The sequence below is a fragment of the Bos taurus genome, chromosome 7 (assembly GCF_002263795.3).
Source record: "Bos taurus isolate L1 Dominette 01449 registration number 42190680 breed Hereford chromosome 7, ARS-UCD2.0, whole genome shotgun sequence".
NCBI classification, from domain to species: Eukaryota; Metazoa; Chordata; class Mammalia; order Artiodactyla; family Bovidae; genus Bos; species Bos taurus.
Genome location: NC_037334.1, coordinates 7,908,244 through 8,049,451, shown reverse-complemented (window position 1 = coordinate 8,049,451; position 141,208 = coordinate 7,908,244). Strand labels below are relative to the sequence as shown.

The window sequence follows — 141,208 nt, the reverse complement described above, 5'->3', positions numbered from 1 at the left end:
TTTAACTATGAAACACCACTGCTCATAGGGTGTGAGTGGCCATACTCAGAAGCAATGGAGTTTGAGAGAGTGAAAATAAATCTCAGTTCAACTAAGAGCCCAACCACCTGCAGGCTGAGTGCCCAGAACATCTCTCTCAGCCCCCATCTTTTTTTTTTTTTCACTGCACCACCTGGCATGTGGGTTCAGACCAGGATCTGAACCCATGACCTCTGCAGTGGAAGCATGGAAGTGTAGATTCTTAACCACTACTCTGCCAGAGAAGTGCCAGCCCCAGTCTTTCTATTATCAGTTGTGGTCAACACCATATACCTCTCAGAATCATTGTGAAATCTACCCATGAAGAAACTCTGGGGACTTCCCTGGTGGTCCAGTGGTTAAGACTCTGCATCCCCAATGCAGGGGATGCAGGTTTGATCCCTTGTCAGGGACCTAAAAATTCACATGCCATGCAGCTCAGCCAAAAAATAAAAGAAAATTTTTTTAAAAAATTAAGTGTTGCTCCTTAGAAGCCTAAACACTTTTGTTGTCATTAAATGCCTCATATGTGCTTGTCAGAAATTGGTTTTAGGACCAGAGGACTTAACCAGGTAAGAAATGAGGGCAGCATCCCACTGCTGGGCATACACACTGAGGAAACCAGAATTGAAAGAGACACGTGTATCCCACTATTCATCGCAGTACTGTTTACAATAACCAGGACATGTAAGCAACCTAGATGTCCATTGGCAGATGAATGGACAAGAAAGCTGTGGTACATATACATAATGAAATATTACTCAGCTATTAAAAAGAATGCATTTGAATCAGTTCTAATGAGGTGGATGGAACTGGAGCCTATTATACAGAGTGAAGTAAGTCAGAAAGAAAAACACCAATACAGTATACTAACACATATATATGGAATTTAGAAAGATGGTAACGATGACCCTATATATGAGACAGCAAAACAAACACAGATGTAAAGAACAGAATTTTGGACTCTGTGGAGAAGGCAAGGTGATTTGAAAGAATAGCATTGAAACATGTATATTACCATATGTGAAATAGATCGCCAGTCCAGGTTCAACGCATGAGACAGGGTGCTCAGGGATGGTGCACTGGGATGACCCTGAGGGATGGGATGGGGAGGGAGGTGGGAGGGGGGTTCAGGTTGGGGAACACATGTACATGGCTGATTCATGTGAATGTATGGCAAAAACCACTACAATATTGTAAAGTAATTCGCCTCCAATTAAAATAAATAAATTAATTTTTTAAAAAAGAAATGAGGGCAACAAAGGAAAATCCTCTCATTGCTGGAAAGAGATGATATTAACACTTTACAAGGACCTGGTGAATCATGACACATTGGGTTTTTTTTCTATGTTGTCTATATATCATAAGAGACACATATAGTGCCTAGCACCTAATATGTTCTCTATAAGTCTTCATTAATTTAAAGGAAGGATAAACACATACACTGGAAAATGGAGACTTAAAGAGGCAAATGCAACCAAGCTTTGGTGGTCTTATATGAATCTGCTTTCTCTGAACTTTCTATATGAACCTGATTGTCGTTGTTTTTCAATCGCCCAATCATGTCTGACTCTTTGCGACCCCATGGACTGCAGCACGCCAGGCCTCTCTGTCCCTCACCATCTCCTGAAGTTTGCCCAAGTTCATGTTCATGAACCTGCTAATTCCCAATAAATAATGGGAACTTTCTAAATAGATGGGGAAACAAAACTAGGATCAAACTCATTGTCAGCTTAAAATGTGTGAATGAGAATACTATCAGGCATGACTACGTGTTGGCATTTCTTTAAAACTTGCTCTCTCCTGTTCATTCCTTTGGTCCATATTTTCATATCAGTTCGTGTCAGAATGTTATTTTACAAACTTGCTTTTCTGTCATCATATTAACTCTAGGAATACGTATGCAGGACATTCTGCTTTTTGTCAACTGACACTTAATCACACCTTTCTTGTTGTCATGGAAATGGCTTATCTTTGAATAGTCCAGGCTGTGTCTGGGAGTTTTTATTTTGAATAAACTTTCTGAACATCTGTTCGACATGATACAACATTGTATATTTTACTGAGGGTGCAAAACTGTTTCAAGGAGCAGTGATGGTTTGTCTGGATCATACGAAAATACAGAATTTCTTGTCCTGTGAAGGTACTGTTGAGACCAAATGTACTTCCAAAATGCCATTAGCTTTCTGTTTTTAAATATGTATTTTGTTTGGCTGTGCCAGGTCTTAATTGCGGCGCACGGGCACGTGAATTCAACTCTCAAGTTGCAGCCTGCCGACTCCTAAGTTGCAGCATGTGGGATCTAGTTCCCTGGTCAGTGATCTAATTGGGGCCCCCTGCACTGAGAGCATGACGTCTTAGCCACTGGACTACCAGGGAAGTCCCCAAAATGTCATTAGCTTTAAAGCTCCAGATATTCTTTTGTTAGTGTGAAAGTTCTCTATAAAACTTCTACTTTACCAGCATTCTGGGTTCATTCAAAGTCACTGTTTCCCCTGAAAATACATGAATACTGTCCCAATGCACTGAATGCTTGAGGCCAGGGGCCTACTCACTAGCTTGCTGAAACATTTCTGCTCAGTTGAGTCATTTTAAATAATGCCAAACCTGATCATGCTGATTGCAGTTGCTGCTACAAATGTATTGTTTAAATAATACTATAAAAATTAACAAACTATAAGAGAAAGGAGGAAGGAGGGACGGAATAAAGGGAGAGAGGGAAGGAAGGGAAGGAATGGGAAATATGGTTTCATGAAATCCAAATTGTATGCTTTGTAAAGACTTAATAACAAAAAGGAATCATTTTTAAAAACTGCTGTCAAAATAGATGTTGGATAGCATCACCGACTCAGTGGACATGAACTTGAGAAAACTCCAAGACACTGAGGGACAGGAAGCCCTGGTACGCTATAGTCCATGGGGTCTCAAAGAGTTAGACGAGACTTAATGACTGAACAATTCACTTTATACTGCAGACACATTGTATTACCTAGGTCTTTACATAACTTCTTATACTTATATTCAGTATAATGTTTTGTGTTTCCTTTAATATCTGAGGAAGGAAAAAAAGAGTGATGCTAATAAAATATCAATATAAATTAAAAAAAAATAGATGTGAACAAGGTAATGGAAGACAATTTGGATGTAGACGTGTAAAAATCTGAAAGGATTCTGTGCCCAGATTGTTTTGCAAGGATCCTTAACTCCTTGTTCCACATTCATGGAAAAAAACAGAACACAGATTTCAGCCTATGTATATGGCTAAGGCAAGGTAGCTGATACAGATCTACCACCAATTTCCTCATACTAGAAAAGAACTTGGTCTTCATCAAAAAGTCCAATGAATAAATTTACATACTGGACTCAAGTTAAAACGTGAAAGGTATGTTTGTCCACTTTATGTTTCCATTCTTTTGCTGGAGTTTCCAACACTGGTCCTCATCATGACAAATGAGAAGGGGTCTACCTAGTCATGATGGGTGCAGATCATAAAGTGCCCCTAATGAACTTAGGGTTCATTGGATGCTTCAGAAAAGTGCTACTCATCCTTATATCCCTAGTCATGAACCCAAAAGAGATGCTAAAATTATGTCTTATTGATGGAAGAGGAAAGGGAGGAAAGGAGGAAAGGAAAGAGAAAAAGATGAGGGGAAAAGAAGAGAAAGAAGATGATCAGGTTTGGACTTGATTTCTCTCAATTTGATTTTCTATGAAGCTTGGCTCTATGAAGAGAAATGAGTGTGTTTATGAACAATACCTAAGTTATCCCAAAACAACTCAGTCAGACATTTGAGACTATCCATTCTCAGACATGGATGGTTTTCCTTGGGGAAACAGAAATCCAGAGAAGGGAGCTGTAAGAATCCCACGGGTTTTCACAAAACACACAGGTTTGCAGGGAGCTGAGACAGAACTCCATCTCTGACTCCAAGTTTTATGTCTCTCACCTTCCTCCTTTTCTCCTTCACGGTAGACAAAAGCTGTCCATGGAACCAGAAAACCAAACAGCAGTCTCAAAATTCCTCCTCCTGGGACTCTCAGAAAAGCCAGAGCATCAGATCTTCCTCTTTGGGCTCTTCCTGCCCATGTACCTGGTCACCATCTTTGGAAACCTGCTCATCATCCTGGCCATCATCACAGACTCACACCTCCACACGCCCATGTACTTCTTCCTCTGTAACCTGTCCCTGGTGGACATCTTCTTCTCTTCCACCACCGTCCCCAAGATGCTGGTGAACCTCTGGACACAGAGCAAAGCCATCCCCTTTGCAGGCTGCCTTGCCCAGATGTATGCCTTCCACCTGTTTGGGACCATGGACAGCTTCCTCCTGGCTGTGATGGCCATTGATCGGTTCATGGCCATTGTCCACCCTCTGCACTACTTGGCCATCATGAGTCCCCGTGTGTGTGGGCTGCTAGTGGTGGGGTCGTGGCTGATCACCAACCTCCAGTCCATTGTCCACACCAGCCTCATGGCTCAGTTGACCTTCTGTGCTGCCTCTGAAATCCCCCACTTCTTCTGTGACCTCATGCCCCTGCTGAAGCTCTCCTGCTCAGACACACACACCAATGAGCTGGTGATCTTTGCTTTCGGCATCATTATGGGCATCAGCCCTCTCACATGTATCCTCCTCTCTTATATCTGCATTTTCTGTGCAGTCTTCAAGATCCCTTCTGCTCAGGGCAAATGGAAAGCCTTCTCCACTTGCGGCTCACACCTCACCATGGTGACTCTATTCTATGGCACCATCTTTGCCGTGTACCTGCAGCCAGCATCTCCCACCTCCTTGAAGAAGGACAAGGTGGCTGCCTTGATGTGTGGGGTGGTCATCCCCATGCTGAACCCCTTTATCTACAGCCTAAGGAACAAGAACATGAAGGCAGCCCTGAGGAAACTATTCAGCAAAGCAGCTACCTCTCAGTCCTAGGACAGAAAAGTTGTTCAACGCTTACCATGTTCCAGGACCACAGTTCAGTGCCTAGGACACAAGGATACACTCTGTTTCTGCCCTCAAAACATTCAGCCTGGTGGCTGATAGAGACATGTCAATAAATCATCACAGAGCAACATGGTGATTGTGTCAACAGAGATGAATGAAGTGCTACAGGAAGGGAAAGATGTGTATTTTCCCCATGATCTCTTTCCCCTTAAGATCAGAGCAGAGGAGACTTTGAAGTAGCCTTAAACTCTCTGAGGTATTGAGCTTATAGGATTTCTCCTTTTTGAAGGAAAGATTAGCTGTGCTCAATTTTAATACTGATAAAGACAATGTGTATTAGCCAGGTGTATTACATCACCATGCTTTCTAATGACTTGGGGAAGGACTTTGAGATGAGCTGATTCGCTATTGGATTCAGCAGCCACAATTCTCAGCCTTACATAGAGTCTAGTGGTTTGACTTTGCAGGAGGACTACTGTCATCAGCAGGCCCCCATGTCCCCCAGATTGGGTCTTAGGAGATGATGGCATTTGGATCGTGGTGATTGTGATTGAGCAGGCTGACTGGACCCTGGTGCTATCAACAACAAGCAGATGGGCAGCCTGGGTTACACAGAGAGTTAGAATTAGGGGGTGAATTGTGTACAACAAAAAACATATGTCAAAATCATATGGGTACTTCATACCCAGTACTTCTTTCTCATTGGTGGTGTTCAGTCACTAAATCATATCTGACCCTTTGTGACCCCAGGGACTGCAGCACACCAGGCCTGCCTGTCCTCTATCTCCCAGAGTTTGTTCAAATTCGTGTCCATTGTGTTGGTCATGACATCCATCCAACCATCTCATCCTCTGTTGTTCCCTTCTCCTCCTGCCTTCAGTCTTTCCCAGCATCAGGGTCTGTTCCAGTGAGTTGGCTCTTCACATCAGGTGGCCAAAGTATTGGAGTTTCAGCTTGAACATCAGCCCTTCCAGTGAATATTCCTTCCAAAGGCTTGATTTCCTTTAGGACTGATGGGTTTGATCTCCTTGCTGTCCAAGGGACTCTCAAGAGTCTTCTCCTGCACCACAATTTGACAGCATCAATTCTTTAGCACTCAGCCTTCTTTCAGAGAAGGCAATGGCACCCCACTCCAGTACTCTTGCCTGGAAAATCCCATGGACGGAGGAGCCTGGTGGGCTGCAGTCCATGGGGTCGCTAAGAGTCAGACACGACTGAGCGACTTCACTTTCACTTTCCACTTTCATGCATTGGAGAAGGAAATGGCAACCCACTCCAGTGTTCTTGCCTGGAGAATCCCAGGGACGGGGAAGCCTGGTGGACTGCTGTCTATGGGGTCGCACAGAGTCGGACACGACTGAAGTGACTTAGCATAGCAGCCTTCTTTACAGTCCAACAGTCACATCTGTACATCACTCCTGGGAAAAACATAGCTTTGACTATACAGACCTTTGTTGGCAAAGTGATGTCTGCTTTTTAATATGCTGTCTAGGTTTGTCAACTTTTCTTCCAAGGAGCAACCGTCTTTTAATTTTGTGGCTGCAGTCACCATCCACAGTTATTATGGAGCCCAAGAAAATAAAATCTGCCACTGGGTCCTTACTAAGGTCATCAAGTTAAAATGAGATCATTGGGGGAGAGGGTCCTAATGACCTCGTGATCAAGGTGGTGCTTCCACAAGCCAAGGAATGCCAGAGGTTGATAGCAAACAACCAGAAGCTAAGAGAGAGGCATGGACATATTCTCCCTCATACTTCCAGAAGGAAGTGTGTGTGTGTGTGTGTGTGTGTGTGTGTGTGTGTGTGTGTGTGTGTGTAGAGATGGAGATCCTGGGAAGTTACACAGAAGTCATTTAGAGGGGTTATCCATTAAGGGGACATGTAAAGAACCGGATAAATGGACACCTGAATTAATGGACATCATTTCATTTTGTCCTTGCATGGCTACTTTCTTAAACAAGAGTTAGTATTAACACATTTTAAAAGTTAACATTTTTAAGAAATCAAAAAGCCAGTTGGGGGAAAGGTAAAACTAAAGGGATTCCAGGAAATAGAGAGGCTACCTAGTGGAACAGAAGTGGGAGTCGTGACCTGGACACCCCAACACCAAAGATTCATGTCCACCAACAATTTTTTTGATGTGGACGATTTTTAAAGTATTGACTGAATTTGCTACAATATTGCTTCTGTTTCATGTTTTGGTTTGGGGGTCAAAGGCATGTGGGATCGTAGCTCCCTGAACAAGGATTGAACCCTCACCCTCTTCATTACAAGGTGAAATCTTAACCAGTGGACCACCGTGGCAGTCCCCGGACAACATTTTGATTCAAGAGTAGAAGGGAGGACTTCCCTGGTGGTCCAGAGGTTGAGATTTCCATCTCCCAGTGCACAGGGCATGGGTCCATCTTGGTCGGAGAACCAAGATCCTGCATGCTGCATGGTGTGGCAAAAAAAAAAAAAAAAAAAAGAGTAGAAGAGAGATTCCCTAATCCTACTCAAGATGTGATTTGTAGGGAGTGTGTGTGCTGTGTTCAGTGGCTCAGTTGTATCCAACTCTTTGCAACCCCCTGGACTGACCCGCACCAGGCTCTTCTGTCCTTGGGGATTCTCCAGGCAAGAATACTGGAGTGGGTTGCCATGCCTTCCTCCAGGCGATCTTCCCAATCTAGGTATCGATCCCAGGTCTCGCACACTGCAGGCAGATTCTTTACCATCTGAGCCACCAGTGAAGCCCAAGAATAATGGAGTGGGTAGCCTATCCCTTCTCCAGGGGATCTTCCCGACCCAGGAATCGAACCGGGGTCTCCTGCACTGCAGGCAGATTCTTTACCAGCTGAGCTACCAGGGAAGCCCTTGATAGAGACTACACCAGGTAAAAGAAGACTGATCACTTCCCATGACCGACAAGAAGACATTGTAATAAGGACTGAAGTCCACATACCAAGCACAGCACCTGACTTACAGTCAAGACATGTTTGATACCTTTATTTATCCAACATACGTTAACTGATTATTTATTAATTTCTAAGAGCTTTCATTGGTGAATTTAACAACATAAATTCCCTGTCTTCATGGGCTTTCCATCAAGGTCAGATGAGTGAAAAGACATGGACTCAGGCATCTGAGCACTCTGAGGAGGGGTATGAACCTCCAGACCACCCTGCATGGGAATTATCATAGGGCCACAACGACTGAGCCTACACGCTCTGGCATCCGTGTGCTCTGGAGACCACTCATCACAGCCAGAGAAACTCCCATGCTGCAACGAAGACCTAGCGCAGCTGAAAAAATATTGTCTTTTTCTAGCAATGAGAGGAGTTTCCTTTCGTTAACTCATTTCTTCCCTAGATAGGTCCCCAGTTCTCAAAGCCTGGGAACACATTGCTGACAGAAACACAACAGAGGCATTTAATGACAATATCTGTAAAGCGTTGAGCCTTCTCAGGTACTACCATTTCTTTATGTGTGGGTTTCGCAACAACTCAGAGAGAGAAAGAGAGATGGAGCTGGTGAGGGCCACCAAGCCTGCAAGTGTTTGGTCTCTCATTTGAGCTGAGACTTCTTTTCACTCTCTCACACTCCACTGCTTCTGAGAATGGCCACTCACACACTATGAGCAGAGGTGTTTCAAAGCTAAACTCTGTGCTGTCAACAAGTACTAGGTTAAACTCTTAATTACGAGTATTTTAAATTCATATCTCTCTGCTTTCCGAGACAATGGGTCTTTGGAAACGTTTTAAGGGTTACTGAAGTGTGTGGGTTGGAGAAGGTAATGGCAACCCACTCCAGTACTCTTGCCTGGAAAATCCCTTGGACGGAGGAGCCTGGTAGGCTGCAGTCCATGGGGTCGAAAAGAGTCGGACACGATTGAGCCACTTCACTTTCACTTTTCACTTTCATGCATTGGAGAAGGAAATGGCAACCCACTCCAGTGTTCTTGCCTGGAGAATCCCAGGGACTAGGGAGCCTGGTGGGCTGCCATCTATGGGGTCACGCAGAGTTGGACATGACTGAAGTGACTTAGCAGCAGCAGCAGAAGAAATGTGTGGGTAATCATAGGGCTTCCCTGGTGGCTCAGTGGTAAAGAATTTGCCTGACAGTGCAGGAGATGTGGGTTTGATCCCTGGGTCAGGAAGATGCCCTGGAGAAGGAAATGACAGCCCACTCCTGTAATTCTTACCTGGGAAATCCCACGGATTTCCTGGTGGGCTACAGTCCATGGGGGTCGAAAAAGAGTCGGATACAACTTAGCGACTAAACACCACCACCACAATGGGTAAACCTAGTATATAGGTCAGTCTGTACAAGGAAGGTGATACGTGACCCCAAGGTGTTTCAAGAACAGAGAAAATATGCTAATATCTGCTGTTAGGAATAGGACCACTGGAGGCGAAGAGGCGGTGAAAGAGGGCTTTAGGAAGGCTAGCAGCACAGGGTCTTCCTTGTTGCGCTGGACAGGTCTCCAACAGAGATGCAGTTACTTTACAAGGGTTTGAGTTTTTGTAGGGTGATGCTCAGGTCTGTCTAGGGCTTCCCAGGTGGCACTAGTGTTAAAGAACCCGCCTGCCAATGCAGGAGACTAAGAGACACGAGTTTGATCCCTGGGTCAGGAAGATCCCCTGGAAGAGGGCATGGCAACCCACTCCAGTATTCTTGCCTGGAGAATCCCATGGACAGAGGAGCCTGGAGGGCTATGGTCCATGGAGTTGCAAAGAGTCGGACACGACTGAAGCAACTTAATGTGCAGGTTTCTCTCGGTTGCATATACTACTGTGAGTCCCTTCCTAGCCACACCTTTGCAACTGTCGACAGGAAGTCTTTGGTTGCTCTAGGGCAGTGGTTCTCAGCCTGGACTGTACATCACTGCCACCTAAGGGACTGGCGGCTCAGTCTGGGCTGGGAGGGGACACTCTGGAGAGTGGAGTCTTAGTTCTCTGACCAGCCATGTAACTCATTTCCCCTGCACTGAAAGATGGATTCTTAACCACCAGAGATATCTCTCAAAAAGATAATATTAACATTTTACAAGGACCTGGTAAATAATGTCATGTTGATTTTTTTCTATATTGTCAATGTATTATAAGAAACATGGACATAGTGCCTAGACCCTAACACATTCTCGATAAATCTTCATTAGCTTAAAGGAAGGATAAGCACTACCCACTGGGAAATGGAGACTTGGAGAGGCAAATGCAACCAGTCTTTGGTGGTCTTGTATGAATGCAGTGAAGATCTGCTTTCTCTGGACTTTCGATATGAACCTGCTAGTAGTAACGGGGACTTTCTAAATAGATGAGGAAGCAAAACTAGGATCAAACTCATTCTCAACTTAAAATGAGTGCATGGGAATAGTATCAAGCTTGCCTACTACATGTCTGCATTTCTTTAAAGCTTGCTCTTTCCTGTTCTCTCCTTTCATACAAATTTTCCTATCAGTTCATGTCAGAATGTTATTTTACAAACTCACTTTTCTTGTCATCATATTAAAATCAGGAATAAGCATGTAGCACATTCTGCTTTCTGTCAGTTAGACATCTAATCACACTTTTCTCATTGTCATGGAAACAGCTTACCTTTGAATAGTACAGGTTGGGAGTTTTTATTTTGAATAAACTTTTTGAACATCTGATTGATAAGATACAACAGTGTATATTTTAATGCAAACCTATTTTTAATGGGCAGTGACAGTTGCTCTAGAATATAAAAAAATATAACATTTCTTGTCCTGCAAAGCAACTGCTGAGAGCAAATATACTTCCGAAATACCATTACTTTTAAGGCTCCAGATAGTCTTTTGTAACCATGAAAGCTCCCTTTAAAACTTCCACTTTACCAACTTTCTGGGTTCATCCAAAGTCTCTTTTTCTGCTGAAAATAAACTGACTGTTGCCACTGTATGCTGAATGCTTGAGGCCTGGAGGCTAATCATAATCACTAGCTTGCTGAAACATTTCTGCTCAGATGAGTTGACTCATTTTAAATAATCCTAAACCTGATTATGCTGATTATAGTGGCTGCTGCAAGTGTATTGTGTAACTAATATGATGTGATTCCACAAACTACAAGAGAAAAGAGGGAGGAAGGAAGGGAAGGAGGCAAGGAGGGAGGGAGGAAATGGGAAATGTGGTTTACGAAAATCAAACTGAATGCTTTGTAAAGTCTTCATAATAAAAAAGAATCACTAAAATATATTGCTGTCAAATTAGTTGTGAGCAAGGTAATTGAAAGCAATTTCCATATAACATTGTAAAATATACTGAGATCTGAAAGGATTCTGCACCTGGATGAGTTAGCAAGGATCATCTCTGGTTCAGTCCTCATGAAACCAACTGGAGCATAGACTTCAGCCTACATATATGGCTAAGGTAAGACTGCTAACACGTATCTACCATCAATGTAAGCATTATTAGAGAAAACTTCTCGGTCCTCATCAGGAAGCCCAGTGAATAAATTTATCTGCTGGATTCAAATTAAAATGTGAAAAGTATGTTTATGTACATTTATGTTCCCACCCTTTCGTGAGAGTTTTCAACACTGATCGCAAAAAAAAGAAAAGAAAGAGGGAGTCTACCTAGTGATCACACGGTTGTTCTGTTTCTCTGCTGCTGCTGCTAAGTCGCTTCAGTCGTGTCTGACTCTGTGTGACCCCATAGACGGCAGCCCACCAGGCTCCCCCGTCCCTGGGATTCTCCAGGCAAGAACACTGGAGTGGGTTGCCATTTCCTTCTCCAGTGCATGGGAGTGAAAAGTGAAAGTGAAGTCGTTCAGTCGTGTCCGACTCTCAGCGACCCCATGGACTGCAGCCTACCAGGCTCCTCCATCCATGGGATTTTCCAGGCAAGAGTACTGGAGTGGGGCGCCATTGCCTTCTCCGGTTCTGTCTCTCATTCATGTCCAACTCTTCTTGACCCCAAGGAGTGCAGCACACCAGGCTTCCCTGTCCTTCACCATTTCCCGGAGCTTGCTCAAACTCATGTCCATCAAGTCAGTGATGCCATCTGACCATCTCATCCTCTGTCATACTCTTCTCCTCCTACTTTCAGTCTTTCCCAGCATCAGGGTCTCTTCCAATGAGTCAGCTCTTTGCATCAGGTGGCCAAAGTATTGGAGCTTCAACTTCAGCATCAGTCCTTCCAATGAATTTTCAGGGTTGATTTCCTTTAGGATTTAGTGATCACACAGTAGTATTAATAGATCATAAAATACCCCTAACAAACTTGAGTTTCATTGGAAGAGCAGAAGAATATTATTCATCTTATACCAAAAGTCATGAACCTAAAACTGATGCTAAGATTATGTCTTATTGATGGAAGAATGAAAGGGAGGGAGGAAAGGAAAGAAAGATAAGGGGGAAGGAAGAGAAAGGAGAATAGAAGATAATCATATTTGGATTTGATTTCTCCCAATTTTGTTTTCTATGAAACTTCACTTCACTGAAGAAAAACAATGGTGTTTGTGAACAATATACCCTTGAGAAAATTGTTTCAAAACAATATACCTTGAGACAGGTTGTCTCAAAACAACTTAGTTAGATCTTTGAGACTATCTCAAATATGGATGGCTTTGTTTGGGAAAACAAAATTCCATGGAAGGGAGCTAAAAGAATTCCATGCGTTTTCACAGAATGTACAGGTCTGTAGGGAGCTGAGACTAGAATTCCACCCCTGACTCCCAGCTTTACATCGCTTCCCTCTGACCGTTGTTTCTTTCCTAGCAGACAAAAGCTGTCCATGGAGCAAGAAAACAAAACAGCAGTCTCAGAATTCCTCCTCCTGGGACTCTCAGAAAAGCCAGAGCATCAGATCTTCCTCTTTGGGCTCTTCCTGCCCATGTACCTGGTCACCATCTTTGGAAACCTGCTCATCATCCTGGCCATCATCACAGACTCACACCTCCACACGCCCATGTACTTCTTCCTCTGTAACCTGTCCTTCATCGACATCTTCTTGTCTTCCACCACCATCCCCAAGATGCTGGTGAACCTCTGGACTCAGAGCAAAGCCATCCCCTTTGCAGGCTGTCTTGCCCAGATGTATGCCTTCCACCTGTTTGGGACCATGGACAGCTTCCTCCTGGCTGTGATGGCCATTGATCGGTTCATGGCCATTGTCCACCCTCTGCACTACTTGGCCATCATGAGTCCCCGTGTGTGTGGGCTGCTAGTGGTGGGGTCGTGGCTGACCACCAACCTCCAGTCCACTGTCCACACCAGCCTCATGGCTCAGTTGACCTTCTGTGCTGCCTCTGTGCTCCCCCACTTCTTCTGTGACCTCATGCCCCTGCTGAAGCTCTTCTGCTCAGACACACACACCAACGAGTTGGTGATCTTTGCTTTTGGCATCATCATGGGCATCAGCCCTCTCACATGCATCCTCCTCTCTTATATCTGCATTTTCTGGGTGGTCTTCAAGATCCCTTCTGCTCAGGGCAAATGGAAAGCCTTCTCCACTTGCGGCTCACACCTCACCGTGGTGAATCTATTCTATGGCACCATCTTTGCCGTGTACCTGCAGCCAGCATCTCCCACCTCCTTGAAGAAGGACAAGGTGGCTGCCTTGATGTGTGGGATGGTCATCCCCATGCTGAACCCCTTTATCTACAGCCTAAGGAACAAGAACATGAAGGCAGCTCTGAGGAAACTAGTCAGCAAAGTAGTCCCATCTCAGTCTTAGGGCAGAATAGTTTCTTAGCATCTACCATGTTCCTTGGGCTTCCCTGGTGGCTCAGAAGGTCTGCCTGCAATGCAGGAGACCCAGGTTTGATCTCTGAGTCAAATGATTCCCTGGAGAAGGGAGTGGCTACCCACTCTAGTATTCTTGCCTGGAGAATTCCATGGACAGAGGAGCCTTGTGGGCTACAGTCCATGGGGTCACAAAGAATCTGACACGACTGAGCCACTAACACTTTCACTTTCACTATATTCCAGGATCACTGTTCAGTGCCTGAGATGCAGGAATACATCCCATCTCTGCTCTCAAGGCATTCAGAATCTGGTAGGGGATGGAAACGCATCAGTAAACCATCACAGAGCAACATGGTGATTGTGTCATAAGAGATGATAAAGTGAGTGATACAGAAGGGGAAAGATACGGGTTTTTCTCCATGATTTATCTTACCCCTCAAGGTCAGCATAGAGGAGACTTTGAAGTAGCCTTAAACTCTCTGAGGTATTGAGCTTATAGGATTGCTACATGGATAATCCTTATTGAAGGAAAGATTAGCTACATTCAATTTTAATATTGATAAAGACAATGTACATTAGCCAGATATATCGCCATGTTTCCTAATGACTTGGGGGAGGAATCTGAGAGCATGTGTTGGGATTAGCTCACTAGGTGTTCATTTAGAAGTGACAAGTCTCTGTCCCAGAGGGGGCCTAGTGGTCCATAAGGTAGCCCCCTCAGTCCTAGGGCAGAAGAGCTGTTCAGCACCTACCAATGTTCAGTGACCACTTTTCAGTGCATGGGACACAGGAATATATCCATTGCTGCTCTCAAAACATTCAGAATCTGGTGGGAATAGAGATATGTCAATAAATCATCACAGATCAACTTGGCAAATGCATCATAAAAGAGAAATAAAGTGCTATGGGAAGGGAAAGTGAAAGAAAGTAAAGTGAAAGTGTTAGTCGCTCAGTCATGTCTGACTCTTTGTGACCCCATGGACTGTAGCCTGTCAGGCTCCTCAGTCCATGGGATTCTCCAGGCAAGAATACTGGAATGGGTTGCCATCCCCTTCTCCGGGGGATCTTCCCAACTCAGGGATCAAACCCGGGTCTCATGCAATGCAGTCAGATTCTTCACCATCCCATTTTTGTCATGGTTTATCTTCTTCCATGAAGACCAGAGTAGCATAGAAGACTCTGAAGTAGCCTGAAAGTCTCTGAGGTTTATAGGATTGCTGCGTGGATAATCCTAGTGGGATGAAAGACCAGCTCCTCTCAGTTTAATATTGATAAAACAGTGTCTATTAGCCACGTGTATTATATCACTGTGCTTCATAAGTAAGTTGGGGGAGGACTTTGAGAGCATCTGTTGAGATGAGCTGACTTGCTGTCCAACTCAGCAACCACCATTCTCAGTCTCACAGGGGACCTAGTGGCTTGACTTTGCACAACGATCAGTCTTAAACAGGCCTCTTGTGTCCCCCAGATTGGGACATAGGAGATGCTGCCCTTTGGATCATAGGGATTGTGATTCAGCAACCTGATACTGGATCCTGGAATCTGGCTTCTTAGCAGGCTGTCCAGGTGGTCCTGAAGCAGGCAGTGCACAGACCACAGTGGGAGGACACTGGCCCTGGGCGAGCTTCAGAGTCCATATGTTTCCTGTGACTCCATCACCTGACTCCAAACCCTATATGATTCTATAGGTGCTGTCAGCAACAAGTGGATGGAGTGAGCTGGGATGCAGAGAGAGGTCGAGTTAGGGGTTGAGTTGTGTCCTCCAAAAAGATATGTTGCAGTCTAATGTCTCAGTCTAACCCCCAGCACCTCAGAAGGTGACCTGTCCTGAAAATAGGGTCTTTTCCAAGATAACTAGTTCTAATGAGGTCATTAGGGTCCTGAGTCACTGTGACTGGCACCCCTATAAAAAGATAGAAATTGGACACCGACATGTGAGAAGGGAGAAGGCCATGTGAAGATGGAAATGATGCTTCTACCAGCCAAGGAATGCCAGAGATTTCAGGAAACCACCGGAAGCTAAGAGAGAGGCATGGAACAGACTTTCCATCACCATCTCCAGGAGAAATAAACCCTGCTGACAACTTTGATGTTGGACTTCTGGCCTTCAGAAATGTTAGAGGATACACTTCAGTTGTTTGAGCCACACAGTATGTGATACTTTGCTATGAAGCCCTAGCAAACTAGTACAGTTAGTTGAGGAAGGGCTGGCATCATGCAAAGACTATGCCCAGATTTATCCTCTCAAGTGTTGACTACCCTGTGTTCTGGTTAAGGATCTACCCTGTTTTCTGGTTAAGGGAGTCTGTGCTACAATTGGAGAAAACCTGAAGGATTCAGATTGCATGAATTCAATTTTTGATCTCAGTGTGATGACAGTGAGGATACCAATAGCTGAGATTTATTATGTGCCCTGCACGGGGATCATCCCTTTAAATACACTATCTCATTAAATTTCAAACAAAAAGCCTACAAGAGCAGTCCCCAGCATTTTTGGCACCAGGGACTAGTTCCATGGAAGACAATTTTTCCATGCACCAGGTGTTGGCGGGATGGTTTCAGGATGATTCAAGTCCATTACATTCATTGTGCACTTGACTTCTATTATTATGACATCAGCTCCACCTCACATCATCAGGCATTAGATCCTGGAGGTTGGGGACCCCTATCTTTCCTACAAGGTAGGAAATATAACTCCTTATTTTACAGATGAGGAAACCAGACTTGAAAAGTACAGCTTCTAATAAGCAGTAGTGAAGGTGCAAACAGAGGACCCATTCTACAGCCCCCGGTCTCAACAACACACAATATTGTCTAGAATTCGGTGCCCAAAGCACGGATTTACTAACTGCAGTCGGTGGGCCAAATTCAGCCAACAGCCTGTTTTTGTGTGCCCTGCAAGCTAAGAGTGGTTTTTACATTTTTAAATGGTTGGAAATTTTTTAAAAGAAGACTACTTCATGACACATTAAAATTATGTAAAATTTTAATTTTAGAGCTCATAAATAAAGTTTTATGGGAACAGAATTGGACCATAAAAAAGGCTGAGGGCCGAAGAATTGATGCTTTTGAACTGTGGTGCTAAAGACTCTTGAAAGCCTCTTGGACTGCAAGGTCAAACCAATCAAACTTAAAGGAAATCAACCCTGAATATTCATTGGAAGGACTGATGCTGAAGTTGAAGCTCCAATACTTTGGCCACCTGATGCAAAGAGCCGACTCATTGGAAGAGACCCTGATGCTGGGAAAGATTGAGGACAAAAGGAGAAGGGGGCAACAGAGGATGAGATAACTGGATGGCATCACTGACTCAATGGACATGAGTTTGAGCAAACTCCGGGAGACAGTGAAGGACAGGAAAGCCTGGCGTGCTGCAGTCCGTGGGGTGACAAAGAGTTGGACTTTTGTGACTTCTTAGTGACTGAACAAGGAGAAGGCAATGGCACCCCACTCCAGTACTCTTGCCTGGAAAATCCCATGGATGGAGGAGCCTGGAAGGCTGCAGTCCATGGGATCGCTGAGGGTCGGACACGACTGAGCGACTTCACTTTCACTTTTCACTTTCATGCATTGGAGAAGGAAATGGCAACCCACTCCAGTGTTCTTGCCTGGAGAATCCCAGGGACAGGGGAGCCTGATGGGCTGCCATCTATGGGGTCGCACAGAATCAGACACGACTGAAGTGACTTAACAGTAGCAGTGACTAAACAAGCAACTTAATGACTGAACAACAACAACAAGCAACACTCATTAATTAATTCATCATCTGTGACTGTTTTGGGGCTTCCCAGGTGTCACAGTGGTAAAGAATCTGCCTGCTAATGTAGGAGATGCAGGAGACACAGATTCAATCCCTGGGTCAGGAAGATCCCCTGGAAAAGGAAATGGCAACCCACTTCAGTATTCTTGCCTGGAAAATTCCATGGGCAGAGGAGGCTCAGTTCAGTTCAGTCGCTCAGTCATGTCTGACTCCTTGCGACCCCATGAACCGCAGCACACCAGGCCTCCCTGCCCGTCACCAACTCCCAGAGTCCACCCAAACCCATGTCCATTGAATCGGTGATGCCATCTCACCATCGCATCCTCTGTCGTCCCCTTCTCCTGCCCTCAATCTTTCCCAGCATCAGGATCTTTTCAAATGAGTCAGCTCTTTGCATCAGGTGGCCAAAGTATTGGAGTTTCAGCTTCAACATCAGTCCCTCCAATGAACACCCAGGACTGATCTCCTTTAGGATGGACTGGTTGGATCTCCTTGCAGAGGAGGCTGGTGGGCTACAATTCATGGGGTCACAAAGGGTCTAACATGACTGAGCACACACATATACACAACTCTTTTCAAGCCACAATGTATCCTGTGCAAAATCTAAAATATTTACTATCTAGCCCTTTACAGGGGGATTTTTTTATTTCTTTTTAAATTAATTTTTATCAGAGTAGACTTGCTTTACAATGTTTCTTTAGTTTCTGCTGTACAGTAAAGTGAACCAGCTGTACATATATATTTATCCCCTCTTTTTTAGATTTCCTTCCCATTTAACTGACCTCTTTTCTATAGAAAAAGGAAAGCCTGATACTCAGTGGTCCATGAATCAGAGTCATCATTATTATGAGAAGCTTGACAGAAAGGAAGACTCAGACACCACATCAGACCACTTAAGTCATCATTTTAACCATCTCAGGGGAGTTATATGAGCCTTAAAATTTGAGGATCACTGGAATAGATGGGGATAGAGAATGGCTGTGGAGATCTGGGCCCTAAATATGTCTTCAGGAACATGCGAGATCCAAATTTGGGGCATTTTTTCCACAGGCATCTTCCATTTTTCCCTGCCCTGGACAGGGTCAGGAGAGGTTCTACCCAGAAGCTTTAAAAGCATTACAGCTACAGTTTGTTTCTTTAGGTAGATATATTCCTAAGTATTTTATTCTTCCCATTGCAATGGTGAATGGAATTGTTTCCTTAATTTCTCTTTCTGTTTTCTCATTATTAGTGTATAGGAATGCAAGGGATTTCTGTGTGTTGATTTTATATCCTGCAACTTTACTATAGTCGTTGATTAGTTCTAGTAATTTTCTGGTGGAGTCTTTAGGGTTTTCTATGTAGAGGATCATGTCATCTGCAAATAGTGAGAGTTTTACTTCTTCTTTTCCAATTTGGATTCCTTTTATTTCTTTTTCTGCTCTGATTGCTGTGGCCAAAACTTCCAAAACTATGTTGAATAGTAATGGTGAAAGTAGGCACCCTTGCCTTGTTCCTGACTTTAGAGGAAATGCTTTCAATTTTTCACCATTGAGGATAATGTTTGCTGTGGGTTTGTCATATATAGCTTTTATTATGTTGAGGTATGTTCCTTCTATTCCTGCTTTCTGGAGAGTTCTTATCATAAATGGATGTTGGATTTTGTCAAAGGCTTTCTCTGCATCTATTGAGATAATCATATGGTTTTTATTTTTCAATTTGTTAATGTGGTGTATAACATTGATTGATTTGCGGATATTGAAGAATCCTTGCATCTCTGGGATAAAGCCCACTTGGTCATGGTGTATGATCTTTTTAATGTGTTGTTGGATTCTGATTGCTAGAATTTTGTTAAGGATTTTTGCATCTATGTTCATCAGTGATATTGGCCTGTAGTTTTCTTTATTTGTGGGATGTTTGTCAGGTTTTGGTATTAGGGTGATGGTGGCCTCATAGACTGAGTTCGGAAGTTTACCTTCCTCTGCAATTTTCTGGAAGAGTTTGAGCAGGATAGGTGTTAGCTCTTCTCTAAATTTTTGGTAGAATTCAGCTGTGAAGCCGTCTGGACCTGGGCTTTTGTTTGCTGGGAAAAAGGCAGCCTTCAGAATGGGAGAAAATAATAGCAAATGAAGCAACTAACAAAGAACTAATCTCAAAAATATTCAAGCAACTCCTACAGCTCAACTCCAGAAAAATAAATGACCCAATCAAAAAATGGGCCAAAGAACTAAATAGACATTTCTCCAAAGAAGACATACAGATGGCTAACAAACACATGAAAAGATGCTCAACATCACTCATTATCAGAGAAATGCAAATCAAAACCACTATGAGGTACCATTTCACACCAGTCAGAATGGCTGCGATCCAAAAGTCTACAAGCAATAAATGCTGGAGAGGGTGTGGAGAAAAGGGAACTCTCTTACACTGTTGGTGGGAATGCAAACTAGTACAGCCGCTGTGGAGAACAGTGTGGAGATTCCTTAAAAAACTGGAAATAGAACTGCCTTATGATCCAGCAATCCCACTGCTGGGCATACACACTGAGGAAACCAGAAGGGAAAGAGACACGTGCACCCCAATGTTCATCACAGCACTGTTTATAATAGCCAGGACACGGAAGCAACCTAGATGCCCATCAGCAGATGAATGGATAAGAAAGCTGTGGTACATATACACAATGGAGTATTACTCAGCCATTAAAAAGAATACATTTGAATCAGTTCTAATGAGGTGGATGAAACTGGAGCCTATTATACAGAGTGAAGTAAGCCAGAAAGAAAAACACCAATACAGTATACTAACGCATATATATGGAATTTAGAAAGATGTTAACAATAACCCTGTGTACGAGACAGCAAAAGAGACACTGATGTATAGATCAGTCTTATGGACTCTGTGGGAGAGGGAGAGGGTGGGGAGATTTGGGAGAATGGCATATGAAACGAGTCGCCAGTCCAGGTTCGATGCACGATACTGGATGCTTGGGGCTGGTGCACTGGGACGACCCAGAGGGAGGGTATGGGGAGGGAGGAGGGAGGAGGGTTCAGGATGGGGAACACGTGTATACCTGTGGCGGATTCATTTCAATATTTGGCAAACTTAATACAATATTGTAAAGTTTAAAAATAAAATAAAATAAATAAAAGCATTACAGCTACAGTTTGAATAAGTGGCCAGCAGGTGGCAATAGTGGAACGTCACAAAATGGATTAAAAACTGCTTTTATTTTTTACTTTTTTTTTTTTTTAGTCCTTGTCTTTTTTTTTAAATTTATTTTAATTGGAGGCTAATTACTTTACAATATTGTATTGGTTTTGCCATACATCAACATGAATCCGCCATGGGCGTACACATGTTCCCCATCCTGAACCCCCCTCCCACCTCCCTCCCCATACCATCCCTCTGGATCAACCCAGTGCACCAGCCCCAAGCATCCTGTATCATGCATCGAACCTGGACTGGCGATTCATTTCTTATATGATATTATACACGTTTCAATGCCATTCTCCCAAATCATCCCGCCCTCTCCCTCTCCCACAGAGTCCAAAAAGACTGTTCTATACATCTGTGTCTCTTTTGCTGTCTCGCATACAGGGTTATTGTTACCATCTTTCTAAATTCCATATATATGCATTAGTATACAATGGCACCCCACTCCAGTACTCTTGCCTGGAGAATCCCATGGACGGAGGAGCCTGGAAGGCTGCAGTCCATGGGGTCACTGAGGGTCGGACTCAACTGAACGACTTCACTTTCACTTTTCACTTTCACTCATTGGAGAAGGAAATGGCAACCCACTCCAGTGTTCTTGCCTGGAGAATCCCAGGGACTGGGGAGCCTGGTGGGCTGCCGTCTATTGGGTCGCACAGAGTCGGACACGACTGAAGTGACTTAGCATGTAGCATACTGTAAAAACTGCTTTTAGGAAACACAGATCCTGGCTCCTCTGGGAGGGAACAGCATGTGCAGCCTTCCCGTGGTGGGACAGAGCCTGGGTTGTTCAGGGAAATCATGGAGACCGGTGTGTCTTTAGCCCACAGTGAGGACAGATGAAATGTGCAGGGGGCTGTGGTCAGACCTCACCAGGGGGGATTGGACTCAGGATGAGGGGACCATCGGGGGATAAGCAAGAATACAGGAGGGCAGGTGCTTCAGAACAGACCTGTTGCCAAGTCCTACCATGCGCTAGTGATGAGCAAGCTTTTTCTGTAAAGGGCCAAAGGGTAAATGAATATCAGCTTTATGGACCGTAAGGCCTCTGTCACAATGACTCAGCTCTGATGCTACAAGGAGGAAGGCAATACCTCGAGAAAAGGTATTTCTATCATTTTACATGTCACAAAATATAGTACTTTTTAAAGGTGTGGTACATATATGAACCCCTGGGTTGCAAGGAGATCCAACCAGTCCATCCTAAAGGAAGTCAGTCCTGGGTGTTCATTGGAAGGACTGATGTTGAAGCTGAAACTCCAATACTTTGGCCACCTGATGCGAAGAGCTGACTCATTTGAAAAGACCCTGATGTTGGGAAAGATTGAAGGCAGGAGGAGAAGGGGATGACAGAGGATGCAATGGTGAGATGGCATCACCAACTCAATGGACCTGAGTTTGAGCAAGCTCCGGGAGTTGGTGATGGACAGGGAGGTCTGTCCTGGCATGCTGCAGTTCATGGGGTTGCAAAGAGTCAGACACGACTGAGCAACTGAACTGAACTGAACTGAACTGAACATATATGAAAGTATGAAAGTGAAAGTTGCTCAGTCGTGTCTGATTGCAACCGCATGGACAGCAGCCTTCCAGGCTCTTCTGTCCATGGAATTCTCCAGGCAAGAATGCTGGAGTGGTTTGCCATGCCCTTCTCCAGGGGATGATCCTCCTGGCCCAGGGATTGAACCCATGTCTCTCACATTGCAGGCAGATTCTTTACCATCTGAGCCACCAGGGAAGCCCAAGAACCATGTAATATGACTGAGCCATTCAAAAGGGTGAAATCATATGGCAGAAACCAACACAACATTTTAAAGCAATTTTTCCTCCCATTTAAAAATAAATTTGAAATAAAGAATGCAATAATGGCACTTGCAGCAACATGGATGGACCTAGAGGTTGAGTGAATAAGACAAAGGAGAAGTATTGTATGACATCCCTTATATGTGGAATCTAAAAAGAAATGATACAAATGAACTTACAAAACAGAAAGAGACTCAGACTCAGAGAACGAACTTAACGTTTGTCAGGGCGGGTGGGTGGGGGTAAGGAATAGTTAGGGAGTTTGGTATGGACACAGTTGCTCTATTTAAGGACACGCTGCTATATTTAAAATGGATAACCAATAAGGACCTACTATATAGCACATGGAACTCTGCTCAGCATTATGTGGCAGCCTGGATGGGAGGGGAGTTTGGAAGAGAATGGATACATGCATATGTATGGTTGAGCCCCTTCCCCGTTCACCTGAAACCATTACAACATTGTTTGTTCAGCAGCTATCCCCCAATACAAAATAAAACATTTTAAAAATAAGTAAATAAAATGGATAACTAACAAGGACCTACTCTATAGCACAGGGAATTCTGCTCAGTGTTATGTGGCAGCCTGGATGAGAGGGGAACTTGGGGGAGAATGGATACAAGTATATGTATGGCTGAGTCATTTTGCTGTCCACCTGTATCACAACATTGTTAATCAGCTATACTCCCATCCAAAATCAAGAAAAAGTTTTCTTAAAAATAGTACTTTTTTCCCATTGCATTGAAAAATGTATTGAACTCATCAAATTAATGCAGAAAGAATCTCAACTAATATTAACCTTCTGTGTATTCTGCTCCCCCAAATTATAGTGATAAAATGTAGCATGGAGTGGAGCTTTTGTTTGCTTGTTTTAAAGAAAGTAAAATAATATTGCAGAAATGCATCTGCTGTTTGGGTTTAGTGGCTGGCACTCCTCCTCAACCCTGCCCCTCCAACATAGTTGCCTCTCTCAATACGGCGGGCTACCTTGCAACCGTGCTGCCCGGTTCTTAACCAGTAGGGCCACCTGGGAAGCTCTACCTGCAACAGATGTTCCCAAATATAGTAACTACCAAAATATCTGAAAATACCAAAATATCTCAACTACATCTTGGGGAGGAGAGGAGGAGGGGATGAGAAGGGGATGATAGATAGAGGATTAGATGGTTGGATGGCATCACCAACTCAACGGACATGAGTTGAGTATGCTCCAGGAGTTGGTGACTGACACGGAAGCCTGGCAAGCTGCAGTCCATGGGGTCGCAAAGAGTCGGACACGACTGAGAGACTGAACTGACATCTCAAAAAGAGGAAATCAGAAAGAAGTTTCCACCTTCTGTATCAACTGTCTAATCCCTAATTTGCAACCCAGAAAATCCTGTCTAAAATCTAGTGTGGGCTTCCTAAAATTACAAATCACTGGACATATTAATCTTATGGTCACATCACTAACTCTTCCCTCACAAACACTAGGTTTGAAGGTCTTAATTATCAAAAAAATTATCAACAGTAGCATGAAATTTGGTCCATGAACTGCAGCCTTTTATTTTCAATCATGGGGCTCAGCAGCTGCTCAAACTTTACTTGTTGAGTAAATTAAGGAATGAATGAACTGATGGATGGATGGATGAGAGGATCGATGGATGAATAACGCTGGCCAGTTGTTGTTGTTCATTTGTTAAGTCATGTCCAACTCTTTTCGACCCAGTGGATATAGCAGGGGGCGCCTCTGTCCTCCACTATCTCGCAGAGTTTGCTCAGACTCCTGTCCATTGAGTCGGTCATGCCATCTAACCATCTCATCATCTGCTGTCCCCTTCTCCTTTTGCCTTCAGTCTTTCCCAGCAGCAGAGAAAGATTCCCTGGCCAGTGTGAGAATACAATAACATTTCTTTCTCTCCATATGGGATTTTACTGGGTATTCAGATCAGTTTGAGAGATTCAGACATGGAGGATCACACAGGGGAACTGATTTTCCCAAGGTCACATGCTGAATCGGGTGGGGTGGAAAGGAATTCCAATCCAAACTGTGTGACCCTAAAACCTGATCCCTCTCGCATCATGATGTTGGTTGGTCTCCCAGGTGGGTGACTTTCCCACCCACCTCCCAGGTGGATGACTTGGAACAGCTCAAGTCCTGCCCCATGTGCGGTTCTCAAGGGGCAAAAGTCCTCACCAGATCTGCTGCTGGGAGTGGCTAGAAAGCCATGCCAACAAGACATAATAAAGGACTCAGTAAGACTTGAGCCCAAGGTCCTGGGAGCCCAAGGAAGTTCCTACTTCCAAATGTACATTTATCAGGGATCTGGGGAATTACTGCCCTCTCTATGAATCTGTGTAGTGGGACGTCCCCCCAAGACCACCCTCAGATTCAGTGATTCACTAGAAGGACTCACAGAACTCAGCAAAGTTGCTATATTCATGGTTTATTGCAGAGAAAGGATACAAATTAAAATCATCAGGTGGGATGAACTGGGAGATTGGGATGACATATATACATTGTTGATACTATATATAAAACATATAACTAACGAGAACCTACTATATAGCCCAGGGAACCCCACTCAGTCCTCTGTGGTGACCTAAATGGGAAGGAAATCCAAAAGAGGGTGGGGGTGTGTATATATATATATACATGATTCACTTTGCTATTCAGTAGACATTAACACAACATTACAAAGCAACTATACTCCAATAAAAATTAATTTTAAAAAATTAAAAAAAAATAATATCAGCAAAGGTAAAAGGCACATGGTGCAGGGTCCAAAAGAGACAAGGCTCTAGCTCCTAGTTGTCCACTCCCCGTGGTGTCATGTAGACAGTGCTTAATTCTCCTAGCAATCATGAGTAAACAACACACGTAGTGTACTGCCAACCAGGGTAGCTCCTTTTGAGTGGTCGTGCCCAGGTCTTCATAGGGGGTTGACCAGTGTACTCCTCTGTTCAGGTTGCCTCCTCTACCTCTGGGACAACTAGCACCTATGAAGCCCTGGTGGCCACACTAGCACCCCCAGGCCTTAAAAGTTGGGCACTAGGGCAGCTCTGGGTTTGACTGCAGGTGGCCAATTGTCAAATATGTTCTGGGGCCTGTGCAGACACCTGGTCATCAAGAGAGCCCAGCAGACCTGCAGCTAATAATAAAAGCAAGGTAGGCTGAGTGCCGAAGGATTGATGCTTTGAACTGTGGTGTTGGAGAAGACTCTTGAGAGTCTTTTGGATTGCAAGGAGATCAAACCAGTCAATCCTAAAGGAAATCAATCCTGAATATTCAATCCAATCAATCCAATATTCATTGGAAGGACTGATGCTGAAGCTGAAGCTCCAATATTTTGGCCACCTGATGCAAAGAGCTGATTCATTAGAAAAGACCTTTATGCTGGGAAAGATTGAAGGCAGAAGGAGAAGGGGATGACAGAGGACAAGATGGTTGAATGGCATCACCGACTCAATGGACATGAGTTTGAGCAAGCTCCAGGAGATGGTGAAGGACTGGGAAGCCTGGCATGCTGTGATCCGTGGGGGGGGGGTGGGGGGAGCGGGGGCTGGGGCGGCAAGTCACAAAGAGTCAGATACGACTTGAGTGACTGAACAACAACAACATGGGCAGGGCTTCCTTGGTGACTCAGTGGTAAAGATTCCACCTGCCAGTGCAGGAGACATGGGTTCAGCCCTTGAGTTAGGAAGATTCTCTGAGAAGGAAATAGCAACCTATCCCTATAATATTCTTGCCTGGAAAACCCCATGGACAGAGGAGCCTGGCAGGCTACAGTCTATGGGGTTGCAAAGAGTCAGACACAGCTTAGTAACTAAACAAAAACAACTTCATGTGCAACAGGGGGCCCCCCTGTACCTCAGCTCCAGCTCTACAAGTGTCCGGCAGGGCTTTTTCATGGGTCATCGGGAGGCTCTGGCTGACATATGCTGCCCTCTCTGATTGCCTTCCAGGCAATACCACATCCTGCCTCAGGAAGCGGCCTTGTGGGAACTCAACCACCCTCTGTCCCCTCTAGTTCCTCAATGCTGCCCCAGGGGACATCTCTGGGTAGCCACTTCTTCCTTGGTACCTCTGAGGACTGACTCCCAGCCAGAGAGACCTGTGCAGGCTGTAGAACTTGCCTTATCATCCTGGAAGATGCGAGATGCCAGTGAGTCTCCAGTGTGGGAACAACTGCAATGACAACAGGAGGTGGCAGAAACTCCCTGTAATCAGCTCCATCTTTCATTTCCCAGGAAGTGAGGACCCCCAGAGAGGTAGCAGACAGGGGACTTAACCCACAGACGCATGCCTCATCCCCAACACCTCCTATTCCCATAATGGGGAGTTATTCTTCCCTTTGAACGGATGAGGAAATTGAGGCCTAGAGAGAATATCTTCATTCGGCATCTCCCAGAAGTTGATCCTGTGATAAGGATTCAAGGACAAGTAGTTTATTTGGAAAGAGATCTAGGAGGACTTCCCTGATGGTACGGTGGTTAAGAATCTGCCTATTATACAGAGTGAAGTAAGCCAGAAAGAAAAACACCAATACAGTCTACTAACGCATATATATGGAATTTAGAAAGATGGTAACAATAACCCTGTGTACGAGACAGCAAAAGAGATACCGATGTATAGATCAGTCTTATGAACTCTGTGGGTGAGGGAGAGGGTGGGGAGATTTGGGAGAATAGCATTGAAACATGTATAATATCATGTATGAAACGAGTCGCCAGTCCAGGTTCAATGCACGGTACTGGATGCTTGGGGCTGGTGCACTGGGACGACCCAGAGGGAGGGGAGGGGAGGGAGGAGGGTGGAGGGTTCAGGATGGGGAACACGTGTATACCTGTGGCGGATTCATTTTGATATTTGGCAAAACTAATATTATAAAGTTTAAAAATAAAATAAAATTTAAAAAAATAAAAAGAATCTGCCTACCAGTGCAGGGGACACAGGTTCAACCCCTGGTCCAGGGAGATTTCACAAGAAGCAGGGCAAGTAAGTCCACCAGCCACAACTACTGAAGCCCACATGCCCTAGAGTCTGTGCTCCACAACAAGAGAAGCCATGCAATGAGAAGCCCACGCACCACAACTAGAGAGTAACCCCTACTCATTGCAACTAGAGAAAGCCTGCACACAGCAATGAAGACCTAGCACCACCATAAATAAATAAATAGTTTTTCTAAGTGACCTAGAAAATGCTCAAGGGTTTCCCAGGCAGTGCTAGTGGTAAAGAACCCACCTGCCAATGCAGGAGACACAAGAGATACAGGTTTGATCCCTGGGTCAGGAAGATCCCCTGGAGGAGGAAATGGCAACCCACTCCAGTATTCTTGTCTGGAGAATCCCATAGACTGAGGAGCCTGGTGGGCCACAGTCCACAGGCTCACAAAGAGGGACACAGCTGAAGTGACTTGACACACACACAGAGAAAATGCTGAAAGGGAGGTGGAGAAGTGAGACAGGGAAGGGAAGGGAATCAGTAAAGAGTGCACTGATCTGCAAGTTCCCACTGTGGGTTGCTGGGACTCAATCCCATGAGGACCTCTGAGAGTCAGTGCAGAACACACACTTCAGTCAATCCACCTGAAGGGTGAGGAAGGTAGAATACATATTCATCAACTTCCATTGTCTGCCACAGAGGTGTAGAGCTCCACTCAAACCTGATCTGCCCCCTCTGCCTGCATTTCAACAAATCCCTGCTGAGGGCTGATTTATCCATCAGGCATCATAAGCATAGTACATCAGCCAATGATGTGAATATCTGGAGGAAACAAAATACACAAACGTGCACACACACCAAAATCTGAGCAGCAACTAGCAAAATTCAGATGAATTATTGTACAAAATTCACATAGTATGAAGCTTATCACTCATAATCATTTCATAATATACAGTTTGTAGATCATTTGTTTTCACTTATCAACAATTTCTGAGCACTGAGAAAGAATCATAGCCAACTGTGAATTAAATGAGTGGCTGCTGCTGCTAAGTTGCTTCATTCGTGTTCAACTCTGTGCAGCCCCATAGACAGCAGCCCACCAAGCTCCCCTGTCCCTGGGATTCTCCAGGCAAGAACACTGGAGTGGGTATTAAATGAGTTACATGTAACCAAATAAATGCAACAGGAAACATATAGAAGCTCTGTCAAAAGGGTTTACCAAAAATAATAATAATATTGATGTGACCTGTGAGTGTCCTTTGATCATTTGATGTGATATAGGCGGTAAGAGACACAGGTTTGATCCCTGAGTCAGTAAGATCCCCTGGAGGAGGGCCTGGAAACCCACTCCGGTATTCTTGCCTAGAGAATCCCATGGACAGAGAAGCTGGGTGGGCTAAACTCCATAGGGTCACACAGAGTCAGACATGACTGAAGCAACCTATTACACACACACAGTGGAACCAAGGGCTGCTCTTACCCTTACATCAGCCTCCAGCTCCTCTGAGTTACAGTACCCCAAAGGACCATAGTCCTGCAGTCCCTCCCCTCAGCTTGTGAAGAGGTATTGCCTTGACCCCCAACCCCTGTCTCCACTGTCGGCAGTTGCCTCAAATCTGATGGTGTGGACCCCACCCCTCTCAACCTCACTTCTCCCAAATACATAGAACCAAGAAACTAACAGAGCCTAAGAGACCTGTGGGACACCATCAAGTATATCAATATATGCCTAACAGGAATTCCAGAAGGAGAGAGGCGACAGGGGCAGAAAGAATAGTTGAAGAAATAATGTCCCCAAAGCTTTCCAACACTGATGAAAGACATGAATATACACATCGAAGAATCTCAATGAACTACAAGTAGGATAAACACGGAGATCTATACCAAAATATATTATCACCAAACACACACAACGTCCTCTGTCCAAGTCTCTACCACCTGCCACCTGATCTCCCACCTGCACATTCAGCAGTAAATAAGACAGACACGTGTTACCTCATGCAGCCCCAGTCTGAACAAGGAGACAGATAAACTAGAACTAGTCACTAGAACTATAGAGTTTAAGCCATAGCAAGTGTTACAAGAAACAAAGGGACTTCCTTGGTGGTCCAGTGGTTAAGACTGTGTTTATAATGCAGGGGGCATGGGTTTGATTCCTGGTTGGGGAACTAAGATCCCACATGCCATGTGGTGCAATCAAAAAACTTTTTTAATTTAAAAAAGAAGAAGAAATGAATCACAGTGATATAATAATGACTGGACAATGGTAGATGGTCAGGGAGATGAAGGCCTCCTAAGGAAATGCCATTGGACCTAAAGGATGAGAAAGAGGCAGCTTCAAAAGAATCAGGGCTTCCTAGCCAGAGGGAACTGCATGTGCAAAGGGCTTGGGGCAGGAACAGTTTGATGTGAAAAAGAGCCGGACAGAAGGTCATGGTGGGTGATGAAGACAACCAAGGCTATGAGGCCAGAAGTCTTGCTGGACTGGATTTTATTTGTGGAAATCTGGATTTTATTTTAGGTGGAGTGAGCAGTTATGGGAAGACTGTTCAGCAGGGGCATGCCATGATCTGATTTTGGGTTTTTAAGTCCACTCTAGGCACTGCATGGAGAATGGAATATAGGAGTAAGATGGTTAAATTTTCCAAAACAGCCACAAAAACACCTCCCATCCCACATTCTCTTGCACAAAGAATGTTACAAGGTCACCATGACACACCACCCATTGAGAGAGGTGGAGTCTGTGTCCCTTCCTCTTGAATCTGGTGCCAAAAGTAAAACAGTGTGACACTCCAAACTGGATCAGTAAAGGAAATTTAGCTTTTGCTTTGTTTTTTGAAGCCCTGGGTGGCTCTGTAAGAAATCCAACTACCCTGACTGCTGATCTGCTAGGAGGAATCCAGTTCGCACCAAGAGGATGGTTGTTCAGTCACTAAGTCGTGTCCGACTCTTTCTCACCCATGAACTGCAGCACACCAGGTTCCCCTGTCCTTCACTATCTCCAGGAGCTTGCTCAAATTCATGTCCATAGAGTCAGTGATGTTATCTAACCATCTCATCCTCTGCCACCCTCTTCTCCTTTTGCTTCAGTCTATCTCAGCATCGGGGTCTTTTCCAATGAGTCAGCTCTTTACATCATGTGGCCAAAGTATTGGGGCTTCGATGACAGTCCTTCCAATGAATAGTCAGGCTTGATTTCCTTTAGGATTGACTGGTTTGGTCTCCTTGCTGTCCAAAGGACTCTCAAGAGTCTTCTCTAGCACAATTTGAAAGCCTCATTTCTTCTGCACTCAGCCTTCTTTACAGTCCAACTCTCACATCCATATATGACTACTAGAAAAACCACACATTTGACTGTACAGACCTTTGTTGGCAAGAGGCTTGTGGAGGTGCCACAGCTCCTGCGGCAGTCCCAGCACACACCTGGCATCAACTGCAAGTTCTGTAAGTGAACACGCCTCCAGATGATCCTGGCCCTTCGTTTGTTGAGTCACCCCAAACCTTGAAATCTTTCCAACAAAAGAGTAGAGACAACCAATGTCAGCTCTGTCCTGCCCCAATCCTTAGCCCACAACATCTGTGAGCATCATAGCACGGCTGATTTACAACCACTAAGCTTTGGGGTGGTTTGTTAAAGAGCAGTAGTAACTGGACTTGGGGAGAGAGAGGAGTGGAGAACTGGATGGAGGAGGAAGGCAAGAGAGTGGCATCCGGGGAAACTAAGGGAAGAGGGGATGTTGTCAAAATAAACGATGCCAGGGCTTGCACCAGGCTGGAGCAGTGGATGGGAGGAAAGAGAAGAGATCTGTGGATTTGTGCAGGACGCCTTTTGGAAGTAAACTCAAGAGAACCTGCTGTATGCGGTCACTAATGGAGGGTGGGTAAGAGGAAAGACAACAGCCAGTGACAGGTCCCCCGCCCGGCCCTGGCGATTGACTACAACTCCCAGCATCGCTCGCTCAGGCCGCGGGAAGGGCAAAAAAAAAAAAGTTTGGGCCAAGCATTCCCGGAATGCGCTTCCTGCTGGCGCGGGGCGGGGGGCGGGCGGGGAGACCGGGCGGGGCGGGGGGCGGCGCGGCCGGAGCCCGGGGCGCGCACTCAGCCCGGCCCGGGCCCCAGCATGGCCGAGCCGCTGCTCAGGAAGACCTTCTCCCGCCTTCGGGGCCGGGAGAAACTTCCCCGGAAAAAGTCGGACGCGAAGGAGCGCGGTGAGAGAGAGGGAGGTGGGGAAGAAGGGGCCCCGAACCCCGCCCGGCTTGGAAGAGGGTCCCAGGGCCCCAAAGAGGGACCGCTGAGGGGACAGGAGAAGCCCCGCGGAAACCCCCGGCGGGTCGGGGTTGGGGGCGGGGGCAGGCAAGGGTCGTGAAAGTAACGGGCCGGGGGGGAGAGGGGGCGCGGACCGTTATGTGCGCTTGACCAGGGATGCCAGCGCTGCGGGCTCCTCGGGAGGCCCGGGAGGGGGCCTCACCCCTGACAGGAAATGGGGCCGAGGCTGAGCGCCTGGAGAGTGGTGGGGAGGAGGAGCTGGGAGGCTGAGAAACTTGGGCTTAGTCAGGCCAGGCTGGCGACACCCTGTGCCCTAGAGACCAGGGATGGGAGACGGGGGCGTACACCCTGCAGAGGAGAGAGAGGCTGTGCGTCGATCGTGGGGGCCACCTCCCAGTCCCCTCTTACCTACTAGCCGGTAACTGCAGCTACACCCACCTTAGGCAGCCGCAGGAAACTGCCCCCTATACAGGTGGGGAAACTGAGGCACGGAGCAGTTTGGGTGATTTACCCAGTGCCAGTGAAGCGACTTAACAGCTCTGTGGACTACGCTACTAAATGAGAGCCCAGAGAGACTCGGGGAGTGGAAGTATGAGATGACCAGAGGAGGGAGTCGGCATGGAAGACCTTAAAGACATGGGAGCTGCGTGGGACAGGAAGTCCCGGAAAGGAAGGGGTTAAAGGAGGGAAGGCCAGAGGACTTCATGGATCTGACTTCCCCTCAGCGGTCTTCCCAGAGATTCCCAGGGTTCCCAGGGCAGAGAGAAGGGACAGGGGTGCCCACGCACAAACACACACAGGAAACAGCCCAGGATGTCAAAGGGGAGGATGGAGCAGCGGCGGGGCAGGGGAGTGGGACGGGGTGGGAGGGGGGTGGTTCCGAAAGCAAAACTGTTGGGGTCTGTCTGGGCTAAAACACACGGTCAGCTCCAGGATTGGGGCAAGATTTGGAAAGAAAAGCAGCAGGGTGGGGAGTGACATGCTACGGGTAAAGAACCTGGCAGCCACACACTCACTGTCATGCCTGCTCTGGTCTTCTAAGCAAGCTAGCCAGCATCCACCATGGGCTGTGTGTGTGCCTGAGATATGAGTGCCTAGGAAGCGCTCTCATGCTGAGATCACAGTGAGGCTCAGATGGCAAGTGGTTTCCCCGAAGCCACCCACTGAGAAGGCACAAGCACGGGGCTCCACGCCAGCATTAAAGAGAGGCATGGGGACGTAGAGTGGGGAATACAAGGCCCAGGCCCGGAGAAACCTCTCTGGACCTCTGAGGCTGGAGGGCAGACGGACCGAGTCCTGTTTGGGACACTAGGGCAGGGAGCTGTGGGCAGGGAGCTGGTAGCAGGTGAGATTGCCAGCCTGCAGCCACCCATTCCAAATGAATGTGGGGAGTGTACAGGCTGAGTGCAACCCATGTCCCATAGGGGAAGAGCCCTGGGCTGGGGCTGCTCTGGGGGCAGTGGGAGGCTGCATCTCACTCCCCTTGCTCTCTGCCAGGCCGACCAGCCCAGCGCCCGGAGCCCAGTCCCCCAGAGCCCCAGGCCCCAGAAGGACCCCAGGCTGGAGCGGAGGGGCCCCCCAGCCCTGAGGCATCTCGGAGCCCCGCTCACGGTGCCTACCTGCAGAGCCTGGAGCCCAGCAGCCGCCGCTGGGTGCTGGGCGGGGCCAAGCCACCAGAGGAGGCCACTCTGGGGCCGGGGGCACCTGGCAGTGGGGAGCCTGCTGGTGAGATCTGGTACAACCCCATCCCAGAGGAGGACCCCAGACTCCCAGCACCGGAGCTCCCAGGCCCACAGCCAGGCTCAGCTGAGGCAGACAGCCCGGCCTCTCCAGGTGAGCACAAGCCTCCCACCCTGGGGCCTGCAAGGTGACTACAAGCATAATCACCCCCATCCCAAGCCCAGAATTCTGGACCCTGAGGTCTGCTGTCTTCACAGGCACAGCCCCTGCCAGCCCCCCAACCAAAGCCTCCCGCACCAAGTCCCCCGGCCCAGCCAGGCGCCTCTCAATGAAGATGAAGAAGCTGCCTGAGCTGCGGCGCCGACTGAGTCTGCGGAGCACCCGGACGAGCCGAGAGCGCGAGCGGGCCGCCCCCGAGGGCTCGGTCATTAGTCGTTACCACCTGGACAGCAGCGTGGGGACCCCAGGGCGGACAGCAGTAGCTGAGGGCGCACGCGGCCCGAGGGCGGGTTACCTCAGTGATGGCGACTCTCCTGAGCGCCCCGCGGGGCCTCCGTCACCCACTGCCTTCCGCCCCTATGAGGTGGGCCCCTCCGCCCGGCCGCCCCCGGCTGCGCTCTGGGGCCGCCTCAGCCTGCACCTGTACGGGCTGGGGGGGCTGCGGCCGGCGCCTGGGGCCACTCCGCGAGACCTCTGCTGCCTGCTGCAGGTGGATGGGGTGGCCCGGGCCCGAACCGGGCCGCTGCGTGGGGGGCCAGACTTCCTGCGGCTGGACCACACCTTTCACCTGGAACTCGAGGCAGCCCGGCTGCTGCGGGCCCTGGTGCTGGCCTGGGACCCCGGTGTCCGGCGGCACCGGCCCTGCGCCCAAGGCACTGTGCTGCTGCCCACGGTTTTCCGAGGTAGGGTGCATGGTCTCGGAGGGGGCGGGGAGGGCACAGGACTCGGCTCCCAGCTCCCTCCTTCCTCTAGAGTGCCCAGGGTGGGGACGTAGCTTGGCCTAGGGGACAGGGCACAGGAAGTGATGGGGGAAGACCCCACTCAGGAAGTCCCCCTTGTGTCTTTAGGGTGCCAGGCCCAGCAGCTGGCTGTGCGCCTCGAGCCCCAAGGGCTGCTGTATGCCAAGCTGACCCTGTCGGAGCAACAAGAATCACCCAGCACAGCTGAGCCCCGAGTCTTTGGGCTGCCCTTGCCCCTGCTGGTGGAGCGTGAGCAGTCCCCTGGCCAGGTGCCTCTCATTATTCAGAAGTGTGTTGCGCAGATCGAGCGCCGAGGGCTGCGGGTAAGTCCCTCACCCCACCCTAGCTAGCCCCCAGACCTCAGAACCACTCCCCAGAATACCCAGGGTATGGAGGCTGGGCTTCCCCCTACCCCACCTGGGGAACTCTTAGCTCCAATCCCAGCCTAGACAAGGGCAGGAGCTCCCTACACACCCCCAGATCCTAGCATCTAGCCCAGAACTCATGGGTCCTCTGTTCATTAGATAACATAGGATCCCAGCCCTTTTGGAGCTCAGAGTCTGGTGGGGGAAAAGACATGACTGCTACTGCTACTGCTAAGTCACTTCAGTCGTGTCCAACTCTGTACGACCCTGTAGACGGGAGCCCAGCAGGCTCCCCCATCCATGGGATTCTCCAGGCAAGAACACTGGAGTGGGTTGCCATTTCCTTCTCCAATGCATGAAAGTGAAAAGTGAAAGTGAAGTCGCTCAGTCGTGTCTGACCCTCAGCGACCCCATGGACTGCAACCTACCAGGCTCCTCCATCCATGGGATTTTCCAGGCAAGAGTACTGGAGTGGGGTGCCATTGCCTTCTCCGAAAGACATGACTAATAAATCACATATAAGAAACAGGCTGGGATAAGAGTGAAGAAGCTGGGACAACTTAAAGCAGGACCTGACCTGCTGGTTAGGACAGGGAAGGCTTTCCAGAGGAGGTGACAAGTAAGCTGAAAAGGAGTCAAGGTTTCCTGAGTCAAAGGAGGTGGGTGCCAGGACAAGTAATTTGGAGGGTTTACAGGGCTGGGTTGTCCAAGCAGCCAGATGGGGTCCCCCATGACAGGTGTCAGAAGAACAGAAAGGCAGCCAGTGAAGTTTCAGCCAGCCCCCAACCTCTCAGCCCATTGCCACCTGGATCCAGGCCTCTGGCCCTCACCCCATAGGGCCCACATCAGTCTGTACTCTGACAAAAAAGACACCTCTCTGCTCCTACCCCCAGGTGGTGGGGCTATACCGTCTGTGCGGCTCGGCAGCCGTGAAGAAAGAGCTTCGCGATGCCTTTGAGCGAGACAGTGCAGCTGTCTGCCTCTCTGAGGACCTGTACCCTGATATCAATGTCATCACCGGTCAGCTTGCCCCTTTGCTCTCCTGCCTGCTCCCCAGTCAACCCTCAACTCAAGGCAGTCCCTGTGGTCCCTCTAGGACTTCACCCCTTCTGTTGGCCTTGTTTTTACCTTCCTGCACCTGTCCTCCTCCTCTTGCCCCCCTCCCAGCCCCTGCTGAAGTTCCAGCCTCAGAACTCAGGGGTGCCCTAACTAGTGTGGGCCCTATATCCACAGGCATCCTCAAGGATTATCTTCGGGAGCTGCCTACCCCACTCATCACCCAGCCCCTCTATCAGGTGGTGCTGGAGGCCATGGCCCTAGGGCCCCCAAGCAGGGCTCCATCCAGCACTGAGGGCACCCGTGAGCTCCTCAGCTGCCTACCAGATGTGGAGAGGGTGAGTTGGGCCTGGGGGGTGGGGACAGTGGGCAGGACAGGGAGTGAACTGACATCAGCAGAATGTTTCTCCCATGCCTGGGCTGGTGATGGCCATGAATGTGTGGCACCATCACACTCCTAGTGCTGTTAGTGTCCCCACTTTATAGATAATGGAAGCCAAGGCCCAGGGCAGTTGAGTGAGTTGCCTCAGGTTTCACAGGCAGGATGTATCGAAATTAACAGACTCAACAGAGGTCTGTCAACCTACCGTAAGGGAGGTTCCTGGCTGTGGGATCCTGCCTCTGTACCTCAATATCCTCATCTGTAAAATGGGATTACTACCAGCCCTGCCTAACACACAGAGGAGAAGGTTCAAGCCCAAGTTCTGCCATTTCAAAGTTGTTACCTTTGGCCTCAGTCTTCCCTCCAGCAAAACGGGAGCATAATACTAATAGCTAAGTTCTGGCAGGATCATCTCCCAGCTATGAGACTGAATCTCAGTTTCCCCATTCTGAACCGCCTTAGTCTGCCTTGAGTGCGACAGGGGACCGACTTTGCCCATCTCGTACTCGCCCAACCCTCTTCTCTCAGGCTACATTGACGCTTCTCCTGGACCACCTGCGCCTTGTCTCCTCCTTCCACGCCCACAACCGCATGACTCCGCAGAACCTGGCCGTTTGCTTCGGTCCCGTGCTGCTGCCAGCGCGCCAGGCACCCGCCAGGCCCCGCATCCGCAGCTCTGGCCCGGGTCTCTCGAATGCGGTGGACTTCAAGCGCCATATCGAGGTGCTGCACTACCTGCTGCAAGCCTGGCCAGGTGAGCTGGCCCCCGCCCCCGCGCCGCGGAAACGAGCCTGGTATCCCAGACGATGCTTTCTCTGGCGGCCAGTTAAGAGTCTTGGGCTTCAGGCGAGGCACGCCCCCTCGTCAGAGTGAAAACCAGTACCTAGTTGCCTGAGCAACCAGTACTAGCTCAGCCAGTGAAATCCCGATCCGGTCGAAGGCCTTGCCTTTCGACAGGCCAGTAAGGGGCGTGATTACCTAAACAGCCAATCAGAGGCCTAGGTGTCGCCTCTGGACGTGACGTCACCCAAGCCCTCCCTCTCCCACTGCAGATCCCCGCAGGCCCCCAGAGCCTCCGGAGCTCGTCCCGTACCTGCGGCCCAAACGACAGCCATCGCTGCACTTGCCGCTAGCGAGCCCCGAAGTGGTGACTCGGCCCCGCGGCCGGGGCGGTCCCGAAAGCCCCCCGAGCAACCGCTACGCGGGTGACTGGAGTGTTTGCGGGCGGGACTTCCTGCCCTGTGGGCGGGACTTCCTCTCCGGGCCAGACTACGACCACGTGACGGGCAGCGACAGTGAAGATGAGGACGACGAGGTTGGAGAGCCGACTGGCGCCACCGATTTTGAAGACGACTTCGAAGCGCCCTTCAACCCGCACCTGAACCTCAAAGACTTTGATGCCCTCATCCTGGACCTGGAGAGAGAGCTCTCCAAGCAGATCAACGTGTGTCTCTGAGCCGGGCGGGGCTGGACCCCAATTACTAAGGCCAGGCTCCTGGTTGCTAAGGCGGTGCCCTAACGACCTAGGGAGGACCAGACCTGTAGCTCAGGCCTAACTCCTGGTTACTGGGGAATTGCCTAGCGACCAGCCGATCCTTTGCTGAGAATCATTCCCTATTTCCAGTACTCAGTATTTGGACACTGGTTGCGACGGCCGGGCATGGGGGACTTTAGGGACCAGCTATTGTGGCCATCTTTTCTTGAGTACCAAGGGCTTCTCTCCTGGCTACCAAAAGGCAGTTCTGCTTGCAGGGCCGCCATCTTTAGCCAGGGAAACACCAGTTACTGTGAGCATCACCCTGAGATGGTGAGACACCCTCCCAGTCAGTCCTTGCTGCTGCCAACCAAATCAGTATTAGCTTTGAGCACTGCACTCTGCTTCTCCCTCAGTGGGCCCAAGGACTATGAAGAAGTGCTGTTTGAGGCAGGGTGTCGGGGGAGCCCCTCTCCTGGGCTCTGGATAGATAGGAGCAGCCTGGGGCTTATAGGAAAACAAGTGGTTTCGCCACCCTCTTTTCCAGGGAAAACCTCATAATTGCCTCAAACCAGCAAAAGTAGATAGCAAGAGTCTGGCCCTTCCCCTCCCCAATTCTTCCTCCCCATTCCTGAAGAAATTAAGCACTTATAAGACCTCCCTTTTGGAGGGGCCCCACCTGAAGTGTCAGGCTGGGGGCACTTTGGTACGGAACATATTTATTGCCTCCCTGCGTGTGTGCCTGTGTGTGAGGAGTAATGTGTATGGACGTGTCTAGAGTGGGTATGTGGGGCTCTTTCAGGGACCACAGAGGGGGTGGGGGGAAGAGTTTGCAGTGCCCAGGCACCCTGAAATCCCCAGTAATGGTGCCTCAGTGAGCCCCCAAGTTCCAGTGGGAGAGTAGGGTCCCCTCCTGTCTCCCCCCTCTTTCCCTCACTTCCATCTTTGTGGACAATAAATCAATATGCACAGGTTCTGGGATGAGTACTTGGGCCCCCACGGAGCTGACGTGGTTTATTCAGTGTGTGAGACAGGAAGCTGCAATACTTTGGCCACCTAATGCAAAAGAGCCAATTCATTGGAAAAGGCCCTGATGCTGGGAAAGACCGATGGCAAAAGGAGAAGGAGGCAGCAGAGGATGAGATGGTTAAGATAGCATCACCGACTTAATGGACATGAATTTGAGCACACTCTGGGAGATAGTGGAGGGATGAAGGAGCCTGGCGTGCTGCAGTCCATGGAGTCGCGAAGAGCTGGACACGACTTAGCGACTGAACAACAAGTGAGGAGGGGAGAAAGGACACAGTTGAGCTCACAAATAGACCCAAGGACTCCCCAGGGCTGTCAGAGCCTCTCTTAGCTCTGACTCCGTCCAGCCCCTCCCTGTCCTCAGGGAAGATTGCAGGGTCACTGGGCCTCATGGCTTAGGCCCAGGGCAGGCAAGGATAAAACTCCAAGCCAGCTAGGCACAGTCCAGAGGTGGGAAGAGAGTCAAGAGCACTGACCCGTGAGGCCCTACATGGCGATGGAGCCGTCCCGGAAGTCCGTCCTCCCGATGAGAATGTTGACCACAACCGGGTGGCCATCCTGGCACCACTGCTGGGCGTCACGCAGCACCTTGACCACCTGATCCTCATTCTCACGTGACAGCAGCAAGCCCTGGGCCCCCAGTCCCTGGGCTGCCTTGTGATAATCTGAAACGGGAGGGCAAGTCAGAATGGTGGCAGAAACCCAGCTCCCCATGCAGGTAGCCCAGGAGAGGAATACACGTTCAGCTGACCCTGAAATGGCATTCCCCCTCCCCACCCATCCAGGCCCCTCTCACCAGTGTAAGCCAAGCCACAGGCCACATTGCTGCCCAGAGAGGGCACCTGCTCCCTGGAAATCTGGGTCCAGCCAGCATCATTTCCTATCAAGGCCATCACTGGGATCTGCAGGGAGGGAGAGGAGGCCAAGCCAAGGCCTTCAGTCCCAAGGCTTGGCCAGTGGCAGGTGAGAGGCAGGGACAGGACCTCTGCCAGATAAGGAGCTCCCTCCCCAGTCCACCCCTGAGGATATCTCCCAGAATCCCAGGCTCTGAGCTTCCCTTAGGCCAGCCCGCCCGGTCACCTTGTGTCTGACGAAGGTGTCAAATTCGATGAGGCTATAGCCAAACGCTCCATCCCCAAACAAGCACCAGACCTGAGGAGGGTACCAAGGATGGTTGGGCTGGCTTACGGCCCAGAAAGCAGCAAGCCTCCCGCACCCAGCACACTCTGACTCACCTCCGCATCCGGCCGACACAGTTTGGCCCCAAGTGCAAATCCGGCACCAACCCCCAGAGTCCCAAAGGCCCCTAGGAGAACCAAGAGCAGGTGTAAAGAGGCCCAGAGGAGTGCAAGCTGCCCCAGGTATAGGTCTTCCCTTACCAGGATCAAGCCAACGCAAGGGCCCACGGGGCTGCACCAGGTAGGCAGCTGTGCCCACGAAGTCCCCGCCATCAACCACCAGGATGGAGTTGTCAGGCAGAGTGTCCTCCACCAGCTGCAGGACCCGCACCGGGTTAAGATGCTGGGCTACGGGCATCAGTGCCTTCTCCCTGTGACGGAGCAAGGCAGGTCAGCAGAGCCAGCAGCCTAGCCCGCCAGGAACCCATGACCCACCAAGTCCACTCTACCCAGCCCCCACCGAAAGGCCTGCTCCTTCTGTTGGTCGGCTTGCCGAAGCTCCTCTGCCCAGTCTGAGGCCCACATCTGACCCCGGAGGCCCTCCACCAGCTTCACCACGAAGGAGCCCACATCTCCTGGGGAAGGAAGAGGGCATAGCTGTGGGGAGAAGGCCACCTCCTACCCTTTAACCACCAGAGACCCAAAGGCAGCAGGAAGCCAACAGGCATCTGAAGCAAGGAAGCAGGTAGCGGGGAAGGTGGGGGTGGAGATGGCCTAAGGCAAAATGAGTGAAATACCCCAGAGCCTGCCAGAACCAGGGTTAGGGCAACAGGGGTGAGAGGGAGAGCAAGGCCAAAGTGAGTTGGCGGGGCTTCCCTGGGGCCTCAGTGGTAAAGAATCTGTCTACCAATGCAGGAGACACAGGTTCGATCCCTGGTCCGGGAAGATCTCACATGCCACTGAGCAACCAAGCTCATGCACCACAACTATTGAGCCTGTGCTCTGGAGCCCAGGAGCGGAACCCTAGAGCCTGTACTCCACATCAAGAGAAGCCCCACAATGAGAAGCCTGCACACTGAAACTAAAGAGTAGCCCCCACTGGCCACAACCAGAGAAAAGCCCATGCAGCAATGAAGACCCGGTGCAGCCAAAAATAAAAAAATTACAAAGTGAGTTAGAAACTCATATCTGCCTCTGTCTCCTGCCTCCCCCTTCACACCCTAGGTCACACAGAGGCAGGTCAATTCTGCCTCTGAAACATGTCACTAAACACACCTCTATCGTCCAAGTACATCTCAACAACCCAGGCACACAGAGTATTGGAGAGCAACCAAATTAGCCAATGACGATGTACCTTTCATCAGCTCCATCTCAGAAATGATCACACAGAGGCTCAGCGAAGCTGAGTTTCTCCTCCCTGCCCATCCCAACTCCAGGCCTCATGGTTGCTGTCCTGGCCTTAACAGCCCCCTTGCCTCTACGTGGTCCTCTCCAACTTGCTGCCCATCAGCTGCTCCAGTGGGTCTTCCCAAACATGAATGCACATGGTGCCATTTCTTTGCCCGACACAAGTTCCCTCTCACCTACACTGCAGGGTAGAGTCAACGTCCTTGGAACAATGGGCAAAGCAGGACACGGAAAGGCTGTGGAAGAGGACTGAACAGGGGTAGAAGAGCCATGACAGAAAAACTGAGAGACCCCAGGGCAGGCCCTAAGGGCAGCGGGCAACATGGGAGAGTACAGTCAGGAAACGTGATCACATGCACATTCCCAGGCCTTCCCCCTGGTACACATGCTGTGTGTGCATGTGCATGTGTGCTCAGTCGGGTCTGAGTCTTTGTGACCTCATGGACTGTAGACCGAGAGGCTCCTCTGTCCATGGGATCTCCCAGGCACAAATACTGGAGTGGGGTGCCATTTCTTCCTCCAGGGGATCTTCCCAACCCAAGGATCAAACCCTCATCTCTTGCATCTCCTGCATTGGCAAGAGGATTGTTTATCACTAGCGCCATCTGGGAAGCTCTGGTTTACAGTAAACAATTTTAGAGGTAGTAACAACTGACCTACGAAGGGGAATGACCATTTTATGCACAATAAAAATTTCTAAAAAAAACCCTACCCTTAGTTCATCCAGAAGCACCTACCAGTCTAAGGGTCAAATATGCATCTCCAGCCAACTGGGTGCCCCCTGCGGCAGGATCCAGGCCTTGGTCACCAGCACCCAGCTCAAGCCAGCTGTCAGCAGAGGCCAGAAGAAAAGCGACACATACAAAAGGAGGGGCTCACCCTGCACAGCCTCTTGGGGCTTCCAGAAAATGTCTGAGTTGATCAGCATCTCCTTCCGGTCACGGTTGACAACAATGATTTTGCTGCTGCGGCTGAGGACACGCCCATAGGACAGGCGGAAGTCACACACTGCTCCTGGGGAAAGGGGACGGGGTCTCAGCAGACCCAGGACCAGTTTCCTGGGGGTGCCCGCCACCTTACTCAATCCACTGTGGTAGCCCGAATGCAGAAAGGTCCCCATCCCTCACCTCTCCCTGTGCCAGTGCCACCTGCAATAAGACTGCAGGTACCCACTCCTGGAACCTAGACTGGCCCCCGGACCTATGGTGCTCTGGCCTGTAAGAATGTGTGAGAAGTCATGGCGTGTGTTCCTGAAGCCAGACCTCCAGCAGCCTTGCAGTTTCCACCCTTCTCTCTGATATAACCTTGTTCCCCAAGCCCTGCATGTTTCTCATCACCCACCAAGTGAAGAAGGCCAGGCTGCTTGGCTGGATGATGAGAAACATGGAGGAGGAGGTAGGGGGAGAGAGAAAACTCAGTTACCCCAACCGAGGCCATGCTAGCCCAGTCCTGCAGCCAGTCAACCCCCAAGTACACGAGCCAGCCCAACCACTGCCTTCCCACATCCCTGAATGTAGACTCAAGGATGAGCCCTGCCAAAATGAGAAAAAAACTGTCAACTAACTCATGGGTGGGTCTTGAGAAATAATAAGTGCGTTGTAAGCCATGGCGTTTAGGGTGGTTATTATACAACGGTTGCTAACTGATAAAACTATTATTTGCCTAGCAGGATTCAGAGCACTTTATGTAAGAAGATATGTGTACGGGCTGTGTCAATGTTATATAATGCATATATATGCAAGTACTGTATACACAGCCCCACAGGTGCCCACTCTCTGTCCATGCCCTTCTGTGTAAAGCTGGGTCCCAGACACAACTGGCACTTGGTGAGAAATTAGGGGTGAGAGGTAGGAGGGTGGGTGATTATGAGACTAGGTGCCAGCCAGTACCCAACTAGGGGGGCAAGGTCACATGGGCAGGGAGGTACCTAGAGGGAGCGAAAAGGGAGGGAGGGTAGGAGGACCAGGCCCACCTGCCAGGACGACCACGTCTGCCTTCTTCAGGGCAGCCCTGCGGTTCTGCCGGAAATGGAGGGGGTGGTTGCGGCCCAGCAGTCCCCGTGCCATCCCCGCCAGGAAGCAAGGGATGCCCAGGGTCTCCACGGCAACCCTAGGGATCCAGGCAGAACAGAAGTGAGTATGGCCCAGGGCCTGCCCGTCCTCCCAGGGCACCAGGGGACCAGGCATGTGACCCTAACAATAAGGGCAGGCCGGAGGCTTCTCACCGAAGCTTGTCTGAGGATGTCGGAGGCAGCAGGGCCTGGCTCCCAATTAGCATGAGGGGCTTTTTGGCCCGACTCAAGATCTCCACACATCGCTGAACCTGGGGCAAGAGGTGGGGGCTCAAAGAGCTGACCTCGGGTCACCAGGAGGCCCCCAAGTTGACAGCCCCGATACTGATTCAGAGAGAAGCCACTCAGCATGTGGCAGAGGTTGGAGGGGGGCGGGGTCCCTGGCCAGGGAACAGAGGTAAGTCACCTGCTGGGGGGAGGCCTGGGGAATGTCCAGGGGCAGAGGCCCCTCAGGCTGAGGCTCCCAAGCTCCTGCAAAGAGGTTGGCCAGGGAATTCGCCAGGTACCTGCGAAGAGAAGAGGAAGAGGCCATTACCAGGAGTAATTACCAGGGTTTCAGAAGCTGAAAGAGAAGGGCCCAGAAAGGGACTGGAAAGGGCAGGAACAGAGGTGGATGAGCAGTGGCCTGGGGACACAGACCCCAGCGGCCAAGTGCCCAGTGGCCTGTTTCCCCTTGGAAGCTTCCAGTGACCACCCCAACCTAACACAGACCTTGAGAAATAAGGGCCACAGGCTGGAGCACCAGAATCAGGGGCCAGACCCGCTGGGTCAGACAGATGTGGGCTTGGGTTCTGGCTCTGCTGCTTCCTGTGTGACTCTGGTTGAGAGACTTAACTTTTCTGAGCTTCCTCCTCTGTAAGATGTAAAAGGGACCGTCTCTCCCAAGGTCCAGTGGTATATCCACTCAGGATATAAAGCATGTTGCAAAACACTGTGCTGTTGTCTAGGCACTAAGTCATGTGTGTCCAATTCCTTTGCAAACCCATGGACTGTATGCCAGGCTCCTCTGTCCATGTTATTCTCCAGACAAGAATACTGGAGTGGGTTGCCATGCCCTTCATCCAGATCTTCCTGACCTGGGGATCTAACCCGACTCTCTTACATCTCCTGCACTGGCAGGCAGGTTCTTTACCACTAGCACCACCTGAGAAGCCCGGTATGTACATATCTATCCCTAACTCCCTAACTATCCCTTCCCCCATCCTTTCCCACTGACAACCATAAGTTTGTTCTCTAAGTCTGTGAGTCCCTTTCCATTTCATAAATAAGTTCATTTGTATCATTTCTTTTTAGATTCCCCATATAAGGGATGTCATATGATATTTCTCCATCTCTATCGCACTTACTTCACTCAGCATAACAATCTCTAGACCCATCCATGTTGCTGCAAATGGCATTATTTCATTCTTTTTTATGGACTCAGCCCTATTCTTATTTAAGGTAATAATGATTAATTCTTTTCTACTTCAGCATATGCTTTGCAGTATCAAAATAATCTCACTTTATTTTTCACAAAATCTTAGTCTAGAGAGAAAAAGCCATGTTTGTCCAGCTTGCAGATGAGGAAGCTGACATCAAGCAAGGTTTACTCACAATATACATAAGTCAAATCATTATGCTGTACACCTTAAACCTACACTGTGCTGTTTATGTCAATTAGATCTCAATAAAACTGGAAGAAAAAAAAAAAGAGAGGTTTAATCATTTGTTCACAGCTAGCTAGTGGCAGTTCTGGGATTTGAACCCATCTCTCTGGACTTTCATTTCACTCCAGCTACGTTACAGATGGAACATAGCTGTGTGAATTAAGCACTGAAGGTTCCTTCAGGCTGAACCCTAGTGCACCATTAACAAACTGGACAACTGCATGCAAGTCATTCAGCTGCCTTGGGTCTCAGTTACCTAATCTGTGAAATGGATTGAATAATACCTGAGTCTTAACTCTAAGGGTTATTATAAAAGACATGTGAGTTAACCTGCTACACCATGAGCTGGCCTTCCAGGTGCTCCTCATATGCCCAGGGAGCAGGGACCTGTCTGTCCTGTTCATGCCCATCCTGGCACCCAGCACATAGTGGCACTCACTAAATATTTGGAGGGGGAGTAGAAGGCAGAGGGGCAAGGACAGGCAAATGGAAGGGACAGAGGGGGAAGAGGAGGAGAATTGATTCTCCTTTCTGTGTCCTGTTTCAGCGAGGTCCACCTCAGTGGTGACCAGAAGTGATCCCTGTCACATACCTCTGCTCAGTCTATGCCCCTACTTACAACCTTTTTTAGCCTCTCAATGGAAAGACGTTCCTTCATGAAACTTGCAGCTCTTCCAGGAAAACCTTAAAGCTCATCCCACGCCAGGCCTGATGCCCTGCTCTCTCCAACACCCAGGCTACTCACCACTCAAAAGTCCCATAGGAGGCCCCAGAGTGAACTGTGCCCATGCTGTGGGCCTATAGGGACCCACCGTCCCCTTACCCTGTCCTGCTGCAGGTCCAGACACTCATATGAGATCCATCCACATCTCTGCATTCCACAGCCACCAGCTAGATTCCAGGCCACCATCATCTCTCATCCCAGGGACTGCCACACCACCTCCCTGGCTTCCCAGCTTCCACCTGACCCCAAAGTCCACTCTCTGGCAAGAGCCACAGGGATCGTTAATAAAAACCCAAACCAGGGCTTCCATGATGGCTTAGTGGTAAAGGATCCACCTGCCAATGCAGAAGACACGGCCTCAATCCCTGGCCCGGGAGGACCCCACATGCTTTAGGACAACTAAGCTCAGGTGCCACAACTACTGAGCCTGTACTCTACAGCCCGGGAGCTGCAACTACTGAGCCCCACATGCTCTAGAGCCGGTGCTCCAAACAAGAGAAGCCGCTGCAATGAGAAGCCCACAAACTGCAACTAGAAGAGAGTAGCCCTGATTCACCACAACTGGAGAAAAGCCTGCATAGCAATGAAGACCCAGCACAGCCAAATTAATAAAAATAAAAACCAAACCAGGGTATCCCATGCCAGTGCTTAAGGTCCTAAAATTAAAGGACTCAAATTAAAAACAAAGCCCCAGGGACTTTCCTGGCAGTCCAGTGGTTAAGACTTTGCAGGGGTACAGGTTCAATCCCTGGTCTGGGGGTTCAGATCCCACATGCCTCAAGACCAAAAAAACACAAAGCAGAAGCAACACTGTAACACGTTCAAGACCTTTTATTTAAAAAACCACAGCCATTTATTTAAAAAAACAAAGCCCCAGGTCTGCCCAGGCACTCCTGCTGACTGCTCTCAGCTCAGCCTCTACCCTTCTCCCCTTTGCTCACCTGCTGCCACCACACGGGCCACTTTGCTTCCCAGCCCACAAACTTCATTCCTGCCTCAGGACCTTTGCATATGCTGTTTCCTCTACCTAGGAGAAACTCTAGGTAGAGGAGAAACTCTCCCCGTGGCTGGCTCCTCTCAAACTAATGTGCAAATCAGTGAATGAGTCAAAGAAAGGATGGGTGCTGGCAGGGATCTGTGAGAGAAGCCAAGGAATATGGGAGGGAGTGGGCTACTTACCAGTGGACCGCTCGACTCATGAGGCCCTTGGGCGGCTTAGCTGGCACCATCTCCTTCTGAACCATGAAGTAGGGGTACAGCACGTCCAGAGGCAGTTCCACAAACACCGGGCCTGCATGGAGACAAGGAGAACGCTCAGTTTGCTGTGCCTCCCAGGTCCCAGGGTGGAACCTCTGCCCAGCCCCCGCCCCACTACCTACCGGGGGTGCCCGACTGTGCAGCGGCCATCGCAGCCCTCAGGGTGGGGATGATATCCCGCACTCTCCGCACAGAAGCACAAAACTTGCAGAGCGGCCGGAACAGGGCTATCTGATCAATTGCCTGGAGTGCACCCCGATTCTAGTAGAGACAGAAAAAAATCTAGGAAGTCAACACATGAGCACTTCCAGGCTCCCTGGGGTCCCTGCCACCTGCCCCCCACCCTCACCAGGACAGGGCACCTGCAGCAGGGTGCTGGCAGCCCCACCCAGGAGCAGGACTGGGGACTGGGCTATCTGGGCATTCTTCACCGCAGTCACTGTGTTGGTGAGGCCGGGACCGGCCGTCACTGCAGCCACGCCCACTGTCCCTGGAACACAAAGCCTGTCTCAGCTGGGTCCACCCTCCCGGCCACGTTCCTCCCCCCGCCAAAATAAAAACCCTGCCCCCTCAAAGACATCCCAGTCTCACCAGCCCCCAGCCCTCCCCATTCTGCCCTCACCGGTCAGGCGGGCTACAGCATCAGCGGCAAAGACAGCTGTGACTTCGTGGCGGGTGTCCACCACGCGGATGCCCAACTTCTCACAGGCCACCAGCAGTGGCGAAATGTGCCCGCCGACCAGTGTGAAAAGGAAGCGCACACCGTGGGCCTTCAGCACGGCTGCCACATTTTCCCCACCATGCCGGGTGCTTGCCGTGTCCACCTGGGCCGGGAGAGGGGAGGAGTGAGATTGTCAAGGACCAAGGTGCGGACACCAGGGCAGGTGGGCAGAGGAATTACACCCCTCCGCCAGGAAGTAGGGGAGGGGCAAGGTGGGAGGCAGGGGAAGCTTGGTGTTGCTTTGCTGTTGTTTAGTCGCTAGATCGTGTCTGACTCTTTTGCGACCCGCATGGATTGTAGCCCGCCAGGTTCCTCTTTCCATGGAATTTCCCAGGCAGTAAACACCGGAAAGGGTTAACTTCCTTCTCCAGGAGATCTTCCCGACCCAGGGATTGAACCCACGTCTCCCGCATTGGCAGACGGATTCTTTACCACTGAGCCACACCAGGCATCTTATCAGAGCCTCCCGACAATATAGCCTTTTACAACTACAAAGACCAAGACTCCTGAGCAAGATTCAAAGTCCCATAGAATCAGTGCTCTCAAGGCACCTGTGGCGCAAGCAGGAAGAGAGGTTAGGGAAGGTGGATCCACGGAACCCAAGGGAGCTTGGCCAGAAGCCACCAGCTGGGACTCCAGAACAGCCCGCCCTCCAGTATCAGGGCCCCACAACAGGAGACTGCTGACTCGTCTCCCAGGCCCCTCCCACCCACTGGAACAGGCCCCGCTCATAGGCTGCCAACCACCAAGTGCCTAGCACGGGAGCAGCCTGTGGCAAAGACGATGCTGGGGCTTCCCAGCCCCAGCTTCCACACAGCCCTGTACACCAGAAACCAGAGGCCTTTGTCACTGTTGTGGTTGTTCAGTCACTCAGTCATGTCCGAGTCTTTTGCAACCCCACGGACTGCAGCCTGCCAGGCTCCTCTGTCCACAGGACCCCCCAGGCAAGAATACTGGAGTGGGTGGCCATTTCCTTCTCCAGGGGATCTTCCCAACCTAAGGATCAAATCCACATCTCCTGCATTGGCAGGCAGGTTCCTTATCACTGCACCACCTGGGAAGCCCGGCCTTTGTCTTAAATCTTTACAAGTCCACAGGGATAGTGGCGCTGCTCCAGGCTAGGAGGGAGACTTCCCTGGTGGTCAAGACTTCGCCTTCCAATGCAGAGGGTGTGGGTTCAATCCCTGGGCAGGGAGCTAAGATCCCACATGCCTGGTAGCCAAAAACCCAAAACATAAAACAGGAGCAACACTGTAACAAATTCAGTAAAGACTTAAAAAAAAAAAAAAGGAAAGGGTCTGGAAAAGGGTGATTTTCTTCGAGGAGCCAAGTAGTTCAGAGCCAGGTCTGTGGGGTCACTTCTTCCCCAAACAGGTCACCTAAGGCAAGTCATCACACACCCTCTCTGAGCCTCAGTTTCCGCTTGTGGAAAATGAAGACAAACTGTTGGGTACTTGGGAAAATCGCTCTAAAGCGTTGAGCAGAACAGACAGCTACCCTCACAAAACTGTTACGGCCAGCCACATCCTCTGGGGCCTGCCCTCAGTACTCTGACTCCACCGTGTTAGGGAGCATCGCTCTGTGAAAAGGACTGGGGACCTTTAAGGAAGAGGGTAGATGGGGTGTGGAGTGCCGGGCGGGGTGTGGAGTGCCGGGCAGCTGTAGTTTGCCTGTGGCCTCTTCCTAGAGGCAAAGTCCAGGGTCCCAGAAGCAATTCCGCAATAGCAACCGGATCCTAGAATTTCCCGATCAGTCAGTCGCTCTGCATTAATCGGAACCTCACTCTCCTCGCCTGTGAAATGGGTTAGCTAGAAACGGTGCTAACGGAAGTCCACTCCTTTGACTGACCCCGGCCCGCCACCCCTGTATGCCCCCGAACCTTGTGCATCAACTGATAGAAGAGCCCCAGGCGGTGAGCGGCGCCCAGCAAGGCGGCCACTAGCGTCCCAAAGGCCAGGAGCAGAAAAGAGGAGAAGAAGCCCCAAGCTGGGGCGGCAGCCACCGCGGTCTCCATGAGCTGACACCTAAAGAAGAAAGGGCAGTGCTAGGACTTGGACGCGACAATTAAATTATCCAGAAGGCACACCCCCTCTCCCGGCCCAGATCCCGTCCACGCCCCTTGTCTCGCACACCTAAACGATCACGCCCCTTACACCTCCAGGCTCCTACCCAGGCCACGCCCCTTGCAACGCTAGCCCAACCCCCTCGCCCCCTACATAACCACGACCAACTAAATTAGGCCACCACAAGTCAACGCGGCGACAACGCCTCCAATTACTTCCCATTTACCTGCTTCTCAATGGGTCCGCGGGAAGCCCCGCCTCTCTTTGATATCAAGGACCCGAATCTTCGTCCTAGTGGTGAGCCCACCCCACGACTACACCCCCAAGTCAGCGTGCATGACCCTCTCCTGAAGCCGGACCCCTCCCCTCCAGCGAGGGCCTGGACTCCAATCTGACTCCCGACTCCAGGCCGTGAGTCAAGGTCAGATCGTAACAGGATGCTCCTCCTACCCTCGTGGCACTTTAACCTTCATTCATAGGAAATGGCGCTGGCTCCAGAGGAATTCGGCGCCCTACGTGTCACGTGACCAGGCGCACAACTTGAAAGGGTTGGGCCAATTACCTATGTCCTTGCCCCTTTTGGCCACTTGGATCCAGGGCTCCCCTCCGCGCATGCGCGGAGCCCTAGCCACTCTCCGGGACACAGGCCCCTCCTCTAAGAGCTCTGTCTCTACTGGCTGCCTCTTGCACAGGCTCCGCCCTCCCTCGCTTTTCATTGGCTAGTGCTGCAAGCCTCACACACGCACACCCTTTTTTTTTTTTTAAACAAGAAGCCACGCCCCTCTACGACTTTCAGCAGCCTGGAGTCTAGCGGATCCGCCCTCCTCCGGTCTCCCCGTGGCCCCAAGTTGCGGGCCTGCAGATTCCCTGCATTCCGAGCCCATACTGCTTCCCACATCAGGCATGCTGTACGCCCCTTCACGTTGGCCCAGTACGGACGATCACAAACCCCTCGCCCAGTGTCACCATCCGTGATCTCAGCCCAATCAAACCCTGACCCTCTCTCTGGCTCCAGACTCGGCCTCCCACCCCACCGCAATTCTGAAAAGGCAGAGGCCTGCCCTCTTTCCACTAGGCCTGCTTCCACTGTTTCCCTTACCCTCGTAGGCTCTGCCCACTTCCTGCAGTCTTGGGGGTTTTCTGCTTCCATTGAAGGAGAGGGAACACTCTACGAGTGGTCCCCGTTCCAGCCCACGATTCGCCACATTGCAGCCTTCTGGAAAACGATCTCCCCATCAGTAAACGAGGAATAATTATGGTCCCCAATGCTCTGCTGCTCTCCAAGACAAACCCTGCCGTTTTATACTGGCTCCCATCCCGAGTCAACTTCTGGGATTGCCCTCTGAGAATTCTACCCCATCGTTCATATTCTGTAGAATCATTCTGTTGCAGAAACCAGTACTCAAGAAACCGAGCACTACACTCAGAGAGTTGGAGAACTCAGGTTTATTTCGCCAGCGGGCTCAGTGGAGTTAACACTCCAAACTCTGAGCCCTGAACAAAGGGGTTATGGAGTTTTTGTACACAAACAGGCATGATTAAGCACGTTTGCTGGGGTTGGGCAATTGCAAAGAGCAGGACAAGGGTGAGATAAGCTCCAGACCCTAGTATTGTGAGTGCCCACTTTCTGAGACCTACGTGATTCAGACTTTGCAAGGAGCAAGCTGAGTTACAGAGGCAGAAGGAGCAGGAGGGTATGTAAATTTTTAACTCTTCAATTCCACCCATTAAAACAAAACTTCCATCAGCCCCACATTCTCCATGTGTTACTGTCCATTTGCTTCTCTTTTTAGAAAAATCCACCTATGCTTGCTGCCTCCGTGAGTTCTTCTATTCCCTTTGTTTTATAAGAACATACATTGAATAATCCCCTGGAGAAGGGAATGGCAACCCACTCCAAGTATTCTTGCCTGATGAATCCCATGAACAGAGAAGCTTTGATTTTTAGTAATTATTGATAGGTATATTCTTTTTAAATTGTTATTTATTTATTTATTCTTGGCTGCACTGGGTCTTCCTTACTGCACAGGGATTTTCTCTAGCTGTAGGTGAAAGGTTGTTGCTGAAGAATGAAAGACACCGGGATTCTTGGCCTCCGGAAGAGAAAAACTCAACCCAGGGCCAGAGACGAGGCTTGATCGCTCAGAGCTTTTGTGTGATAAAGTTTTATTAAAGTATAAAAGACATAGAGAAAGCTTCCGACAGAGACATCAGAAAGGGGCAGAAAGAGTGCCCCCTGCTAGTCTTTGCTGCTGCTGCTGCTGCTGCTAAGTTGCTTTAGTCGTGTCCAACTCTGTGCGACCCCATGGACTGCAGCCTACCAGGCTCCTCCGACCATGGGATTTTCCGGGCAACAGTACTGGAGTAGGGTGCCATTGCCTTCTCCCCTGCTAGTCTTTAGCTGGATGTTATATAGCTACTAGCAGTCTGCTAATTAAATAAAGAAAAATGTCTCAAAACTCAGAGAATGGCACCAGGTGAGTCATCCCAGGCCATAAACCGATGGACCTGAATCTTGAAGAAAGGCAGATTACCATACAATATTTCATTAACATAGATTAGGAGAACAGTGTGTAACATACTGTTTGTCAAGTTGGTTCTGAGCTTAAATCTAACCCTTTAGGCCGAACCGACTTGAAGATAGTACATTAACATAGCTTAAGACAAATATTTCCATAAGAAAAATGCACTGGTTAGCTCAAGGTTTGAGAACAGTTAAGTTCAGGTGGAGCCAGGTGTCACGTTGGCAACACAGAATTTTAAGAGAAACCGCTTTTTAAATTTGTATAGAGAAGGGGGAAATGGCACTAGTTTGTTTCCTCCTGCTGCTTAAGAGAGAGAGAAAAAATGTCCAATACTTGCAGCCTATTTCCTCCGTTTGGAGACCCCTGGCCTTCCTGCTTGTTACCCTCTCATAGGGAGCGAGGACTTCTCTCTAGTTGTGGTGCATGGATTTCTCATTGCAGTGGCTTCTCTTTTTGCAGAGCACAGGCTCAGTAGTGGCACACAGGCTTAGTTGCCCCGAGGCATGTGGAATCTTCCTGGACCCAGGGATTGAACCTGTGTCCCCTGCCTCGGCAGGTGGATTCTTAACCACTGGGCTAGCAGGAAGTCCCTTCTATTCCCTCTGGAACATACTCTAAACAGGCTCTTACCTGCCACCCTATGAGAGCTGTTCAGTGTTATTCCATGTCTCCAAACCAGTCCCTCCCCACTGTCTCTCACCTACCAGCTCAGCCTGACTCTTCTTGAGGATGAAAGTGAAAGTCGCTCAGTCATGTCTGACTCTTTTTGACACCATGGACTATACATCCATGGAATTCTCCTGGCCAGAATACTGGAGGGGACAGCCATTCCCTTCTCCAGGGGATCTTCCCAACCCAGGGATTGAACCCGGATCTCCTGCATTGCAGGTGGATTCTTTACCAGCTGAGCTACCAGGGAATTAACAGGACAAAATGCAAACTTCCTAGAAGGGCCTTCTAGGCCCAATTAAACTTCCAGAGCCAATAATGAAATAGTGATTACCTTATGTCAAGCACTTACCACATGCAAGCAACTGTTCCATGTCCTTTTTTAACTGTATGATTCCATGTATTTTATTTTTTTAATGTGTTTCTTTTACTATTATTAATATTTGACTTTGTCAGGTTGTTTCCTGCCCTTTTGACATATTAACTCATTTATTCCTCACAACAGCCCTGGAAGGGAAATGTGTTAGCAATATCTCCATTTTATAGATGCCGCAACTTAAGCACAGAAAGGTTAAGGTGAAGGAGGAAACAGAACAGGCTCCGTCTTGAAAGAAGAACTCCATCTTGGGCTGGACGGTGGTCTTTGAGCTATATGCCCAGTATCTATGGAAACAACATACCAACTGGAAAGCCAGACCCCCCGGATGGAAGAGCCCCAGCTCGTACCTAGACTCGCCTTCACCTAAAAGAATATCCTAATTGTCAGGAGAAAAAAATCTCCTGGGTTCTGTGTGGTCTCAAAAATTTGAAGTGACGGACGTTAAAGCCCTCAGCGTGTCACAGCTCTCAGACAGGCCGTGTTATAGCTCTTGGACAGATCAGTGTTACAGCTCTGTGTTACAGCTCAGTTTTATTTAGAAAATAACTGGAAAATACATCCTCGAGGCATGAGGGCATGTTGACTCAAAGAGAGAGAGAACGAGTGTGTGCGGTGGGGAGAGAGACCCCCAGCCCTTTGGCTCCTCTTTTTATATGTTTTTTCCTCCCCCATGGGCCTGCCCTATGTAAATTGGGCTAGCCAGGAGTGTTGTTTATTCCACCTGAAGTCCTCACTCCAGTCTTCAGACGCCATTCTGGACTCCTTTTCCCTATTCTAACTACCTAACATTCTCCTCCTCAAGAGATGGGATGTTGGGAATTCTTTGGGAATAGGGGCATTGAGGCCACTCTGGCTACTTCCTGCTGAACTGGGATGGCGAGGGGTATTGGGCCTCCCCCTCTTGCTAGTCTCAGGCCTCAGAGTCCTTATAGCGGTGTCCATCTAAGGGTGACTTGTATTTTCCATGGTCAGCTGTAGATTTATATATCCTTGTGAACTGGTACTGCATGTTGTAGCTTGTTGACCTGGGCAGAGACAAAACAGGTTAGACGATTGATAGTACATGGAACAATCATAAGCAGCATCAATATGGCATAACAAGGACTAGTAGGGGCATTAACCAACTCCAAATTTCCATCGCCAGGATGGCTCAAGTCCTTCCTTGTTCAGGGATCAGAAGATCTATTGCCTGTCTGTTTTGGAGTACAACCCCTGCCAAGCTGTGTTGGCTCTTTAGAGCTGTCCTGAGAAATCTTACCCCCAGAAACTAGATTTTGAGGGTGTTCATTAGAATGACACTCATTTGTAGTTCTGAATAGGTATCTGAGATCTCCCAGAGGCTCATAGGTATATTGAATGTCCTCTTCTGTTTTCTTCCACGGCTTGACTCATAAGTAGTGAATCTAGGAGTCATGTCCTGGTACCTTGACTGCTGTGGGGATAGAAAATATTACAGGGTAGGGGCCCTTTCTTGTGGGCTTGAGTTGAGCCTTTGTGGACCCATCCTTCCAGACTTTAATTAGTACTTGAGTTCCTGGAGCATATAGTGGTGACTCCTTAGAATCTTTTGGGTCCTGGTTCACACCCCACGAGCATATATCCTGTTGGAATTGCCCAATGGCCATGGTATAAGACTGGAGGGTCTGAACCTCTGGATCTAGGAAGAGGTCACTGACATAAACAAAAGATCTCCCACATAGCATCTCATAAGGACTAAGACCAACCTGTTCCTAAGGGGTGATACCAGTGTGGGGGAGACCTATTGGTAAAGCCTCCTTCCATCCCATGGATGTCTCCTGGGTTATCTTTTTTTATTGCCGATTTTAAGAACTGGTTGGCTCTTTCTACTTTTCCTGAAGACTGAGGCCTCCAAGCACAATGGAGATAATAAGTTAATGCCCAATGCTTTAGAGACCCCTTAGGTGACCTTAGAAATAAATGATGTCCTGTTGTCAGTTTGTAATGACCTGGCAGACCAAATCTCGGAGTGATTTCATGGAGCAGCTTTTTTACCACCTCCTCAGCCCTCTCAGTCCAGGTGGGAAAGCCTTCAATCCATCCTGTGAATGTATCTATCATGACTAATAGGTATTTATACCCTTGAGAAACTGGCATCTGGGTGAAGTCCATCTGCGAGTCCTCTCCTGGGTAGGCCCCATGTCTTTGGACGGGCTGGCCAGCTGGGGTCTTCGAGCTCCTTTTGTTTAATTGGCAAGTGGGACAAGAGGAGACCACTTGCTTTGTAGTTGTTTGGAGGCCTGTTCCTCTGAAGGACCTTTCTAGTAATCTTTGGAGGGCCTTTTCCCCTAAATGAGTGGTGGCATGTCAGGAGTTAACCAACTTCCAGTGGAGGTTCCCAGACAGAAAAAGGAGTCCCCCTTTTTGGAACCACCCCATATGATCTTCTTGAAAGCCCTCGCTTTTAGCTTTAAGAGTCTCACCTTCAGTATATGAAAGAGTTTCTGGCAAATTAGTCTGTGGAACTAAGGTGGCCACCCCTATTAGGTCATTGTTCTGTAATGCTACACTCTTAGCTGCCTGATCGGCTGCGTGGTTCCCTCATGCCACTTTCGTGCTCCCTTTTTGGTGTCCTTTACAATGGGAGACTGAAACCTCAGTGGGCAGATGGGCTGCCTCCAAGAGTCTAAGAATTTGATCACCATATTTGATTGGGGACCCTCGGGTAGTACTTGACAGTGGCCCCTTTCTTTCCAAATAGCAGCATGTGCAGGTAGCACCAGAAAGGCATACTTGGAGTCAGTGTAAATGGCTCCTCTTTTTCCTTTTCCCAGCTCTAAGGCTCAAGTCAGGGCTATGAGCTCAGCTAATTGGGCTGAAGTACCTGGTGGCAGAGGTTTAGCCTCTATGGTCTCAAAACTAGAGACTACTGCATACCCGGCTCTTCTTTTTCCATCCAAGACAAAGCTGCTTCCATCAGTGTACCCGATTTCCTCGGGATTGGTCAAAGGATCTTCTGACAATCCCTCTCCGGGTTTTGTCCAGTGGGCCAAGGTTTCTAGGCAAGAGTGAAAGGGGAGAGAGCCCTCGGGGGTAGGGAGGAGGGTGGCTGGGTTAAGAACCTCACAAGGGGATATAGTGAGTCCTGGATTTTCCATCAGCACTGCTTGATATCTGAGGATTCTTTGATCAGACATCCATACTGACCTCTCCCATTTAGGAGTTGTTTCACTTCAGTTGTTTCACTTGGTGGCTGGTAAAAATAGTTTGCCCCCAAATGAGAGTTTTAAAGAATCTTCTATCAGGATTGCAATAGCGGCAAGATTTCGAAGGCAGGGGGGCCAGCCTCGGGGGGTTGGGTAGAGCCTCTTGGATAAGTAAGCTACAGGCTGGATCTCAAATCCCAACCTTTGAGTTAACACTCCCAAGGCTATTCCCTCTCTTTCATGAACATAAAGTTGGGATGCTTTTTCTGGGTCTGGCAACCTCAAGGCAGGTGCCTAAGTTAAGCTTTGTTTTAGTGTAGCCTCTGCCTTCTTTTGAGGAGTTTCCCACATCAGTGGGATTGAATCATCCCGTCCCTTTGAGCTGGGCATTTAGACCATAGTTGGGTATCCAGACTCTACAATACCCAGTTAGCCCCAGGAAAGCTCGCAATTGTTTTCGAGTCGTGGGGGAGGGCAACTGGAGGATTCCTTGTACCCGATCAGAGGACAGCCTCCTGGACCCGTGTGTAATCTGAACTCCCAGGTAAGTGACCTTTGTCTTGACCATCTGTGCCTTAGCAAGGGAGACTTTATATCCCCTCTCTGCCAAAAAGTTTAGAACCTGAATTGCATGTTGTTGGGCATTTTTCTCATCTGGAGAGCAGATTAGTTGGTCATCTACATATTGTAATATTTTCCTATTAGGTCCCAGGTTCAGATCTAGGAGATCTCGGCTAAGAGCCTGTCCAAACAGGTGGGGGCTATCTCTGAACCCCTGAAGTAATACTGTCCAAGTCATCTGTTGGTGTTTTTCTCCTGGGGCCTCCCACTCGAAGGCAAAAAGGTATTGGGATTCTTTAGCCAGTGGTGTGCAAAAAAATGCATCTTTGAGACCCAAGACTGTAAACTGCTTGGCACTGGGTGGGATTTCCCCCAAGATTACATAGGGAGGGTACTGTGGGATGGAGGGGGACTACAGCTTCATTTATGATCCGGAGATCTTGAACCATGCGCCAGGTTCCGTCCTTCTTCTTTACTGAGAGGTAAAGAAGGGTGTTACAGGGTGAAGTGGTGGGTACCAATAGCCCACAAGCAAGGAATTTATTTATTAAAGGCTGTAGTCCCTCCCAAGCCTCTCTTCTGAGGGGATATTGTTCCCGGTTGGGAAACAATAGGATCTCAGAGGACAATGATGACCAGTTCAGCTTGGTGGGCTCATCCAGGAATCCCCTGGTCCCACACCTGGGGGTTAATTTTGTCCTCTCATAGTTTTTGGTCCCTCCCTATTGAAGGTGTAATGGGTTCTTTAGTAGTAACCAGGAGCTGTAGGGCTCTAGGGGCTGAAAAGCTTCCCATCACAAGGGTGGTCCCCAGTTTAGTGTGTATATCTCTTCCCAGTAAGGGAGTAGGGCACTCAGGGACCACCAGAAACTGGTGGGAAAATATTTGTCCATCCCAGCAACAAAGAAGAGCTCGGGTGAATCTTTTAGTAGTTGTTTTTCCTGTAGCACCCAAAATGGTACGGGTTTGGGAGGAGAAGCCTCTGGAGTAGGAAGTCAGGATAAAGTAGGTAACCCTGTGTCAACCAAGAAATCTCAGGCCTACCTGCCACATCCAGTTGCACCCTTGGCTCCAGCCCCATGATGGTTATCTGTGAGAGGTGGGCTGGCTGGAGCGGGCCTCTTCAGTCCTGTTGAACCATCCTGAGGGAAGGCTTGGCACTTGACCTTGAGGCTCTTGGGTCCCAAGGACAGAGTGCTGCCCAGTCTCCCAGTTGATGGCATTTGTAGCAAGCCATTATAGGAGACTTGTCAAGGTTTGGACACTCTTTGGCCCAATGTCCTGCCTGTCTACAGATTAACATTTGTCTCATGCCTTGTCCTTGAAGGACTCAGGGTTTGCCATAGGGCTTCTCTGGAGGGCAGCCAACATCTGGGCATGCCTTGTCTCTTTCCTTTCATCCCTCTCCTGGGCCTTGGCCTCCTTCTCCTGTTCTCTGTTATAAAAGGTATTGGTGGCTGTCTTGACCATCTCATCTAAAGAGGAAGCAGGGTTCTGTTACTGTAGCTGTTGCAGCTTTATTCTGATATCTGATGCACATTGGGACAGGAATTTGTCCTTTAAAATCACCTGTCCCTCGTAAGAGTCTAAGTCCAGATTGGTAAACTTTTGGAAGGTCTCTTTTAGTCTTTCCAGAAAGGCAATGGTGTTTCACTGGGCTCCTGAGTTATTGCTGAGACTGGGCACAGTCCCACAAGTAATAGGCTTCCTTCTATTTCCATGGGTGAACTCCCTTAGGGAAGTCTTTCTGAAGCTTATCTTACCCAGTACTGTTGCAACCTGAGAGCCAGGTGTCCCCGGGTCAGGGTATAGATCCCCAGACAGGCTGAGGCGTGACAGCCTCCTGGAGATTGAATCCTTGGGCAGGTCAAGGCAGGTCGGCCTCCCGAGAATTGGGTCCCTGGGCAGATCAAGGCATGATGACCTCCTGGGACCCCTGGACTGGTGGATCCCCAAGCATGTTGAGGCGTGACAAACTTTCGAGAACAAGATCCCTAGGCAGGTCAAGGCAGGTTGAGCTCCTGGAACCCCCAGACTGGAGTTGGGTGTCCCCAAGGTCTCCAGCATGACCACTGCTGGGTAGGATTAAGGGGTTGTAATTTTAACTCATTACCAGTTCGTTCACCACAGATGCAAATAGATACCATGATGTAAAGCAATCCAAGCCTGTGCCTGAGACTGGGAAACAGTGAAACAGTCATAAACCTTATCCTCTTACTGCTCTGAGGGATTTAAGTCATTGATTTCTTCCCCTAGTCCTCCATTAGAACAGGTTAGGTTATCTCCCTAAGGCAACTGTCTCCCTAGCCTCATGGCTAGGGTTAACTCAAGACCCTCCTGCTTGGACAAGGTTATGTATCTGGAAGGGAAAGGGAAAAATATTAATGGCACAAAAATTGACTGATGATAAAAAAAAAAAAAAAGAAGAAGAAGAAATTCTTCAGGATTTGGATGGGGATGACTTGCCCCCTCCTCCGTACTGGATGATGACACGCCCACCACCCAGTGCTCCACCAGGAACAGAGGCCACCTTAATGCCCGATCCAGGGCCAGGTGAAGTTCCTGCACCAGCCGCTGCTCCTCTGTCAACTCTCCTGGAGATAGTAGAGCCGCCATTTTGGCAGGCTCCGGTCCCAGTGATGGTGACTTCTGGTCAACGCCCCCAGGACTCCACCTCAGCCGGACCTCCTAGACTGTATCCACCTCTCCCGGTGAGTACTGATGGGAAAGGGGAAGAAAACACAGGAATTAGACAGAGGCTGCACTCCGCCAAGGAACAGAGGGAAAGAACCCCACTACAGATGCCCCTCAGAGAGCTACAACAGCCTCCGGTTCAGGACGCATGTGGGCACTACCATCTGCCCCCATAGCCTATTATTACCAGCCATTTTCCTCTACGGATATATTAAACTGACAGAGACACACTCCATCGTAGTCAGAGGAGCCACAAGCCATGATTAGGCTAATGGAGACTATTTTTCGAACCCACCTGTCATCCTACATGGGATGACATAATCCAACTACTAGTCTTCCTTTTCAGCACTGAGGAAAGACACAGGATCCTAACTGAGGCCAGAAAATGGTTAAGAGAAATGGCACCATAAGCATCCCAGAGCGTACTGCAAACCTGCAGTGGTGGGCAGAACTAGCCACCCCCGATAAGAGGGAGGCCCAACTGGGACTGTAACACAGAAGAAGGGAGGGGCCACCCGAAGAGATATTGGGTGGCTATTTTCCAAAGTCTTATGAGGGGGGCCCGAAAACCTATGAGTATGGCAAAACCCTCTGAAGTGATTCAAAGGGAAAGTCAATCACCCTCCGAGTTCTACGAAAGCCTGTGCAAAGCCTATATACTTTATACGCCAATAGATCCAGAGGCTGCTGGGTCTCAGATGGTGATAAATGCAGCCTTTGTATCGCAAGCCTACCCCGAAAATGTCAGATGGGGGGACACCAAGTGACTCATGAATTTTTATACATCCCTGAATGCCCAGTACCTTTGTTGGGAAGAGACTTGCTGTCTAAATTGGGGGCACAAGTGACCTTTCCCCTCACGAAAGACCCACTCTTCAAGTGGGCTCAACCACCTATTTACTCTTCCTCTCAGTAACCCCTCAAGATGAATGGAGGTTGCACAATATCCAGGAAGGGAAACCGAATGGGCTAAACAGTCGAGAGGGAGAGTTAACTCAACAATTCCCTGAGTCTGAGTGGAAGATAACACCTCCAGGCTTGCAAAACAAGTCCCACTGGTAATAGAACTCAAACCCGGTACAATTATGTCAGCACCCGCCGTGGGCCTGCCAGACCTTGCGAAGCTGTTTATTCTTCACGTGACTGAAAAGGACAAGGTGGCTATGAGAGTGTTGTCCCAGACTATGGGGACATGGGACAGACTCGTGGCTTATCTCCCGAAACGGCTGGACAACGTTGCCACTGGGTGGCTGGGATGCTTACGGGCAGTTGCTGCAGTTGCCTTACTGGTTCGGGAGGCAACCAAGCTGACTTTGGGCCAAGATTTGATCACAAAAGTCCTACATGAGGTCAATACTCTCCTGCGAGGGGACCCCCATAAATGGCTGTTGACATCCCAGATTATTCAATACCAGGGACTGCTATGTGAAAACCTCCATGTTACTATTGAGCCTCGTCAGGCCCTGAATCCGGCCACTCTCCTTCCTGTGGGAGAAGGTGGACCCTCACATGATTGCAAGGAAATATGCCAGCAGACCTGACTTGAGAGACCAGCTAATCCCGGACCCAGATTTGATCCTGTACACCAACGGCGCCAGCCTGGTGAAACAAGGACAACAATTGTCGGGATATGCAGTAGTCATGGAAGAAACCGTCGTTGAGGCTAGCTCTCTGCCATCACACCGGTCTGCTCAACGGGCCAAACTATATGCTCTAATCCAGACCCTCAGCTGTCAAAAGGTAAGGAGACAAACATTTACTCAGACTCCAAGTATGCTTTTGCCACACCACATGTAACAGGGATCTGTATAAGGAGAGAGGCCTTTTGACAGCTAGTGAAAAGATATTAAAAACAAGGAAGAACTTCTGACCCTATTAGATGCTGTCTGGGAACCAGAAAGGGCTGTAGTCATACACCGCCAAGGACATCAATAAGAGGATACCCCTCAGGCTCAGGGAAACAGACTGGCAGATAAGACCACTAAACAAGCAGCTGAGGGCTTGGGGGTGACAAGTGAAGCCCCTATTAAAGTTCTCCTATTGGCGGAGCTGCCTGAGCTAACACTGGGCTCTCCAAAATACACTGAAGCCCAAAACCAAGTAGCCAAAGCAGAAGGGGCCATCAAGACTGAAAAGGGATGGTGGGAATTGCCAAGTGGCAAATTATTGGTACTGGAGGATCTGGCACCCACTCTGGTAAGCCAAACACACCAAGCGACCCACCTAGGCCATGATAAACTGGAAAAGCCAATTCAAAAATATTTCTTGATTCCCCGCCTCTCTTCCCTATGTAGGACAGAATCTCAGAATTGCACTGCCTGCTCACAGGTCAATGCTGCCTGTCGGCACAGACAAAAACCTCCAGGAGTTCAGCTAAAAGGCAGGCTGCCCTTTGAACACCTGGAAGTGGACTTCACTGAAATGAAACCTCACAGACCCTACCATTACCTGCTGGTCACGGTATGTACGTTCTCAGGATGGGTAGAAGCTTTTCCTACCCTTACTGAAAGAGCCTCAGAAGTAGCCCAGTTCCTGCTTAGGGAGATAGTTCCTAGATTTGGATTTCCTACCAGCATCGTATCAGACAATGGCCTGGCTTTTGTAGCTGATTTAGTACAACAAGGAAGCAAAACTTTTAGTGGAAATTACCTACAGCATATAAGCCCCAGAGTTCTGGGATGGTGGAAGGAACCAACCAGACTCTTAAAGAGACACTCTCCAAGTGGATCATAGAGACTGACTGCTCCTGGATGGACTTGTTTCCGATGGCTCTGCTCAGATTCAGGATGACCCCATGGTCCCTTGGCTCTTCTCTGTACGAAACTGTGTATGGGAGGCCCCTCCCATAATAAAACAGGTGTCAACAAATTTGCCTCAGGAAGGGGAGATTTTTGGCTCCAAAATCACTGCGGATGGTGACTGCAGCCATGAAATTAGAAGACACTCCTTGGAAGGAAAGTTATGACCAACCTAGATAGCATATTCAAAAGCAGAGACATTACTTTGCCAACAAAGGTCCATCTAGTCAAGGCTATGGTTTTTCCTGTGGTCATGTATGGATGTGAGAGTTGAACTGTGAAGAAGGCTGAGCACCGAAGAACTGATGCTTTTGAACTGTGGTGTTGGAGAAGACTCTTGAGAGTCCCTTGGACTGCAAGGAAATCCAACCAGTCCATTCTGAAGGAGATCAGCCCTGGGATTTCTTTGGAGGGAATGATGCTAAAGCTGAAACTCCAGTACTTTGGCCACCTCATGCAAAGAGTTGACCCATTGGAAAAGACTCTGATGCTGGGAGGGATTGGGGGCAGGAGGAGAAGGGGACGACAGAGGATGAGATGGCTGGATGGCATCACTGACTCAATGGACGTGAGTCTGAGTGAACTCCGGGAGTTGGTGATGGACAGGGAGGCCTGGCGTGCTGCGCTTCATGCGGTCATGAAGAGTCAGACACAACTGAGCGACTGAACTGAACTGAAGGGGAGACGAGATTTCACAGCAGGTGGAACAACTGGGTAAGGTAATAAATCAGGTAGCTAAGTTTGTACCAAAAAAGGTGCTGTTCCCCCTTGGGGAACAGATTCACGAATTTGTGCCCTAGGATCAGGTGTGGGTCAAGGACTGGAAACACGACTCCTTGGCCCACGTCCATATACTGTTGTAACCACCCCTACTGCAGTTAAAGTTGCATGTGTCACTCCCTTGGATCCACCACATGAGGATGAAGAGAACATACCATACAGACCCAGAAAACTCTGAGTGGACTGAGCAGAGGGACCCCACTGACCCTCGAGATACTAAGATCATCCTTAAGAAGAAGAAGGAAAAGAAGATTCCGGACGAGCCCCTTCAGGATGAAGCCACATAATCAACTCCTGCCGCTTGGCCTCATCAACGTGATTTTGAGTTTAACTTCCGTTTCAACTCAGGACAATGTTTTCATCTCACAGGCACATTCCTACATGGACTTCAACAACACCTCCAACTGCCGGGTATGTGGGGCTATGCCTCTGTCTGTGATGGATGGATTCCTTGGTGGGTGTCACCACTCCACCAAGGAGATTTTAAACCACTCTGCTCTTTTCTGGGACAACAAAAAGAGACTTTCCTTTCTCTTGTCAATCATAATCTCTCCCTGCTCTCTTGATGTAAGCCAGATCTACAGTCAATAGACTCGGGTCATGGGGTTACATTTGATATAAACACCAGTTTCATAGAAGTAACAAAAGCCTATCCTTTATATTTAAAGAACAAAAAGGAGAAAAGCTCCCTGACCACCAAGGGAGGACAGGCCTCTAGGTATGTTGAACAATTCTACCAAGTCGGGGATGAATATTTCTGGATGACCCCAGAAAAGGGTCAATTAATTACTCCTCCCACTATATGCTGGGAACAAAAAGAACAAAGGGTAGGGTTTGGGGACTGTCCATTATACCCAAAAGAACTAAAATACATGGGGCATCTATCCCCCAATGTAAATGAACATTCGAGGTCACATACCACCCCAACCAGTCCATCCATTGGCCAGGCTCTGATTGGCAATATAACCCTGGAATCCACTGGGTGGCACCCAGTGGAACCCAATGGCTTTGTGGACCTAACCTTTGTCCTTGGTTATCAACCGGCTAGGTAGGCCGCTGCACACTGGGATTCGCTTTTGCCCATGGCAGCATAAAGCCTAACCTACAACAAGCCCCGGTAAATCTACCTGGTTTATGTGCTAGGTGGACAAGGTCTGTGTTTCAGTGGTATGAGTGCTGCCGTATTCGTACCTTCTCTAGGGACAACAGAGATTGCGATTAAAGTAGAAGCCTTGACTAATTTCACAAAACAGGCCCTCCTAGATGGTGCTAAAGCCATCAAAGTCTTAAATGAAGAACAAATCCAAATAAGAAAAGTGGTAATTCAAAGTAGAATGGCTTTGGACATGCTCACAGCTGCTCAAGGAGGGACCTGTGCTGTAATTAAGGTTGAATGTTATGTATATATTCCTGGTTTATCTGGCAATGTATCAGCTGCTTTAGATGACATGAAAAACCAGGTAAAAGCAATGTCAAATAAAAACATTCCTTTCTGGACTTCAGTCCTATCTTGGGTGAAGGGTGATTGGTGGAAAACTTACTATGTTTACCGTTGTTATAGTTGCCTTGATAGTTCTGCTTTGTGGACCCTGCATTTTACAATGAATTATGAACTTTGTAACCCAAAGGTTGGTGTCATTCTCCCAAATTAGCGGCCAGAGAGCTAGGGTGCAATATATCCCTATGAGTGATGCTCATACTATGAGATAAGAGCATCAAGGCGGGGAGTGAAGGAGGAAACAGACAGAACAGGCTCCATCTTGAAAGCAGGACTCCATCTTGGGCAGGACTGTGGACTTTGAGCTATACCCCAGTATCTATGGAAACAGCATACCAACTGGAAAACCAGACCCCCTGGGTGGAAGAGCCCCAGGGCTCGTACCTAGACTCTCTGTCACCTAAAAGAATACCCTAATTATCTGTGTAACTGAATAGAATCATAAATTCTATTATGCTTATTGGGGTATGACCACAGGCCTATTGATAATTGTCCACTGTTAACTACCTAGGCTTAAGGCATACAAATCAGGGTTAACTTTGATTATATCTTTCTTTTCCTTTGTTCAGACTAGTTTCAGAGAATTGGGGAAGGTGGGTTTGAGCATGTACACTTAGGGTATATAAGGTTTTCACAAAAACTGGTCGGGGTCCTTGACTAAGAGGAGACTCTGCCTTGGGCCCGCCGGTGTAATAAACTGCACTCCCCCATCTGCATTGTCCTTCTGAGTGAGTTTGTTTCCCAGAACACCTGGCTACAACAAAGGAACTTACCCAAGGTTGCACAGCTTGTAAGTGATAGAGGCAGAATGTCACAGCACTGCCTGTGACTCCAGACTGGGAGCACCTCAAAAATGGGCACTGTGCTTCAACCATATGGCTCCTTCATGCCTATCACAGGGTGTAGTGTTAGGGGCCCACCCAGATCTCCCTGTGCTTATGTTGAATTTTATCCTAAGTGAGTTGCAAAACCAGAAAGGAATTTTTTTTTTTTTTTTTTGGCCTCACCACATGGCATGCGGTGGTTAAAGATCCACCTGCCAATGCAGAGGACACAGGTTAGCCCTGGTCCCAGGAGATCTCACATGCCAAGGGGCAACTAAGCCCATGTGCCCCAACTACTGAGCCTGTACTCTAGAGCCCACTCACTGCAACTCCTAAAGCCCCAGACACTCTAGAGCCCGTGGTCTGCAGCAAGAGAAGCCACTGCAATAAGAGGGCCTGCTTGCTGCAACTAGAGAGAAGCCTGCACACAGCAAAGAAGACTCAGAACAGCCAAAAGCAAATAAACAAACTTATATTTAAAAAAAAAAAAAAAGAATAAGAAGGAACCCAAGTCATCAGGCTCCTTCTAAACTGTGATGCAAGGCCCCAATCCTTGCTTCCATCTACTTGAACCAAAGACAGAGCCACCTGGGCTGGCAGTCATCCTCACCGAGGGCGAGCACAGCTGTGAGTCACGCATAGCAGACTGTGTTTGTTGAGTCTGTAGCTCTCTGGGAGGTGGTTAGGGAAAGCCAGGCTATTTGTTATAGTTGTTGCTTCTTCCCACTATCGTTAAAGAGAGCGGTGGACTTTCCCAGTGGCTAAGATGGTAAAGTCCATCCTTAAGGAGATCAGTCCTGAGTGTTGATTGAAAAGACTGATGTTGAAGCTGAAACTCCAATACTTTGGCCACCTGATGAGAAGAACTGACTCATTTGAAAAGACCCTGATGTTGGGAAAGATTGAAGGCAGGGGTGAAGGGGACGACAGAGGATGAGGTGGTTGGATGGCATCACCAACTCAATGGACATGAGTTTGAGTAAACTCTGGGAGTTGGTGATGGGCAGGGAGTCCTGGCGTGCTGCAGTTCATGGGGTTGCAAAGAGTCAGACACAACTAAGTGACTGAACTGAACTGAACTGAAGATGGTAAAGAATCCACCGGCAATGCAGGAGATGAAGGTTTGATCCCTGGGTTGGAACGATTCCCTGGAGGAGGAAATGGCAAGCCTCTCCAGTATTCTTGCCTGCAGAATCCCATGGACAGAGGAACCTGGCGGGCTACAGTCCATGGGGTTGCAGAGTCAGACACAACTGAGCAACTGAGCATGCATGCATGTTCTGAGGCATGCAAAGGTAGAAGGGGCTCTAATAACATGAAGGTATTCTCTCTCCATGCAGACTACAGTTTAAATTGGCTGATTGTGGTGACTTGGGGGCTCACAGAGAAGCAGCGATACAAAGGGCCCTGAAGGGGCAGTTATAGCAAGAAACAGACCATTTCTCCACATCCTTGAGAGAATGCCAAGGTCTAACTGATCTCAGGTGACCTCAAGCCAGCAGCAGCTTGAAGCAGGGTTTCAGTCCCCAGCCACAGATTAAGTTTGGGCTGCAACAGTGAGAGCGCTGAATCTCAGCCACTAGACCAGTGGTTAGTGACACAGGCCCTGGCCCTTCAACTTTGCACAAAAGACAGAAAGACTTTCTGTCTTCCCACAAAGACAGAAAGTAGTTAAACAAGTGAAGTGCTTATTGGGAAGAAAAAGAATACAGTACGTGTGAGTAGACACATGGGCGGACTCAGAAAGAGAGTCAGGGGATTTGAATCACTTTTATGAGGCATTTCTTTCACTGATTTGCCTGGATCTGAGTCTGTATTTGATGTATCTCAGGTCCTCCCATGTGCACACAAGCACTTCTTAGTCGAGATAAACTCCAGCAAAGAGGCCTACGGGTAGACTTTTGACCAGCAAGGAGTTTTCTAGTCAAGAAGTTCTCCTTGACTTCAAGAGTGAGAAATATGTGGTCTTGAGATATCTCTGGTGGTCCAGTAGCTAAGACTCTGTGCTCCCAATACAGGGTGCCCAGGTTTGATTCCTAGTCAGGGGACTAGATCCCACATGCCACAGTGAAGACAGAGGAAGGTCCCATGTGCCACTTAAGAACTACAGCAGATGGGTGAACCTCGAGGACATGATGCTCAGTGAAATAACTGTCACAGAAAGGCAAATATTACTGCATCATTCCAGTTCTATGAGCAATTTAGAGTAGTCAGATCCATAAAGAAAAGATGGTAGAATGTTGGTTGCCAAGAGCTGGGGCAGGGGGCCAAGGAGGAATGAGGTGTTAGTGTTTCATGGAGACAGAATTTCAGTTTTATGACATGAGGATCTCTGGAGATGGATGGTGGGGATGGTGGCAAAACATTCTAAAAGGATTTAATACCACTGAGCTACCCAGGTGGCACTAGTGGTAAAGAACCCACCTGCCAATGCAGGAGATGTAAGAAATATAGGTTTAATCCCTGGACTGGGAAGATCCTCCGAAGGAGCGTATGGCAACCCACTCCAGTATTTTTGCCTGGAGAATCCTTTGGACAGAGAAGCCTGGCAGACTACAGTCCATAAGGTTGCAAAGAGTTGAACACAACTGAAGCGACTTAGCACATACCATACATTTAAAATTAGTTAAAAAAAATAAAATAAAATAAAATTAGTTAAGATGGGGACTTCCCTAGTGGTCCAGTGGCTAAGACTCTGCACTCCCAATGCAGAGAGGGCCCAGGTTCAATCCCTGGTCAGGGAACTAGATCCCGCATATGTGTGTGCAGGCATGCTCAGTTGTGTTCAACTCTTTCGGACCCCATGGATTGTAGCCTGCCAGTCTCCTCTGTCCATGGAATTTTTCAGGCTGGAATACAAGAGTAGGTTGCCATTTCCTACTCCAGGGGATCTTCCCTACCCAGAGATCAAACTAGTGTCTCCTGCATTGGCAGGTAGATTCTTTACCAGCTACACCACCTGGGAAGTTCCCACCTGCTGCAGTTTAAAAAGATCGTGCATGCTGCAACTAAAGATCTCACATGCAGGGACTTCCCTGGTGGGCCAATGGATAAGACTCTGAGCTCCCAATTCGGAGGGGCCCGGGTTCAATCCCTGGTCAGGAAACTAGATCCCATATACTATGACTAAGACCTGGCACAGTCAAATAAATAAATATTAAAAAAAAAAAAATCTCACATGCCAGGACTAAGACCTAATGCAGGCAAGTAAATAAACAATTTTTAAATAAATAAATAAGGGTAGTTAAGATAGTCAGTTTTATGTTGTAAGTATTTTTGCCACAGTCTAAAAAATGAAAAGGAAAAACAAAAGAGCTGTATCAGGGGAAATCTTTGTCATTACTTGCACGTGGAGCTGCCTGAAGATAAAAAGACCAGACACCTACTACATTTTTGAGAGAAATTATGAACTTGGCCTTCAAAGGATCATGACTCTCTGGTACACTCCCTGGGGAGTTTCCTGGCAGTCCTAGGACTTGTGGTTTTCACTGTGGGCCCCAGAAACTAAGAGCCTGCAAGACTCAAGGTGAGGTCAAAAAAAGAAAACAATGCCCCAGGGTTATGCCATGAGGCCCTTAAAACCATCCCAGTAGGAAATGGAATGAGAAAGCTTCAGAAGTAGCGATGGGGAACAGAGGGCTGCAAGGAGCCTCCCAGAGAACAGAGCCAAGGGCCAGGGACAAAGACCTTACTCATAGCAATGTAGGAGTCTTCACAAGTCCTGCTTAACTAAACATTTGAATTGCTAAATTCAGTGACTTCTGTGTGTTTCCACTGAGGTTTTGGGTTCACTGTGACTTTAACATTTATTTTGCATGTAGATTGGAAATTTTTGTCTTTTTTTTTCAAGTCTGAGTCACCAGCCACAAGAAACCAGTCTGGAGTTCAAAGGACAGTTCGGACAGGATGCTGTGAACAGATGACTCATTAAGCTATGACCTCAGAGGGGATGCTCTGCATCTGAGAAGGAGGGTGTGCTTGTTGTCTGACACGGAGTAGAGTGGCACTAGTCCTTCCGGTTCTGCCTGGCTACAAAAGTGCCTTCAGATCTTTCAGCACCAACATTTTTACAAGACAAAGAAACCCTCCTCTTGCTAATACTGCCTGCCTCTCATATCACAACTTTTTAAATTGTAATTGAAGATGAAGGGAAAAGGCAGCTTTTATGGAGTTTCTGCTGGGTCCCAGGCACTGTTTGTGAATTGCCTCACCTAGACTATTTCATTTAAGGTTATGGGAGTAACCTGTTTTCCGGTTTGGGGAGTTGAGTGGCAGAGAAACTGAGTATCTGGCGGGGCACGTGTTCATGAAAAAGCTAAAGGGGAAACGTAGAGAGAGTGTTTTGTGGGGGGGGTTTGTTTGTTTGTTTGTTTTCTTTTTTTTTAATTTTTTTGGTGGTACCAGGTCTTTAGTTGCAGCATGCAGTATTTTTTTTTTTTTTTTTTTTGCTTATTGTTGTTGCTGTTGTTCAGTCACTCTCAGTGATGCCATGGACTGCAGCACAGCAAGCTTCCCTGTCCTCCACCATCTCCTGGAGCTTGCTGAAACTCATGTCCCTTGAGTTGGTGATGCCATCCAACCATCTCACCCTCTGTTGTCCCCTTCTCCTCCTGCCTTCAATCTTTCCTAGTATCAGGTTTTCCAGTGAGTCATCTATTTGCATCAAGTGGTCAAAGTACTCAAGCTGAAGCTTCAGTATCAGTCCTTCCAATGGAATATTCAGGGTTGATTTCCTTTAGGATTGACTGGTTTGATCTTCTTCCTGTCCAAGGGACTCTTAAGAGTCTTCTCCCGCACCACAGCTCAAAATGAATTCTTAGTTGCTGACATGTGGGATCTAGCTCGCTGACCAGGGATGGAACCCGGGGCCTCTGAATTGGGAGTGCTGCGGCTTAGCCACTGGATCACCAGAAAGTCCCAGGGAGTGTTTATTTTAAAATTACGTGGCTTCGGGCCAGGATCCTCCTCAGAGCCAACCTCACCTCCTTATTGCGCAAAGTGTACACCACCGGGTTCAGCAGCGGCGTCACCACCGTGTAGAACACAGCCACCAGGCGGTCCTGGTCTGGGTTCCCTCCGGACTCGGGCCTCAGGTAGATGATGGAGGCGCAGCCAAAATGCACGATGACCACGGTGAGGTGGGCAGCGCAGGTGGAGAAGGCTTTGCTCCGGCCAGCGGCCGAGGGGATCCTCAGGAGGGCGGCCACGATGAAGGCGTAGGAGAGAAGGATAAGGAGGAAGGAGATTAGTACCACGAGGATACTCAGGAAGAAGATGGCCAGCGCTTTGCTGGCACTTTCCGCGCAACTGAGCTTCAGGACGGGGGCGATGTCGCAGAAGAAGTGCTCCACCCGGTTGCTGCGGCAGAAGCGCGAGGAGAAGATGAGGCTCGTCTCAATGGAGGCCACCGAGAAGCCGGAGCAGAAAACCAGGGCTCCCAGACAGAGGCAAACTGTGGGTCTCATGATCACCGAGTAGCGCAGAGGGTGGCAGATGGCCACGTAGCGGTCGTAACCCATCAGAGTGAGGAGGAAGCAGTGACTGCATCCCAGGCCCAGGAAGAAGAACATCTGAGCCCGACAGCCAGAGATGGAGATGGCCTGGTTCTCCATCCACAGACGAGCCAGCATGTTGGGGATGGTGACCAGCGTGTAGCAGGTCTCGGAGAGGGACAGCGCCGCCAGGAAGCGGTACATGGGCGTGTGCAGGGTCCGGTCCGCATGGATGACGGTGATGATGGTGACGTTGCCGCTGAGGGTAACCAGGTATGTGAGGAAGAACAGTGCAAAGAGGGTGGTCCTCAGGTCTGGGAGGTTGGAGAAACCCACCAGCAAAAACTCTGTCACCAGCCAGGTGGCATTTTCCTGCTGCTTCTCAGGAACCTGGGAGGAGAAAGCAGAGGAAATGGAATAGGACAATACAGTAAGGCTCCACTAAACATCATGTGCCAGTGAGAAAGGATAATCATCCCTGTTTTACAAAAAAAAAAAAAAGGGAATAGGGACAGAAATGAGGCCATTGTGGGACCACCCTGGTAGTCCAGTAGTTAAGAATCTGCCTTGCAATGTAGGGGACACAGTTGTCATCACTGGTTGGGAAAATAAGATCCCATATGCTGGGCAGCAGCTAAGCCCATAAGTGGTGCAAGGCAACTTCTGAGCCCCAGAACTCTGGAGTCCCAGCGACACAACTACAGAGCCGGCAGACAGCAACTACAGAGCCCCCACACAGCAACGAAGATCCCACATGCTGCAACTAAGATCCAATGCAGTCAAATAAATAAATAGTAAAAATAAATAAACAAGAAACGAGGTCATGGTTTTCCTAATATCACACATCTAGCAGCTCTACAATAGACAAGAAAATCATAGGTGTGGAAATAACTTGGGTGCCCATTAACAGAGGAATGAAAAAGGAAGACTGGTATATATACACATCGGAATATGATTCAGAGATGAGAAAGAAGGAAATGTTGCCATTTGACAATATGAATGGACTTTGAGGACATAATGCTAAGTGTGATATCAGATAGAGAAAGAAAAACACTGTATGACCTCACTTATTTGTAGAACATAAAAGTCAAACTTTAAAAAAAAATACATATATATATAGGTGGGAGTTAGGGATAAATAGTAAAATGGTCATTACCAGGGGCTGGGAGGTGGGTGGGGAATTGGAGAGATGATGTTTAAGTATACAAACTTGCAACTATCAGGAAATAAGTCCTAGAGATCTAATGCATGGCATAGTGAATATAGACCAGTTTATATTATAAACATCGAAGTTGCTAAGAGACTAGATCTTAATTGTTGTTCAGTTGCGAAGTCGTGTCTGACTCTTTTGTGACTCTTTGGAGTGTAGCCCTCCAGGTTCCTCTGTCCATGGGATTTCCCAGGCAAGAATACTGCAGTGGGTTGTCACTTCCTTCTCCAGGGAAACTTCCCAACCCAGGGATTGAACCCAGGTCTCCTGCATTGGCAGGGAAGCTTAGATCTTAATTATTCCCACCATAAAAAAGCAATGATAATTATGTGACATGATAAGAGATGCTGCTAATGGCTACAATGGTGCATCTATGCCAAGTCGCTTCAGTAATGTCCAGCCCTTTGCAACCCTGTGGACTGCAGCCCTGCAGGTTGCTCAGTCCATGGGATTCCTCAGGCAAGAATACTGGAGAGGTTTACCATTTCCTTCTCCAAGGGATCTTCCCAACCTCAAGGTCGAACCCACATCTCTTACATGTCCTGCATTGGCAGGCAGGTTCTTTACCACTAGGGCCACCTAGGAAGCCTGGCTACAATGGTAATTATATTTACAATATATCAATATAGGATACACCTTAAAATTACACAGTCAAATATATTTCAATTAAAAAAAGAAAAGAAAAGAGGGACATCCCTGTCTGTCCAGTGATGAAAACATCATGCTTCCACTGAAGCATGGATTTGATCCCTTATCAAACAATTAGATCCCGAATGCCACACATGGCCAAAAACTAGGGGGGGGGGGGGGAATTTTTTTTAATAAAATAAAAAAAGTTCTTGATCAAAAAAATTTAAAAAAGAAAATCACAAGAACCTTATAAGGAGTAAATTACAATATCTGGGGCAGGGAGAGGGGGTAAGAACTTCAGGGTGTTAGTCTGAATTCCCCTAGAAACAGATCCTGAGGCAAGGATTCAAAAGCAAGTAATTTATCTGAGGCAAGGATTCAAAAGCAAGTAATTTATCTCCAAAGACTTGGGTGGTGGAATGGTGAAGGGAGACAGACCATAAAAGGTGCATTATCAAGATGTTGACTGAAATGAAAACACACAACATGAGAGCTGTTAGTTTCAGTTAAGTTGGGGACTTACTGAGCACTAAAGCTTGAGAGAAAGCTGCCCTGGTGGCTCAGACAGTAAAGAATCCGCCTGCAATGCGGGAGACCCAGGTTCGATCCCTGAGTGGGTAAGATCCCCTGCAAAAGGGAATGGCTACTCACTCCAGTATTCTTGCCTGGAGAGTTCCATGAACAGAAGAGCCTGGCAGGCTATAGTCCATGGAGTTTCAAAGAGTCAGACATGACTGAGTGACTAACACTTCAAAGCTTAGGAGACAGCCTCTCAGAGAGCTCTGAGCAACTGCTTGGAAGTGGGGGTGGGGGTGGGAGGTGCAGTGGAGTGCAGGGGAGTCCAATTTTGGAGAAGGGGGAAGTGCAATCAAGCATGCACCTCAGTAGAAGGTTGCTGCTAGTCACAAGGAGCAGATATCTTATTGATTTTAGTGCTTTTCTAACTTTGGGAAGATACAGGAAACTCTGTTGTTGTTCAGTCACTAAGTCGTATATGACTCTGTGACCCCATGGACTGCAGCAAACCAAGCTCCCCTGTCCTTCACTATCTCCCAGAGTTTGTTCAAATTCATGTCCATTGAGTCAGTGATGCAATAAATTGGGCTCACAAAAATCTCTCCTGAAAATCTAATTATCTGAAGAGCTGTTCTGCCTGTTTTCCCAGAACACGAAGACTTTCATTCTTGATCCCTACCCTGAACTCCTTTCAGGATGTGTTGAAGGTCAGTGATTGCAGTGGTCTGTGCCTCAATCCTTGTAGAGCCAGGAGGCCAGTGACTTTCTTCAGGAGCATTACTACAATTCAATCCTACCTGGAGGTCCTTGAGGGGTAGTGAGGGAACTGGGCTGTTTATCCACCAATCCCCAATCATCTTGCTCAAGAATTTCTACCAGGAGGCATTAATCTCCCAGAACTTCCACACCTGCCACATGTACAGGGAATTCAGTCTGACAGGTAAGACAGGAAATTGTGGCCAAGGGGATGTGGGCTAGGAATTTACAGAATCCTCTACTATCCGTGTGAAAAGGATACCCAAGAAAGGCAAAGCCTGTAACATTGATATCTGAAATGAACAAAGTAATACTTTTAGAAAATTTGATACCCAAGGCTATATAAAGTCTTCCACGGTCCCTAGGCATTTTTGCCTTCCTCCATAAAAATTGCTCTTTGGGGGTTTTGTTTGTTTGGGGGGGTGGGGTTGGCCAAGCCTCGAGGCTTGTGGGATCCTAGTTCCTCAACCAGGGATTGAATCCGGGGCCTTCAGCAGTAAAAGCATCAAGTTCTAACCACTGGACTACTAGGGAATTCCTGAAAATTATTTTTTAAAATAGGGGAGGAATTCCCTGGCTGCCCAATGGTTAGGAGTCCTTGATCCCATTGCAAGAGACCCAGGTTCGATCCCTAGTTGAAGAACTAAGATTCTGCAAGCCATGAGAAATAGCCAAAGAAAAAAAATTGTTTTTTATTTTTAAGTAAATTTTATTTCTAATTTTTATTTAAATAAAATTTCATTTATCAAATGAAATAAAACCAACCTTTTAATTTATTTAAATTTTATAAAAACTCAAAATTTTTACATTTTTAGGACTGTATTGATATAAAGATAAATATAATTCTCACCCTAAGAGCTTATTTATTTCTTCTGATCTTAGAAATTTACATAATTTCATGGGCCACCTAACAGTATTTTGGATCCAGGCCTTGTGCTAATAAATACTTCTGTGTTAATTAAATGGAAAATAATTCTGAAATTATTGACTTTTTTCTTTTCTTTTGCCGTGCTTCACAGCATTCAGGATCTTAGTTCCTGGACCAGGAATCAAACCCATGTCCCCTGTAATGGAAGTACAGAGTCCTAACCACTAAATAGCCAGGGAATTCCTGTAAAATTTTTAACCATTTTAATTCAAATAATGAAGCATTAGTAAAACTCCTGGGATTTCCCTAGTGGTCCAGTGGTTAAGAATTTGCCTGCCAATGCAGGGAACACAGGCTCGATCCCTAGTCTGGAAGGATTCCACATGCCATGAGGCAACTAAGCCTGTGCACTGCTGCTGCTGCTGCTGCTAAGTCGCTTCAGTCGTGTCCGACTCTGTGTGACCCCATAGACGGCAGCCCACCAGGCTCCTCTGTCCCTGGGATTCTCCAGGCAAGAACACTGGAGTGGGTTGCCATTTCCTTCTCCAATGCATGAAAGTGAAAAGTGAAAGTCAAGTCACCCAGTCGTGTTCAACTCTTCACGACCCCAGGGACTGCAGCCTACCAGGCTCCTCTGTCCATGGGATTTTCCAGGCAAGAGTACTGGAGTGGGGTGCCATTTCCTTCTCCCTAGTCTGAAAGGATTCCACATGCCATGAGGCAACTAAGCCTGTGTACTACAACTACTGAAGCCTGCATGCCCTAAAGCCTGTGCTCTGAAACAAGAGAAGCCACCGCCAAGGGAAGCCCACGCACTGCAGCTGGAGAGTAGCCCCTGCTCGCGGCAACTAGGGAAAGCCCAAGTGTAGCAATGAAAACTCAACACTGCCATAAATAAATAGAAAAAAATTTAAATACTGGATTGGTGATAGTTTTATTATTTTATAATCAATTAACTTGCAAGCCCAGAAAATGCATATAATCTATATTGGAATGTTTCTGAGTATTTTGCACTCGTTTGGAAAATGGTCCTAATGTAATCCTTCCCTACTTATCAAGAGTTAATTCGTTTGGAGGGAAGCACATTTCAAAACACCAACTCAAGAGACTCCCATGACTGGGAGTCCTGGAGAGATGAGGGCTGATTTATTCGCCATCTAGTGGCACTTGGGGTAACCTACAAGCCAGTGACCCTCGAAGTGAAGTGAAGTGAAAGTTGCTCAGTCGTGTCCTACTCTGCCACACGGACTTTCACCTGCCAGGCTCCTCTGTCCATGGAATTCTCCAGGCAAGAATACTGGAGTGGGTTGCCATTTCAGTGACTCTTAGAAGAGAAGAAATAGCTGCGCCACCGAAATTACTCATCTGCAGCAATTGGTCAAGAGAAATTGAGAATGATTCTTTAAAGGTTTTAGAAGTTTGTTGAAATTTTAATTTGTGAAAAATGCATTTTAAATTCTAGTTCTAAAGATATATAAGTAGAGAAAAGCAACAAAAATGTGCTTGATCGCGTCCAAAGACATTCTGTTCATAAAGAAAAGACTAGTCAGGACCATCGAAGAACTTAATAGGTGCAAAAGACAGTAAGAAATGGTTGCCCATTTTTCATGAAGAAAGGAAAACCAGGAACCAGGCAGTCATATTGATCAAGCACAGGGATGCAAACGTTTTCTGTAAAGGACCAGAGAGTGAATATTTTAGGCCATTTGGGTTGTACAATCTCTGTCATGACTGCTCAACTCTGCCCATCTAGTATAAAAGCAGCCATGGACAATGTATACACGAGTGTCCCTGAATGTTTAAGTAAAACTTTATTTACAAAAACAGACAGGGGGCCAGATTTGGCCCTCTGACTATAGTTTGCTGGGTGTCCCAGGTGGCTCAGTGGTAAAGAATCCACCTGCAGGAGACACAGCAGATAGGAGTTCGATCACTGGGTCAGGAAGATCCCCTGGAGTAGAAATGGCAACCCCCTCCAGTATTCTTCCCTGGAAAATTCCTTGGACAGAGGAGCCTGGTGGGCTACAGTCCACAGGGTTGCAAAGTCAGACATAACTGAGCACTCAAGGACACATGCACGCTATAGTTTGCCAACTCCTGATCCAGCATAAATAAAACTAAAAGAATATTCAACTTAGGAAAATTCCAATGAGGTCCTCTGAGGAATTCACACTATTAAAAAAAAAAAAAAAAAAAAGCAAAGCCTGACTTGAAATCTTCAAAAACTAAAGCAAAATGAAATTCCAACTTAAGAATCTCAGACTCCACTTAAGAAATCTAGATCTAGGGGGACTTCCCTGGCAGTCTAGCCTCCGCCAATTCAGGGACTCCAGTTCAATCCCTTGATCTGTGGAATAAGATCCCACATGCTGTGCTGTGCAGGGATGGGGAATCAGGGGAAATCTAAATCTAAGAAAAGGTACACTGGAAGAGATACCCAGAGCATACGTCTGAAAAAGGCTCCTTTATTGCAAATTAAACTAAATCAGAAAGAACATCAGGGCCCTTATATAGTGAGACTTGTAGAAATTCAATTACCTGGAAGACTTCACAGAGGAAAAAAGTAATTGGATTATGACCACTAAAAAAGTGTAATTTCTGAATATCACAAAACATTGTTAAATTGAAACAAATATATAGGCAAATAACAAACTAGAAAAGGCTGTGACTCTAGAAACTCTTCAGTTCCTCTTTTGCACAGCAAAAGAAATCATAAACAAAAAGACAACCTATAGAATGGGAGAAAATATTTGCAAACGATGAAACTGACAAGAGCTTTATTTCCAAAATATACAAACAGCTCATACAGCTCAATATCAGGAAAAACAAACAATCCACTCAAAAAATGGGCAGAAGACCTAAATAGCATTTTTTTAAAATTATCAAATTGGCAAAGACTGAAGAAGAAAATGAGAGGCAGGTGCTAATGAGTGTGAGTAAAACTAGGCCCTCTACCTCTTTGCGTTGTTGGTTGCAGGAGAATACAATTTGTTTATATATCTGACATCTTATTTCGGTTCTATAATTCTCCTTCTAAATATTTTCTCAAAAACAAATTATCTGGGGAATTTCCCTGGTGGTCCAGTGGTTAAGAATTGCCTGTCAGTACAGTGCACTTGGGTTCCATCCCTGGTCTGGGGAGATCCCACATGTCACAGAGTAACTAAGCCCACTTACCACAATTATTGAAGCCCAGGCGTCCTAGAGGCTCCACCCTGCACCTAGAGAGTAGCCCCCACTTGCCACACTAGAGAAAAGCCTGTGCACAGCAATGAAGACCCAGCAGAGCCCAAAAATAAATAAACAAACATATAATTTAAATAAAAGAAAAAATTACCTGGGACTTCCCTGGTGGTCCAGTGGGTAAAACTCCTCGCTTCCAATGCAGGGGGCCCAGGTTCTATTCTTGGTCAGACAACTAGATCCCACGTGCCTCAACTAAGGATTCCACATTCCACAACAGAGATCACAGATCCTGTGTCCTGTAACTAAGACCCAGCACAGCCAAACAAATGAATATTTTTTTTAAAAAAGAAATTCTTTGACTTCCAGGTACAAGAATGTTCATAGTAGCATTGCTGCTACTGCTAAGTCGCTTCAGTCGTGTCCGACTCTGTGCGACCCCATAGACGGCAGCCCACCAGGCTCCCCCGTCCCTGGATTCTCCAGGCAAGAATACTGGAGTGGGTTGCCGTTTCCTTCTCCAATGCATGAAAGTGAAAAGGGAAAGTGAAGTCGCTCAGTCGTGTCCGACTCTTAACGACCCCATGGACTTCAGCCTACCAGGCTCCTCCGTCCATGGGATTTTCCAGGCAAGAGTAGTAGAGTGGGGTGCCATTGGCTTCTCCACATAGTAGCATTATTTAAAGTTTAAAAAAAAAAAGAGAAAGAACAACCTAAGTGTTCAATAAAATGCCCTTACAAATCATTAAGGGGAGGGGGGGAAAGCTAAAACTTTAATAGACGAGAAGATGGACTATCATTAAAGTCACGTATTTGAGAATAATTGATGACAAGAGAAGAATTTTCATATATGTGTTTGCTGAGAAATGGAAAACAAAACATTTGGATCCCAATTGACTTACTACAAATGCATGTGTTTTCCATTCTTTTTTGTATGTCCCAATTTTTCTGCATCAAGTGGGGATTTTTGTAAATAGAAGAAATAAAAATTTTTGGAGGGATTCTTTTTCCTCTGGGTAAGTATTTTTATTGTTCTTAAAGAAGTTTAATCAATCTGGTTCAGAAAAAAAGGAGCTAAGGGTAGAGATAAAGAGGTTCCCTTTGAAACACAAAGCTCAGATGGTAAGGAATCTGCCTGCAATGCAGGAATTCTATCCCTAGGTTGGGAAGATCCCCTGGAGAAGGGAATGGCAACCCACTCCAGTACTCTTGCCTGAAGAATTCCATGGACAGAGGAGCCTGGCGAGATACAATCTATGGGGTCACAAAGAGTTGGACACGATTAAGCAACTAACACACAAGGGTAGAGATAACGAGGTTCCCTTTGGAATGCAAAATATGCTAACACCATTTGTGATGAATATTTTCAATATACGATCTGAGGAGAAAACGTCTAGTAAAAACTGCAAATAAGTAGGTGACTTGGCTCCCTAGCAAACCCTATATACTCAGTCCCTCAGTCATGTCCTACTTTTTGTGACCCTGTGGACTGTAGCCCACCAGGCTCCTCTGTCCGTGGAATGTTCCAGGCTGGAGTGGGTTACCATTTCTTCCTCCAGGGGATCTTCCTGACCCAGGGATCAAACCCTTGTCTGTTGCATCAAACCTGTGTCTCGTGTCTCCTGCATTGGCAGGCGGATTCTTTATCCTGGACAAGCCATGAGGCGGACCTTTATGGAATATCACAGGAAGTATGTGTGGGCATCTAAGCGCATTAGAGAAATGTTCCAGAGTGAGGTGATGCTTTTTAGAGAGAGGAGTTAAGACCAGGTTGATGGACTCCCAGCTGTAATTGTCCTATAGGAAGGGGTCCTTCATGGTATTAACACAAGCTTTCTCCAGGAATGTCAGCTTTTCTTGGGCCTCATAAAGAGGGCAATTGGGAAGGAAACATCCCTCAATACGCACTCAGTGTAGAAGTCTCCTCTAGCTAAATTAGCCAGCTTATACTTGCATGCCTCCAGTAATGGAGAGGTCACTACCTGACCAAAAGTCCCATTACATAAAGCAGAAATCTTGTGTTCAAGACAGTGATGTGCTGAGACAACAAGATTGAGCTCTGGAATCAGACAAGACTGCATTTGAATGCTGGCACCTTCACTAACTGGGAGCAGTGTGAGCCTGGGTAGCTGGCTTTCTCCCTGAGCATCATCTGTCAAAGTGAAAATTGATCCTCTGAGATCACAGATAATATTAAGATTCTCTGAACAATGTTAAGAATCCTTTGGTCTCAGGCTCCTGGCAAGGATAGCTGGGATTACTATTCTTGGCTTTGCACTGCTGGAGAAGCAGAGCATAGAGGGGATCACTGTTCACATTCTCACAGTGATGGTACCAAGATTTGAAGCCTGGAGTCTGTCTCCGGAGGCTGTGCTTTAAGGGCTGCTGTGAGTTTTGCAGGCTTACCTTCCATGCTATACACATTCATGGAGCATCAGTTCTCTGCCAGGCATTGCTTTCGGCATGGAGGGCATAGCAGGGAACTAGACAGAGATCCCAGCTTGGGAGGAACAAAAGGCTCTAGGGAAGTGAATCAGGAAATAAGCAACAAACTTGATAACTAAATAAGTGAGATTCTCTAAAAGAGAAAGCAGAGAACTTAGGGGGTAATTGAGAGGTCTGAGCAGGCTGCAATTTTACATAAGATAGTCAGAAAAGGACTTGTTGATAGAACTACCATGAAAGTGAAAATGAAAGTGTTAGTCGCTCGGTCGTGTCCATCTCTTTGTGATCCCACGGACTGTAGCTACCAGGTTTCTCTGTCCACAGATTTCTCCAGGCAAGAATACTGGAGTGGATATCTATTCCCTTCTCCAGGGGATCTAACCTGGGTCTCCTACATTGCAGGCAGATTCTTTACTGTCTGAGCTGCCTTGGAAGCCCACGTGATGTGCTGTGCTTAGTCGCTCATAGTCACTCAGTTGTATCTGACTCTTTCCAACCCCATGGACTGTAGCCCACCAGGTTCCTCTGTCCATGGGGATTCTCCACGAAAGAATACTGGAGTGGGTTGCCATGCCCCGCTCCGGGGGGTCTTCCTAACCCGGGAATCCAACCCAGGTCTCCCGCATTGCAGGCAGATTCTTTACTGAGCCACCAGGGAAGCCCTTATGACCCAGCAAATCCCACTTCTGGGCATATACCCATAGAAAACCATAATTCCAAAAGATACATGCACCTCAGTGTTTATTGCTGCACCATTTAGATTAGCCGAGATATGGAGGCAGCCTGGATGTCCATCCACAGAGGAATGGATAGGGAAGATGTGGCACATATATACAATGGAATATTACTTGGTCATGAAAAGGGAAAGAAATTGTGCCATCTGCAGACACGTGGATGGACCTACAGACTGTCATACAGAGTGAAATATCAGAAAGAAAAGCATTGTGTATTAACATATATGTGGAATCTAGAAAAATGGTATAGATGAACCTATTTGCAAAGCAGAAATGGAGACACAGATGAGGAGAACAAGTATATGGACATTGGGTGGGGAAGGAGAGATGGGTTAAGTTGGGAGATTGGGACTGACATATAAACACTACTGTGTATAAAATGGGCTTTCCAGGTGGCACTAGTGGTAAAGAACCCTCCTGCCAATGCAGGAGATGTTAAGAGACACAGGTTTGATCCCTGGGTGGGGAAGATCCCCTGGAGGAGGGCATGGCAACCCACTCCAGTATTCTTGCCTGGAGAATCCCATGGACAGAGGAGCTTGGTGGGCTACAGTCCATGGGGTCACAAAGAGTCGGACACGACTGAAGTGACCTGGCACGCATGCATAAAATAGGTAACAAATGAGAGCCCACTCTATAGCACAGAGAACTCTACTCAGTGCTCTGTGGTGACCTAAATGGGAAGGAAATCTAAAAAAAAAAGCGGGGGGGAGATATATGTCTACCTATGGCTGGTTCACACTGCTGTACACAAGGAACTAACTCAACATTGTAAAGAAACTATTGAAAAGAAGATGAAAGAAAAGAACTTGTTGACGTTCGATGCTCAGTTGGTCTGGAATGTATTTCCCCACTTTGTTTTCAGATCTCACCTTGAAGGCTGGGGATGGGCCAGAGAGGCTTGTCTCAGCTTGCAAGGAACCTAGTCTTTGCTCTTGCTTCCCTCTGAACTGGGCAGATGCCACGTCCATGGTGAGGATGGAGAGGTGCCTGCCAACTGTCTGCATGACCCCGCCCTGCTCAGCCCGTGTCCACCCTAGCATTCCCTGAGATAATCAGAGTCCCCTCTGCTCCTGGCTGGACTGGTCCCTCCCTGTCCTCCTGATACAGCTTTGCCAGCTTCTCCACCCTCCTCTTTCTCCCACACCCTCATCTAACCTGCCCGGAAATTCTGCGGGCTCCACCTGCACATCTGTCCAGGATCCGCCACCTCTCACCACCTCCATGGCCCACATTCATCATCAGTCCAGCTCAGCCACCTTGTCCTGGATCTCCTGGCTGTCACCCCTGTCCCTCACATTCTGGTTTCCCACAGCGGCCAGAGGGCACCTGGGAACCCCTCAGTCAGGTCAACTCCGTCCTCTGCTCAGAATCCCCCATGGCTCCCACAGCACTTGGTGTAAAAGTCAGGGTCCTCACTGTGACTCACAAGACACGCTCAATTACGTCCTTGCCCTCACCTCCTCCCTCCCTCTCAGACACTCCTTCTACCTCCCTGTTTCTCCTTGCGGTTACTGTTCTAAGCCCATTGCAGGCAATATGGGGATGTTGCCTCTGCTGCTGCTGCTGCTGCTGCTAAGTTGCTTCAGTCATGTCCGACTCTGTGCGACCCCATAGACGGCAGCCCACCAGGCTCCCCCATCCCTGGGATTCTCCAGGCAAGAACACTGGAGTGGGTTTCCATTTCCTTCTCCAATGCATGAAAGTGAAAAGTGAATGTGAGGTCACTCAGTCATGTCCGACTCTTAGCGACCCCATGGACTGCAGCCCACCAGGCTCCTCCATCCATGGGATTTGCCAGGCAAGAGTACTGGAGTGGGGTGCCATTGCCTTCTCCAATGTTGCCTCTACCCCATGCATTTTCTTGACTGATGTCCTAGCTTGTTTCAAGGGTGGATTGGGGATCTTTGCCAAGCTGAAACAAGCCACCCTGATCTACTCTTACTTCTTTCTGGAAGACCTGGGATTTCCCTGGTGGCATAGTGGATAAGAATCTGCCTGCCAGTGCAGGGAACACGGATTCAATCCCTGTTCCTGGAAGATCCCATATGCTGTGGATCAACTAAGCCCAGGAGCCACAACCACTGAGTCTGAGTGTTGCAACTACTGAAGCCCCTGCAATTAGAGCCTGTGCTCCACAACAGTGAGAAGCCCAAGCACCACAACAGAGAGTAGCCCCCCACTTGCCCCAATAAGAGAGAGAGCCTGCGTAACGCATTGAAGACCCAGCAGAGCCAAAAATAAAAAGACATTTAAAAAAAAGACAGAAGCCCTAAACGTAGCTGCAATTTAACCCTGCAGTAGCTGAGAAGCTGTGACTTTGAATTTGCCTCAACATGTCCAAAGTCTGTTTTCCAATTATGACAGGTGAGAGTGCCTGGCCAAAAAGACGTCAGGTTACAGGGCTAGACATTGTCTTATTTGCATAACTGGAACCCATGACAGTTGCACCCATGGACAGATCTCCAGGCGAGTTGCTTGTTTCATGGGAGAGTTGGGACCCAGAAAGTTCTGAGCTTAGGACTCCCCAGGAGGCTCAGATGGTAAAGAACCTACCTGCCAATGCAGGAGACGAGGGTTCGATCCAGGGATCGGGAAGATCCTGTGGAGAAGGAAATGGCAACCCACTCCAGTATTCTTGCCTGGAGAATCCCATGGACAGAGGAGCCTGGAAGGCTACAGTCCATGGGGTCAAAAAGAGCCAGACACGACTTAGTGACTAAACAACAACAACAAAGTCCTGAGCTCAGGGGCATGCCCATGCCAGCCCCATGGTGAGGGTGAGAGCCAAGGAACACACAGAACTGGGACCCAGATGCTTTCCTTTTGTACCAGGAAGCCTCCTCGACACTGGAACTGCTACGCCATCACCATCGGGCCCTCACCACTAACTGACCCTCGATGTGTATGTGGGCCTTTGTGCCCATGAAGCTTCTGGATTCGTGTGTGTGCATGTGCATGCCTGCCACCTGCAGGGCACACGTGTGTGCATTTTGCACCCCTAGTGCATGCGAGAGCCCCACCCTCCTTCTGCTATCTGCTCACATGCCTGTGTGTGCCCGTCAGGGCTGTGGTGTAGCTTCTCCAGCCAGGCAGGGGCCCTGAATCCACACTCACCATGGCCGAGGGAGGCTCCCACATTGCCTGCTGACATCACTGTCTGCTTACTGCCTGAGAGAGGAGGGGCTGAGGGCCAGGGTCCTGTTATACAGGGGGTCCCTGGAGCTGCTGTCCCAGGGGGTCCCCAGACACTAACGAGCCCCCCAGGGCTCAGGCTGGAAACACCCCGCAGGGTTTTTCCCTCCAGGAAACTGGAGACCCCAGGGTCTGCTTCTCCAGCCCACAGGATCTGTTGGTAAAAACAAGTGGGAAAGGACTCATGACAATTTCTTTTTTTGGGTGGTGGTCCCAAATGCACACCTCACTCCATCCATTCCTCCTAGTGACCCTCAGGGCCCAGCAGGTGCTGGACAAGCCTGCTGCCCCAAGGAAGGTGGGCCCTCTATACTCTGCTCTCAAAGCGGGAAGGAAGAAGTGCATCATTTTGATGTTATTCAGTTGCTCAGTTGTGTCTGACTCTTTGCGACCCCACGGACTGTGGCACACCAGGCTTCTCTGTCCGTCACCAACTCCCGAAGTTTGCTCAAACTTATGTCCATCAAGTCAGTGATGCCATCCAACCATCTTATCCTCAGCGTCCCCTTCTCCTCCTGTCTTCAATCTTTCCCAGCATCAGGGTCCTTTCCAGTGAGTCAGTTCTTCGCATCAGGTGGCCAAAGTACTGGAGCTTCATCTTCAGCATCAGTCCTTCCAATGAATATTCAAGGTTGATTTCCTTTAAGATTGACTGGTTTGATCTCCTTGATCAACTAGAAGACTCTCAAGAGTCTTCTCCAGTACCACAGTTTGAAGGTATCAATTCTTCGGCTCTCTGCATTTTTTATTGTCCAGCTCTCACATCTGTACATGACTACTGGAAAAACTATAGCTGTGACTATACAGACTGTTGTCAGCAAAGTAAAGGAGAAAAGCAAAGAGATAGCTACAAAAGGAATGAAGAGGCTGAGCCAAAGTGGAAACAATGCCCAGTTATGGATGTGTCTGGTGGTGAAAATAAGTTCAACGCTGTAAAGAACAATATTGCATAGGAACCTGGAATATTAGGTCCATGAATCAAGGTAAATTAGAAGTATTCAAACACGAGATGGCAAGAGTGAACATCGACATTTTAGGTATCAGTGATGTTGCTGACAATTTTTGTTTGTTTGTTTTAGTCACTAAGTCGTGCCCAACACTTTTGAGACCCCATGGACTGTAGCCATCCAGAATCCCTCTGTCCATGGGATTTCCCAGGCAAGAATACTGAAGTGGGTTTCTATTTCCTTTTCCATGGGATCTTCCTGACCCAGCGATCAAACCCTCATCTGCTACTTTGGCAGGCGGATTCTGTACTGCTGTGAAGTAGTGAAGTCACTCAGTTGTGTCCTACTCTTTGCGACCCCATGGACTGTAGTCTACCAGGCTCCTCTGTTTGTGGGATTTTCCAGGCAAGAATACTGGAGTGGGTTGCCATTTCCTTCTCCAGGAGATCTTCCCAACCCAGGGATCCCGCATTGTAGGCAGACGTTTTACCTCTGAGCCACCAGGGAAGTCCCTATACTGCTGAGCCACCTGGAAAACCTTTGGCCAATATCTCTCACATTATTTTCCCCTCCATCAATTCCTGGTAACCACCACTCTACTCTGTTTATGAGTTCAGCTTTTTTACATTCCCCACATAAGTGAGATCATGCAGTATTTGTCTTTTGGTGTCTGATTTATTTCACTTAGCATAAATGGCCTCAAGGTCCTGTTGTTACAAATGGCAAGGTTTCTGCTGTTACACTTAGCATAAATGACCTCAAGGTCCTGTTGTAACAATTGGCAAGGTTTCTGTTGTTACAAATGGCAAGGTTTCCTTCGATATACCATATTATATACAATATATATACATATATAAAACATTATATATGTTTCTTCTTTGTCTATTTTCATCCAATGCCAGACACTTAGGTTGTTTCCATGTCTTGGCTATTATGAACACTGCTGCAATGAACATAGGAGTCCAAGCTGAGCAATTTAACTTCACGAGTTAAATTTCTCAACTGTACATGAGTCCAGTCTCATGATTTTTCATACCCACCCGTTGTACACCTACAACCCCTGTCATAGTTGAAGGTCCCCCAGAAGCAGACGCTGAGACAAGGATTTGAGTGTAGGTAAGCTTATTTTCCCCATCTATTTCCCATGAAGTGATGGGACCAGATGCCATGATCTTCGTTTTCTGAATGTTGAGCTTTAAGCCAAGCTTTTCACTCTCTTCTTTCACTTTCATCAAGAGGCTTTTTAGTTTCTCTTCACTTTCTGCCATAAGGGTGGTGTCATCTGCATATCTGAGGTTATTGATATTTCTCCCGGCAATCTTGATTCCAGCTTGTGTTCTTTCCAGCTCAGCGTTTCTCATGATGTACTCTGCATAGAAGTTAAATAAGCAGGGTGACAATATACAGCCTTGACGTACTCCTTTTCCTATTTGGAAGCAGTCTGTTGTTCCATGTCCAGTTCTAACTGTTGCTTCCAGACCTGCATATAGGTTTCTCAAGAGGCAGGTCAGGTGGTCTGGTGTTCCCATCTCTTTTGGAATTTTCCACAGTTTATTGTGATCCAGGCAGTCAAAGCATTGGCATAGTCAATAAAGCAGAAATAGATGATTTTCTGGAACTCTCTTGCTTTTTCGATGATCCAGCAGATGTTGGCAATTTGATCTCTGGTTCCTCTGCCTTTTCTAAAACTAGCTTGAACATCAGGAAGTTCACGGTTCACATATTGCTGAAGCCTGGCTTGGAGAATTTTGAGCATTTCTTTACTAGCATGTGAGATGAGTGCAATTTTGCAGTAGTTTTAGCATTCTTTGGTATTGCCTTTCTTTGGGATTGTAATGAAAACTGACCTTTTCCAGTCCTGTGGCCATGTCTGAGTTTTCCAAATTTGCTGGCATATTGAGTGCAGCACTTTCACAGCATCATCTTTCAGGATTTGAAATAGCTCAACTGAAATTCCATCACCTCCACTAGCTTTGTTCGTAGTGATGCTCTCTAAGGCCCACTTGACTTCACATTCCAGGATGTCTGGCTCTAGGTGAGTGATCACACCATCATGATTATCTTGGTCGTGAAGATCTTTTTTTGTACAGTTCTTCTGTGTATTCTTGCCACCTCTTCTTAATATCTTCTGCTTCTGTTAGGTCCATACCATTTCTGTCCTTTATCCAGCCCATCTTTGCATGAAATGTTCCCTTGGTGTCTCTAATTTTCTTGAAGAGATCTCTAGTCTTTCCCATTCTGCTGTTTTCCTCTATTTCTTTGCATTGATTGCTGAGAAAGGCTTTCTTATCTCTTCTTGCTATTCTTTGGAACTCTGCATTCAGATGCTTATATCTTTCCTTTTCTCCTTTGCTTTTCACTTCTCTTCTTTTCACAGCTATTTGTAAGGCCTCCCAAGACAGCCATTTTGCTTTTTTGCATTTCTTGTCTGAAATGCAGTACTTGGATGCAATCTCAAAAACGACAGAATGATCCCTGTTCGTTTCCAAGGCAAACCATTCAATATCACAGTAATCCAAGTCTATGCCCCAATCAGTAATGCTGAAGAAGCTGAAGTTGAACGGTTCTATGAAGACCTACAAGACCTTTTAGAACTAACACCCAAAAAAGATGTCCTTTTCATTATAGGGGACTGGAATGCAAAAGTAGGAAGTCAAGAAACACCTGGAGTAACAGGCAAATTTGGCCTTGGAATACGGAATGAAGCAGGGCAAAGGCTAATAGAGTTTTGCCAAGAGAATGCACTGGTCATAGCAAACACCTTCTTCCAATAACACAAGAGAAGACTCTACACATGGACATCATCAGATGGTCAACACCGAAATCAGATTGATTATATTCTTTGCAGCCAAAGATGGAGAAGCTCTATACAGTCAGCAAAAACAAGATCGAGAGCTGACTGTGGCTCAGATCATGAACTCCTTATCGCCAAATTCAGACTTAAATTGAAGAAAGTAGGGAAAACCACTAGACCATTCAGGTATGACCTAAATCAAACCCCTTATGATTATACAGTGGAAGTGAGAAATAGATTTAAGGGACTAGATCTGATAGAGTACCTGATGAACTATGGATGGAGGTTCGTGACATTGTACAGGAGACAGGGATTAAGACCATCCCCATGGAAAAGATATGCAACCATGCCCTCTGAACTCCAAACCCATAAATCCAACAATTAAAAACCAATCAGTGTCAAAACGATGCCTTCAAAAATTCCCTCCTCCATAAAGTAATGAAAGTGAAAGTGTTAGTCCCTCAGTCATGTCTGACTCTTTGTGATCCCATGGACTGTAGCTCACCAGGCTCCTCTGTCCATGGAATTCTCCAGGCAAGAATACTAGAGTGGGTTGCCATGCCCTCCTCCAGGGGATCTTCCTGACCCAGGGATAAAACCCAGATCGCCAGCATTTCAGGCAGATTCTTTACAATTTGAGCCACCAGGGAAACCCCTAAAAAAGCAATGAGAAAACTAAAAATAGATAGTGGTACTGATGGCATAATCTTGTAAATATACTACAATCCCCTGAATGGTGCACTTTAAATATGTGAATTTTATAGTATTTGAATTATATTTCAATTTAAAAAATCAATCAATGTAATCTACCATATTATCAAACTAAAGAAGAAAACTTATATATTGACACAGAAAAAGCACTTGACAAAATCCATCACTATTAGTACACTAGTAATAAGAGACTTCCACAACTTGATATACTTCTACCCAAAACCTACAGCTAACACTTTACTTAATGGTGAAAGATTTAATGTTTTCCCTCTAAAATGTAAAACAAGACCAGGATGTCTCCTTTCACCACATCTATTCAATATTGTATTGAAGTCAAGTCTCATAAAATAAGGCAAGGAATTCCTAGCAAAACATAAAAGAAAAAGCATTTTGACTGGGCTTTAGTAAAACTAGAAATGTCTGCGTTATGAAAGATACAGTTAGAAGAGTGAAAAGTTAAGACATTTGAAATAAAGATATTTGCAAATATCTGACAAAAGATTGTTATCTAGAACATATAGAGAACTCCAAAAATCAACAGTAAGAAAACAAAAAAAGTCTTCAGTTGGGTTCAGTTCAGTCGCTTAGTTGTGTCCAACTCTTTGTGACCCCATGAACCACAGCACACCAGGCCTCCCTGTCCACCACCAACTCCCGGAGTTCACCCAAACCCATGTCCATCGAGTCGGTGATGCCATCCAACCATCTCATCCTCTGCCATCCCCTTCTCCTCCTGCCCTCAATCTTTCCCAGCATCAGGGTCTTTTCAAATGAGTCAGCTGTTCGCATCAGGTAGCCAAAATACTGGAGTTTCAACTTCAACATCAGTCCTTCCAGTGAACACCCAGGACTGATCTCTTTTAGGATGGACTGGGATTATTGATATTTCTCCCGGCAATCTTGATTCCAGCTTAAAAATGGACAAAACAGGGACTTCCCTAGTGGTCCAGTGGTTAAGAATCCCCCTTGTAATGCAGAGAACACTGGTTTGATCTCTGATCCTGGAAAATCCCACACGCCATGAGGCAACTAAGCCTGCATGCCCTAGAGCCTACGCTCCACACAAGAGGGACCACCATTATGAGAAACCTCACAGCACAGCTAGAGTGTAGCCCCTGCTCACTACAACTAGAGAAAGCCCACATGCAGCCAAAGGAAGACCCAGTGCAGCCAAAAATAAAATAAACTAATTTTTTTAAATGGACAAAACACACAAGACAAACATTTCACTAAAGAGGATATACAGATGGCAAATAAATACATGAAAATATGATCAAATCATTAGCCATTAGGGAAATGCATATAAAAACCTCAATTAGATACATCTGTGTATCTAATCAGAGAAGACAATGGCACCCCACTCTAGTACTCTTGCCTGGAAAATCCCATGGATGGAGGAGCCTGGTAGGCTGCAGTCCATGGGGTCGCTAAGAGTCGGACACAATTGAGTGACCTCACATTCACTTTTCACTTTCACGCATTTGGAGAAGGAAATGGCAACCCACTCCAGTGTTCTTGCCTGGAGAATCCCAGGGACTGGGGAGCCTGGTGGGCTGCCGTCTATGGGGTCGCACAGAGTCGGACACGACTGAAGCGACTGAGCAGCAGCAGCAGCAGTGCATCTAATAAAATGGCAAAAGATAAAAACAAAACAACAACAATAACAAAACTTGACGATACCAAGTGCCAATGAGGATGTGGAACTGGAGGTTTCAGACATTGTTGTAAATGCAAAATTGCATATAGCCTCTCTTGAAAACAATGTGGAAGTTTCTTATAAAGTTAAACATCTTTACCATATGGGCCAATAATTCCACTTCTACATATTTTTCCTAGGAAATGAAAACATACATCCACACAAAAACCTATCCATGAAATGTTTATGACAGCCATATTTAAAACTGCCAGAAACTGGTCACAATGCCGATGTCCTTCAATAAGTAAAGGGTTAAACAAACTGTGATATATCCTTATAGTGGAATACTACTCAGAAATGAAAAATAGAAACTTACTGAAACATGGAAGAAAAGCTATGACAAAACTAGACAGTGTATTAAAAAGCAGAGACATCACTTTGCCAGTAAAGGTCCCTATAGTCAAAGCTATGGTTTTTCCCGTAGTCATGTATGGATGTGAGAGTTGGACCATAAAGAAGGCTGAACACCGAAGAACTGATACTTTTGAACTGTGGTGTTAGGGAAGACTCTTGAGAGTCCCTTGGACAGCAAGGAGATCAAATCAGTCAATTCCAAAGGAAATCAACCCTGAATATTCATTGGAAGAACTGATGTTGAAGCTGAAGTTCCAATACTTGGCCACCTGATGCGAAGAGCAAACTCACTGGAAAAGACCCTGACGCTGGAAAGATTGAGGGCAGGAGGAGAAGGGGGTGACAGAGGATGAGATGGTTGGATGGCATCACTGACTCGATGGACATGAATTTGAGCAAACTCCAGGAGACAGTGAAGGATAGGGAAGCCTGGCATGCTGCAGTCCATGGGGTTCTCAAGGAGTCAGACAGAGAACTTAGCAACTGAGCAACAACTGAAACATGAATCAAAGGAGGCGGAGTGACTGTTTAGTAGTTGTTTCCACAGAATTCCTGCTTCCACAAAACTGATAACCCTTAAATATACCCCACCCCCCAGTTCCAGATCAGAGACTGATTGCTTTAAGAAATAAGCACATTCTTTTTTTCTTTTTGGTGGTAAAGCTGAATTAGCTGATGCACTATCAAAGGTGTCAAAAACTTAAAGATTGTTGAGAGGCAAAACCCAACAATTTTATTTCAAGATAGCAAGTTGCCCTGGCATACAAAAAAAAAACACAGAAAAAGTTTATTTGGTGGTCACTGCATGAATCTTGAAACCAAATTCCAGATTGATGATACTGATAAAAGATGGTAGTTATTAATTAATCCATGTTCAGTTCAGTCGCTCAGTCATGTCCAACTCTTTGCAACCCCGAGACCCCATGGACTGCAGCATGCCAGGATTCCCTGTCCTTTACCAACTCCCAGACCTTATTCAAACTCATGTCCATCGAGTCGGTGATGCCATCCAACCATCTCATCCTCTGTCATCCCCTTCTCCTCCCACCTTCAATCTTTCCCAGCATCAGGGTCTTTTCAAAAGAGTCAGTTCTTCACATCAGGTGGCCAAATTATTGGAGTTTCATTTTCAGCATCAGTCCTTTCAATGAATATTCAGGACTGATTTCCTTTAGGATGGACTGGTTTGATCTCTTTGCAGTCTGCGGGACTCTCAAGAGTCTTCTTCAATACCACAGTTCAAAAGCATCAGTTCTTTGGTGCTCAGCTTTCTTTATAGTCCAACTCTCACATCCATACATGACTACTGGAAAAACCATAGCTTTGACTAGACAGACCTTTGTTGGCAAAGTAATGTCTCTGCTTTATAATATGCTGTCTAGGTTGGTAATAGCTTTTCTTCCAAGGAGCAAGCGTCTTTTAATTTCATGGCTGCAGTCACCATCTGCAGTGATTTTGAAGCCCAAAGAAATAAAGTCTCTCACTGTTTCCATAGTTTCTCCATCTATTTGCTATGATGAGATGGGACCGGATGCCATGATCTTAGTTTTTGAATGTTGAATTTTAAGCCAACTTTTTTACTCTCCTCTTTCACTTTCATCAAGAGGCTCTTTAGATCTTCTTCACTTTCTGCCATAAAGTTGGTGTCACCTATGTATTTGAGGTTGTTGATATTTCTCCCAGCAATCTTGACTCCAGCTTGTGCTTCATCCAGCCCAGCATTTCACATGATGTACTCTGCATAGAAGTTAAATAAGCAGGGTGACAATATACAGTCTTGTTGTACTCCTTTCCCTATTTGGAACCAGTCTGTTCTTCCATATACAGTTCTAACTGTTGCTTCTTGACCTGCATACAGATTTCTCAGGAGACAGGTAAGGTGGTCTGGTATTCCCATCTCTTTCAGAATTTTCCACAGTTTATTGTGATCCACATGGTCAAAGGCTTTGGTGTAGTCAGTAAAGCAGAAGTAGATGTTTTTCTGGAACTCTCTTGCTTTTCAATTACTCAGAGGATGATGGCAATTTGATCTCTGGTTCCTCTCCCTTTCTAAATCCAGCTTTAACATCTAGAAGTTCATGGTTCACATACTGCTGAAGCCTGGCTTGGAGAATTTTGAGCATTACTTTGCTACCGTGTGAGATGAGTGCAGTTGTGCAGTAATTTGAAGATTCTTTGGCATTGACTTTCTTTGGGATTGGAATGAAAACTGACCTTTTCCAGTCCTGTGGCCACTGATGAGTTTTCCAAATTTGCTGGCATATTGAGTGCAGCACTTCCACAGCATCATCTTTTAGGATTTGAAATAGCTCACCTGGAATTCCATCCCGTTATCCACGCTAGCCCACTGCAAACTAATTTACATTGCCCGCCAGAACTCTCCCACATAACCTTGTTATGGGTGGGGACTCCAGTGCTGGCTCCTGACAATCGTATATACATAAATGAGTCTCTGTTAGTACGGACACCTCCTTCTCACTCCCCATAGGATTTAAGTTCTAGTTTCAGCCATCTTATGGGTTAAACGTGCTTGTTCTAACAGAGAACTATTTAGATGTTGTCAAGCAAGATTTTCTTTATTTGATGGTAACAACAGAGGCTACAGTTTAGTACTTAAACCAGCAGTTAATAGGGACCTTCTATTCGGCTGCCGTCTATGGGGTCACAGAGTCGGACACGACTGAAGCGACTTAGCAGCAGCAGCAGCATTCAGGCAGAATAACTAAAAGCAGCTGTGAAAACTGCAAAGAAAACTAGAGGCAGGACAAGAGGCAGTGAAAGCCTGACTGCTGTAAGCTGGTACACACCCCTGCATTTCAGCAAGCACAGGAAAGCCAAAGTCACTGACTGCTTTCCTCACTGACTTGAATTGACAGTTTCTTCTCCAACCATCTTGTTACTGGTTGCATTCTACTGCTGCTGCTACTGCTAAGTCGCTTCAGTCGTGTCCGACTCCATGCGACCCCATAGACGGCAGCCCACCAGGCCCCGCAGTCCCTGGGATTCTCCAGGCAAGAACACTGGAGTGGGTTTCCATTTCCTTCTCCAATGTGTGAAAGTGAAAAGTGAAAGTGAAGTCGCTCAGTCGTGTCTGACTCTTTGCAACCCCATGCACTGCAGCCCACCAGGCTCCTCTGTCCGTGGGATTTTCCAGGCAAGAGTACTGGAGTAGGGTGCCATTGCTTCAGGTTGCATGTGCTTTAATTTGCTTCCTGGGGGTCCCGGAGGCTGCTCTCCAGGCAGAGGCGCCAGGCTGGGCTCTCCTGCAGCAGGCCCCCCATGCCAGCCCTGCAGACCCTCGGGAAGGGCCGTGTCCTCCTCCAGGCCTCCCGTGCCCTCCACGAGCTCCTCGTAGGTGATCTTCTCAGCGAACAGCCGCGGCCCAAGCAGCTCCACCATGTCAGCCTGCTCCAGCACCTCCTTCTTCAGCAGCCGCCTGCCCACCTTGTCCACCTGCTCACAGTAGCATATAAGCAGGTCCAGAGTGCATGCAAGCGCGGAGCCGATGAGCTACCGCACCTCCTCGTCTATGAACTGGGCCATGGCCTCGCTGAATGGCTTCTCCACCAGCGCCTCTCCTGGCCACGGGAGGTCGAAGGACACCTGGCCCAGCTTCTCGCTCATCCCGAACTGCATGATCTGAGCCTAGGCGCTCTGGGTGACCTTCCTCAGGTCATCCTGGGCCCCCGTGGTGACCCGCCCGAAAAACAGCTGCTCAGCCATGCGGCTGCCCAACATGGCACACAAGCGGTCAAAGAGCTGCTCCGGTGTGTACAGGTACTACTCCCTGGGCAGGCACTGGGCATAGCTGAGCCCCTTGCCCCGGGGGACAATGGACACCTTGAGCAGGGAGTCTGCATGTTCCAGGAACCAGCCCACCACCTCACGGCCAGCCTCGTGGTAGGCCACCATCATCTTCTCGCAGGGCTGCAGGACCTGTGTCTTCTTCTCAAGGCCTCCAATGACCCTCTGGATGGCCTGCTCGAAGTGCTTCTCCCCGACACAGGGGTTTAGGTGGCGGGTGGCAATCAGGGCGGCTTCGTTGCAAACATTAGAAATATCAGCACCTGTGAAGCCTGGAGTGAGGGCCGCAAGCTTCCTCACCAGGGCATCCTTGCTGAGGCTCTTGTCCAACTTGAGTGGACGCAGGTGGACCCTGAAGATAGACGACCTGCCTTTGATGTCCGGGGGGCCAGTGTAAATCTGATGGTCGAAGCGGCCCGGCCGCATCAGGGCTGGGTCAAGGACGTGGGGACGGTTGGTGCTGGCCAGCACGATGACGTTCGTGGTAGAGTTGAATCCGTCCATCTCCACGAGCAGCTGGTTCAGGGTGTTCTGCTCACTCCGGCCTCCAAAGTGCCTGCAGCCACGCTTCTGCCAATTGCATCAATCTCATCAACAAACAAGATACAGGGAGCATTTTTCCAGGCCATTGCAAACATGTCATGAACCCAAGCTGGGCCAACACGAACAAACATCTCCAGGAACTCAGACCCATTCATGGTGATGAAGGGCACACCAGCCTCCCCCATGATTGCCTTGGGGAGAAGCGTCTTGCCAGTACCAGGAGGACCTGTGAGCAGGGCTCCCTTTGGAATTTTGGCCCCAAGGTCCTGGTACTGTTTGGAATTCTTCAGGGAATTCACAAACTCCGTGATCTCCAGCTTGGCCTCTTCGCAACCAGCCACGTCTGCAAACCGCACACCGATGTCATCCTTGATGGTCTTGGCTATTGTCTCAGCAATGCCAAAGAGGCCCCCTCCTCGCCCACCATGCCCAGCCCCCATCAGACCCCTCCTCATGGCATAGAGGAAGATGCCAATCAGGAGAAGGGTGGGCACCAGGCTTCACAAGAAAGTCCCATCACTCTCTAGTTAAATATAAAGAATCAGTCTTCATAGTAGAATCATCTTTTCAGAAGAGCTATACACAATACATTCAAAACCACTGACTGTTTTTTCTTCTTTGTTTCCTTGAACTTGTAGGTGGTTGAATCTCTTGTGTTTCTTCTTTTTCACCAGATATGGGCTGTTTGAAAACTATTTCATTATCTTTATCATCATCATTCATTTTAGCCACTTCAGATTTTTGTTTTTCCAAAAATGTTGGTGTACAAATTGGTGTGGGACCCTGGCTATCTACAGCCTTCTCAGGGGTGTTAGGAGTGACTGAAGCTGCTTTCTTCTTACATACAACCTGGTGCTTTCTGGAATTTCAAGGACCAGTGTTCGAGCATTTTCCTCATTTTTATGTAAGACCTTAACCAATGAAGGGAAACTATAATCAATTCTCTTTTTAGCCAGTCTCTTCCTGAGTAATTTTTCCTCCGTTTTAAACCACTCCTCCATCCATAGCTTTTAAAGAAGCGACTGATTCTGATGGTACCATTTCACTGCTGGATATGATGACCTTTTAAATAGTATATGCCACTCTCAAAAAGTTCTTCATGTATCTTTTCAGGTGGTATAAAATGACACTTCAAGAGTCTTTCACCAAAAAGGTAGCTGTTCATTGTTTCAGCAGCTATTTTGGCAACATCTTCAGACTCAAACTCCACAAAGCCATAGCCTTTGCTACTTCCAGTCTTTTTTACCCCTGGACAGTCTGAATTTTGTAACAGTGCCAAACTGGAAGAAATATACTCAGATCTGGGTTTCATAAAGTGATGGTGGTAAGCAAACCTGAGCCACCTCCTTTTTAAATTTGGCATCCTCCTGTAGGTTTAGGGACAGGAGTGGCTTAGCTGGGTCATTGAAGGCTGCCATTCCACCAACTTGTACGCAGATGAGAAATCAACACATTCTATATCCCATTGCCGTAGTGATTGGCTAGTGCCGTGATGTTCAAAAGCAAGTTTTCATTGCTTGGCAATTGGCAACATCTGGAAACATTTTTGGTTATCACTGTGGAAGAGTGGATGCTGCTGGCATCTAGTGGGTGGAGGTCAGGGATGCTGTTAAACATCCTACAGTGCAAAGGACAACCTTCTACAGCAAAGAGTGATTTGGCCCTAAATGCCAGTATTACCAACATTGAGGGACACTAGGCTAGAGGATAAATATGTGACCCAGTTGAAGTCAATACAAAATCAACCCCAAGACTAAAAGCTTCTCAACTCTCTGGAATGTACAAGATGGTCTATGATCCTTACACCTATTTTGTTAACACAGAGAGGGAAGATCAGAGCTGTGGAGGTGGGAAGAGAAGCCAGGTTGAGTATCATGTGGAGCCTGGGGGTGAAATGTTGACCTCATTTGAGCCACTAGATGAAATCTCCCCTGAAGCTGGTCCTTTTCAGTTATATGAATCGGTTGGTTTTTGTTTGTTTTAGCTAGCTGGGTAGACTTTTGTGTTACCTGCAACCAAGAGTGCACCAGCTGACAGGAATGAACACTAAACTTCCTCTTTCCTGGAGGAGCCCAGTCTAAACACAGCCTTGTCTTGTGCACAATTATCTGCAAGACATAAAAACCTGTTCAAGCTGGAGTACTTATTAAACGATGCAGCAGTCTCTCCAAACCCCAAGGAAACATGAAGTATAGTTGAGATCCATGCAAAACCAGCCTTAGGCACTTAGAAGGCAATTAATAAATACCCACCAATGGCAAAGCTATAGTTTTTGCAGGAATCATGTATGGATGTGAGAGTTGGACCATAAAGAAGGCTGAGTGCCAAAGAATTGATGCTTTCAAATTGTGGAGCTGGAGAAGACTTTTGAGAATCCCTTAGAAAGCAAGAAGTTCAAACAAGTTAATCCTAAAGGAAATCAACTCTGAATATTCACTGGAAGGACTGATGCTGAAGTTGAAACTCCAATCTTTTGACCACCTGATTCGAAGATCTGAATCATTGAAAAAGACCCTGATGCTGGCAAAGATGGAGGGCTGGAGGAGAAAGGGGTGACAGAGGATGAGATGGTTGGATGGTCTCACCAATTCGATAGACATGAGTTTGAGCAAACTCCAGGAGATAGTGAGGGACAGGGAAGCCTGGCATGCTGCAGTCAGTCCATGGGGTCACAAAGAGTCAGACACGACTTAGAGACTGAAGAACGAATAACATTGATGTCAATGGAATATATGTTCGATTAACTGGAATTTCCATTTGGAAATGAAGTACTCAACATCCTGGAACCATTTGAGTGCTCATCTCTGATTCTCCCATAGAATCTGATCCTCCCAAAGAAGACTGCATAGTTCTAGTCTTCTGCTGTTTTCTCATCAGTACCCAGCACCCCAAATTGTCCATCAATATTTCTTCATCTGTCTTGGCCTTAGTAGCTCCACCAAATGATAGCTTTCTTGGCATCCTCATTTTAAAAACATTCTCAAGCAAGAATCTGATTGGCTCAACTTTAGTTAGGTGGCCATCCCTAGTCCAATCAATGGAGTCATCCATCAAAAGAGGAAGCAAAAGTGGGTCAGCAGGTGAACCAGATGGTTTGGTCCCAAGATGAAAGCTCAAGTTACCAACCAGGGTTCTTGGACACCTTCATCAATAGAATTGATCAGAGGCCAGGTAAGAAATTCCGGCAAGGTTTTGTTGGGACCGCTGTTGCAGCAGTGGGGAGTGAGAACAAGCAACAGGTTCCCTTTACTTGCTCATTTCCCAACAGCAGAGAGGGACAAGCTGGTTCCTTATATGGGTAAGTGGGGGCGAGGGGTCCAGGGGTTGAGCTGGAGGGGTGGCTTAGGTGGTACCCAGCCCTCACGTGGTATTGTGTGCAGGAGGCAGGCACAGTACCCTGTTCTTGCTCCCAGCTCTTCAGAGGCGGCAGTTGGGGTTTTCTGGTCTTTTCACATCTTATTGTCTGTAATTTGCCCCCAATACACATGCCTGCAGGTGTTTTTAGTCCCTTATAGTTTCTTTGTATTTTATTGCTCCAGGAGATGTTTGTCTAGGTGCAAGCACTGCAGGAAAGGGTCCCAGGTCCCGTGTCTCAGCCTGTCTCAAAGTTAATGCTGAAGAGGCCAAACCCCCACACTACCACCACCCCTCCTCACCTAGACACACAACAATGACACCGAGTGTTAACTATTCCTTTATTAGGTGGTGACGGAACAGGGGGCTGTACAATGCAAGGCCTGGGGACTTAGCTACACAGGGATTGTGACCAGAAGCTATATTACAAAAATAGCCTACAAATACTTCTATTTTGCCCTGAGGCTGGGCCAGGGGAGTACCAGGAAGAAGAGGTGCCAGGCAGGCAGCTCATTCTCTTCCTGCAGGCCCATTGTTTACAGGGAGACAAAGTAGAATGCACACGTCTCCCTTGGTCCTCATAGTCCCACCAGCCACCCCACCCTCCCAGCTCCCAAAGGGAGAAGGCCCACACCCTAGGATGGGGGTGGGGGGACTGTGGGCGGGCTCTCTTGGGCCAGAGGGCAAAGCTCTAGAATAAGTTCCATCTGGAATGCAGTGAAGTGAGGGAGGTGGAGCAGGGAGGAGGCTCCCAAGTCTCACCCGACCCCTAGCCCCGGAGGGTGCGCCCAAGGGTGCCTACTTGGTACACACCAGGGTTGTGTACTTGGTACACAGGAGCCCGGTCATGCCTGTGTACTTGGTACACAGAATCCAGCTTGGCCGAATGGGCCCACAGACTCAGCCCCACGGGGGCACTGGGGGGGTTTGCAGGGGGGCAGAGAGCATCTCCATATATATATTTTGTAAAAAATAATAATAATAATAAGTTTGTTTAAATGAATTTGTTTCTATACAAAATGTAAAAAAAAATAATAATAATCCACTTGTGTCAGAGCAGGAGGAGTGACAGAGGGGGGCCAGAGAAGGCAAGAAAAGGGGGGAAAAGAGAATGGGGGTAGGGGGGTGTTGGCCACAGGATGAGGGGAGAGGCAGGTGGATGTCCTAGACTCACCACAGGACCCAAGGGTAAGGGTCAGCCTGCACCCCTTATAAATAAAGGAAGACTGAAGCCCTAGGCTGGTGACCTATCTTGGTCACATTGCAAGGAGAGCAGGGTGCAGGAGAAAACAAGAAACAGAATGAAATGGACTAAAGGGGGAGAGAGAGAGGGGAATCATGACTGGGAGCCCCTTCAGCCTCCCAAAATCCAGGAACTGGGGAGCCCTCAGGCCAACACTTGCCTCTTGGTGGTGACTTCAGGCTGGGGCCCTAGCTGGGTCTGGGCCTGAGCAAGAGCGCCAGGGACCGACAGGGGGAGCGGCTGGGCCGACAGGGACCCAGCAGCTGTGGCCGAGGCCCCGGTGGCAGTGGCCGGGCTGGGCGTGGAGTCAGACCAGTCCGAGAGTGAGGGTGGGGAGGGGCTGGCCCAGTGCTCGGGGGACTCGGGGGATGGGGTCAAGTAAGGGTGCTCGCTGGGGACCCGCAGGAAGCGGGCCTTGGGGGGGCTGCCGTGAGCCGCAGCCACCGCGGGGAACTCCTCGCCGTGTCCTGGGGCAGCCAGGTAGGGCGGGGGCCGCTCCTGGGGGGACACAGGATTCCCGGGGTTCAGCAGCTGGGGTCCCGGGGCCAGCGGCAGCAGGAAGGAGGGACCTGGAGGGGCGGGTGGGGGCAGCCGGGCCCAGTCGAGGGGTACGGCCACGGGGTTCAACAGGCCCAGGCTGAGCACGCAGCCCCCAGGGGGCTGACGCCCTAGACCCGCCCGGCCCGCGCCACCCAGCTGCGCCAGAGACACAGCCGTGGCCGTGGCGGCCGCGTAGGGCCCCTCGAGGGGGAAGCCGCCAGGGGACGCGGGGGGCCCGCCAAAGGGCCGCGGGGAGTCCAGCGAGTCCACGGGCGAGAGCGTGACCGAGCTGTCGGCCAAGGGCCCGGGGCAGGCCAGCGTCAGCTTCTTGCCCCGCCCCCGGGTGCCCTGCGGCCCCAGCCCCGCCTTCCCCGGGGGCCTCCGGCTCTTCTTAGCCCCGGACTGCGCCACCTTGAGGCCGGGGAGGAAGGCCCCGGGGGGACAGAGCAAGGGCCCCAGGCCGTGGGGGCCAGCGGGGCTACGGGGCCCGCTGGGCTGGTCCAGCAAGCGCACGATATCCTGGTGCAGCCTCTCCTGGGCCACGTCCCGGGGCAGCCTGTCCAGGTGGTCTGTGATCTCCCGGTTGGCAAAGTGGTCTAGCAGCAGCTTGGCCGCCTCGAAGCTGCCCTCCCGGGCGGCCAGGAACAGTGGAGTCTCTTCCTGTGGGGGCCCAGGAACCCACAAGATGTCAGGGTCAAGAGTCAGGTTAAGTCCTGCCTAACGTCACAGAGGCCTCTAGTCTCTGGGGGAAACAGAGCTAGGAGTTCATACTCTGCAGCCAGACAGACCTTGACTGGAATCTCAGTTCTGCCTGGATGAAAAACTGGGCAAGTTCTTTCCTTAAAGCCCTATTCATCCAGCACCTATTAAGAAACTTCAGGCCCCAAAGCCAGGACTAGAGTGAGGAGAGTGAGGCACTCACCTTAGGCACAGAATTTAAGGGGGTGGTGAAAAATTCTGCTATCAAAATAAATGGTATTTAATGCAGTTTTTAAAGTTAAGATTAATGCAAAAATATATACATAACAAATATAACATGGATATTTTAGATAAAGATGGAATCTACCCCTGTATTCTTTTGAACCTCATTTTTCCATTTGTAAAATGAGAGTAATACCACCTTGCAAGGGTTTTCAAACAACAGTCATAATAGCTATCTTTTGTTGAGGATCCTCTAAGCACTTTACAAAAGCATTAGCTCACTGAATTCTTGGAAGAGGCGATGAGGTGGGTACTGTTGCTTCCCCATTTCAAAAATGTGAACAGAAGTTCAGAAGAGTTAAGTAACTTGCCCAAGGTCACCAGCAACTGCCATACACTTCCTCCCCTGATCCACTATTGGAACCTCTTGGGCCCTGATCCCACGTGAACACTGGCTACAGGCAGGGTGAATGTCCCCACCAGCCTCCCCCAATCTGCTCTCTGCTGCCTGTGGAGGCTGTTCCAGGGCTGAAGGTGAACCAAAAGCTGGGGCTCACCTTGCTATCCTGCATGTCCTTGTTGGCTCCATTTTTGAGCAGAGCCAAGGTGGCCTCCACGTTGTTGACAGCTGCAGCCCAGTGTAAGGCCGATTTTCCTGTGGGGAAGTGAGGGGAGGTCAAGGTCAGGACCTGGCTCATTAGCTGCCCCTCCCCCACAGGGGAGGACAGGAGTGTCTAGAATATGGGATGGGATGGGGGGGAGGGTAGGCTGAGTACCTGTGTTTGGGTCCATGTGTGCACAGCTATAGGTGTGCACATTTCCATATTTGGGGCATATTATGTGGGCTTAACTAAGTTGTATGTAGAGCTGTGCTGTCCAATGCAACAGCCACAGTCACATGTGGTTCTTTAGTTTATATAAATTACAAAAAAAAAAAAGAAGTTCCCTGGTAGCCTAGTGGTTAGGATTCCAAGCTTTCATTGCTATGGCCCAGGTCCAATCCCTGGTCAGGGAACTGAGATCCCACAAGCTTCACAGCATAGCAAAAAATAAATTAATTCATTAAATTGGTGTCAAGATAGTTTAATGGGGAAAGGATAACTTTCTCAACAGATCATGCTGGAGGGCTTCCCTGGTGGCTCTGCGGTAGAAAATCTGCTTGCCAATGCAGGGGACACAAATCTGATCCCTGGTCTGGAAGGATCCCACATGCCTTGGAGCAACTAAGCCTGTGTGCCCCAACTATTGGGCCTGTGGTCTAGAGCCCAGGAGCCGCAACTACTGATGTCCTTGAGCCCAGAGCTCATGCTCTGCAACAAGAGAAGCCACGACAGTGAGACGCCCACACACTTCAACTAGAGAGTAGCCCCCAGTCACTGCAACTAGAGAAAACCCACACACAGCAACGAAGACCCAGCACAGCCAAAAATAAAAAAAATTATTTTTTTAAATGGTACTGGTACAACCGGATCTCCATATGCAAAAGAACAAAGTTGGACCCCTACCTCACACCACATACAAAAAATAATTCAAGGTGAATCCAATATCTAAATGTAAGACCTCAAACTATAAAACATTTAGAAAGAAACACAGGAGTAAATTTTCACAAGACCTTGAATTAGGCAGTACTTTGGCCACCTCATGTGAAGAGTTGACTCATTGGAAAAGACTGATGCTGGGAGGGATTGGGGGCAGGAGGAGAAGGGGACGACAGAGGATGAGATGGCTGGATGGCATCACTGACTCAATGGAAGTGAGTCTGAGTGAACTCCGGGAGTTGGTGATGGACAGGGAGGCCTGGCGTGCTGTGATTCATGGGGTCGCAAAGAGTCGGACACGACTGAGCGACTGAACTGAACTGAACTGAACTGAATTAGGCAAAGGATTCTTAGATATGACACCCAAAACACAAGCAACAATAACAACAACAACAAAAATAGATAAACTGGACATAATCAAGATGAAAAAACTTTTGTGCTTGTAAGGACATCATCTAGAAAGTAAAAAAGAGAACCTATAGGGAAATTCCCTGGCAGTCCAATGGTTAAGACTCCAAGCTTCCGCTGTAGGGGGCGGAGGTTTGCTTCCTGGTAGGGGAACGAAGGGCTTGCCCAATGGCTCAATGGGTAAAGAATCTGCCTGCAATGCTGGAGACACAGGAGACTCAGGTTCAATCCCTGGGTTGGGAAGATGCCCTGCAGAAGGGAATGGCAACCCACTCCAGTATTCTTGCCTGGAGAATTCCGTGGACAGAAGGTGGAAAGAGTCAGACATGACTGAGCGACTAACACACACAAGGACATCATCTAGAAAGTAAAAAGAAAACCTACAAGAACTTCCCTGATGGTCCAATAGTTAAGACTCCAAGCTTCCACTGCACAGAGTAGGGGGTTTGATTCCTGGTTGGGAAACTAAGATCCCATATGCCGTGGGGTACAGTCCCCACTGAAAGAAAACCTACAGATATAATAAACCTACTGTATGTTTGATAAGAGACCTACCTAGAATATATGAAGAACTTTTATAACTCAATCATAAAAAGACAAATAACCCAATTTTTAAATGGGCAAAGAATCTGAATAGACATTTCTCCAAAGATATACAAATGGCTAATAAATGTGGAAAAATGCTCAACATCATTGGCCATCAGGGAAATGTAAATCAAACCACATTGATATACTAAATCACATCCACTAGGGAGACAGTACAAAAAGAGAGAAAAACAAGTTGTCAGTCAGGATGTGGCGATAGCAGAACCTGTTTTATACACTGTTGGTAGGAATGAAAAATAGGGCAGCCACTGTGGAAAACAGTCTGGCAGTTCCTCAGAAAGTGAAAAAGAGTTATCATGTGACCTAGCAATTCTGCCCATAGGGATACATCCCAGAGAAATAAAACCATGTCCATACAAAAACTGATACATGAATTCTACCCCAGCGTTATTCATAATAGCCCCAAAGCAGAAACAACCCACATGTCCATCAGTGGATGAATGCATACACAAAATGTGGTGCCTCCATATAACAGAGTATTACCTAGTCATTAAAAGCAAAAAAGGGGGTTTCTCTGTGTGTTCTAGTGGCCAAGAACCCAGTGGTTAAGAACCCTGCAACACAGGGGACACGGGTTCGGTCTCTGGTGTGGGAGGACCCTACGTATGGTGGAGCAACTCAGCCTGTGCAGCACAGCTACTGAGCCTGTGCTGCAGAGCCCAGGAGCTGCAACCACTGAAAGCTGTGAGCCCTAGAGCCCGAGCTGTCCAAGAGAAGCCGCAGCAATGAGAAGCCCACGTTCCGCAACTAGAGAAAGCCAGCAACGAAGACCCAGAACAGCCAAAAATAAATCGTTTTCTTAAAAAAAGAGGGAGTTCCCTGGTGACCCAGTGGTTAGGATTCCGGGCTTTCACTGCTGTGGCTGGGGATCAATCCCTGTCAGAGAACTGGGACCCTGCAAACCTTACAGCAAGGCCACAAAACACACAAAAAGTAATCCTGGTACACGCTGCCATGCATATACCTGCTACTTGCAGGCTCATGAACCTAGAAAACATCATGAAAGGAGCCAACCAAGAAAGACCACATATTGTGTGATTCCATTTATATAAAGTAGAATACACAAATCCTTATAGAGAGAAAGTACATTAGCAATCATCTAAGGGCCACAGAAAATGAGAGGGTGTGGGGGGGTGATGGCTAAGAAGCAAAGGCTTCTTTTTCAGGTGATGAAAACATTCTAAAATTTATTGTAACAAAAAATAAAATAAAATTTATTGTGATGATATTTGCACAACCTTGTGGTTATATTAGGGGGCTTCCCAGGCAGCGCTAGTGGTAAAGAACCCAGCTGCCAGTGCAGGAGACATAACAGATGTAAGTTCAATCCCTGGGTTGGGAAGGTCCCCTGGAGGAGAGCATGGTAACCCACTTTGGTATTCTTGCCTGGAGAATCCCAAGGACAGAGGAGCCTGGTGGGCTACAGTGCATGGAGTCACAAAGGGTTGGACATGACTGAGGCCAACTTAGCACACACACAGGTGGTTATACAAAAAAATCACTGGATTTTACCCTTGAATGAATTGCATGGTATGTGAATAACATGTCAATTCAGCTATTTTTTAAAAAAAAGCAAAACAAAGGTTAAAATATTCAGTGAAATAAAAGACTCAGTTCTTTGTTCATCCCAGCCACATTTCGGCGCTGAGTTATCACCATGCGTTGCCAGTAGCTACCATATTAGACAGCACAGACCAAGAGTACTTCATCATCACAGACAGTTCTATTGGCCAGCGCCCTTCTAGACCATATTTCTAAAGCAGGGGTGATTTTCCTCTAAGGGGCATTTGGCAATGTCTGGAGATATTTTTGGTTGTCATATCTGGGAGGTGGGGTGCTACTGGCATCTCATGGGTCAAGACCAAGGATGCTACACTGCACAGGGTGGCCCCCACTGCAAAGGATGATCCAACCCCCAAATGTCAGCGTTGCTGAGACTGAGAACACCCAGCTCCAAAGATGTTTCTGAGAGTCCGAGTGTGTCTATGTGAGGTTCTCTAGACACAAGGCAGGTTGCTGTTAGGCAAGCAAGCCACCTCCAAGCAAGAAGTGATCCCCACCTACAGATTGGTCGATTCGCAAATTTTACACCAGTAGTCCAGCAGGTGGCACCAGTGTACGCTCTTCTAACAAAGCAGATGGAAAGAACGTGTTTTGCAGAACGGCATGCTTGCCTGCTCAGTCCTTCAGTCCTGTCAGACTCTTTGTGAAGCCATGGATTGTAGCCCACCAAGCTCCTCTGTCCATGGAATTTTCCAGGCAAGAATACTGTAGTGGGTTGCCATTTCCTACTCCAGGGGATCTTCTTGACCCAGGGATCGAACCCATGTCTCCTGTGTCTCCTGCATTGTCAGGTAAATTCTTTACCACTGAGCCACCTGGGAAGCCCCATGGGGAAAGGCACCTTTTTCTAAATTACTGAGCACAATATAGGCTAATGGGTGCCATTTAAAAAAAAATAAATGTATGAGAGTATAAGTCCATGTTGAAACTCTGTTATGAGTGCATGGGTTTCACTGACTGGGTCTCAGTGTGGGTGTGAGTGAGTTCAGACCAAGTCAGGGTCCAGGTGACACTGTCTCAGCCTCCACCCACCACTACCCACCACAGCCTACCGAGCTCATCCACAGCATTGACATCAGCATGGCTGGCGATGAGCTCTTCCACCATGCCCTCCACCGCCAGGCGGGCTGCCAGGATCAGTGCCGTGGAGCCGTCTGCCATGCGAGCATCCAGGTCTGTAGAGCGGTTCCGGATAAGAATCTAAGGGAGATGGGGATGCAGCAGGGGGAGTCATGGCAAGAACAAGGGAAGAAGAAGCACTCCCAAGCCCTCTGAGGACCCCAACCAATGCCTCCCATGGAACCAATGGGTTCAGGGAGCAGCTACTTGACAGTAACTCTACACTCATATATCCCCATTTCACAAATGAGAAAGATGAGCTCTGACAGGCAAAACCTGGGCTCAAACCCAAGTCTGTCTGATGTGTGTCCCAGCTCTGAAGTCCCAAGAGGCAAGCCGATCTCACCTGGAAGACACCCTGGGCATCGGCAGTGACAGCTGTGTGCAGGGGGGTGCGGCCAGAGTGGTCCTGGGCATTGGTGTCTGCCCCAGCGTCCAGCAGCCGCTTGGCCGCGTCAGCCCGGGCATAGCGGGCAGCCAGGTGCAGGGCCGTCTCACCAGTGCGGTCAGTCCGAGCCCCAAGCTGTGCCCCTTGGCAGATCAGGTCTGAGATGATGCTGGCTGATGTGTCTTCTGCCTCGTCCTCCTCAGTTGGGATTGGCTCCAGGGCTCCCCCGCAGAAGGAGGCCAGCATTAGAGGGGTGAAGCCATCTGCAGGGACCAGGAGTGTGTCAGAAAGGAGGCAGACACAGGGCCTTCCCAGGGAATATGACAATGTATTAGGAGGAAGCGCACTGCATTAGGGGGAAGTGGGATGTGGGGAAGTACACGATCGAAGGGCCAATCCTCCCATCACACACACGCACACGCGCGCACACACACACACACACTTGTGTCAGGTACTTCGGAGCCAACCCAGGATGAGGCTTCACAGGCATTTGGTTTGTGGCAGGAGGCCTCCTAAGCAGTAGGGTACACAGAACGAGGGAGGAATAAAGTCAAGCAAGTGGACGATGACCACATTCCTGGAGAGTTATTTCAGCCTGAGTTATTTCACTTTGTCAACAAAGGTCATCTAGTCAAAGCTATGGTTTTTCCAGGAGTCATGTACAGATGGGAGAGTTGGACCATGAAGAAGGCTGAGCACCCAAGAATTGATGCTTTTGAATCATGGTGCTGGAGCAAGGAGATCAAACCAGTCCATCCTAAAGGAAATCAACCCTGAATATTCAGTGGAAGGACTGCTGCTGAAGCTTAACCTCCAATACTTTGACCACCTGATGCGAAGAGCTGATTCACTGGAAAAGAACCTCATGTTGGGAAAGACTGAGGGCAGGAGGAGAAGGGGGCAACAGAGAATGAGATGGTTGGATGGCATCACCAACTCAATGGACATGAGTTTGAGCAAACTTCGGGAGACAGTGAAGGACAGGGAAGACTGGTGTGCTGCAGTCCATGGGGTCGGGAAGAGTCAGACACGAGTCTGAACAACAACAACATTTCAGCCTGATCCCAAAGGGGGACTCTGAAAGCTGAGCTGTACCCAGAGTTGTAATCCAGCTTGAGACAAAGGAGCTGAGCCTTTCATATACCTGCATCCACTGCTTAGGAGCTGCACCGAGGGACATAAAATACCAAGTACATGGGGGCCTAATGGGAGTCAAAAGACAGCCACAGGTGCGAGTCATTTGGAGCGAAAGCAAATCAGAACTGCAGGAGGCATATTATAAAATGTGACAAAGACAGACCCCAGAGGATTCAGACACCATGGTCTGCTCTACTCTGCAAGAGCACTTGCCCTTCTTTCCCTTAGGAAGCCACTAGCACCCCCATTCTCCATTCTCAAGGCCTCAGTTCAGTTCAGTCGCTCAGTCGTGTCCAACTCTTTGCGACCCCATGAATCACAGGAGAAGGAGCCTTCTCCTCCTGCCCCCAATCTCTCCCAGCATCAGAGTCTTTTCCAATGAGTCAACTTCGCATGAGGTGGCCAAAGCACTGGAGTTTCAGCTTTAGCATCAGTCCTTCCAAAGAACACGCAGGGCTGATCTCCTTCAGAATGGACTGGTTGGATCTCCTTGCAGTCCAAGGGACTCTCAAGAGTCTTCTCCAACACCACAGTTCAAAAGCATCAATTCTTTGGTGCTCAGCTTTCTTCACAGTCCAACTCTCACATCCATACATGACCACTGGAAAAACCATAGCCTTGACTAGACGGACCTTTGTTGGCAAAGTAATGTCTCTGCTTTTCAATATGCTATCTAGGTTGGTCACAACTTTTCTTCCAAGGAGTAAGCGTCTTTTAATTTCATGGCTGCAGTCACCATCTGCAGTGATTTTGGAGCCCCCCAAAATAAAGTCTGACACTGTTTCCACTGTTTCCCCATCTATTTCCCATGAAGTGATGGGACCAGATGCCATGATCTTCGTTTTCTGAATGTTGAGCTTTAAGCCAACTTTATCACTCTCCTCTTTCACTTTCATCAAGAGGCTTTTTAGTTCCTCTTGACTTTCTGCCATAAGGGTGGTGTCATCTGCATATCTCAAGCCCTGCTGCTGCTGCTGCTGCTAAGTCACTTCAGTTGTGTCCAACTTTGTGCAACCCCAGAGACAGCAGCCCACCAGGCTCCCCCGTCCCTGGGATTCTCCAAGCAAGAACACTGGAGTGGGTTGCCATTTCCTTCTCCAATGCATGAAAGTGAAAAGTGAAAGTGAAGTTGCTCAGTCGTGTCCGACTCTCCTTAACCCCATAGACTGCAGCCTACCAGGCTCCTCTGTCCATGGGATTCTTCAGGCAAGAGCACTGGAGTGGGGTGCCATCGCCTTCTCCTATCTCAAGCCCTGCTGCTACTGCTGCTAAGTCGCTTCAGTCGTGTCCGACTCTATGTGACCCCATAGACGGCAGCCCACCAGGCTCCACCATCCCTGGGATTCTCCAGGCAAGAACACTGGAGTGGGTTGCCATTTCCTCCAATGCATGAAACTGAAAAGTGAAAGTGAAGTTGCTCAGTCGTGTCTGACCTTCATCGACCCCATGGACTGCAGCCCACCAGGCTCCTCCGTCCATGGGGTTTTCCAGGCAAGAGTACTGGAGTAGGGTGCCATTGCCTTCTCCTCTCAAGCCCTAGGTAAAGGCAAACCCCCGCTGCAGGGACAGGCATATAGCCCAGGCCTGTCAATCTGCATGTTCCAGGCCCCAGGCCACATTGATTGGTTCACACATGGGGCACGTGACCTTAGACTATCCAATCAGAACTCATCCTGGGAGGACTTCCCTGGTGGCCCAGTGACTAAGAATCTATGGACCAATGCAGGGGAACCAGGTTGGATCCCTAATCTGGGAAGATCCCACATGCTGCAGAGGAACTAAGCCCGTGTGCCACAACTACTGAGCCCGGGTACCCTAGAGGCGTGCTCCGCAACAGGAGAAGCCGCGGCAACGAGAAGCTCCTGCACTGCAACTAGAGAAGACCTGTGAGCAGCAACAAAGAGCCCACACACTGCAACGAAGACCCAGTGCAGCCAAAAATTTTAAAAAAATAAATAGCTTTCATTGGCCAAAGATACAATAGTTTGAGCATCAACAAGAATGTGTACATTAAATTTAAACATATCAGTTACATTAAAAAAAAAAAAAAAAAACCCTCATCTTGGGACTTTTGCTGTTACAGATGAGAAAAAGGTTGTGTAATGCCTGCAGGAGAAAGACTGCCTGGACTGGAACCAAAAGCTGACAAGTCCAGGATCCAAATGTGCCTGAAGCTTCTGTTTACAAGAGCCAGTAAATCGTTTGTTTTACTTAAGTTAGCTTGAGTTGGGCTATTATCACTTACAACCAAGAGTCCTGATTAACAGGACTGATTAACCCACTGACAGACAGCCAGACACACCCAGCTGTTCCCAGAGCACAGACTCAGATGGAACCTCTCATGAGCAGGATGGATCAAGGGCATTCTGGAGGCAGGGGCACCATCACTGACCTGGACCACGCACGTTGACATCCATGCCATCCGCATCTGCGTCGCCCTGCGGCGGTGTCAAGGCCATGGCTGGTGCCACGCGGATGTCGGCGGCAACCAGGTGGTGTTGAGTCCACTGGCGGCAATCCACAGCGTCCTCAGTCCCCACACCAGGCTCCTCCACCTGGAGGCACAAGCACCCAGGTTCTCACAAGGAATTGGGAGACACAGAGGAACCATCTGGGCATTCTCACAGATTTCTCTCACAGAGATGCACACACGGCAGGTGCCGAGAAGCCATTAACATCCTGCTTGATAGGGGCTTCCCAGGTGTTTCAGTGGGAAATGGCAACCCATTCCAGTTCTTACCTGGGAAATCCCTTGGATAGAGGGACCTAGCGGGCTACAGCCCATGGGGGTTGAAAAGAGTCGGACATGACTGAGCGACTGAGCACACACAGCAAGACTAAACAGAGCCTGATCAAATTAGATCTGAACTTAAGGACCCAGGTGGGGAGTTTAATTTCATAAAAAAGGACAGCCAGGTGACGGACAGGTAACCAGAAAAGGTCCTGGAGGATGGGACACCCTTCAATGTGGATTCAGTGTCTGACACAGTCACTTAGTAGGCTTGTAATCCTAGAATTCCGAGCTTCTCATTGGTAAAATCAAGATGATGCAGTCAGGGACTTCCCTGGTGGTCCAGTAGTTAAGACTCCGCCTGCCAATGCAGGGACATGGGTTTGATGCCTGGTCCAGGAAGATTCACTATGCCTCGGAGTAACTAAGCCTGGGCGCCACAACTACTGAGCCCTCGACCCTAGAGCCTATGCTCTGCAACAAGAGAAGCCACCGTGATGAGAAGCCTGCCCACCATAACTAGAGAGTAGCCCTGGTCACCACAACTAGAGAAAGCCCACTCAAAGCAACAAAGATCCAGCATTGCCAAGGACTAATTAATTAACTTTAAAAAAAAAAAGAGATGATGCAATAATTTCACAAGACCCACATAAACATTCTACACCATATACTTAACACCCACTTTTGGATGAGAAAGAAAGAAAAAAACAAAGCCTGGGGCAAGCAGATTTCTTTGGCTGTCATTTGCAACAGAAGTATCCATTCTAACAAACATTAAGACATAGGCAGGAGGAGAAGGGGATGACAGAGGATGAGATGGTAGGATGGCATCACCAACTCAATGGACATGAATTTGAGCAAACTCAGGGAGATGGTGAAGGACAGGGAAACCTGGCGTGCTACAGTCCATGGGGTCGCCAAATCAGACACGACTTAGCGACTGAACAACAACAAAAATCATATGATGAAGGCCTAATCCCCCAACATGACTATATTTAGAGACAGAGCCTTTAAGGAAGTAATTAAGGTTAAATAAGATCATAAGGGTGGAGCCCTAATCCAATAGGACCAGTGGAAGAGGAAGAGACACCACAGTTCTCCCTCATTCTCTGCACACAAAGAGGAAAGGTCATCTGAGGACACAGTGAGAAGAGACATTCTACAAGATAAGAAGAAGTCCTCACCAAGAGCCAATCCTGCCAGCACACTGATCCTGGACTTACAGCCTCCAGTGTGTATCTGTGCCTGCTAAGTCGCTTCAGTCGTGTCCAACTCTGTGCAACCCTATGGAGCCCACCAGGCTCCTCTGTCCATGGGATTCTCCAGGAGAGAATTCTGGAGTGGGTTGCCATGCCCTCCTCCAGGGGATCTTCCCGACCCAGGGACTGGACCCACATCTCCTGCCTCTCCTGCACTAGCAGGCAGGTTCTTTATACCATCAGTGCCACCTGGGAAGCCCCAGCCTCCAGAGGTGTGAGAAAAATAAGTGTCTGTTGTTTGAGCCACTCAGTCTGCAGTATTTCATTATGGCAACTCTCGCTGACAAAGACAGGGCCCATCGGCGTGGCCCCTGGACAGGAAAAGACTAGCTGGGGGTGTTCTCAGGCTGGGCACGCTGGACTAAGGTGGCCACATCAGAGAGAATGCCGAGTCACTCTCTGGGATAGAGGATCCCCTCTGGAAAGACGCCAGGAGCAGGATGGGGTGGTTGCCGTGACTGTTCTCCAGAACCAGGGACAGCAGAGATTCCCCTGGCTCTCCCACTGACCACTGGGCCCCCACCCAGGACCCTGAGGGCAGGGGTCACAGGAGGGAACACAACCTTCAGTCGCTTGGCCTCTGGGCACTCTGTGTCCATCCAGTCGGTGGCCACCTCCCCCATCAGACTCTCACCCTTGGCCATGTTCCTGTGGGGACAGTGGGAAAGGGGAGGGGAGAAGGGACAATGCGGTCAGCAGGGGCAGGGTACTCAGGGTCAAGAGATAGGGTCCAAGGATGGGATGCAGGATGCGGTCAAGGTTGCAGGGGATACTGTCAGGGGTTGTGATGGGTGACAGTCAGGTGGAACTGGGGAAGGGACAGGAGTGGAGTCAGAGGTCAGAGCAGATAGATGTCTATGGGACAGGTGAGGGTCACAGGCATACAGCATGGGTTACAGCAGATGACATCGTAGGTCATGGAAGACAGAGTTATCCTCATAGCAGGTGAGAGATGTAGCCAGGAATAAAGAGGTTGTGGAGAGGGAGCAGAGGGCAGAGGGTCACAGGAGAGGTAAATTCAGGGGTTAGGACAGGGTGGGGCTGGAGTCTTGAGGGGCCGGTCAGGGAGGTGGAGATCATGGCCAAGGCCAGGACTGAGGATCATGGGGAATGAGCACTGAGTTGGGGTGGAAAGAGAGGTCAGGTCAAGAGTCAGGGTAGGTTACTCTTGAGGCTTTCAATAGCTAAGTCAAAGATCTCTCGGTAAATGTCACAGTGCTCTTATAAACATGTGGGTTATTTTCAAATTTCTTTTGATATTGATTTCTAACATGATTCCAGTAACAAGAGAACAGACTATATGATTTCAATACCTTTAGACCATGACACTTTTGCACCTTGTTTTATGACCCTGGGTATGGGCCAGTATCTCCTGGTTTATAGTCTATGGGAACTTGAAGATTTTGTACCCTGCTGTTGTATAAAAATTGTATAATCTTAATTATGTTGAATTGGCTCATACTGCTTTTCAGGTCTACCATATCCCTCTGCTTTTCTGTCTATTCATTCTGTTAATTTTTTGAGAGCTTGATATTGAAACTCCAATGAAAAATCTTATCTACTTAAAAAATAATTGTAATATACAGTGGAACTATATGTAACTTTCTTCTGTATTTTCCAAGTCTTCTGTAAACGTGCTATCATACTTTCATAAATTAAAAAATAAAAAATTAAAACAAAACAAAAAAAGTCAGGGTAGGTTAGAGCCAGAAGTGGTACTGGGGCTCACAGAGGATAGGATCAGGGGGTCCAGTGAGGGGATGGGGTGCAGACAGAGGTCATGAGGTCCACGGTCATGTGGGAACACATATCAGGGTGAAGTCTGAGAGGCTGGGGTTGGGGGAGGGGGTTGTCACAGAAGGATCTGAGTCAGGGAACTGGACCATAGGAAAGGGGATCAAGGGTCACAAATCAGGGGTGATCCCTTAGGGATTATGGAGTCGTTGGTCAAGGAGACAAACACTGATGTCCAAGCTGGAGTCTGAAGTTAGGGTCAGGTAGGGGTCAGAGGTCAGAGTCAGGTGACGGTGACGGTGGGCTCAAGAGCTCAGGCCCCGCCATAGTCAGGGACGGGGTGAGGGATCGGGTAGGGTCCTCACTTCATGCCCAGAGCGTCTTGGCCCACGGGTTCCCGCCGGCCCTTGTGTCCCACGGCCACATCCTTGTGCAGTGCAAAGCCCTCGGGGAACCAGAGGGTGCTGTGCTCACGCTTGCGGCGGGCCACCATGACGCCGAGGACCAGGAGGACCAACAGGAAGATGCCGCTGGCCGCCAGCAGCGGTAACAGCGGCACGCTTGGTTCCGGCAGCTCCACTGGCTCCCCTGCGGGCAGGAAGCAGGGGGTCTTTACCAGGGGTCCAGGCCCACCCTCATCTCCCTACCTCGGGCCGGGCCTCACCCCGCGCCGCCCGCAGTGGGTAGGGGAAGTCGAGGCGCTCCACCGCCGACAACGCTCCCAAATAGTCCGCCGCGCTCTGAGCATCAGGGAAACAGTGGTCGTTCTCCGGTGACTGCAGGCACAGACGGTTGTCAATCTCCAGCATCACTACAGAGCTGCAGAGACACAGTGGAGGGACAGGAGGCTCAGCAGGCACTGCCAGAAGCCCCGCCCCAAGCCCCGCCCACCTCCCCACACCTCGCTCAGAAGAGCATCTCTACTCACCAGGTCACCACTAACTCCCATCCGGCATCCAATCCTGCCACATCCCTTCAAACTATCGTTTTTTTAAATCCACTTATGATATATTTGGTGATATTAAGGATATTTATTTTTTAGCTGTGATCACGGTATTACAGTGCTTTTAAGAAGAGAGCTTATGTGTTTAGAGAAGCATGCTGAAATGTCTACATATGAAGTGACGCACTATCTAGGAATTATTTTGACATAGCATGGGAACTAAGACAATCGAAGGGACTATATATGAAACAGGAATGGCCATATGGGGGGCCTCCCTCATAATCCAATGGCTAAGACTCCCAGCGCCAAGCGCAGGAGGCCTGGGTTCAGTTCCTGGTCAGGGCACTAGATCCCACATGCCACAACTAAAGACCCCGCAAAGAAGATCAAAGATCCCATGTGCCACTAAGACCCAGTGAAGCCAAAGATATAAATATATATATAAAGAATGGCCTTATGCGTTCATTGTCAATGCTTGGTCCTAGGTACCTAGATGTGCATAACCCTGATCTGTTTTTGCATATGCTTAAAGTTCTTTGTCAATTCCCAAGCCAGTCTTGCTGTGGTCACCAGTGTCCTCTAAGTCATGAATCCAATGGCCACTGTTTTCCCATCAATATCTCCTTTCTCAGGCTGGTGTATCCATCTCCTGCCTGCTATGAGCACTGGCTTCTAACAGTTGACAGCTGTTCCTTCCCCCAGAGAACTGGCCTCAGCAAAGTGGGGAGCCCTTCACTTGGGAGGTGACACCACTTAGGGAAGCCCTAGGCCAGGGATTGACTGATGTGTACAAAAGCTGGCCCTTTTGTCTCAAGGCAGGACCAACTTTATCCTCCAGAGCTCTCCAAGGGATCAGGCTGTGGCCCGATCCTGGCTGAGGCTCCCTCCTGCCTCAGTTCCTGCCCCTGTCCCATCCTGCCTCTCTCATCCCCTATCTACCCAGAGCACCCTTTCAATACATTGCATATATCTGAATCTCAGGCTCTGCTTCCAGGAACGCAACCCTCCAAACTTTTTCCTTCTTCAGGATACCCAGTACCCCAAGCCCTGGGTCTCCTACTGTCTCTGCTCCTTCCGCTTCTCTTTTCTGAGCTAATTTCTTTCAACCAATCTTTAGGACTCAGTGTCCCCATGTCATCCTTCTGTTCCCCACAACTCTCCCTACTTCTTCAAGTCCCTCCATGGCTACCATGATTGCCAAGTGCTTCGGTCTCACTCTTCAGACTCTAGCTGCCTCCTGAGGGTCTCCCCGAGACCCCCAGTTCCCTCCAGACTCTACAAGTCACAAAGTGACCCTTAATTTTGAGCTGGTGTCTTAATCTTTTTTAAAAGAGATTTTAAAATAATTTTACTTGTTTATTTTTGGCTGTGCTGAGTCTTCACTGCTCCACGGACTTGTCTCTAGTTGTGGAGAGCAGGGGCTACACTCTAGTTGCAGCGTGCGGGCTTCTCACCATGCTGACGTCTCTTGTTGCAGAGCTTTGGCTCTAGGGAACATGGGCTCAGCAGCTGTGGTGCACGAGCTTAGTCCCTCCACCGCTGGTGGGAGCTTCCCAAAACAGGGATCAAACCGATGTCTCTTTGCATTGGCAGGTAGATTCTTTACCACTAAGCTGCCAGGGAAGCGTTGTTTCTTCATCTTGATGAGAACACTTCCAGCAACTCAGTCACCCAGCCAAGGACTGGCACATCACCCATCCACCCACCTCCTTCATCCCAGTCAGAGGTCCTGCTCCTTATCTCTGACTTCCAGCCCTCCTCTCTGTGTCAGGGTCCTACCCTATTCAGAAGCCACATCTCCCTCTGGCTCCTCCACCAGGTCACCAGCTAGAGAGTTTTATATTTTCCATTTATGTTAATTTTTGAGAGTTTGATACTGAAACTCCAACTAAAAATCATAATTTACCTACTTAAAAATGATCAGAATATACACATTCATGCTAAGTGGCTTCATTCATGTCCAACTCATTGCGACCCCAATGAACTGTAGCCCGCCAGACTCCTCTGTCCATGGAATTCTCTAAGCAAGGATACCAGAGTGGGTTGACATGCCCTTCTATAGGGGATCTTCCTGACCCAGGGATTGAACCCATGTCTCTTACATCTCCTGCATTGGCAAGAGGGTTCTTTACCACTAGCACCACCTGGAAAGCCCATAATATATAATGGAAATACATGTAACTTTGTTTTTTATTTTACAACTCTCCTATATGCTTCCCTTGTGGCTCAGCTGGTAAAGAATCTGCCTGCAATGCAGGAGACCTGGGTTCAATCCCTGTGTTGGGAAGATCCCCTGGAAAAGGGGAAGGCTACCCACTCCAGTATTCTGTCCTGGAGAATTCCATGGACTCTATAGTCCATGGGGTCGCAAAAAGTCAGACACGACTGAGCGACTTTTATTTCACTATAAACTTTATAAGTTAAAAAATAAAAAATTAAAACAAAATGGGCAAGTTAGAGCCAGAGGTGGTATTGGAGCTCATAGCGCATAGGATCAGGGGGTTCAGTGAGGGCCTGGGGTGCAGACAGGGGTCAGGAGGGGGCTCTTCTTCTGCTCCCCAAAGGACCATTGCCCATGTCTGGAGGCATTTCCGGTTGTCACATCTGGGAGGGGGGAGATCTGTTGCCTGCATCCAGTGGGGAAAGGCCAGGGAAGATGCCAGACATCCTACAGTGCACAAGACAGACGGCCCCTCACAGTAAAGAATGACCTGGCCTCAGATGTCAATGGTGCTGAGGCTGAGATGTGTGTATTATATGTATTACATGACTCTGTATGTACCACCAAGAAGGCCCTCCCACACGCTGGGCATTTCCTAAGCAGTGAAATCAGTGAAAACATAACTGGACTAAAGACCTAACCCAGTGCCTGAAACCTATTAGGTGCTTTATCAGATATTTCCGGAATAAAGCCAAGTTCAGCCACAGAGTTTTAGAGTTTGAAGGGAACTTAAAAAATAGCTAGAATAGTGTTTCCCAGATGTTAAGGGAAGTAAAACGCACAAGGGGCTTCCCTGGTAGCTCAGCTGATAAAGAATCTGCCTGCAATGCGGGAGACCTGGGTTCCAGCCCTGGGTTGGGAAGATCCCCAGGAGGAGGGCATGTCAACCTACTCCAGTATTCTTGCCTGGAAAATCCCCATGGACAAGAGGAGCCAGGCAGGCTACAGTCCATGGGATCGCAAAGAGTCAGACATGACTGAGAGACTAAGCACAGCACAGCAAACGCACAAGGCCTTGTGAATGGTGCCCCTTCCCTAGCATCTGCATGCGCCTCCCACGGCTCCCCTGGGGCTGGAGTCACTCACCCAATCACCTCAGGGGCCAGCTCCCGCCGGTTCCGGGATTCAGCGCCAGGCCCTGGCCGGTGGTAAGGGAAGACCATGGCCTGGCCATTCTCGTCCAGACGGAAGCGTAGCGAGGTGCGCAGGATGCCGCTGAGCCGCTGCAGGAAGTCGGCGCTGGAGCGCAGCAGCTCCTCCGGCGGCAGCAGCACTGTGAGCACCAGGACGCCTCGGGCCAGCAGGGCCGGCACCTCACCCGCACAGTCCAGGCCATCCCAGCCGCACTCCTCCGTGTTGCAGCCCTGGTCGCAGCGGCCGTCAGCGAAGTGGTCTGCGCAGTACTTCTCATACACTGGGCTGGGGGAGGAGGAGGGCTGGGTCAAGGGAGCCTCTCCCCCAACTCCCACCCCCCACCCCACATGCCCCCACCTTGCCCCACGCTGCCCGAATACACCGCAAAGCACCCAAGATTCTTCAGGGAGCAGAGAACTGGAACGTATCCACATGCCTGTGGAATGTATCAGGCTTTCTGCAAAACCAGCCAGTTGCTTTACAATTATTAATAAGTCAGTAACTATTGACAACTGCATCCTAGGTGCTGAGCGCAGTTATAGGAGCTAAGGATATGAGTGAAGTGAAAAACCTTAGTCACTCAGTCGTGTCTAACTCTTTGAGATCCCATGGATGGTGGTCTGCCAGGCTCCTCTGTCCATGGAATCCTCCAGGCAGGAATACGGAAGTGAGTAGCTTTCCCTTTTCCAGGGAATCTTTCCCACCCAGGGATCAAATCCAGATCTCCTGCATTGCAGGCAGATTCTTTACCAACTGAGCTACTGGGGAAGTCCACTAAGGATATGGCCCCAACACAAAACCTTACCCACTTGAAGCTGTCATTACAATGGGCAGAGACATATATTAAAAATGATGAATGAGCAGAACATACAGTATTTTGATTACACAACAATAAAGGCTAAATGTAAACATACACACACACGAATTAAATGCTAAGGGAAGAAATTAAGCAGAGGAAGTGCTGTGGGTGGCCAGGAAGGTGTTCACGGAGAGACTTGTGCTTGAGCAAAGACTTGAAGGAGATGAGGGAGGAGCCATGTGACTTCCTGAAGGACAGCATCCCGGCAGAGCGAACAGCCAGTGCAAACGCCCTGAGATGGGACCAAGCCTGGGGAATCTAAAGACTGGAAAAAAGGCCAGGATGGCTGGAGCAGAATGAGACGGGGGAGACAGAGGGACAGAGGGTCAGACAGGGCAGAGAATGTGGATGAATACATAGAATGTATGAGACAGATAGACAGGCCTCATGAACAGACTGAGAAGGTCAGAAGAGGGGCAGGGAAAGACCAGCAGGGCCATGGATAGATGAGCATATAGAGGGGCAAAAACACGCATGGGTGGACATAAGGACAGAAGGGGCACATGAATGAACAGGTGGGGCACAAAGGTGTGCAGATGGACAGATAGGGCACATAGAGAGACAGACTGGCATAGAGACCGACAAATGGACAGGTGAGGTCCGAGGATGGACAAGCAGGGGTGCAGACAGACAGCTAGGTGCATAGAGGGACAAAACGAATTCATGGATGGACAGAAAGACCAACAAACAGGGTATAAAGAGGGACGGATGGAGTGCAGAGGCAGACAGAAAAACAGAAAGGGCTAATGGATGGACAAACTGCCACGCTGATAGGCAGGGAACGAAGATGTACAGACAGAGCACAAGAATGGGAAGACAGGCAGACATGCATAAATGGCACGTGGATGGCTAGGTGAGGGGCACAGACAGACAAACTGCACGCAGATGGACAAAGTACACCAAGAAACAGGGCAAACGAAGGGACAGCCCAACAGACAGACTGAGGACGGACTGACAGATCAAGGCAAATGGATGGACAACAGAGAAGCAGGGCCCATGGGTGGTCAGATGTGGCACATGGACAGACAAGACCCAGACTGAGGACGGACTCACTTGCAGGTGCGCTCGCGGCCGCCGGCGCGGCAGTCGAAGTTGTCGTAGAGGCAGGCGGGCGAACTGCAGGCAGGGTCGCAGCGGCTGTTGTTGAACAGGAGCCAGCACTGCAGCGCCGCGCACTGCCGCCAGGGGTCGCTCACGCTCAGCGAGCAGTCGCCGCCGTCCCAGCCGCAGCCGGGGCTGTTGCACTCTCGGTCGCAGTTCTTGTCACCGCTCTTGGCCTCGCAGGCGGCTCTCGGGCACGCCGGCTCCTCTGGGACCTCGGGCATCGCCACGGATACCTCGGGCATCGTCGCGGGCACCTCACAGCGGGGCCCGGCCCAGCCTGACGCGCAAGCGCAGCGGAAGAAGGGCGCGAGCGGCTCCGGGCGGCAGGAGCCCCCGTGGAGGCAGGGAGAGGTCACACAGCTGGCATTGGCGGCCCCGGGGGTCAGCCCCCGGGAGCCCCGGCAGGCGGGACCCGACAGCCCCGGGGGGCAGGCGCAGCGCGGTCCACGGACCGTCTGCTGGCACGGGACACCCACGGGGCACTGCAGCTCCCGGCAGGAGCGTGCCACCCGCTCGCAACGCGGGCCCCAGAACGGCTGTGGGTTGGTTGCGGGGAGGGGAGAAAGAGCGCAGGGGCAGGGGATATAGAGGGGGAGAGAGAAGGGAAGGAGAAAATAGGGAAGGTGAGAGAAATGGAAAGGTGGAGAAGCGCATTGAGGGTTGAAGGGGGAGAGGAAAGGAAATATGGAGGATCAGAACTTGGGAAAGGTTGTGCCTCTGATCTCCCGAGGTCTGGCCCAACCTCTCCCGGCTCCCACTGCCAGCCCCACCTTACAGGTAAGCCCAAGCTTTCCCAAGAGGCCGCAACTCCAAATTCCGGAGAGACACACACACACAACCTCCAGGTAATTTCAACATTTCCCAGAAATCCTCTTCCACTTCTTGTCCCCTAAAAGCCTCACCCTCCCATGAGGCCACGCCCCCTACCCCCCATCCCTACCTGCTTCCAGAGACCCTGTTACCACCGGCCACCCCCACCTACCACCTACCGGGATGCAGTGGCAAGAGAAGGTCAGCACACCCCCAGGGCCCGGGCTAGGACGGCACTGGCCTCCATGCTGGCAAGGCTGAGACTCACAGGGAGACAAGACAGTCTGACAGCGGGGACCTGGGCAAGCAGAAGGGAGTGGATCAGCTGCCTGTGGGGAACACAGGCAGGATCCCAGGCCAGCCCCCTCTTCCCATGCTCACCTGTGAAGCCAGGGTGACACAGGCAGCGGAAGCCCCCACCTGGGTCCTGCAGGCAGTCCCGGGTATGTGCCACATGGCAGGCACCTGGGCGACACTCATTGATGTCCCCCTCACAGCGCAGGCCAGTGTATCCTGGGGGGCAGGTGCAGCGGAAACCACCCACCAGATCCACGCAGGTACCATTGTGCAGGCACCGGGGCCCCAGGTCCAGGGCTGGGCCTGGGCCACAGTCATCCTCATTAATCTCGCAGAGCACGCCTAGGGGGATGGGGGATGGGGAACATCAGGAGGGCTCAGAAACCCAGCCTCCCCACCTGTCCCCAAACCCTGGTCCTGGCCTACCCAGTGTCCCTGGAGGACAGGAGCAGAGATAGTGGGCCACGAGGTCAATGCAGATGCCCCCATGCTGGCAGGGCTGGGAGGCACACTCGTCTACATCATCCTCACAGTTGTCACCAGTGTAGCCAGCTGGACACTGCAGTGGGGGCGAGACAGGGACCTCCTCAGCCCAGAGGGACACAGATGCTCCCCATGAAGATACAGAGAATCCCAGGGCAAAGGGACACACACAGTCATCCCATGCACAGAGATATGCTCAGTGAGCAAAAACACACACCCAGTACATGGAAACACCCAGACACAGAGGGCTACAGATACACTCAGTGCAAAGAAACACACATACATACAAATGTACAGGCACATACATACAAATGTACACAGGAGAAATACCCAGATACACCCAAGACACACACAGCCAGAGATGCACACTCAGGCACTGGCACATGTGTGCCATTCATACCCATAGAGACACTATGCACAGAGACACACATGTCCAAGAAATAACGAAAGACAGAGGTAGAGCCAGAGACACCCTGAGATCTACCCAGAGTGACACCCACAAAGATACACCCAGAGTCACAAAAGCAAAAACCCAGACATGCCTAGAGAGGGACACCGCACCAGGCTCTAGACACACAGAAATGTGTAGCCAGACACACTCAGGGTGACCAGCCCTCCATCTCCTTCCCTGTGTGCTCCTTACCTCACACACATAACCGCCCGTGTAGCCTCGGCAGGTGCCCCCATGCTGGCAGGGCTGAGCCAAGCAAGGGTCCATCTCCTGCTCACAGTGGCTGCCGGTGTGGCCCTCTGGGCACACACAGTAGTGGGAGCTGTCCTTGTCCACACACTGCCCACCCGCCTGACACAGCTGCTCTGTGGGCACCCCTGAGCAGAGGAGAGCGGCATCAGGCAGACTCCCTCCTCCCTGCCCCCGTCATACACAGCACACCCAGCATCCCCACTAGCCTCAGTCACCAAGGGGTCACACACATTCCACTGGGTTACCACACATCCCCTGACACTGACACACACACACATGCACTTTCAAAGCTCACATCAGCTAGGTCACACACAGCATTGCAGACATCCCCGCTGTTTCACAGTGATAGACACACATACCACCTTGTCCTGGCCAGCTGTCAGACAGTCACATATCCACACACTCGCACACACCCCACGACGTCCATAAGCTCTGGTGCACTCTCATTCAGCTCACACTAGGAGGAAGTATGTGCACACACGCCCAATCACGCGCTCCCCCTCACCGATTTGGGCTGCGGCCTCTCTGCAGGGCAGGCTCCGGATGTCACATAGGCGGCCGCTCCACCCAGGGGGGCAAAGGCAGTAGAAAGAGGCCCCCGTTCGGGCACAGCGACCCCCATTCTGACAGGGCGAGCGGCTGCACCAGTCCACCAGCGTCTGTCGAGGAAGGGCAGGGTGTTCACACTCGGGGACCCCTAGAAACCCTGCCCAGCTTCTCCTCTGAGCAGGCTCCAGAACGCCTCTCCAGATTTCTCCCTCAGGATCCCTGCCAGGCCCCTCACCACAATCCCTCTGCCAACTCCTCCCCAGGATCCAGGCTGCCTTCTCAACCAACCAGGGTACCCAAAAGGCCCCTCCCCCAGAACATCCCTCTAGACTCCTCCCCAAGGCTCCAGTGACCCCGCCCACCTGGCACTGAGCGCCGGTGAAGCCGTCTGGGCAGGCGCAGTGGAAGCCAGGGTGGGCGGCAGTGCAGACGCCCCCGTGCATGCAGGGCCGCGAGAGGCAAGGGTCCGCTTCATGTTGGCAGTGTGTGCCAGTGTAGCCCGGGCGGCACAGGCAGGTGAATGAGTTCACACCATCCACGCAGGTCCCTCCATTAAAGCAGGAGCTGGAGGGAAAGGAGGGGCGCGTCTGGCCCCACCCTTCAGAGGCCCTGCCCCCCCTCCTGGGCCCCTCCTAGCGGAAGTGACAAGACCCCTACCCCAAGGAGAAGCTGAGGTCCCCCAAAGGCCCTGCCCTGTCATGTCCCTTAACCCCAGTATACCAGATGCTTCAGGGCTATGTGGAAGCCACGTGGAGGCCCCCGTCCCCGTGGCCTGGCCTTGCTCCCACAGGGACCAGGGTACCTAAGGTGACCTCCCAACAGATGTCCTACCCCTTCCCGGACACGTTCCCATCGGGCATCAGAGTCCTGAAGTGGGTGTCTAGCAGAGGACTCCTTGTCCCCGGCTCCTCGGGTCCCACGCCCCATCCGATGCCAGGGTCCTTGACTCCCAGGAGAGGCCCCACCCACCTGGGACTGCAGTCGGGGAGGTCCTGCTCGCAGTGGAAGCCGCTATAACCCGGTGGGCAGGTGCAGGTGAAGGAGGCCACGTGGTCTGTGCAGGTGCCTGAGCCGCAGGGGCTGCTCAGACACTCGTCCACGTCTCGGGCACAGCGAGGACCAGCAAAGCCAGGGAGGCAGGAGCAGGAAAAGGAGCCCACCCCATCCTGACATGAGCCACCATTCAGGCAGGGGTCTACGGTCAGAAGGGAGGAGGTCTGGTCACGCACCTCACCCCCTGACCTGGCCATGCCTTGCATAGAGGGAAATGGGGAGAAAGCCAAGCTTCATTGGGAGGGGCACACTTAGCCAGGGGAACCAAACCCTGTTCTCTCTGTGGCCTCATTCCCTCCCTTATCTGATGGAAACCTCATCTATGTGTAAGGGAGGAAAGGTTTGAGAAGTTCCCAAAAGGTCCCTTTGAGCTCCCAAGTGCTAGTTGCCTGCGTGTGTGCTATGTCGCTTCAGACATATCCAAATCTGTTTGACTCTATGGACTATAGCCCACCAGGCTCCTCTGTCCATGGGATTCTCTGGGCAAGAATACTTGAGTGGGTTGTCATGCCCTCCTTCAGAGGATCACCCCCACCCAGGGATCAAACCCTCATCTCTTATGTCTCCTGCATGGGCAGGTGGGTTCTTTACCACTAGCACCACCTGGGAAACCCCAAGTACTAGTTGTATCTGCTTAATTCCTGAGCTCAGCACAGGAGGTCTCCTCCAGGCCTGGGCTAGCCAGTAGGGTGGCCACTGACCACATGTGGCTCTTGAGCACTTGACATGTGGTTGGTCCAATTTGAGATGTACTGTCAGCATAAAACAGACACCAGAGAGCAGATCGTGAAGATTCCATATGAAAAAAGAAAAAAATAATGTAAAATACCTCAATCATTTTATATTGATTACATGCTGAAATGATAATATTTTTATGTATTAGGTTAAATAAAATATATTATTAAATTTAATATCACCTGTTATCATTTTGTTTGCTTTTTAATACAGCTATTAGAAAATAATTAATTCAAGGACTTCCCTGGTGGTCCAGAGGTTGAGACTACCTGCTCCCAGTGCAGGGGGCCTAGGTTTGATCCCTGGTAAGGGAACAAGATCCCCCATGCTGCAACTAAGATGCAGTGCAATGAAATAAATTTTTTAAAAATTAATTCAAAAATAAACAAAAAAAGATTTTTTAAAAATCAACTAAAAAATTTTAATTCATATGTGACTTGCATTATTTGCCTATTGAACAGTGCTCCTGGTGACTCACTAAGGGGCCTATTATCTCATAGTTTACATACAATTTTAACTTGCTTGCTGCCAGAGGCAGTTTACAGCCTTCAGAGTCAAACAGACCTGTGCTCCTAACCTAGCTCATCTCTCTACTCACTGCATTACCTTGGGCAAGTCACTTAACCTCTGTGGGGCCTCAGTTTTCATGAACAAATGCGGAAAGTAAGACAACTGTGAAGATGAAATGAAAGCACAGTGCTAGGCATACTGTAGCAACTTGATAAACATGTTCCCTAGGTCAAAATCCTCCCCCCAAGAGCTCCCTTGAACTCACTGGGGTCACAGTCATCGATGTCCTGATCACAGGAAGGGCCACTGTAGCCCTCGTGGCAGGTACAGCTGAAACTCCCTGCCAGGTTGGTGCAGGTACCATGGGGACCACAGGGTGAGGGGCTGGCACACTCATCCACATCCTGCTGACATCGTGGGCCTGGGGGTGGGGAGGGAAATAACATCCAGGATTAGCAGATGCAGGGTAGGGTCCGGGAGTACCTGGTGCTCAGGAGGACTCTTAAGACTGAGATGGATGAAGGCAAGAACAATTTGCCTCTGGGCGTTTTGCACATACTGTTCCAGAACACCCCTCTCCTTATTTCAGTGGATGAAGAATGTGATTCTGTGATTGAGGTCTGCTCCTCCAGGCTCTCCCCAAACTCTCAGCCTGAATTCTAGATTCTTAAGCCCTTATCAAACCAAAACCAGTCACTCATAAAGGAAATCAACCCTGAATATTCACTGCAAGGACTGAAGCTGAAGCCGAACCTCCAACACTTTGGCCACCTGATGCTAAGAGCCAACTCACTGGAAAAGACCCTGATGCTGGGAAGGATTGAGGGCAGACGGAGAAGGGGACAACAGAGGGTGAGATGGGAAGTTGTATGGCATCACTGACTCAGTCGACGGGAATTTGAGCAAACTCCGGGAGATGGTGAAGGACAGGGAAGCCTGGCATGCTGCCCTCCATGGGGTCAAAAGAGTCAGACATGACTTAGCAACTAAACAATGAACAACACAGCCCATATCTCTTCCTCTTCTCCTGAACTGACTACACAGGCTGCAAGTGTCTGTGTCTAGCTCTGTTCCTTCCCAGAGGAAGCTCCCTTAAAAGGCAGAACCAGGGGACTTCCCTGCTGGTGTAGTGGCTAAGACTCTGTGCTTCCAATGCCGGAGGCCTGGGTTCAATCCCTGATCAGGAAACTAGATCCCACATGCTGCAACTAAGACCCAGTACAGCCAAATAAATAATAAATAATTTACTAAAAAAAAAAATTTTTTTAAGGCAGAGCCGGTGGTGGGGGGACTCCTTCTCTGGGTCCCCAGCATCACCCAGTATAGAGCAAGTTGCAGAGGAGGTGAGGAAGAGAAGAAGCAACTGGTGTACCTTGCCAACCAGGGGTGCAGGAGCAGACAGCCATCTGGCCAGGAGCAGACTCACAGTAGCCCCCATGCTCACAGGGATTCGGGGTGCAGGGGGACAGCAGCTCACACTGATGGCCTGTAGTGGGCAGGCAGAGTGAGATAGTCTTGAGAGATTCCTTGTTCCCATCTCCCCGCAAGGTCCCCACCTTGATACCCACCTCCCAAGCTCCTGTGTAAGAGTGGGAAAGGAAAAGAAAAAAAAGGGTAAACACAGAGAAGGAAGAGAGAATGAAGCAGAAAGGAAATAAGAAGGAAGAAGGAAGGAAGAGGCCCTGGGGAGGGAAGGTGGAGACACGCACCCTGGACACCAGGGGGACAGGTGCAGCGGAAGCCCATTCCATCACTGGTGCAGGTGCCGCCTGCCCGGCAGGGATGGGATTCACAGGCATCTCGAGTGAGGCTCTGACTGCACTGAGGGCCACTCCAGCCAGGCTCACACACACAGCGGAACCTGGTGAGGGAGGCAGTCAGGGCTGGCAGGAGGGTAGGGAAGCTGTGGGGGTCAGGGATCTGGGGAGAGACCTCACCCTCCAGGCGCATCGTGGCAGACGCCATGACTGCAGGGTTCCTGGGCACAAGGATGGCTTGGGGGAAGGCAGAGTGGGGGCAGGGAGCCAGGTGGGCAGAGGCATCGGAAGCCATTTTCACCATCCACGCAGGAGGCTCCCTCGCCGCAGGGGTTGGACGCACATTCGTTGATCTCCACGTTGCAGAGGGGCCCTGGGGAGCAGGCAGGCAACCTCATCCCGGGACAAGGATAGCGGAGCCAACCAGGGAAGGGCAACTTTGCCCCATTTAGCACAGTCACACCCTTGAGCAAGGAGCATCTCATTTGCTTCATAACACATCAGCTCTTGTGCATATTAGGACAGCCACCTCCGCAACCCAGAGATACCTCGCCCCAGATCACCCTTGCCCCCAAACTTATATGAAGTCACTTTAATTTCCGCCAAGGATTGCCTTGGCCCCACTCAGAAACACCTCAATCTCTGAGTCTGAATACCTTCATGGACATACCAGAATAATCTTGAGCCAACATGGGGATACATGCCAATGAGAGAAAGCAAAAATCTCAGGGCAAAGCATGGACAATCCCTAAGGACAAGCACGTGCAAAGAGAGGGGCAAAACCCGGCCAGGAAAGATAGATGATTTCACCCTCACGCTATAAAGACCCCGTTTCCATGGCAGCCACTTGCCCACCTGTGAATCCAGGCTGGCAGACACAGTCATAGCGGTTGATGCCGTCCCGGCAGACTCCAAAGGTGCAGGGGTTGCTGGCACAATCATCAGTGTTCACCTCGCAGTTCACACCTGCGGAAGGGGAACATGACTGGGATTGCCACCACCGTGACCTGCCAGAAACACCATTCCTGAACCCTCTGTGTCCCATCAGATGTACTATTCCTGTCCCAGCCCAGCTCCTGGCCCTACCTGTGGTGCCAGGAGGGCAGCGGCAGAGGTATTTGTCCACCAGGTCTAGGCATTTGCCCCCATGTCGGCAGGGCTGGCTTCGGCATTCATCCACCTGGCTCTCACAGCGCATGCCTGTATAGCCCGGGGCACAGGCACACGAGAAACTGGCGATGCCGTCCACACAGCGCCCGTGGTGGCAAGGGTCAGGCGAGCAGTCATCCACGTTGCGCTCACACACTGTGCCCTCGAAGCCTGCGGGGGACAGAGGGTCAGGCTCCACCCAATGGCCAAGGTCCTGCCCACAGCCATGGCTTCTGCCCAATCTTAACTCAGTTCTCCCTCAGGCCTGGCCCATTGAGCCAATAGGAGGCGGGCTCATTTCAGGCTCCGCCCCTGGCTGGCCTCCAGAGGCCATCCAGCGGCCACCTCCGAGACTTGTCCCTGGCCAGGACCCTACAAGTTAAATCACAACCCTAGCGAGACCGTGCTTCCAATCCTTACACCGTCAGCCCTGATTTGCCTCTCCCTCCACTGGAGATGCGGACACATGGGAGGTTCCTGGGCTTCCCAGGTGGTTCAGTGGGTAAAGAATCCGCCTGCAATGCAGGAGAGATGAGTTCGATCCCTGGGTGGGGAAGGTCCCCTGGAGGAGAGCATGACAACCCATTCCAGTATTCTTGCCTGTAGAATCCCATGGACAGAGGAGCCTTGTGGGCTACAGTCCATTGGCTTGCAAAGAGTGGACACAACTGAAGTGACAGAGCAGGACAGTACGGGAGGTTCCTGGGGGTGGAGGGGGTCAGACGGGGTCCCTCCAATCCAGTGCGCATCTATCCTGCCAGATCCTTTGGGCCCACCGCATAGCCTTACCTCTGCTTATGTCCAGGATTGGCTCCTCCTCCTGGCTCTTTCATTGGTCCTGCTCCGGGCCTGCCTTGTGGCAGCTCTGCCCGCAACGTTCCCCCAAGCGCATTATTGGCCCTTTTCCCCCACTAGCCCTGCCTCCAGATTCCTGCAGTCTTGTCACTGGCCCGCCCTCACCCTCTGCGCAGCGGCACTCGTAGCCATCTGGCTGGTCCACGCACTTGGCTCCATTCCGGCAGGGTGTGCTGGCGCACTCATCCACATCCAGCTGGCACATGGCGCCACTGAAGCCTGGAGCGGGGAGTGTGAGATAAACAGAGACCCAAGTAGGGTCAGAGCAGTCACCCCTCACCCGTGCTGCCTGGTTTGGGTGGAAAGCCCATTTACTTTTAAAATTAACTTCAGTGTTTTTCATAAGGTGGTATCTGCTATATAGGAAGCCACTAACACGATGTTATAAGCTCCCATCCTGGAGTCTTTGCCCCAAAAGGTCTTTCTCAGGCTCCCTAGCCCAGAGTCCTCACCCGAGGGGCACGTGCAGCTGAAGCCATTGACTCTGTCCTTGCAAACCCCACCGTTAACACACGGGCTGCTCTGACACTCATCCATGTCCACCTCACAATAGGTGCCTGTGAAACCTGGAGGGATAGAGGGAGGGGGATTACAGCAATGAGGTTTTAGCTTCTGGTCTGAAGGGAGAGCAAGGGGGGACATACCCCGCTTCCCTTGAGCCTTGGCCTTGCCCCTCAACTCATCCCTACATTCAGTTTTCAGACTCAGGCTGGATCTGCATTCAGTGTGGCCCCAACTGGTTCAAGGCTTAAGAGACTCCATGTGGGCTTGTCCTTCTTCCTTCTTCAAACTATGCCTCTTCCCCAGCTCCCAGCCGAGGGCCCACCATAGCCTTGTGCCCAACCTCAATCCCACCCCAGCATCAGTGCATCTCTGTCCACAGTCTCCACTTTGACCTCCACTCCAGACCCTGCTCCTGCCCTCATGTCATTACCATCCCACAGTGCCGTCCTGAGGCCCAGACTCCACTCCCAGCCCATCTGAGGTTCTACTGACTCCACCCAACCATGCCCCCAGACTCTGCTCTGGCTCCGCCTCCACCTCATCCCAGGCTTTAGTCTCTCACCCTTCCAGTTCTATCTGCTCTGGGCCCCTCTGCCTGAAGGCTTTTCTCGCCCTGCCTCCCAGCCTCAGGCCCCGCCCCAGCCACGCCCACCACACACCTGCCATGCAGATGCAGGTAAACTGGCCTATGCGGTCCAGACACGTGGCCTGGTTGCGGCAGGGTCCGGAGAGGCATTCATTTACATCGGTCTCACAGCGCGGACCGGTGTAGCCACGGCCGCACTGGCACAGGAATGAGCCCTGTGTGTTCACACACCGGCCCAGGTGCTCACAAGGATTGGCACCTGCAAGGTGGAGTAACAGTCAGTGTGGGTGTGGGTGGCCGAGGAGCAGCCTCTCCCCTCCTTCCCTACCCTCAGACTGCGCCCCTCACCAATGGAACACTCGTCCACGTCCTGGTCGCAAGCTCCACCTGTGAAACCCGGTGGACAGGTGCAGATGGCCCGGCCATTCACTGGGTTAGTGTCACAGATAGCATCCTCGTGACAGGGGTTGCTGACACAAGCATCGTCCAGATGACACAAAAGTCCTGGGAAAGAGTAAGTAGAAGTCAAGGGAAGACCATCCCCCAGCTCTGCCCAAAGGTCCCACATCCCTGAACATTGTAGTGTTTTGGGTTTTTTTGTTTATTTTTATTAACCAGCAGTGTATTTAGTGGGCTTCCCAAGTGGCGCTAGTGGTAAAGAATCTGCCTGCCAATGCAGGAGACATAAGAGATGCAGGTTCAATCCCTAGGTTGGGAAGATCCCCTGGAGGAGGGCATGGCAACCCACTCCAGTATTCTCTCCTGGAGAATCTCATGGACAGAGGAGCCTGGCAGGGCTGCAGTTCATAAGCAACTTAGCATGCGCACCCATATTTAGTAGCTATTCTCCCCCAATCATTTATTTAAAATTTAAGCATACAGAAAAGTTTATTCATATACCCACCACCTAGATTCAACTATTGTAACTTTATTTTTTCTGAACCATTTGAAAATAAGTTGGAAATATCCACATATTGTTTTTAAAATCTGCTGACTCTTTTCATGATTCTAAGAGGGTCCTAGCATTAAGTCTTTGCCCCTGCAGTACCCTCTGCCTGACATACGCTGCCCTCTGCTCCAAGTCCCCCTTCCAAACATCTCTGATCTTTGCCACTCCCAAAAGTCCCCTCTCCTTATGAGTCACAGTTTAGCTCTCCATTCCTGTGACTTCTTCTCTGGATTGTCTGCCCTCCCAGGCCTCTCCCAGGCTTATCCTTCACCCCAAACCCAGCTTCTAGCATAAGCATTAAGCATATGCTTAATTAATTAAGAACAATATGCTTAATTATGCTTCTAGCATAGCGTAAGTCTGATTCAAGTCAGACTCCATCCTTGGCCCCACTCAACAGCCATCAACAACTCCCTGCTGCCTTCAGGGAAAAAAGTCACTCACCAGTTTTGCCCATGGGGCAGGCACAGTAAAAAGAGGCCACACGGTCGTGGCAAGTGGCCCCGTGGAAGCACACAGCCGTGGCACAGTCATCAATATTCTGACTGCAGCTCTCGCCCGTCCAGCCATTGACACACACACAACTGTGGCCACCCAGTGTGTTGAAGCAGGTGCCCCCGTTGTGGCAAGCGTTGGGCTGCAGCTGGCACTCGTCCACGTCCTCCGTACAGAACTGGCCTATGGCACACAGACGCATGAGTCCGGTTACCTGGCGCATGCCCATCCAAGGGCTTCCCTCAGGTCCCACTGCTCACCTGTCCACTCAGGAGAGCACTGGCAGTTGTAGGTGTTGACACCGTCCACGCACGTCCCCCCATTTAGACACCGGTGCCCTGGACAGTCATCCACATTCACTTCACAGTTCTGGCCCTCAAACCCTAGCGTGGAGCACAAGGATGGTCACTACCAGGCAGGCTTGCTGTGCCCCCACCTCTGCTGCCTCCCCCTGGGTACAGCTCCCTCACCAGGAAGGCAGGCACAGTCATAGGTGAGGTCGCCACTCTGTCTGCAGGTGCCCCCATTACGGCACGGGGAGGGAGCACAGGGCACCGCGGGGCTCTCACACAGTGGCCCAGTGTAGCCACCTGGGCACTGGCAGCGGAAAGAGCCAGGCGTGTTGAGGCAGGTGCCACCATGGCGGCAGGGCCCGCCCATCCGGCACTCATCTACATCACTCCGGCAGCTGCGGCCCTGGTAGCCGGGTGGGCAGGAGCACAGGTAGCGGCCATCGGAGCCCACTGAGCAGCGGGCACCATGGGCACAGGGGCTGCTGAGGCAGGGGTCTGGCAGGGAGCAGTCGGGGCCTGCCGGGAACCAGAAATGGTGAGCCCAGGCCGACCACACCCTTGCCTGCCTTCAGCTCCCTTCCAGACCCTCCTTTACCTCGGAAGCCCCGGGGACAGCGGCAGGTAAACCGGGCAGTCCCTGCCACCACCGAGCTCTGGCAGACACCACGGCCAGCACAGGGGCCAGAATGGCAGGGGTCTTCCAGCTGACACCGTTCACCCACCCAGCCTGGTGGGCACCTGCAGACAGAGACGACTCAGTGGGGAAAGTCAGGGCAGAACAGCCCAGAACATAAGAGATACACACCAGACAGACCAAAAACACACAGGTAAACAAACACACACACATCCATGCAACAGTTTCCCTGAGCATACCTACTATCTTCTTAGCAATGGGAATACAGCGTGCATGCTAAGTCACTTCAATCATGTCCAACTCTTTGCAACCCCATGGACTGGCTGGCTCCTCCATCTATGGGATTTTCCAGGCAAGAATACTGGAGCGGGTCGCCATACCCTCCTCCAGGGGATCTTCCCAACCCAGAAATTGAACCCGCACATCTCTTAAGTCTCCTGTATTGGCAAGTGGGTTCTTCACCATTAGCGCCACCTGAGAAGCCCAGCAGCAAACACAATTAAAGTGGTCCCTACCCTCTTGATGTTCATAGCCAGGTCTGCCAAAGAGAAGATATACAAATAATGAATGAATAAGCAACATGCCGGGAGTGGAGGGAAGAGTAGTTCAGGCCATGGGGACCATGAAGGATGCAGTTGGATAGAGTGGTGGCCCCAGAAAAATTATGTCCATGACCAAGAACCTGTGACTGTGACCTTATTTGGAAAAAGAAATGTAATTAATGATGTAATTAAATGATGGATGTCTAGATGAGACCATCCTGATTACCCAAGTTGGCTCTAAACTGAGTGACAACTGTCCTTACAAGGAAAAGGTGAAGACTCCTGGCCTCCAAAACTGCGAGAATACATTTCTGTTGTTTTAAACCACCCAGTTTGTGGTCATTTGTTCCACAGCCACAAGAAGCTAAAACACAGGATAAGGAGAACAGAGGGATGGGGGTGGGGAAAAGGCAACTATGTTTTCCCAGACAAAGTGAGGGAAAAAAAGAAGACTGTGTGGGAAAAGAAAATGAGGGAGGGGGCCATGAGCCTGTGTGGGGAAGAGTAGAGGAAATGGAAAATGCAAAAGGTCTCAGGCTCCAGACGACAACCACCCAGGCGCACAAAGACGGGCAGAACCCCCAAATGTACCAGATGAGAGGGACACACGAACACGATGCACTGGGCTGGCAAATACTCAAAGACACCAACCCACAGCCTCATTCACCAATACGGACTAACTCTCACATGCCAGGCAGGAGGACCTCCACAAAGCCTCAGTTCCTTTCCTGGGGGCACAGAGACCCCTTCCTTCCTTCCGTTGCGGGGAGGTGGCCACCAATGCTTGGGCCCCCTGTTGGGGGAAGGTCCTTCAGCCTCCAGCCCCCTCCAAACCCACTAAGGCCACCCTGAGAGTGAAGGTACAGAAGGGCGCTGGTCCAGAGTGGGGTCAGAGGGAGGGACTTGGACCGGCCCCCGACGCTACCCGTCCTTCGCCTGTGTTCCTCCCTCTGGCCGGTCCCGGTCGCTTGGGGCTAAACTTAAGTAGCTGACTCAGTCCTTAGCGTCACCCACAAGATTCCCCCCACCCCAGCCCCCAGCGAAACAAGTCGGGGCACGGGCGGGTGCAGAGGGAGAACCCAGTTCCCAAACCCCCTCCCCAAAGATCCGCAAGGCAAGGACCGCCGCCAAGACTGCGCGCCGGGAGGGGGCGTGCTGCGCTGGGTGTAGAGCACGGCGGGTTGTTCCTCCCGCGACCACGCGCGCGCGCGCACGGCAGGCAGGGCGTGGCCGCGCGGCCCGCTCCCGGCGCCCCCGGCGGGTTCCCACGCTCTGTGCCCCGCGCCCCTGCCGACCGGTCGGGCTGGTTCTCCGCTGCCCGCGCCCCGCCCAGTCGCCTGGGCTTCACCGGAGACCGATGGGGGCGGGAGAGTGGGGGTGGCGGGGAGCACGGACTTGGTTTGGGGGACTGGCTGGGGAAGAGGTGATGACTAGGAGATAGAGACTAGAGATTGAGAGACTTTGAGAGTTGGAGGATCCATGGAGCGGTGACAGACTGCGGGGTCCACGAAAGGGCTTTGAAGGAAACTGGGGATGAGCGGGGGCGTGGGGAGAGGTTCCCAAGGCCCAGCTCTGGAGACTAAGCCCGGCGCTCCGCTCCGGGCGATCCGGGCTCCGGGAGGCCGCGCGGGCCGGTGATTCACCTGTCGGGGGGGCGGGGCAGCCGGGGGCGCATTCACCTGTCGGCAGCTTTCCAGGCGCGGGGTCCCAGAGCGCAGGCGCACGGTCCCGCGACTCCGCCTCTCAGGTGAGTAGCGCCAGGTGAGGTCACACTTTCCCCCTATTCCCACCATCCCAACCCGAGGAACCCGCTCTACCAGGCTGAGACACCCCCCCACCCCCATCCAGATGAGTCAAAGTGCCTGTGTAACTTCAAAGGGTCTCTGAAGTCACCCCAGACCCACCCAGCTTGGGCTGGACACACAAGTTGCTGAATAAATGGATGCATTTAATGAATCGACCAATGGCTACTGGGTGACCTGCTATTATTAATGATGATATTATAAAAGGAACCAAGCATTTTCCCATAACCTCAGCGGTTTCTCCTTATGGCACCTATTTTCCACATCTCTACCAGTAACATTAATAAAAATACCATTTATTGAGCACTTACTGTATGCCCGACACTATGCTGATTTCACTCTTAATCTTTACAATCAACTCCATAAAGGAGAGAACTGTTATTGCCCCATTTTCCGGATGCAAAAATGAGGCTCAGAGAGCTCAAAGCACTTGCTCAAGGTTATCCCAGAGCCCAGAATTCAAATTGATCTCTGTCTGCCTCTGCTCAGCAATTCCCCAGGCCCTGCCCTGCTTTCCCAACCCTCTGCCTTTCCTTGCACTTTCCAACAACTGCATTTGGGGGGACTTTGGTCACAAATCAGGCAGAAGGACCATTATTTTATAGATCAATGAGGTTCAGAGAGGGGAAGTGACTCACTCAAGGTCACACAGAAAGTAAGTGGCAGAGCAGGGCTCCTGTGGCCCCACCACTAAATCTTGAGCTGTGGGAAGGTACAGATGCTATACCCACTACTGCCAATCCACTGTTACTAGTCCCTGAAAGTCTGTTGATTGAATAACTATCTGTCCATCAGGGGATTTACACAAGACCGCAGGCAGCAGAGAATTCTGTGTAGTTAGCATTAGTGGGCCCATTTTCCAGACCAGGACACTGAGGCTTAAAAAGTCAGACCATCAGCAACATGATGTGGGATTTGAACCCCAGCCAGGCAGACTCCAGAGCCTCTACTCTTAGCTCTGCTGCACTCAAAGGGGAAACAAGAGGTTGCCCAAGCTACACACTTGAAGGAAGTGGTGGAAGCATCTATGGTGAACACAGAGGCAGGGGGAGAAGACAGACCGCCTCCCCACACAGGGCCCACTGATGGCTCAGAGCCAGGCACTCACAGGCAGGCAGCCTCCCGGGAGGGCAGCTGGGTGCAGCGACCTCCGTTCACACACGGGCTTCCGTCCAGGCAAGGGGGGGCTGGGTGGGGGTGAAGGAAGGTGGGGGTATCAGGCCGGCGCCCAGGAACCCCAGCCTAGATTGAGACTCCGTCCTTTGCTCCCTCAGGCAACAGCTGCACCAGGCTGGGGGCGTCTCTACGAGTGCAGGGAGCCCCCCCATTCACAGTTCCCACGGCCCCCCGCCCCGGCCCCAGCTGTTGGGGCTGCAGCTGTCACTGCCAACTCGGGCCCTGGGAACCACAAGGCAGGGGCAGGCAGGAGGAGGGGCCGACTTGTGCCAGATGTGGGGGCTCAGAAGCTGCCACAAGGGGGGACAGGAAGTGGGGGTGCTGCAAGGGTTGAAGGGAGGTCTGGGACTGTGTACCCAGATCCCAGGGTTGTGGAGGGGGCAGGAGTGGGGAGTCCTGGGGCCCCAGGTCTTCCTTCTGTTGATGCTGGGCATCTACTCCAACAGGGCAGGCCTGCATGCTAGTTCTGGGGAGAGATGCCAGGGCATGAACGAACGCCGTGCGCAGCCAGCAACTGGGTGTTACAGGGACGGAGTCTGTGTTAAGGGAGGGGCAGCTGGCACAGCTGACCTGTCCAGCATCCTCACCCTTAAGGACTGTGTCTCTCTGCAGTGTGGCACAGTCTAACTGTCCTGTCGGATGGGTCAGGGGTGTGGCGGGGTGTGAGTTAGTGGGCCCTTGTGTGAGCCAGCAGGTGTGGGGCCGCTTGTGCATGTGTGCTTGTGTGTGCAAGTAGGGGAGAAAGAAAGGGAGAGGAAGAAGATGAGAAAAACAGACAGACATAAAAGAAGGAAACTAGAAGCAGACAGACACAGAGAGGAGATCAAGAAGGACAGAGACAGAGTTTAAAAAAAGAGAGAGAGAGAATGAGATAAACTGGACATGTGAATGCATTAAACATGGCTTCTGTCCCCTTCAAGGCACAAGCAGCCAGGACACTATTACCCAGACAGGAGCCCAGGCGTGTTTGTGAACTCATGCTGGGGGCCACATGACACGAGCCATGGGCCTTGCTGAGCAGTGGGCCCTGTGGGCCATGTGTGTGTCTGCATGGTCTGCATGGATGTAGAGATGTTTGTAGGCTGAAACTTGTTGTGTGTCCATGTATGTGAACTATGTATCTGGGTATATAGCTGTGTGCTGTGTGTGACTTGTGTGTGCATGGGTATGTCTGGGTATGGGTTGGATGTGCCCCTATACCTGCATGTGTCAGCTGGGTGTAGGCATATCCTTGCATCTGTCTATATGCATCTGAGTGTGTGCAGACAGTGAGTGTGAGGCCTTGGGCTGGTGGTGCAGGGTATGTATGAACATGTGTGATTGTATGAGCACGTGTGAGCTGTGAATGTCTGTGTCTTGTGTGAGCTGGGTGTGCACGTGTGCGGGTGTACCCTATGTGTGTGTGTGCACGCACATACACATCTGCATCTCCACATGTGTGATCCAAGATTGTGTGTCCTCTGAGTGTGTGACAGGCCATGTGTGCCTGCCGGCTGGCCTCTGGGGGCAGCTGCTCCTGCCCACTCCTGCCCCATCTGCCCGGCCAGGGCTGGGCTGGGCTGGGCTGGGGAGGCCTGTTTCCTCCCCACCCCTCCCTGGGCTGAGCCCCACAGCGGCGTCCAGAGACCCAGGGCCAGGGCCACTGGGCTCGCGTCCCTCCCCTGCTGGCCAGGCCTCCCTTGGCTGGGGGTGCGCCCCAGCAGCCCCGGTCCGGCCCCGCTGCCGTCCCCGCTTTGTCTGGCAAAGAAAGCGCGAGGCTGCCGGGGGGGAGGGGGTGTCTAGACGGCGCGGCCATTGTCCCAGGCGGGGGAGGGGAAGAGTGGGGAGGGGGAGGGGAGGGGGGCTCCCCGGGCCCGCTGGGGAGGGGGTCGGGCTGCTGGGAGGGGGCGCTGGAGCGGGAGAGGAGCACGTGGGCTCGCGCCCCAAGCCCTCCCCTCCCTTCCCCAGGCGGGGAGAGGGTCCCGGGACGCCGTCCGGTCCAAGCAGCCGGGGGAGGGAGCGGGGCCGCGGGCGGGGGAAGGGGCGCTGGCGCCTCTATGGCTCCAGCTCTGGCTCCGGTTCCGGGTCTTGCCGCGCTCCGGCCTGGGAAGTTTTCTCCGAGTTCAGAGCTCCCAGAACTTCGCGCCCCCTCCGGCCCCCAGCCCTGCCAGACCTGCCCCGGGTGTGTGCATGGGGAGGGGGAGCTTTTATGCGAGGGGTCCCCGACCTGGGGATACTTGGATTCCAATCGTGACCTTCCCAGGGCTCTAGACAGGCATGGTTGGTGAGAGAGCCCCAGATTCTTGGTTACCCCCCTACTCGCCTGCTAATCTTGATCCGCTCACCTCCAGCTCCCAGTCCCGGGCTCCAGGGTCCCTTTATTCCCAGCCCACATCTCTCCCGGGCCACAGTTCCCCCGGTCTCTGGGGTCCTGCCTCGCCCCCACTCTCAATTCGGAGTCCCTGCCCCCGGCTCCTGCGCTCCCTGCCCCTGCGCTCTGGTCCCTGATTCCCAGGGACCGCCCCACCCCCCCGCCACCCCTCATCAAGTCCCAGACTCGGGGAGGCCTTGCACTCCATTCTTCCCCTTCCCCCACCCACTCACCCCATCCCGCCCTCAGGGTCCCGGCCCCTCACCTGCAGCCCCCGGCCCCACTAGCAGCAGCAATAAGGGCAGCGTCCGCACGGACGGCAGGGGTGGCGGCGGCGACATCGGGCGACGGCGGCGGGGGCGGCGGCCCCGGGGCCCCGGCCCCATGGCGGCCGGCCGCGACCCTCCCTCCTCCCACCTCTCTCCTCCCTTCTCCCTCCTTCCTTGGGCTCCGGGCGCGTCCGGGGCCAGCCTCCGCGCAGCCAACTTCGCTGAAGTGAGACGGCCGGGCCGCCCCGCCCCCAACCCTGGGCGGCTCGCCCCGCCCCAGGGCCGGCCCAGAACTCCCCCGCCCCCGGCCCGGCCTCCTGGGGTCCCTGCCCACCCTCCACCCACACAGCCTGGGACCCGAAGACCCTCTCGGAAACTCAGGCCAGCGGGCCCAACCCAAGGTGTCAGACACACCCAACTTCCTGAACATCTCCCTGCTCCCCAAAACACATCCAGAGCCCGAAATACACACGGAGCCGGGCACAAACAGACACTCCCCTCCACTCCCCCGCCCCCGCCCCGACACCCCGAAACTGAAACCAGGCACGTCCTGCAAGGCTCCTGAATACACAGCCAGGATGCACAAATGCAGAGGCGTGCACAGAGCTTCCTCGGGGACTTAAAATCTGAAATATTCACAACTCTAAACTCAGGCCCTCTCAGACCAAGAGCCTTGGGCGATTTTTGCAGCCTCGGACCTCGGACAAAGTCTAGGCGTCTCAAGTGTGCTACCAAATACCCACACCCCTTCTTACTCTCAGCGCTTCCTGAAAGTAACCCCTTCCTCCTCAATATCCAAAGGTCCACCCCACCCCATAGCCTACACAGCTTTGCTGCTCAGCCAGTCTTGCTCAGTTTCATCCAACTGCCTTTTCCAAAATCAGTCATGCTGAAAAACAACCACCCTGCAGTGAGCTCTGTCCCTGTGGCAAGAACGGGTACTCCGGAAAGGCCCCAAGACCAGCCTAGAGAAGCCCCCACTCTGGGGAAGAAAAAACCAGACTCCAGCACTGAGGACTTAGGGTTGGGCCAGAGGGAGGGACACAGCAGAGAAGCTGGTGAGGGCTCTGCTTGGGGGAAGGGGTCACTTATTCATTCATTCATTTATTCAACATAAAGCTCAAGCTCTATGTCTGGCGTTGTTTCAGCGGCTGGGAGTACACCTCCCCTGCCCTCTCCAGGACAGAGCTTCCCTGAGAAGGGTTCAGTGGGGGCTCAGCCCAGAACTGAAAGAAAGACATTTCAGGAGAGGGACAGGTTCGCAAACAGAGGAGGGGGCTGAGTCAAGTAGGGAAGGAGGGGAGAGTGGGCAGGTCAGGGGTCACCCTGGCCCTGAGGAGAAGGAGAAAGAGACCAGGCCGACCTGTAGGTGTTTAGCATGGTGATGAGGCTGTAGTGAGGAGGAATGGGTTGGGGGTGAGGTGCTGAAACTCAGGAATCTGAGGTTCACCCATGAGGCAGCTGAGCACTGGGGCTAAGCACGGGGGCACCAGGGTGAGAGACAGTCACCTGGGCACCCCAGAGATCTTTGAGCAATTTTAAATTTTCATTTAGAAATAATTTAAAATGCAATTTCCATAGGCCTTTTATCCAGCTTCACCAACTCGGCCCACACTTTGCCAAATTTACTTTATAATTATTGTTGTTTAGTCACTAAGTCATGTCTGACTCTTTGCAACCCCCTGGACTGCAGCATGACAGGCTCCCCTGTCCTTCACTATCTCCTGGAGTTTGCTCAAACTAATGTCCGTTGAGTCAGTGATGCCATCCAACCATCTCATCCGCTGTCACTCCTTTCTCTTTTTGCAAACTTCAGTCTTTCCCAGCATCAGGATCTTTTCCAAAGTATTGAAAAAGAGTTGGCTCTTCGCATCAGGTGGCCAAAGTATTGGAGCTTCAGCATCCCAGCATCCCCTTCCAATGAATATTCAGGGTTGATTTCCTTTAGGATTAACTGGTTTGATCTCCTTGCTGTCCAAGGGATTCTCAAGAATCTTCTCTAGCACCCCAATTTGAAGGTATCAGTTCTTCAGTGCTCAGCCTTCTTTATGGTCCAAGTCTCACATCTGTACATGACTACTGGAAAAACCATAGTTTTGAAGAAATTATATGTAATTTTTAATTATATGTAATATATTATATATGTATTTGAGAGCAGAGCTTCCCAGATGGGTGGTAAAGAACCCACCTACTAAGTGCAGGAGACATAAGAGATGCAGTTTCAATCCCTGGGTCACGAAGATCCCCTGGACAAGGGCATAGCAACCCACTCCAGTCTTCATGCCTGGAGAATCCCATGGACAGAGGAGCCTGGTGGGCTACAGTTCATGGGGTCACAAAGAGTCGGACACAACTGAAGCGAGTTAGCACGCACACGTATTTGAAAGCAAGATGTGGCTATGATGTTCCTTTGCCCCCCAAATCATCACTGAATGTTTCCTAAGATCGAGGGCATTCTCTTATACAAACACACAAGTTACGGACAGTTTTTGGTTTCTCCAGTTATATCCTCTGTAGCATGTTTCTTTGCTGGTCCAGGATCTAATCTCTGACCATGTGTTGCATTTAATTGTTATGTTTCTTCATGTCCTTTAATCTGTA

At 49.5% G+C, this 141,208-nt stretch overlaps 5 protein-coding genes, 1 non-coding gene and 3 pseudogenes across 10 annotated transcripts; 5 read left to right on the top strand and 4 right to left on the bottom strand.

The window, feature by feature from the left end:
• The first annotated feature begins 4,004 nt into the window (after nt 1-4,004).
• On the top strand, nt 4,005-4,946 carry OR1I1 (olfactory receptor family 1 subfamily I member 1). The gene has a single exon (NM_001390220.1). The coding sequence runs from the start codon at nt 4,005-4,007 to the stop codon at nt 4,944-4,946; it is 942 nt and encodes a 313-aa protein (NP_001377149.1).
• A 7,741-nt stretch (nt 4,947-12,687) lies between these two features.
• OR1I4 (olfactory receptor family 1 subfamily I member 4) lies at nt 12,688-13,629 on the top strand. The gene has a single exon (NM_001389791.1). The coding sequence runs from the start codon at nt 12,688-12,690 to the stop codon at nt 13,627-13,629; it is 942 nt and encodes a 313-aa protein (NP_001376720.1).
• A 17,774-nt stretch (nt 13,630-31,403) lies between these two features.
• On the top strand, nt 31,404-38,472 carry SYDE1 (synapse defective Rho GTPase homolog 1). Of its 2 annotated transcripts, XM_024994839.2 has the most exons (9): nt 31,404-31,524; nt 33,080-33,415; nt 33,520-33,845; nt 33,972-34,164; nt 34,330-34,544; nt 35,480-35,606; nt 35,820-35,980; nt 36,553-36,778; nt 37,077-38,472. In XM_024994839.2, exons 1-9 carry the CDS (start codon nt 31,437-31,439, stop codon nt 37,478-37,480), a joined length of 2,076 nt encoding a protein of 691 aa, XP_024850607.1. In that variant the 5' UTR covers nt 31,404-31,436; the 3' UTR covers nt 37,481-38,472. The 2 variants fall into 2 exon arrangements, with proteins under 2 accessions (XP_024850607.1, XP_024850606.1); XM_024994838.2 differs by having other exon boundaries at nt 33,520-34,164.
• On the bottom strand, nt 38,472-50,153 carry ILVBL (ilvB acetolactate synthase like). Of its 4 annotated transcripts, none has more exons than XM_005208495.5 (17): nt 50,097-50,153; nt 49,351-49,495; nt 47,373-47,574; nt 47,113-47,240; nt 46,873-47,011; nt 46,673-46,784; nt 43,530-43,629; nt 43,277-43,374; nt 43,025-43,161; nt 41,932-42,066; nt 40,166-40,280; nt 39,907-40,076; nt 39,763-39,833; nt 39,608-39,679; nt 39,324-39,429; nt 39,004-39,192; nt 38,472-38,769 (listed from the first exon to the last, which is right to left on the bottom strand). In XM_005208495.5, exons 2-16 carry the CDS (start codon nt 49,483-49,485, stop codon nt 39,014-39,016), a joined length of 1,899 nt encoding a protein of 632 aa, XP_005208552.1. In that variant the 5' UTR covers nt 49,486-49,495; nt 50,097-50,153; the 3' UTR covers nt 38,472-38,769; nt 39,004-39,013. The 4 variants fall into 4 exon arrangements, with proteins under 4 accessions (XP_005208552.1, NP_001015535.2, XP_005208550.1 ...); NM_001015535.2 differs by having other exon boundaries at nt 49,761-50,148; XM_005208493.4 differs by lacking the exon at nt 50,097-50,153 and adding an exon at nt 49,985-50,030.
• Nucleotides 50,154-59,608: 9,455 nt separating this feature from the next.
• LOC132345683 (endogenous retrovirus group PABLB member 1 Env polyprotein-like) lies at nt 59,609-65,487 on the top strand (annotated as a pseudogene).
• A 2,608-nt stretch (nt 65,488-68,095) lies between these two features.
• Nucleotides 68,096-68,170, top strand: TRNAG-CCC (transfer RNA glycine (anticodon CCC)). The gene has a single exon. It is a non-coding gene; the product is annotated as a tRNA-Gly (tRNA).
• Nucleotides 70,355-71,296, bottom strand: OR10B1P (olfactory receptor family 10 subfamily B member 1, pseudogene; annotated as a pseudogene).
• LOC510081 (AFG3-like protein 1) lies at nt 82,502-96,789 on the bottom strand (annotated as a pseudogene).
• A 2,196-nt stretch (nt 96,790-98,985) lies between these two features.
• NOTCH3 (notch receptor 3) lies at nt 98,986-138,835 on the bottom strand. The gene is made up of 33 exons (XM_003586246.4): nt 138,604-138,835; nt 135,921-135,999; nt 132,430-132,572; nt 132,012-132,350; nt 131,802-131,924; nt 131,491-131,724; nt 130,446-130,601; nt 130,171-130,356; nt 129,460-129,573; nt 129,113-129,226; nt 128,090-128,323; nt 127,859-127,969; nt 127,184-127,376; nt 126,956-127,107; nt 126,619-126,732; nt 125,512-125,667; nt 123,918-124,143; nt 123,311-123,512; nt 122,905-123,058; nt 122,340-122,524; nt 121,640-121,772; nt 121,298-121,555; nt 121,096-121,214; nt 120,056-120,642; nt 118,096-118,428; nt 114,510-114,664; nt 114,211-114,433; nt 112,675-112,759; nt 110,514-110,676; nt 106,943-107,247; nt 106,530-106,677; nt 101,920-102,017; nt 98,986-101,101 (listed from the first exon to the last, which is right to left on the bottom strand). Exons 1-33 carry the CDS (start codon nt 138,722-138,724, stop codon nt 100,046-100,048), a joined length of 6,999 nt encoding a protein of 2,332 aa, XP_003586294.1. The 5' UTR covers nt 138,725-138,835; the 3' UTR covers nt 98,986-100,045.
• Nucleotides 138,836-141,208: the final 2,373 nt, after the last annotated feature.

What these genes read in the sequence shown, in the direction of transcription:
- OR1I1 (NM_001390220.1), top strand. Translation starts at nt 4,005, where the DNA reads ATGGAACCAGAAAACCAAACAGCAGTCTCAAAATTCCTCCTCCTGGGA.
- OR1I4 (NM_001389791.1), top strand. Translation starts at nt 12,688, where the DNA reads ATGGAGCAAGAAAACAAAACAGCAGTCTCAGAATTCCTCCTCCTGGGA.
- SYDE1 (XM_024994838.2), top strand. Translation starts at nt 31,437, where the DNA reads ATGGCCGAGCCGCTGCTCAGGAAGACCTTCTCCCGCCTTCGGGGCCGG. An exon ending in TGATATCAATGTCATCACCG is followed by an intron (nt 35,607 to 35,819) that starts GTCAGCTTGCCC and finishes CTATATCCACAG; the next exon opens with GCATCCTCAAGGATTATCTT. An exon ending in GCCTACCAGATGTGGAGAGG is followed by an intron (nt 35,981 to 36,552) that starts GTGAGTTGGGCC and finishes CTCTTCTCTCAG; the next exon opens with GCTACATTGACGCTTCTCCT.
- ILVBL (XM_005208493.4), bottom strand. Translation starts at nt 50,007, where the DNA reads ATGAAGGTTAAAGTGCCACGAGG. An exon ending in AAGGTTAAAGTGCCACGAGG is followed by an intron (nt 49,496 to 49,984) that starts GTAGGAGGAGCA and finishes TTTCTTCTTTAG; the next exon opens with GTGTCAGCTCATGGAGACCG. An exon ending in CTTGCGTTGGCTTGATCCTG is followed by an intron (nt 39,834 to 39,906) that starts GTAAGGGAAGAC and finishes TGGTTCTCCTAG; the next exon opens with GGGCCTTTGGGACTCTGGGG.
- NOTCH3 (XM_003586246.4), bottom strand. Translation starts at nt 138,724, where the DNA reads ATGGGGCCGGGGCCCCGGGGCCGCCGCCCCCGCCGCCGTCGCCCGATG. An exon ending in CAAGACGCTCTGGGCATGAA is followed by an intron (nt 112,760 to 114,210) that starts GTGAGGACCCTA and finishes CTGTCCCCACAG; the next exon opens with GAACATGGCCAAGGGTGAGA. An exon ending in AGGACATGCAGGATAGCAAG is followed by an intron (nt 101,102 to 101,919) that starts GTGAGCCCCAGC and finishes GGGCCCCCACAG; the next exon opens with GAAGAGACTCCACTGTTCCT.